Here is a 138,427-nt window from a genome sequence, read left to right as displayed (position 1 = left end):
GGCTTCGCTCATCCACCATCTTGGTGACTTCTTCAAAATATTTAATCAAATTTATAAGATATCACCTTTTTATGAAGCCATGTTGTGTGTCCCTAATATGTCCCTCTCTATCCATGCAATCATATGTTACATTCTTAGTTATGCCCTCATGCATCTTTCCTATTACTGATGTCAAACTAATGGGCCTGTCGGAATCAACGGATTCCTAACTAAATCACTGAGGTCGAGTCAGTTCAGTAAATCAACCGAATTTAATTAAACAAGTGAACAAAACAAAAACATGCAGGAGCAACAGCAAACAGGTCTATACAGCATCTTGTTCCACGAGGTCTGAACTCAGGACCTCCCACTCTCTGACGTCATGACGTCATCACGTTTCCCACCGTTCGGGGCATCACGTGACCAATGTGATGACGTCATCGCGTTGTTTCAGGGCTTTTACAGAAAGCCTGTTTACACTCAGCAAACGAACATAGATGCTGTAACATTGGTTTAAAGACAGTTATGCGTTTGTACAGGAGTTCATTGGTGGTTTTGCCACAGGCCTATACTTACCCGGTACTGTCTTTCACCCTTTTTAAAGATGGGAACTACATTAGACTCCTTCCAATCTATGAGAAACATCCCAGAGTGCGGTGAGCTATTAACAATCTGGGCTCGGGTCTGCACAGCACGTGTCCCATCTCCCTGACAGCCTGGCTGCTCTATCTATTTTCAGGTTCTTAATTCTATCTAAAACAATATGTTCATCTATGTTAATATTACTAGGTTTATTGTTAAAATCATTCCATTCTAATAGTCAAGCATCATCTTCCGTTTCCATGACTGATGCATTTAAATACTTATTTAATATCTCCGCCATACCCAGTGAGACCTTTGTAATCTGTCCCTGAACATCCTTCAATGGCCCAATACCGTCTTTGACAATTCTTTGACTCTTCCCATAACTGAAAAAGCTTTCCTCAATACTTCCACAATTGTCTATGATTCTCTTTTCCATTATCCTTCGAGCTGATCTAACAGCAACCTTTGTTTGTTTTAGCTGTTCCTTACACTCAACTCTGTTTAGTTCAGTATTAGATGCCTTCAATTTATAGAAACATTTTTGTTTACATCTTATTTGTCTTTGTAAATCTCCAGTCAGCCGCCATGGCTTTTTCTTGGGACAGTCCCTTCTTTGACTTTGGGTACATATTTCTCTTCCCCATTTTTTATCTTGTTCTTAAACATATTCCAGTTGAATTCTACATCGGTCTCATCACCACCCAGAATTGTCGGCCAATTTATCCGTTCCAAATCGTCTGCCATGTTAGTGAAGTCTGCTCTTCTGAAACCTGGTACTATTTGTAGATCCTCGGTACATTTAGTACAAACCGTATAACATTTCATTTGGTAGGAACAGTCGAGCAGTCTGCAAACCCGCATCACATCCGAGTTCGCTAAAATGCACCAGATTCTCACCGAGAAAGAGCAGCGGTTAATCCGAGATCCCAGGGGAGAAGAGCAGAGGATTGTGGAAACAATGGAGAAAAACCTTCGAGAAATTCAAGAGAATTTAAATTCTATTCAGGAGAAGCTTTCAAAGTTGCAGAAACAGATGGAGCAACAAGACGCGCTGACATTTCTGAAGGTGAGGATTATATTGCGGGTTAGTTGCAGAATAAGCGATGACAATGTTGAAATAAATGCAGCATTTGCTGAAAAATTCGAAACTGATTTAAACCGAGTGTTTTGTCTATTCCGGGGCGGATCTGCTGTTGTGACTGAACTAACCGGCTCCCACACTGTCTGCAGGATCCGGGATCGTGTTACCATGATCTTAATACTTAGGTTGTAATTATTTCTTTGTCCCCAAGAGGTGAATATTCTCCTGGAGCTCACATTACAATCCAGTTCGTTACATTGTGTGTGAGTGTGTGGGTGTGTCTGGTGCGGTGGGTGTGAGAGTCACTGTGTCTCTGAGTGAGACTGGTGTTCAGTTACAGTTACATTGTGTGAGTGTGTGGGTGTGTCTGGTGCGGTGGGTGTGAGAGTCACTGTGTCTCTGAGTGAGACTGGTGTTCAGTTCCAGTTACACTGTGTGAGTGTGTGGGTGTGTCTGGTGCGGTGGGTGTGAGAGTTACTGTGTCTCTGAGTGAGGCTGGTGTTCAGTTCCAGTTACATTGTGTGAGTGTGTCTGGTGCGGTGGGTGTGAGAGTCACTGTGTCTCTGAGTGAGACTGGTGTTCAGTTCCAGTTACACTGTGTGAGTGTGTGGGTGTGTCTGGTGCGGTGGGTGTGAGAGTCACTGTGTCTCTGAGTGAGACTGGTGTTCAGTTCCAGTTACATTGTGTGAGTGTGTGGGTGTGTCTGGTGCGGTGGGTGTGAGAGTCACTGTGTCTCTGAGTGAGACTGGTGTTCAGTTCCAGTTACATTGTGTGAGTGTGTGGGTGTGTCTGGTGCGGTGGGTGTGAGAGTCACTGTGTCTCTGAGTGAGACCGGTGTTCAGTTCCAGTTACACTGTGTGAGTGTGTGGGTGTGTCTGGTGCGGTGGGTGTGAGAGTCACTGTGTCTCTGAGTGAGACTGGTGTTCAGTTCCAGTTACAGTGTGTGGGTGTGTCGGGTGCGGTGGGTGTGAGAGTCACTGTGTCTCTGAGTGAGACTGGTGTTCAGTTCCAGTTACATTGTGTGGGTGTGTGGGTGTGTCTGGTGCGGTGGGTGTGAGAGTCACTGTGTCTCTGAGTGAGACTGGTGTTCAGTTCCAGTTACATTGTGTGAGTGTGTGGGTGTGTCTGGTGCGGTGGGTGTGAGAGTCACTGTGTCTCTGAGTGAGACTGGTGTTCAGTTCCAGTTACATTGTGTGAGTGTGTGGGTGTGTCTGGTGCGGTGGGTGTGAGAGTCACTGTCTCTGAGTGAGACTGGTGTTCAGTTCCAGTTACACTGTGTGAGTGTGTGGGTGTGTCTGGTGCGGTGGGTGTGAGAGTCACTGTGTCTCTGAGTGAGACTGGTGTTCAGTTCCAGTTACATTGTGTGAGTGTGTGGGTGTGTCTGGCGCGGTGGGTGTTAGAGTCACTGTGTCTCTGAGTGAGACCGGTGTTCAGTTCCAGTTACACTGTGTGAGTGTGTGGCTGTGTCGGGTGCGGTGGGTGTGAGAGTCACTGTGTCTCTGAGTGAGACTGGTGTCCAATTCCAGTTACATTGTGTGAGTGTGTGGGTGTGTCTGGTGCGGTGGGTGGGAGAGTCACTGTGTCTCTGAGTGAGACTGGTGTTCAGTTCCAGAACCTGACCACACAAATCAGATTTTTCAACTGCATCCTCTTTCTATCGGATGCTTTTAACAATTTTTGGTGAAATTTCTGCTGCCTGGTTTTCAAATATATCTATCCTCTTTCTATCTGTGCGGTCCCGGCAGTGAGAATTCGGAATTATCAGCATCTTGTCACAATGTGGGTGTAATTTCTGCTGTCCGGATATAGACGGTCAGTCTCCGTCAACTCAGATTTGTGTTTTATTGGTTTCAGGAGGAAACGTGTCAGGAGAGGAGGTAGGACACACTGTTTACTGAAACTCTGCACAATTTAGTAAAATAACTCAGCAAAGAGTTTATGGTCACTTTATAACATCAACTGTTTAATATTTACAGGACTGGTGAGGACTATTATAAACCATCATTAGCAGATGGCAAGCTGTCAATCGGAAAGTTCAACAGCCCTTTACAGTACACAGCGTGGAGAGAAATGATAGACGCCATTAACCCCGGTAAAACACTTATATTCCTTTTCCTGATTTATCAATCAAGATGAGAGGAGCCGAAACCAGCTCCCAGACCCCAGATTAAATGATCACTGATATCTGTGTCTAGTCTGCAGGTCAGGACCTTGGCCAATATTTTACAGTCAGCATTAAGGAGTGTGTCTGGTGACCATGTGGGGATAACCTTACTTTTCTTATGTATTGACATGATTGTGATGAATTTCAGAGTATCTGGTTCAGTGTCTCCAGTACAGGGTGTAGGAGGTTCAGTCAGAGGGGAGAAAGCTCTGGGATTGTGGCCTTGTGAAACTTGGTAGGGTGGGCGTCAGTTGGTGTGGTTTTGCCAGATTGGAGCTCAGTGTCTGAGATCAGGGCCCAGAGTGACCGTGTGCAATAGATCAGTCAAGCATCTTCCACCTTTTTAGGGTATATGTGAGATGAGCTTCGCCTAGAGGTAGGCAGGAACTCTGAGTCATGCAGGAGGGAAGGTGTGAGGCTCCGAGGACTGAGTGGAGTTTAATTGGTGCAAGTCCTGTTTCCCTCCTATCACAGCAGGTTAGACGGGATGCTTCAGGGAGGAGTAGCCGATCCTGGCATGTGTCTTGTGTCGGTTCAACTAGAAGGTGAATTCCTTCTCTTTGGGGTGTGGGCCCCCCATACATCCTGTGGGCCCAGGACACCACTTTGATCTCGGATTGCTCCAACTGCTTGTCCCCGTGTCCAGTGTCCGCTGGGAGCTTGTCCTGTTTGGAGTGAAGAGCACAGTCTGGGTCTCCGCTCCTGGTGCCTGTGCTGTCCATAGGTGGGGCGAGTGTGAGGAATGCTGATGCGGGGACTCCTCATTCGGGACACTGAACTGAAGCATCACTTTGGGTTGTCCTCTTAATCAAATTTCATTCGGGTGGAGCGGCCTCCTTCTCCAGGAATGTGTGTCTCCAGAGTAATGGGGAGGTTGCTGGTGATTAGTGTGATTGTCCTCTGCTCTTGACTGAGGAGAAGGCGGCCAGCATTTGTCCCACCCACTCACTCATAAACCTGGTGTGTTCTGAGGGCGATGAGGAGGGTCTCCTGTAGAAATGCCGCTTCTACCTGTCCTGTTATGTCAATCAGTTTAGTTTTGTCTGATTGTGTGTTGGAGTCTATTGAGATTTATGGATATCATGATGTCGGTTTTTTAAATAAAGTTAGTTTCCCTCCTCCTCTGGGTTCTCTCTTCTCCTCTGCAGCAGTTCCCAATATTTTGCTTCTTTTGCCCTTTTCCCTTCCCTTTCTTCTCTTTCCTTCCGGTGTCTGTACCTTTCCCCCTCTTCCGTTTGGAAGCCCCGCCGTAGCCTCTGGCGCCGATTCCTTGTGTGTTTCTGAAGGTCCCTGGGTCACTCTGCAGCCGCTGAGAACAGCAGGGGACCGGGGGGCTGCAGAGTTCCTGGTCAGATCGCAGTGGGCAGCAGTTGCAGAGCGACCCCAGGAGCGTAAACCCCTGGGTCAGAGCAGATTCCAATAACAGAACCTGGAGCCCTTTAAAACACCGCAGTTCCCGGGAATCCCCCGAAAGGCCACTTTAAAAAGGGAAAGTGTTTGAATAAATCACAGCAACAAACTAAACCGCTCACTGTGTTATTGTAACTTTCCCCCAGCTCCAGCCTCTCTGACTCTGGATCTGAACACAGCCCATCCCCGGCTCATCGTGTCTGAGGACCGGACCAGTGTGAGACTCGGAGACAAACAGCAGGAGCTCCCTGACACCCCGGAGCGGTTTGATTCCTATCATTGTGTCCTGGGATCAGAGGGATTCACATCAGGGAGACACTACTGGGAGGTGGAGGTGGGGAACAAGATACGGTGGGGTCTGGGAGTGGCCCAAGAGTCTGTCAACAGGAAAGGGGGATTCACACCGACACCTGAGATCGGATACTGGATTGTGGGGCTGCTGCCCGGAAGTGGCTATGTTGCCGGCACCTCCCCCTCTGATGCCCCCCTCACCCCGAGTGGGGATCCCCGGAAGATCGGGGTGTTCCTGGACTATGAGGGCGGACAGGTGTCATTTTACAATGCAGACAACATGTCCCATCTCCACACCTTCACCCTCACTTTCACTGAGAGACTCTTTCCCTTCTTCTGTCCGGGACTGAGTGACGGCGGGAAAAACTCCGTCCCGCTGACAATCTGCGGGGTGAAAGGTCACTAACAGCTCCATCCCATAATTTCACACCGCCTACCTGCCTCCTGCCAGCTGCAAACTGATGGGCGTCGGTCTCAGTCACAGGTGGTGCGGATGGTCCCAATGTCACCTGAGGTCAGGACGGCTACAACCGAGTGACAATGTCTTGTTGGTGATATTTGTTTGTTTAATCGGTGCCGTGGAACAAACTCGTGGCAACTGCTCCAGAGACTCCTGTAAAATTAAATTTAAAACCTCAAAAACATCGAGAATCATCGGGGCCCAGAGACAGAGAGAATTTAAACATGGGCAGAAATACACCAAGGGAACCACAGACTCAAGATGGGAAGAAAAGGTAAAGAGGGGCAGGAGAGAGGAACTAGGGTGAGATAGAACACCAGTGGGAAGTACATGACAAAGAGGACCATCCGAGACACGGCAAATTAAATAATATCCGAGGGAAGGAAAAAGTAAAAGGGAACCCTAGATAATTAGTAAAATCAAAAAGGGGCAATGGGTTTTAAAATCAGTTAAACTAAAGAAGGAAATTATTTGCATTTATATAGCGCCTTTCATGCCCTCAGGACGTCCCAAAGCACTTTACTGCCATTGAAGCCGTTCTGAAGTGTAGTCGCTGTTGTAATGTAGGAAAGGGGGCAATGGGAGAAATATAAGAAAGGGAAACTGCCGAGAGAAGGTTGATGAAGATACACACCATGAGATGTGTTTGTTGTGGGATGGTCACAAATGAGGGAGCCCAGATACAATAGAGGGAGGAAGAGATGTGAAAACTGTGTGTTAATCAGTAACCTTACAGTGAGACTTATGGCCTTAGAGAGCAAGGAACATGACCTTACAATGTAGAGTAATAAGGAGCTGAGAGCACAACAGAGTGAGCTGGTAATGGAGTGAGCTGGGGACAGAGTGAGGACTTGGACAATGGGAATTTGGTGGGAGTGGGAATTCGGTGTAGAGGGGGTTGGGTCTGTTAAGTACATTAACCAAGGGACAAAATGTTATTTTTTAACTCAATATTAAAACTTTGAAGTTGCACAGGAAAGGATTATTTTGTACATTGTGGAAATGTGAGATTTTGCCTCCCAGCCCCAGATTCAGAAGAGCTTAAACTGCGAGCTGCTCAATGCACTCAAGGTTGTAATCATCAGCCTTATTAAGCAACGAGCCATGCATGAAAATATTGGGGAGGGAGAAGCTTTGATAAATGAGGCACTAGAGGAGACCATACTGGGGGTCAGAGTAGTAGGGGAGACCCCAGTACCTAGAGGAGGAGGGGGGGGCCTCTGTTACAAAGGGGGCCAGAAATCATGGTCAGGTAGAAGAAAGTTAATGGAGGAATTTCAAGTGTGGTATTTCCTGAAATACTACCCGTGCCACGTGCTAGTGAGGAGACGGAGGGTAAGTAGGCAGACCAACCTGGGCTTTGGTGTAAGGAATCAGTGTTTCCGTTCCTCAAACAGTGGGACACACAGAATCATAGACAGAGGAGGTCAGTCGACCCATCGTGCCTGTGCCGGCTCTTTGGTAGATGTAAAGTCCGCGCCTCAATAATACACGGACTTCGGGAGAACAGTTTAACAGGTACTTTACTGAACAAGAGGCAGCTTGAAACTGAAACTACAGAAGCCTGCTAGGGCCTTTTATACAGGGGTGGTCACTGCCGGTACTGCAGTCTAAGACCAGTTATTCCCTTAAAGGTACATACACAACAATTCCTCCCCTTTTAGATAAACAGTACATAACATTCATTTAACAACTAAATAATAACTAATTACAATTACAATTTTCTCAGTAATATATACATCAACTGAAATAGTCATTTATAAGTTCAGTCTTTGAGGAGGCTTCCTGATCCGGACTGGATAGCGCCTTTCTCGAGTATCCTGTTCTGGCGGTGGAGTCAATTCTGGCTCATTGTCATTGGTTGGTTCGTCAGCTTCCAATACCCCTGCTTCTGAGGTAGACGCAATCTGTACTTCGGGCTCATTACCAGGTGCACATGCTTGTGGTACAGGTTTGGCTTGTTCCTGTGACTCTAGAATCTGGTCAGCATGGCGTCTCACGATGCTCTCTCCAACGTCCACTGTGTACATTAGTGGTCCCTGCTGTGTGCATATCGTGCCTGGCTGCCATTTTTCTGTTCGGTAGTCGCGGGCCAAGACTGGTTGCCCTATCTTGAAGCTCCTGGTTGGCTTCTCATTTATGTGCTGGAACTGCTTATCCTCAACATCTCGTCTTATGTTTGGTTTGAGCAAATCCAAGCGACATCTTAGTCTCTGGTCGAAAAACAGTACGGCTGGAGTTTGGTTGGTTACTGCATGTGTCGCATTCCGGTAAGCAAACAGGAAGTTATCCACCTTGTGTTGCAGTGGTATGTCGTCATTATACATTGCCTTTATGGCCTTTTTAAAGGTCTGAACAAACCTCTCAGCCAATCCATTTGTGGCTGGATGATATGGGGCAGATGTGTAATGTTTCACCCCATTATTCTTCAGGAACCTCCGGAAATCCTCAGACACAAACTGTGGGCCATTGTCGGAACAGATCTGTTCTGGCAACCCATTTCTGGCGAAGATGGTCCTTAGGACTGCAATAGTTTTCTCCGTGGTGGTGGAGGACATTTTAATGACCTCTGGCCATTTCGAATGGGCGTCCACAGCGATTAGAAACATTGAGTCCATAAATGGACCAGCGAAATCAATATGTACCCGTTGCCATGGAGATGAGGGCCACTCCCATGGATGTAGCGGGGCCTGTGGTGGAGCGTTTTGGACCTTCTGGCATCCTGTGCATCTCTTGGTCATATCCTCGATTTCTTTATCGATTCCCGGCCACCACACAAACGCCCTGGCTAGGCTCTTCATTTTTACCCCTCCCAGATGACCCTCGTGAAGCTCACTGAGTACTCTATCTCTCAACTTGGGTGGAATTACCACTCGGGATCCACACATCAAGGTTCCCCGGCACACTGACAGCTGTTCCCTCCTTGGCGAGAATGCTGTCAACAGTGAGTCGCCATATGCTGGCCATCCCTTCACCATCAAATAATAGACCCGAGAGAGTGTCGGGTCATTTCGGGTTTCCTTCTCAATACTTGCGTTTGTAACAGGCAAACATTCGACTATGGTCGCATGGAATATCTCCACAGGGTCCACTGCAGGTGCTTCTTCCACCATAGGCAACGGTAGGCGCGACAGCCCATCAGCGTTTCCATGTTGTTTCGTACCTTTGTACTCTATGTCATACTGATGTGTCCCTAGAAAAAGTGACCATCTTTGCAGCCGTTGCGCCGTCATCACCGGAACGCCCTTCTTTGGGTTAAAATTGAGACCAGGGGTTGATGATCAGTCAGTAGGGTGAATTTCTGCCCGTGCAGATAGTGATTGAACTTCTTCACCCCCCACACCAGGCTGAGGGCCTCCCTGTCAATCTGGGCGTAGTTACGCTTGGCTGAGGTTAGCAAGCGCGATGCAAAGGCTATTGGCCTCTCTGAACCGTCATGGAATTTGTGTGACAGCACCGCTCCAATGCCGTAAGGTGACGCATCACATGCCAACCGAATCGGTAGTGTTGGGTTGTAGTGGGCCAATATTTCTTTTGAAGTGATTTGGCATTTACATTCCTGAAAGGCACGCTTACACTCATCACTCCATTTCCATGTTACACCAGTTTGAAGGAGGGCGTTCAGTGGGTGCAGAATTGTAGATAAATTCGGCAAGAACTTATGGTAGTAGTTCACCAACCCGAGGACCGACCTCAGTTGCGACACATTTTCTGGTGCTGGAGCCTTGACTACAGCCTCAATCTTGTCCGGTGACTTATGCAACCCTTCCTCATCAATCATGTGGCCACAATACGAGATTTGTCTCTGAAGAACTCGCATTTGGGACGGTTGGCTCATAGCCCATATTCCTGCAATCTCGTGAGCACCTGTTCCAGGTTTGCAAGGTGTTCATTGTCATTTTCGCCCGTAACCAGGATGTCGTCCAAGTAACACTGGGTCCCCGGGATCCCTTGCAGGACTTGTTCCATTGCCCTCTGCCACATAGCCGGGGCCGATGCTACCCCAAATACCAGTCGATTGTACTGGTAAAGGCCTTTGTGAGTGTTTATCGTGAGGTATTTCCTAGATGCTTCTTCCACTTCCATTTGTAGATACGCTTGAGCCAGGTCAATCTTTGTAAAACGTTTCCCTCCAGATAGTGAGGTGAAAATATCTTCTATCCGCGGAAGCGGATACTGTACTGTGTGCAGGACTGGGTTCACAGTCACCTTGAAGTCCCCACAGATGTGAACCTTCCTTGGCTCCCCAGGCGTGCTGCTCAATGCTTTCTTCATTACAGGAACGATGGGTGTGGCCCACTCGCTCCAGTCCACCTTAGACAGCACCTCCGAACGCTCCAGACTCTCCAGTTCAGCTTCCACAGCTGGGTGTATCGCGTATGGCACCGGTCTGGCCTTAAAAAATTTTGGGGTTGCGTTATCCTCAATCTTTATGGTTGCCTTTACTACTTTTAGAGTCCCAAGTCCTTGTTGGAACACCTCTTCCGCGTCAGATAGAATTTGTGACAGATGTCCAGGTGCGACGTCATCATCTTTTTTGTCAGTCACAGTTAGTGCCAGAATGGAATGCCAATCCAATTGTAGTCTTCGGATCCATTCATGTCCCAATAATGGTGGTCCTCCATCTCGTAGTATATACATGTATAGTTTCTGTGTTTCCTTTCCGTTATATTCAACTGGCACCCTTATTTTTCCTCTGGGGTAGACCTTTTGCTCCGTGTATGTCTTCAATACAATGGACGTGTCCTTTAAGGGTATGTGTGAGAATAGCCGCTCATAGTCTCGTCGATTCATGACAGTTAGGGCTGATCCTGTGTCCAATTCCATCTTCACTGGGGACCCTGCTATCATGAGGGTGACCCAAATGGTTCGGTGATCTTCTTTTGCGATCACGTTGTGTAACTTTAAACAACTTAGTCGCCTGCTCCCGGAGACCTTATCACTCTCCTGATCTTCTGAACTACTATCTGTCAGTTTCTTTACTTTCCTGTACTGTTCCTTAGTAGTTCTTGTCGTGTTGGTCTTCTTTCCCGACCTGCAGACTCTTGCTATATGTCCCATTTTCCCGCATTGCCTGCATATTTTGTCTTTAAACCAGCAGTCCTTCTGCTCATGGGTTGTTCTGCCGCAGCGATAGCACTTTTCGGCTACATACGCCATTTTGTTAGCGCTGTATTCTTGTGGTTTCTGTTGTATTTCCGCAGCTCCCCGTGCTGCTGCTTCGTAGGATACTGCCACGCTGAAAGCCTGTCCTAGCGTCAGGTCCTTTTTTGAAAGTAGTCGTTTCTGGGTTCCTTCACTCTGGAGCCCGCAGACAAACTTATCCTGTAAGGTGTCTGCCAGTCCTGCTCCGAACTGGCAGTGCTTCGATAACTTGCGTAGTTCTGTAAGATAGTCAGCATTGCTCTCATCTTTGTGCTGGTTTCTTTTATGGAACTTGAATCTTTCTGCTATCAGCAGTGGTGTAGGGCTTAGATGTTCCTGTAAGATATGAACAATCTCCTCAAAACTTTTCTCCATTGGTTTAGCTGCGGTAATTAAATTCCGCAATAGGCCGTACGTACTCGCACCCATCAGATTTAATAATACCGATGCCCTCTTTCCATCAGCCACCTCATTTGCCTTGCAGTACACTTCAATTCTTTCCACATACGTGGTCCAGTCTTCTACCTCGTTGTTGAAAGCAGTGATACTGCCACTTTTCGGCATCTTGGGCGATTTTAAATGGCGCCTCCCGCGCTTTTGCTTCTTCCCCAATGGAATAAAATGGCGCCTCCCGCGCTTTTGCTTCTTCCCCAACGGGATAAAATGGCGCCTCCCGTGCTTTTGCTTCTTCCCCTTACTGCCACGCTGCTCCTAGCGTTCTACAGGTAAAGCCGGCGACCCGCAGCTTCGGCGCGTCTCGCTTTCCTTCCCCCCCGTGTAGTTTCTCTCCGCTGTCCTGTTCTCAAGCACCGACCGCGCCCTGTGCGCTCCACCCTCTCTCTCTTGTTTTCTTTTCCCGGCGATGCTGCGCGGCCCGATTTGTAGAGCCGCTCGATCGAGCTTGAGCCCGCCGCAGTCCGGAAGCGTCAGCGCGCTACCTGCTACCAGCACGATTCGCTGGAACCACAGTCTCTCCCACAATTCTCCAAACACCGATGGATTCTTCGGGCGGTTGCCCTCGGTCGACGCCCATTGCTCAGACTACGACCTTCCAGGACCTTCCTTTCAGGCGAGATCCCCGTGAGATGATGCCACACTGCAGGTGAGTTCGAACTTACTCGTCGCCACTGTAAAGTCCGCGCCTCAATAATACACGGACCTCGGGAGAACAGTTTAACAGGTACTTTACTGAACAAGAGGCAGCTTGAAACTGAAACTACAGAAGCCTGCTAGGGTCTTTTATACAGGGGTGGTCACTGCCAGTACTGCAGTCTAAGACCAGTTATTCCCTTAAAGGTACATACACAACAGTAGAGTTATCCAATTAGTCCCACTACCCTGCTCTTTCCCCATCGCCCTTTAATGTATTTCCATTAAAGTATTTATACAATTCCCTTTTAAAAGTTACTGTTGAATCTGATTCCACCACCCTTTCAGACAGTGCTTTCCAGAATACGATAACTCGATGCATAAATTTTTCCCCTCATGTCACCTCTGGTTCTTTAGCCAATCACCTTAAATCTGTGTCCTCTGGATACCGACCCTTCTAAACAGTTTCTCCTTATTTACTCTATGAAAACCGTTCATGATTTTAAACACCTCTGTCAAATCTCCTCTTAACCTTCTCTGCTCTAAGGAGAACAACAACAGCTTCTCCAGTCTCTCCACATAACTGAAGTCCTTCATCCCTGGAACCATTCTAGTAAATCTCTTCTGCAGCCTCTGTAAGGTCTTGACATCCTTCCTAAAGTGTGGTGCCCAGAATTGAACACAGTGCTCCAGCTGAGGCCTAACCAGTGTTTTGTAAAGGTTTAGTGCAACATCCTTGCTTCTGTACTCTATGCCTGAATTAATAAAACCAAGGATTCGTATGCTTTTACAACAGCCTTCGCAACTTGTCCTGCCACCTTCAAGGATTTATTTACACCCCCCCCAGGTCTTTGTGTTGCTGCAGCCCCTTTATAATTGTAGCATTTAGTTTGTATTGCCTCTCCTTATTCTTCCCACCAAAATCTATCACTTCACTCTTCTCTGAGTTAATCTTCATTTGTCCTTATACACCAGTCACTGAAAGCAAACAAGCAGGTGCAGCAAGCAGTTAGGATGGCAAATTGTATGTTGGCCTACATTGCAAGAGGTTTTGAGTATAGGAGCAAGGATGTCTTTCTTACTACAGTTATACAGGGCCTCGGTGAGGCCACACCTGGAGTATTGTGTGCAGTTTTGGTCTCCTTACATAAGAAAGGATAAACTTGCCATAGAGGCAGACACGGTGGCATAGTGGTTAGCACTGTTGCCTCACAGCACCAGGGACCCAGGTTCGAATCCGGCCTCGGGCGACTGTCTGTGTGGAGTTTGCACATTCTCCCCGTGTTTGCGTGGGTTTCCTCCGGGTGCTCCGGTTTCCTCCCACAGTCCAAAGATGTGCGGGTTAGGTTGATTGGCTACGATAAATTGACCCTTAGTGTTAGGGGGATTAAATATGTGGGGTTACGGGGATAGGGTGGGATATGTGTTGGTGTAGGGGTTACGGGGATCGGGTGGGATATGTGTCGGTGCAGGCTCGATGGGCCGAAATGGCCTCTATCTGCACTGTGGGGTTTCTGTGATTTCTGTGATCTGTGATTTCTGTGAGGGAGTGCAGCGAAGGTTCACCAGACTGATTCCTGGGATGGCAGGACTGTCGTATGAGGAGAGGTTTGGTCAACTAGGCCTGTATTCACTAGAGTTTAGAAGAATGAGAGAGGATCTCATTGAAACGAGTAAAGTTCTGACAGGGCTAGGCAGACTAGATGCAGGGAGGATGTTTGCCTTGGCTGGGGGGGTCTAGAACGAGGGGTCACAGGATACAGGGTAGGACATTTAGGACAGAGATGAGGAGAAATTTCTTCACTCAGAGGGTGGTGAACCTGTGGAATTCTCTACCACAGAAGGCTGTGGAGGCGAAGTCACTGAATATATTTAAGAAGGAGATGGATAGATTTCTAGACACAAAAGGCATTAAGGTGTATGGGGAGAGAGCGGGAATATAGTATTGGGATAGATGAACAGCAATGATCATATTGAATGGCGGAGCAGGCTCGAAGGGCCAAATGGCCTACTTCTGCTCCTATTTTTCTGTGTTTCTATGACATTTCACCTGTCTGTCTATGTATCCTGAAGTCTGATACTTTCCTTCTCATTGTTTTCCACATTTCCAAGTTTTGTGCCATCTGGAAACATTGAAATTATATCCTGTATACCCAGGTCTAGGTCATTAATATATAAGAACCTTATTACATTTATCATAAGCCTCATTTTTCTATTTCATTTTAATCTCTATATTAAGTCATCCAGGGAGCTCTAGCTTTGGATGCCCTTCCTTTCCCCCTTGTGGCAATGTGCCTACTCTGTACCTGAACCATCTCCTCTTTGAGGGTCTCCCATTGGTCAATTACTGTTTTGCCTACCAATGTTTGATTCCAATCCACCTGGGCCAGATCCCTTTTAAACTCACTAAAATTAGCCCTTCTACAGTTAAGTATTTTTAGGCTTAATTGTTTCTTGTTCTTTTCCATAACTATTCTAAACCTGTTCATATTATGATCAGTATTCCCCAAATACCGCCCCCACCCCACTGAAACATGCTTCACTTGCCCCACTTCATTCCCCAGAACTAGATCCAGCACTGCTTCCTTCCTCGTTCGGCCAGAAATACATTGATCTAGAAAGTTCTCTTGTACACATTTCAGCAAATCCTGCCCCTCTTTGCCTTTTACACTGTTACTATCCCAGTCTATATTAGGGAAATTGAATTCCCCCATTATCATTACTCTATATTTCTTGCATCCATCTGTAATTTGCCTGAAAATCTGCTCCTCTATCTCCTTTCCACTACTTTGTGGCCTATCATATACACCCAATAGCCAGTAATATTAAGTTCCCAATCCTCCCCTTCTTTCACCCAGGTCTCTGTTATTGCCACTATTTCATAGTCCCATGATAAAAATGATGAAAGGATGGGACAGGGTCGGTAGAAGCAGACTGTTTGCAGTGGTTGAGGGGTCAAGAACAAGGGGCGATAGATCAAAGATTAATGTAATAGATTTAGAAGAGGGAGCAGGAGAAACCTCTTTACACAGAGAGTCATGAGGCTGTGGAATTCACTGGCAGGGTTAGTGGCTGAGGCAGAAACTACGTCAACATTCAAGGTTCGACTGGAGAGAGAGAGAGGAAGAAAAAGGGGTTGAAGGGATATGGGAACAGGACGGTTAAATGTGAATAGAATTACTGGTTTTGGTGGAGGGTAAATGCTGATATGGACTGGTTCTGTCAACTGGTCTGCGTCCATGTTGTAACTTCTATGTTTTTCTCTGTATACTCACTCAGACTCTGTACACTTGGGATTATGTTGTGCTCAAGGTGTGAACCAATACAATAAAGAAGTGTGTGAGCTGGTGAGCAATGCTGTTATTTGTGGTAAATCTCTTGTTCTTCCTGCCTATAGGCAACTCCTTCCTGCTCGCAAAGTGCTGAGCTGCAAATATTGAAAGTGGAGAGAAAAAGGTTAACGGTTCACTAACAATCCAGCGCACTCACTGCTGGTTTACTTTGGACAGAATGATGCTGGGCTCACAACTCATCACTGTACGCAACACTTTTCATTTAACTGCACTTTCATTTACTGTCTCCCAATAATTGGACCATATTCTTGGGTGGGGAAATCTATGGAGTAAAACTGGTATTTGGAATCCACGGGTTAAGTATGGAAAATGCACGTTAGAGAGCTGAATAAATCAATCAGGGACCAGATATCTCCAGATATATTCAGGGAGGGGCGGGGAGCGGGTTCTGTCGGTGTCCAGGGAAGGGGGAGAGAGGTTGGAGTTTGGGATGGTGGAATCCTTGGTCAGACCACAGTACTGGCGGAGGTAGGCTGTGCCCTCCCTCCTCACCTGTCTGTCTCTTCACTGGTCCACTGTACTTTACCAGAAACTTATCTTTTAGTTTAATTCAAACTTTCTCTCCGGATGTTTTATGTTTCCCATCTCTGCCATTTTCTCCCCTTTGCGTTAGGGCTCTCACTGCTTCAGATTTCTAACATCCTTTGTTCATTTTATGGCCTGCAGTTACTGCTTGGTTGCGCTGGTCTTTGCGGCACAATTTGCCCGAATCGGCGTAACCCGCGCAAAAGATCACGGAATTTTAAGCGCAAATTACATTCAGCACAAATCAATCTTCCGCGATCCTTTGCGCTGGTTTAAAAAACATTGCGCTAGAAGCAGACCCCATCCACAAGACTGGCCAGGCCCCCAGGATGGATTTATCACCAGTGGGAGTTTCCACTCGTTTGCAGGAGGCTCCAAATATTAATCTGGTTATTTTGGGTGCAAGGACACCTATAGACACATCTGAAAAGATGTTCAACATATATTTGTTCTCAATTTACTAAAAAACTGAATACTGTACCTCAATATAAATCACAAATGTCTCTGCATATAAATCATTCAACTACCCCTCCCTTCCCCACCGTCAACATCTCCTCCCTCCCCACCTTCAACATCCCCTCCCCAACCTTCAACATCCCCTCTCCCACCTTCAACATCCCCTCCCCCACCATCAACACCACCTCCCTCCCCCACCTTCAACATCCCCTCCTTCCCCCACCTTCAATATCCCCACCCTCCCCCATCTTCAACATCCCCTCCCTCCCCCACCTTCAACATCCCCTCCCTCCCCCACCTTCAACCTCCCCTCCCTCCCCCACCTTCAACATCCCCTCCCTCCCCCACCTTCAACATCGCCTCCCTCCCCCACCTTCAACATCCCCTCCCTCCCCCACCTTCAACATCCCCTCCCTCCCCCACCTTCAACATCCCCTCCCTCCCCCACCTTCAACATCCCCTCCCTCCCCCACCTTCAACATCCCCTCCCTCCCCCACCTTCAACCTCCCCTCCCTCCCCCACCTTCAACATCCCCTCCCTCCCCCACCTTCAACATCTCCTCCCTCCCCCACCTTCAACATCCCCTCCCTCCCCCACCTTCAACATCCCCTCCCTCCCCCACCTTCCACATCCCCTCCCTCCCCCACCTTCCACATCCCCTCCCTCCCCCACCTTCCACATCCCCTCCCTCCCCCACCTTCAACATCCCCTCCCTCCCCCACCTTCCACATCCCCTCCCTCCCCCACCTTCAACATCCCCTCCCTCCCCACCTTCAACATCCCCTCCCTCCCCCACCTTCCACATCCCCTCCCTCCCCCACCTTCAACATCCCCTCCCTCCCCCACCTTCAACATCCCCTCCCTCCCCCACCTTCAACATCCCCTCCTTCCCCCACCTTCAATATCCCCACCCTCCCCCATCTTCAACATCCCCTCCCTCCCCCACCTTCAACATCCCCTCCCTCCCCCACCTTCAACATCCCCTCCCTCCCCCACCTTCAACATCCCCTCCCTCCCCCACCTTCAACATCCCCTCCCTCCCCCACCTTCAACATCCCCTCCCTCCCCCACCTTCAACATCCCCTCCCTCCCCCACCTTCAACATCCCCTCCCTCCCCCACCTTCAACATCCCCTCCCCCCCCACCTTCAACATCCCCTCCCCCACCTTCAACATCCCCTCCCTCCCCCACCTACAACATCACCTCCCTCCCCCACCTTCAACATTCCCTCCCTCTCCCACCTTCAACATCCCCTCCCTCCCCCACCTTCAACATCCCCTCCCTCCCCCACCTTCAACATCGCCTCCCTCCCCACCTCAACATCCCCTCCCTCCCCCACCTTCAACATCCCCCTCCCTCCCCCACCTTCAACATCCCCTCCCTCCCCCACCTTCAACATCCCCTCCCTCCCCCACCTTCAACATCCCCTCCCTCCCCCACCTTCAACATCCCCTCCCTCCCCCACCTTCAACATCCCCACCCTCCCCCACCTTCAACACCCCCTCCCTCCCCCACCTTCAACATCCCCTCCCTCCCCCACCTTCAACATCCCCTCCCTCCCCCACCTTCAACATCCCCTCCCTCCCCCACCTTCAACATCCCCTCCCTCTCCCACCTTCAACTTCCCCCCCTCCCCCACCTTCAACACCCCCTCCCTCCCCCACCTTCAACATCCCCTCCCTCCCCCACCTTCAACATCCCCTCCCTCCCCCACCTTCAACATCCCCCCCTCCCCCACCTACAACATCCCCTCCCTCCCCCACCTACAACATCCCCTCCCTCCCCCACCTTCAACATCCCCCTCCCTCCCCCACCTTCAACATCCCCTCCCTCCCCCACCTTCAACATCCCCTCCCTCCCCCACCTTCAACATCCCCTCCCTCCCCCACCTTCAACATCCCCTCCCCCGCCCACCTTCAACATCCCCTCCCTCCCCCACCTTCAACATCCCCTCCCTCCCCCACCTTCAACATCCCCTCCACCACCTTCAACATCCCCTCCCTCCCCCACCTTCAACATCCCCTCCCTCCCCCACCTTCAACATCCCCTCCCTCCCCCACCTTCAACATCCCCTCCCTCCCCCACCTTCAACATCCCCCTCCCTCTCCCACCTTCAACATCCCCTCCCTCCCCACCTTCAACATCCCCTCCCTCCCCCACCTTCAACATCCCCTCCCTCCCCCACCTTCAACATCCCCTCCCTCCCCCACCTTCAACATCCCCTCCCCCCCCACCTTCAACATCCCCTCCCTCCCCCACCTTCAACATCCCCTCCCTCCCCCACCTTCAACATCCCCTCCCTCCCCCACCTTCAACATCCCCTCCCTCCCCCACCTTCAACATCCCCTCCCCCCCCACCTTCAACATCCCCTCCCCCCCCCACCTTCAACATCCCCTCCCTCCCCCACCATCAACATCCGATCCCTCCCCCACCTTCAACATCCCCACCCTCCCCCACCTTCAACATCCCCTCCCTCCCCCACCTTCAACATCCCCTCCCCCCCACCTTCAACATCTCCTCCCTCCCCCACCTTCAACATCCCCTCCCTCCCCCACCTTCAACATCCCCTCCCTCCCCCACCTTCAACATCCCCTCCCTCTCCCACCTTCAACATCCCCTCCCTCCCCCACCTTCAACATCCCCTCCCTCCCCCACCTTCAACATCCCCTCCCTCCCCCACCTTCAACATCCCCTCCCTCTCCCACCTTCAACATCCCCTCCCTCCCCCGCCTTCAACATCCCCTCCCTCCCCCACCTTCAACATCCCCTCCCCCACCTTCAACATCCCCTCCCTCCCCCACCTTCAACATCCCCTCCCCCACCTTCAACATCTCCTCCCTCCCCCACCTTCAACATCCCCTCCCCCACCTTCAACATCCCCTCCCTCCCCCACCTTCAACATCCCCTCCCTCCCCCACCTTCAACATCCCCTCCCTCCCCCACCTTCAACATCCCCTCCCCCACCTTCAACATCCCCTCCCTCCCCCACCTTCAACATCCCCTCCCTCCCCCACCTTCAACATCCCCTCCCTCCCCCACCTTCAACATCCCCTCCCTCCCCCACCTTCAACATCCCCTCCCTCTCCCACCTTCAACATCCCCTCCCTCCCCACCTTCAACATCCCCTCCCTCCCCCACCTTCAACATCCCCTCCCTCCCCCACCTTCAACATCCCCTCCCTCCCCCACCTTCAACATCCCCTCCCTCCCCCACCTTCAACATCCCCTCCCTCCCCCGCCTTCAACATCCCCTCCCTCCCCCACCTTCAACATCCCCTCCCCCACCTTCAACATCCCCTCCCTCCCCCACCTTCAACATCCCCTCCCTCCCCCACCTTCAACATCCCCTCCCTCCCCCACCTTCAACATCCCCTCCCTCCCCCACCTTCAACATCCCCTCCCTCTCCCACCTTCAACATCCCCTCCCTCCCCCACCTTCAACATCCCCTCCCTCCCCCACCTTCAACATCCCCTCCCTCCCCCACCTTCAACATCCCCTCCCTCCCCCACCTTCAACATCCCCTCCCTCCCCCACCTTCAACATCACCTCCCTCCCCCACCTTCAACATCACCTCCCTCCCCCACCTTCAACATCCCCTCCCTCCCCCACCTTCAACATCCCCTCCCTCCCCCACCTTCAACATCCCCTCCCTCCCCCACCTTCAACATCCCCTCCCCCACCTTCAACATCCCCTCCCTCCCCCACCTTCAACATCCCCTCCCTCCCCCACCTTCAACATCCCCTCCCCCACCTTCAACATCCCCTCCCTCCCCCACCTTCAACATCCCCTCCCTCCCCCACCTTCAACATCCCCTCCCCCACCTTCAACATCACCTCCCTCCCCCACCTTCAACATCCCCTCCCTCCCCCACCTTCAACATCCCCTCCCTCCCCCACCTTCAACGTCCCCTCCCTCCCCCACCTTCAACGTCCCCTCCCTCCCCCACCTTCAACGTCCCCTCCCTCCCCCACCTTCAACATCCCCTCCCTCCCCCACCTTCAACATCCCCTCCCTCCCCCACCTTCAACATCCCCTCCCCCACCTTCAACATCCCCTCCCTCCCCCACCTTCAACATCCCCTCCCTCCCCCACCTTCAACATCCCCTCCCTCCCCCACCTTCAACATCCCCTCCCTCCCCCACCTTCAACATCCCCTCCCTCCCCCACCTTCAACATCCCCTCCCTCCCCCACCTTCAACATCCCCTCCCTCCCCCACCTTCAACATCCCCTCCCTCCCCCATCTTCAACATCCCCTCCCTCCCCCACCTTCAACATCCCCTCCCTCCCCCATCTTCAACATCCCCTCCCTCCCCCACCTTCAACATCCCCTCCCTCCCCCATCTTCAACATCCTCTCCCTCCCCCACCTTCAACATCCCCTCCCTCCCCCACCTTCAACATCCCCTCCCTCCCCCACCTTCAACATCCCCTCCCTCCCCCACCTCAACATCCCCTCCCTCCCCCACCTTCAACAGCCCCTCCCTCCCCCACCTTCAACATCCCCTCCTTCCCCCACCTTCAACATCCCCTCCCTCCCCCACCTTCAACATCCCCTCCCTCCCCCACCTTCAACATCCCCTCCCTCCCCCAACTTCAACATCCCCTCCCTCCCCCTCCGTCAACATCCCCTCCCTCCCCCACCTTCAACACCCCCTCCCTCCCCCACCTTCAAAACCCCCTCCCTCCCCCACCTTCAACATCCCCTCCCTCCCCCACCCCCACCTTCAACATCCCCTCCCTTCCCCACCTTCAACATCCCCTCCCCCCACCATCAACATCCCCCTCCCTCCTCCCCCACATATCAACATCCCCTCTCCCTCCCCCACCTTCAACATCCCCCTCCCTCCCCCACCGTCAACATCCCCTCCCTCCCCCACCGTCAACATCCCCTCCCTCCCCCCACCGTCAACATCCCCTCCCTCCCCCACCGTCAACATCCCCTCCCTCCCCCACCTTCAACATCCCCTCCCTCCCCCACCGTCAACATCCCCTCCCTCCCCCACCGTCAACATCCCCTCCCTCCCCCCACCTTCAACATCCCCTCCCTCCCCCACCTTCAACATCCCCTCCCTCCCCCACCGTCAACATCCCCTCCCTCCCCCACCGTCAACATTCCCCTCCCTCCCCCACCGTCAACATCCCCTCCCCTCCCCCACCGTCAACATCCCCCTCCCTCCCCACCTTCAACATCCCCTCCCTCCCCCACCGTCAACATCCCCCTCCCTCCCCCCACCGTCAACATCCCCTCCCTCCCCCACCTTCAACATCCCCTCCCTCCCCCACCTTCAACATCCCCTCCCTCCCGCACCTTTAATATCCCCTTCCCCCCCCCCCCACCTCATTAAAATTAAACTTTTGGAAAAATAATAAAAACATTATATTTGGCCCAAAATTTACATGAACTGATTTTAAATGTTCTTTTATGTTTTAATCATTTAAAAAAAATTTAATTTAACTTTTATTTTAACTCTTGTAAGCCCTATTCCTGCTTTTACCTGGCGTAAGGGTTTCGTTGTCATTTGCTGGGCAGTAGTTCGGCAAATATCAACATAAGAACATAAGAACATTAGGAGCAGGTGTCGGCCATTTGGCCCTTCGAGCCTGCTCCACCATTCAATCAGATCATGGCTGATCTTCTCCCTCAACTCCACCTTCCCGCATTAACCCCATATCCCTTAATTCCCAGAAATGTATCAAACTCTGTCTTGAATATACTCAATGACTGAGCATCCACCGCCCTCTGGGATAGAGAATTCCAAAAATTCACAACACTTTGAGTGAAGGAATTTCTCCTCATCTCAGTCCTAAATGGCCGACTCCTTATCCTGAGACTGTGACCCCGTGTTCTAGATTCCCCAGCGAGGGGAAACATCTTCTCAGCATTAACCCTGTCAAGCCCCTTAAGAATTGCATCTATGTTTCAATTAGATTACCTCTCCTAAACTCTAGGGATTATAGGCTTGGTGTACACAATCTCTTCTCACAGAGCAATCCCCTCATCCCAGGAACCAGTCTCGTGAACCTTCTAAGGCAAGTATGTCTTTCCTTAGGTAAGGAGACCAGAACTGTACACAGTACTCTAGGTGTGGCCTCACCAATGCCCTGTTAAATTGTAGTAAGACTTCTTTACTCTCATACTCTAATCCCTTTGTAACTAAAGCTAACATACCATTTGCTTTCCTAATTGTTCGCTGTACCTGCATGTTAACTTTCTGTGATTCATGTACAAGGACACCCAAGGTTCCTCTGAATGCAAACATTTCCCAGCCTGTCGCCATTCAAAAAATATTCTGATTTTTTATTTTTCCTACCAGAGTGGATAACTTCACATTTCCCCACATTGTATTCCATTCGCCATGTTTTTGCCCACTCAACCTGTCTATATCTCTCTGCAGCTTCTGTGTCCTCCTCACAACTTACTTTCCCACCTAACTTTGTATCATCAGCAAACTTGGATGCGTTACACTCAGTCCCTTCATCTAAGTCATTAATATAGATTGTAAATAGTCGAGGCCCAAGCACTGATCCTTGCGTTATCCCACTAGTTATAGCCTGCCAACTTGAAAATGACCCGTTTATTCCTACTCTCTGTTTTCTGTCCATTAACCAATCCTCTATCCATGCTAATATTTTACCCCCAATCCCGTGAGTCCTAATTTTGTGTAATAACATCTTGATTTTGTGTAATCGCCCAACTCTCCAACAGTGAAAGTGTTTTCTGGGCACATGTCAAGGAGAAACTTGACAAGTTGCAAGTTCCGGGTTTTCACGCATGCACAGCTCAGGCACAGAGCTTGCGGGGCCATTCTGAGAGCTTACGACGGTGTCCGCTCTCATCGGCCCCGCAAAATCTGGGCCGACGTTTCTTTCTCATTTCAATCAGAGAAAGAGGGAAACGAACATTCTCTTCTTGCACAATTAAAAAAGTAGGTTCCACAAATCGGGCAGAGTTTTTTTTAAATACTATTGTGAAGCCAACAAATGTTATTTTTTCTGGGGTGGGGAGGGGGGTGCTGGAATACTGGGAGGCTCCAGCAGGCACATTGCCAGATAGTTTCATAATTCTCAATAAATCAGAAAAGTAGCCGTCATTTTGCAGCCATTATACAGAACATATCAAAGAGTTAACTGAATCTCAAATCCCCTTTCTGCACTGATATCAGGACAAATATCCCCCTCCCAGCGGCTGTACTATCTCAGTGAACCTCTCTCAATATCAGCAAGTTTAAGACAAGCCACAGATTAATCCAAGGAATTCAGGGACATTTCCTCCTTCTCACTGGATGACTCAGTTGTGAAACCAGTGCTGGGCAAATGCCGATTATTTTGCTCGTGCCCCAGGCTGTTGAGTCCAGACAGGCCCAGGTGAAGGATTTAACCCTTTAGTTGCCTCAGTGCCACCCCGCAGGATTACTGTATTGGGAAATGTTCTGACGGCCGACTATTTTGCCGGTGGCCCAGGTTCTGAATCCAAACCCGCTCAAGTGAAAGATTGAACCTTTACTGTGGGCTCAGGGCCACCCCGCAAGGTGTGTCCGCCCACTGGGCCAAATTGTCCGCTTTGTTGTTTGCGCTGTTACTGAGATTTATCTAGTCAACGTGTGTATTGGTTTCTATTCTTGGAAATCACGAAAAAGCTCGGAATACAAGTTTCAGTTTCATTTTCCTGCGGTGGGGCTTTGCTCCGGGAACTAATTTGAACCGCCCCTTTGGTCCAGTCGGTGCTGTGAGTGCCTCCCTGCAGAAAGGGCGAAACTCCCAGCACATCGACAACACAAACCAAGAACGCTCCTTCAGCGTAGGACTGTGAGTGCTTTTATTTCAATGTGCAGAGACTTACACTGTGTGCCTTCAGTTTGATGAATCTCCAACATTACAGTTGCTTATATCTGGAGTTGATTATTTGGAGACTGCGCTGCCGGGCTCAAAGTGATCAACTGTAATGGTGAGGAAATCCTTGCTGTCTTTGCGCCCTATTTACCGCTTACAGCTCCACAAACTTTCACAAGAGCAAGTGCAAGAGCACTTGTTTTAAATCGCGGGCATAAATAAGTTATTAATGATGTTCACTCTTTTTAGCGCATTTTTAGCTGAAGCTCTGGGCTGTCTGAAAGGGCGGCGGAAACAGATTCAATAATAACTTTCAAAAGGGAATTGGATAAATATTTGTCGAGGAAACATTTGCAGGGCTATGGGGAAAGGGCATAGGAGTGGGATTAATTTGATAGCTCTTTCAAAGGGCCGGCACATGCATAATGGGCGGAATGGCCTCTTTCTGTGCTGTGTTAGTCTAGGAGTCTATGATTTATTTTTTATCTCTGCCTTCCTGTGCAGCACTGCAGTGTCAGAGTTCCAGCGCTAATTATGCCTCCCTATATTAATCTCTACTCGAGATTTTCATATTCAGTCTCTGACCAGTTCGATCGCATCTGCCCTTTCTATCTCTTTCAGTTGAAATTGCCTCAGACTGGATGGGGACTTTCAATAGCGACATGCTCCCGGATTGCATCGTGATAATCCGGCACTCACGATGACAGCATTAACTTAATTCAAGTGTAATCTTTGGTGAGGGACTATCGTGTCAATTCTGTCCTTGTGTACTCCTGCATTTACTAGTTTCAATTTAAAATGAATGGATGGAAATGTGTGGGCTGCGCGTGTGGTATTTCTCCCAGATGTGTGTTTGGCACTGGGTGCAGACAAGGAGAAAATGGCCCCAAAATCACCGTCACTGGTCAACGAACGGCGCCTGCCGTAAGTGAGACTTGCCCGTGCCCCGTCACTGTTGACGCTATTTTGCGCTTCAATTTGCTGGAAGTGCGAAATGGAAATGGCGCGGCGCCCTCTACAGGGCATGTGGGATCTGAGTGAACATGGCGCGGCGCCCTCTACAGGGTATCTGTGATCTGAGTAAACATGGCGCGGTGCCCTCTACAGGGCATGTGGGATCTGAGTAAACATGGCGCGGCGCCCTCTACAGGGCATGTGGGATCTGAGTGATCATGGCGTGGCGCCCTCTACAGGGTATCTGTGATCTGAGTAAACATGGCGCGGTGCCCTCTACAGGGCATGTGGGATCTGAGTAAACATGGCGCGGCGCCCTCTACAGGGCATGTGGGATCTGAGTAAACATGGCGCGGCGCCCTCTACAGGGCATGTGGGATCTGAGTAAACATGGCGTGGCGCCCTCTACAGGGTATCTGTGATCTGAGTAAACATGGCGCGGTGCCCTCTACAGGGCATGTGGGATCTGAGTAAACATGGCGCGGCGCCCTCTACAGGGCATGTGGGGTCTGAGTGAACATGGCGTGGTGCCCTCTACAGGGCATGCGGGATCTGAGTGAACATGGCGCGGCGCCCTCTACAGGGCATGTGGGATCTGAGTGAACATGGCGCGGCGCCCTCTACAGGGCATGTGGGATCTGAGCGAACGTGGCTCGGTGCCCTCTACAGGGCATGTGGGATCTGAGTGAACATGGCGCGGCGCCCTCTACAGGGCATGTGGGATCTGAGTGAACATGGCTCGGCGCCCTCTACAGGGCACGTGGGATCTGAGTGAACATGGCGCGGCGCCCTCTACAGGGCATGTGGGATCTGAGTGAACATGGCGCGGCGCCCTCTACAGGGCACGTGGGAACTGAGTGAACAGGACAAGGAACTGTGCATCTCCTCAACCAATCAGATTGCAGGATTGTGAAATTCACTGCGCAAGACCTGAACAAGGAAGTGTTAATTAGAGTGCGTGAAATAAAGAGAGGGCAAGAAAGGTTGGATTAAGAGAGAGAGAAAAATACAGCAAAATGTCAAAAGATCATTTTATGATTTCTTTTTAAATTCTCGAACAATTAAAATCTGAAGGAATGAGACTCCACACTTGTAATAGTTAATTTTCAGTGCTCGTGTTATTGACTGGCAGTAATTAACATTATGTCGTTAAAAGGGTACTTAGACTGAAATGACTTAACTTCCTGTGGCGAGTTTACTTCATATCTATAGTGCAAGTACAGGAACGTCACGCTGCTCAATGCATTTGAATGGGGAGCCAGACAGCAGATGCAACTTCTGAATTTCCGCATTTGGTCGCGCATCTGCCCTCGCCTGAAATAGCTGTGGCATTTGTACTTCATTAACGCCGACGCTATATGGCCTCGCTGTTGCTCTGACAGCAATTTTTGGGCCACTAATTTAGTCTTTAACTTAAGCGTTATGTCAAATGACTTTTAGTCCAGGACTGCCCCTTTAAACTCACAGCGAGAAACAGGCACTGCCTTCCCTTGGCTCCACCCCCTGTTAGTCACAGACACTGAAAGGCAGCTTGCAGCTTGTTACCCCTGGAGACAGCTGCTTAACTCTGCGTTTTGTAAAACAATACGGAATTTTAACTCATCTGCAGAGGTGATGTTTGGCTTATGAAAACCCTTGCTCCTTCACTCAAAACACTCCTTCTGAACTCTGACTTTCTTGGTGTAACAGCCAAACGCTATAATCCGCAACTGTGAATGACCTACTAGCCGCAGTATTTTGATATGGCTGATGGAGGCATACAATGTTTTGAGCACTTTTTCCAGCTCTCTTTTCACGGTGAGCTCGTTTTTTTTTCACCAGTCATCCTCGGTTCTGTCTCCAAGTCTTAATAGTAAATTACGACACCCGTAAATCACCGAAGGACTTTTCTCCTTTGACCAACCTGTGCATTAGTGGATGGTTTGTACAGATGCATCTCCATTCTCTCGTCCTTCATCCAGAGGCCAAGGGCATGGTGCAAGGAGTTGGTTGGTGAATATCAATATACAGTTCATTGCCACATTTCAATATTTCAAAGACCATTCAATATCTTGATGTGGCTTTAGCACCTTCGTATACTAACATCGCAATCACATTTCTCCGTTAAAATTGAGGACCAAAGAATGTGATGGGAAGGTGTAGCGCCTGTTTGGTGAACTTATTTCTCTGCTTTAACTATTTTCCCACTTTATTGATATTAGGGAGTACATAAAAGGCTGATTTGGAAAACTGATTCTTGTTAACAAGCATCTTACAACAAGTCAACTAAAATCATTACATTTTCGATTTTTTTTACGGTAGATACAGAAATACGGGTGAAGTAAAACCAACAATGAATAAGGACACTGAAGGGGAATCAGACACAAATGGGGCAATGAGAGAAATCGCCTGCACTGAAAATACAGAAATGGGTAAGAATAAAGTAACAGACCATGGAATTTCATAGAATCTACAGCACAGAAACAGCCCATTCCACCCAACTGGTCTGTGCCAATGTTTATACTCCACATAAACCTCCCCCCACCGTAATCCATCTCACCCTATCAGCATACCCTCGATTCCATTCTGTAGGGGGTGGGGTCAGCTTCACCTCTGACTTATGAGCAGTTCGAATCGCTCCCACTCCCTTGGTTCTAGACCTTGGACTTATTTGGGGGTTGTGATAAAAGTACAGCAGACAACTGGTTTTGGTGCAAGAACTTTGAATTTTATTGGAGAACAGAAAATACAACACAATAATAACACTCTAATAAAATGGGGAAACACTTCGACATACACGAGGGAAAATTACAGTAGACAAATGTCTCACCCCTCCCAATCCCAGTTAAGTTAGGCTCTAAAAGGACCAGGGATAATGCTCACCAAATGACTCCTTGACAGTTGAGCTGGTTCGCGATTTCAGGGTTCGCTAGATGTGTTGGTTGGGGCCTGCCGTACCCCGGACGTGGTAGAGGACTTCACCTGCGTATCTGGTCAGTCTTCGCAAGTCCGCAGATGCGGTAGGATGTGTATTGGATCTATCAGGTGAGTACCCAATTTTCTTTGGGTAGAAATAGGGCTTAGAGTCTTTTTGAATGAAATCTTACCCAGGGGTAAGTCAGAATAGTTTGAAGAGTGGAAAAAACTTGCGGATCTTCGGTTTCTTCCGAGTTGGTTTTCCGTTGGTCGCGGTGGCCCAATATTACCCGGTTGACTGAGGGTAATATTCAGTTGGTTGTTTCCTGGGGCCCTTGGTGCCGCGAGGTGTCCGATGGTGTGTTACTTCTTCGAGAGAGAGAGAGAGAGAGAGAGAGAGAACTGCTTCGAGATGCTTGCTCCTTGATCTTGATGTTACTCGATGATGGCTCTTCTTGAACTCCTTTCTTCAACTTGTACTTGGAACTGTTTTTCCTGTTTGAACTCCTTGAATTGTTTCACTTTTTGAACAGGCCTACAATTATACGAATCGAGGCCTGCTAATCAGCGCGCCAAATCAGTTTAGGTTTAAGAACATAAGAACATAAGAAATAGGAGCAGGAGTAGGCCAGTCGGCCCCTCGAGCCTGCTCCGCCATTCAATAAGATCATGGCTGATCTGATCCTAACCGCCAATCCACTATCACAGAACCATCTCCTGAATCTAACAGAATTAGACACACGAAATAGGAGCAGGAGTAGGCTACACGGCCCCTGGGCCCGCTCCGCTACCCACAGGGCCATGTCCGATCTGAACCTAGACTCATGTCCAAATTCCTGCCCGCTCCCCGTAACCCTTAATTCCCTTTACTTCTAGGAAACTGTCTATTTCTGTTTTAAATTTATGTAATGATGTAGCTTCTACAGTTTTTGGGGCAGCATATTCCATGGATCTACCACCCTCTGAGTGAAGTAGTTCCTCCTCATCTCAGTTTTGAAAGAGCAGCCCCTTATTCTAAGACTATGCCCCCTAGTTCAAGTTTCACCCATCATCGGGAACATCCTCCCCGCATCCACCCGATCCAACCCCTTCACAATCTTATATGTTTCAATAAGATCGCCTCTCATTCTTCTGAACTCCAATGAGTAGAGTCCCAATCTACTCAACCTCTCCTCATATGTCCATCCCCTCATCCCCGGGATTAACCGAGTGAACCTTCTTTGTACTGACTCGAGAGCAAGTATGTCCTTTCTTAAGTATGGACACCAAAACTGTATGCAGTATTCCAGGTGCGGTCTCACCAATACCTTGTACAACTGAAGCAATACCTCTCTATTTTTATATTCTATCCCCCTAGCAATGAAAGCCAACATTCCATTGGCCTTCTTAATCACTTGCTGCACCTGCATACTAACCTTTTGAGTTTCGTGCACCAGGACCCCCAGATCCCTTTGTACTTCAGTACTTTCCAGTTTCTTGCCATTAAGATAATAACTTGCTCTACGATTTTTCCTGCCAAAGTGCATAACCTCACACTTTCCAGTATTGTATTCCATCTGCCAAATCTCTGCCCACTTACTTAGCCTGCCTATGTCCCCTTGCAGGTTTCTTATGTCCTCCTCACTCACTACTTTCCCTCCCATCTTAGTATCATCTGCAAACTTTGATATGTTACACTCGGTCCCCTCCTCCAAATCGTTAATATAGATTGTAAAGAGTTGGGGACCCAGCACTGACCCCTGCGGAACACCACTAGTTACTGATTGCCAGTCTGAGAATGAACCATTTATCCCAACTCTCTGTCTTCTGTTAGATAGCCAATCCTCTATCCATGCCAGAATATTACCCCCAATCCCGTGATTTTTTGTCTTAAGCAATAATCTTTTGTGTGGCACCTTGTCAAATGCCTTTTGGAAGTCTAAATACACTACGTCCACTGGTTCCCCTTTATCCACCCTATATGTTACTTCCTCAAAAAACTCCAGCAAATTTGTCAAACATGACTTCCCCTTCATAAAACCATGCTGACTTTGTCCTATTAAATTATGATTATCCAAATGTCCTGTTACTGTCCCCTTAATAATGGACTCCAAAATTTTACCTACCACAGATGTTAGGCTAACCGGTCTATAGTTTCCAGCCTTCTGTCTACTGCCCTTTTTAAATAAGGGTGTTACATTAGCAGTTTTCCAGTCTGCCGGGACCTTTGCCGAGTCCAGGGAGTTTTGGAAAATTATTACCAATGCATCCACAATCCCTACCGCCACTTCCCTCAAGACCCTAGGATGTAACCCATCAGGTCCAGGTGATTTATCCGCCTTGAGTCCCATTATTTTACCGAGTACCACTTCCTTAGTGATTTTGATCGTGTTTAGCTCCTCCCCCCCTATAGCCCCCTGTTTGTCCAGTGTTGGGATATTCTTAGTGTCTTCTACTGTAAAGACTGATATAAAATATTCATTCAGTGTTTTTGCCATCTCCATATTTCCCACCATTAATTTCCCGGTCTCATCCTCTAAGGGACCAACATTTACTTTAGCCACCCTTTTTCTTTTTATATAACGATAAAAACTCTTACTATCTGTTTTTATATTTTTTGCTAATTTACTTTCAAAATCTATCTTCCCTTTCTTAATCAATCTTTTTGTTATTTTTTGCTGTCTTTTAAAGTTTTCCCAATCCTCTATCCTCCCACTAGATTTGGCTACCTTATATGCCCTTGTTTTCAGTCGAATACTATCCTTAATTTCTTTACTTAGCCACAGATGGCTGTCTTTTCTTTTACACCCTTTTCTTCTCAGTGGAATATATATTTTTTGGAAGTTGTAAAATAACTCCTTAAATGTACACCACTGATCATGTATCGTCTTACCCTTTAATCTATTTTCCCAATCCACTCTACTCAATTCCGCTCTCATACCTTCATAGTCTCCTTTATTCAAGCTTAGCACACTTGTTTGAAATCCAACCTTCTCACCCTCTAATTGAATATGGAATTCAACCATGTTATGGTCACTCATTCCAAGGGGATCCTTTACTAGGACATTTTTAATTAATCCTGTCTCGTTACACAGGACCAGATCTAAGGTTGCTTGCCCCCTGGTCGGTTCAGTTACATACTGCTCAAGAAACCCATCCATAATACACTCAATGAACTCATCTTCAAGGCAGCCCTGCCCAATTTGATTTGTCCAATTAATATGATAGTTAAAATCCCCATAATTATAGATGTTCCCTTATTACAAGCCTCAGCTATTTCCTGATTGATACTCCGTCCAACAGAGTTGCCACTGTTCAGAGGCCTATAGACTACACCCACTAGTGTTTTTTCCCCTTATTATTCCTTACCTCCACCCAAACTGTTTCATTACCCTGATCTTTTGACCCAATATCATTTCTCTGTATTACAGTGATTCCTTCCTTTATTAACATTGCCACCCCACCTCCCCTTCCTTCCTGCCTGTCCTTCCTGATCGTTAAATAACCTGGTATGTTTAATTCCCAGGCATTGTCACCCTGCAGCCATGTTTCTGTAATGGCCACAAGATCATACCCATATGTAGTTATTTGTGCCATTAACTCGTCTATTTTGTTACGAATGCTACGTGCATTCAGATAGAGAACTTTCAAAGATGTTTTGTGACACTTAGTTCCTGCTTTTGCCCTTTTTATTACTTTACCTTTTACTCCATACCTTCTGCCCCTTCCTGACACACTCTGGTTTTTAATTTCCCCACTGCTACCTAAGTCTATGACCTTCTCTGTTGTCATTTTTATTATTTGCTCTCTAGGAACCTCCCCCCCACTAGTTAGTTTAAAGCCCTCTCTACAGCCCTAGTTATATGATCCACCAGGACTCTAGTCCCAGCACTGGCCAAGTGAAGCCCATCCCAATGGAACAGCTCCCTCCTGCCCCAGTACTGGTGCCAGTTTATTGTTAGATTTTCGCGGGCTCGTTAACATTGAGTTGTGTAAATTGTTTAAGCGGTTTCGGGATGGCTTCCTGAGCTGTTGAAGTTGTTTAAAAATGTGAGAAGTGGCTTCGCGATGGTTTTCCTGAGCTGTTGAGCTCTTATTTAATTGTAGTGAATTGTCCTCAGGCTTTGAGTTTCCTGTGGGGCCTGAGATTCTTTGTAGGTTGGCGAAGTGATTTGTTTTATGCATGTTTTTGGATGGGTCCTGTGAGGCTGTTCTTCTGTGGGTCTATTGTTAGCATGTAAATTTCTTGATAGGGGCTGAGTGACGTTTATAGTTCCCCCAGACAGTTTGACTATCTCGAATACTCAAAATGTCTACTGCAGAGGTAGATCCCAAATTCTGTAATAGTCTTTTTCCAAACATGCCTGAACATGTCCAAAGTTATTTTTAAAATGCCAAGTCTGTTTCTGACCTTGAATCACCTTGTTAGGCCCAACATGCCCTTTTATCACTCCTGAAGTTTTTAGCAAGGGTCCAAAGTCATTTTTTAATAGGGTTTTCCTTCGTTTTGGGGGATCTGTTAATTTTGAGAATCTTACATTTCTCCCTCATGTCCTTATCTAGCTTCCCCTTAAATGCATCTGTGCTGTTCATCTCAACTACTCCTTATGGTAGCAAGTTCCACATTCTCACCACTCTCTGAATTCCTTATTGGATTTATTAGTGACTATCTTATATTCATGACCCCTAGTTTTGGACTCTCCCACAAGTGGAAACATCTTCTCTACGTCTACCCTATTGAACCCCTTCATAACGTTAAAGACCTTTATTAGGTCCCCCCTCAGCCTTCTCTTCTAGAGAAACGAGCCCTAACTTGCTCAATGTTTCTTGACAGTTCTGGTATCATCCTTGTAAATCTTTCTTGTACCTTCTCCAGAGCCTCTATGTCCTTTTTATAATATGGAGATGAGAACGGTTGTCTTTAAGCCGTGCAGCCGCCCAGTGTCTTGCAGCTCCCGAGCAGCCGGCTCACCGGCTTTTAAATAGAAAAACTCTGCATGCACGGTATTTGGAATGGGTCACCCAGCCCCTGAAAAGGTTCGCGCACCCAAAAAATTTTTAAAGGGAACATTGGTGCACAGTACACTTAAGTGTGGTCTAACCAGGCTTAACATCATCTCTCTGCTTTTCAATTCCATTACTCTATAAATGAATCCCAATACTTTGTTTGCAATTTTTATGGCTTTGTTAACCTGCATTGCTACTTCTGCACCTCCCCCCTTCCCACTGTCCAGGGCCCCAAACACCCCTTCCAGGTGAAACAGCGATTTACTTGTACTTCTCGCAATCTAGTATACTGTATTCGCTGCTCACGATGCGGTCTCCTCTACATTGGGGAGACCAAACGCAGATTGGGTGACCGCTTTGCGGAACACCTCCGTTCAGTCCGTAAGGGTGACCCCGAGCTTCCGGTCGCCTGTCATTTTAATTCACCGCTCCATTCCCACTCGGACCTCACTGTCCTTGGCCTCTTGTATTGTTCCACGGAAGCTCAACGTAAACTCGAGGAACAGCACCTCATCTTCCAATTAGGCAGTCTGCAGCCTTCCGGACTCAATATCGAGTTCAACAATTTCAGATCATAAGCTCGGCCCCCATTTCATTTTCTCTTGTAATTGTTCCACTCCTTTCCCCCCCCCCCCCCTTTCCTTTTGTTTCTCTCTCACACCTGGCAGCTATCTTTTGCCCTGCCAGTACACTTTACACCTAATCCCAGCCTATTGCCATCTCGTCTAGCTTCTAATCTCTTTTACTTCTTTTGTTTCTTTTATTCTTTTGTCCGATCGCAGCCCTGCCTCCGATCTAGTTTCTTTTCTTTCCAGTTTTGAAGAAGTTGTCCAACCCGAAACGTCAACTCAAATTTCTCTCCACGGATGTTGCCTGACCTGCTGAGTTTTTCCAGCATTTTCTGTTGTTATCTCTTGCTACTTCTAATGATTTGTGAATCTTTACACCTAGATCCGTTTGTGCCTCATAAGAACATAAGAATTAGGAGCAGAAGTCAGCCATATGGCCACTTGATCCTGCTCAACCATTCAATAAGATCATGGCTGAACATCTGCATCAACTCCACTTTCCCGCCCTATTCCCATATGCCTTGATTCCCTTAGTGTCCAAAAATCTATCAATCTCAGTCTTGAATATACTCATCGCATGAGCATCCACAGCCCTCTGAGGTAGAGAACTCCAAAGATCCACAACCCTCTGAGTGAAGACATTTCTGCTCATCTCAGTCCTAAATGGCCGACCCCTTATCCTGAGACTATGACCCCTAGTTCTAGACTCTCCAGTCAGGGGAAACAGCCTCTCAGCTTTTACCCTGTCAACCTGTCTAAGAATTTTATACCTTTCAATGAGATCACCTCTCATTCTTCTAAACTCTAGAGAATATAGGCCTAGTCTACTCACTCTCTCCTCATAGGATGGCCCTCTCATCCCAGGAATCAATCTAGTGGACCTTCGTTGCACTCCCTCTAAGGCAAGTATGTATTTCCTTAGGTAAGGAGACAAAAACTGGACACAGTTTGGTCTCACCAAACCCCTATATAATTGCAGCAAGACTTCCTTACTAATACACTCCAACCTCCTTGCAATAAAGGCCAACATATCATTTGCCTTCCTAATTGCCTGCTGTACCTGCATATTAACTTTCTGTGATTTGTGTACAATGCCTCTACCCCATATCAACTCTTATTTTCCAAGGAATAGGTGGCCTCCAGACAAAATGCACCACAATTATCCATATTGAAATTCATTTGCAGTGTACACCCCCATTCTGCAAGTTTGTTAACGTCTTATTCTATTTTGCCGCAATCTTCCTCAGTATTAACTATACCCCTCAGTTTGGTGTCATCTGCAAATTTTGAAATTGTACTTCTGTTTCCCGAGTCCAAATCGTTTCTGTAAATGATGAACAACAGAGGTCCTAGCGCCGATCCCTGTGGAACACCACGTCCCACCGTCCGCCAGTCTGATGCTTCATTTTAATCAAACAAATGCAAAAAATGTAAAGCTTATCCTCTTGTCAATCTATTTATGGTTCCAATTTATTTACATTACCAATGGAAAATCATCACTGATGCCAAAGATCTTGGAAGGTGTGATCTATAAATCCTTAATAATGTCCAAAACAACATAACACATAGAATTATAGAATCAAAGACATTTACAGTACAGAAGGAGGCCATTTGGCCCATCGTGTCTGTGCCGGCCAAAAATGAGCTATCCAACCTAATCCCACTTTCCAGCTCTTGGTCCGTAGCCATGCAGATTACAGCATGTCAGGTGCATATCCAAGTACCTTTTAAATGCAATGAGGGTTTCTGCCTCTACCACCATTTCAGGCAGTGTGTTTCAGACCCCCCATCACCCTCTGGGTGAAAAAAGTTCTCCTCAACTCCCCTCTAATCCTACCAATTATTTTAAATCTATGCCCCGGTTATTGACCTCACTGCTAAAGGGAAATCGGTCCTTCCTCTCCACTCTATCTCGGCCCCTCATAATTTTATATACCTCAATTAAATCTCCCCTCAGCCTCCTCTGTTCCAAAGAAAACAACCCCAGCCTATCTAATCTTTCCTCATAGCTAAAATTCTCCAGTCCTGGCAACATCCTCGTAAATCTCCTCTACCTACTCTAGTGCAATCACATCTTTACTGTAAAATGGTGACCAGAATTATAGGCAGTACTCTGGCTGTGGCCTAACTAGTGTTTTATACAGTTGAAGCATAACCCCCCTGCTCTTATATTCTATGCCTCGGCTAATAAAGGAAATGATCCCTTATGCCTTCTTAACCAACTTTTCTTCCTGTCCTGCTGCCTTCAGGGATCTGTGGACATGCACTCCAAGGTCCCTCTGTTCCGCTACACTTCTCAGTATCCTACCATTTAATGTGTATTCCCTTGCCTTGTTAGCCCTCCCCAAATGCATTACCTCACACTTCTCCGGATTGAATTCCATTTGCCACTTTTCTGCCCAGCTGACCAGTCCATCGATATCTTTCTGCAGTCTACAGCTTTCTTCCTCACTATCAACCACACGGCCAATTTTTGTATCATCTGTAAACTTCTTAATCGTGTCGCCTACATTGAATTCTAAATCATTGATATATACCACAAAAAGCAAGGGATGTATTACTAGTACAAATACACAAACCAATGTCCATTAATGACCTAGTTTCTAGACCTGGAATATTATGCCCCTCAGACACTATAGTTATTATTAATCAACAGTTTAACTGTCCTCTTTCTGATATATTTCAGCCAGAACCACATAAACGTATCCAATTTCCCAGCAACCAGTTCCAGAAGCTATTTTCTGAGTGACGCCTCTCTTAAATTAATCTATTTTTAAGCAATTTAAATAGTAAACAGCCTGGATTTATAAACTGTTTTTGTCCCAGTACTGCCCCCTGGCCTTCCTGGTGGTGCACTCATGCATGTCACTGACACATTGCTATTGAGGACCAAACATTGGCCACCAAAACATTGGTGTTCACATTCTGGGAGCTCCTTAGATAACTGTTAGATAATTGCAGTGCAGTGGTTGATGCAAAAGACACACATTGGTGTCAGGTATCATATTAAACCTAACTAATGTATCATGGTCTGAACGTGTGGTAAGCAGGGTCCTTGATTTTGTAGTGCTCCAATGATGCTTAGGCATTGTTTTTCAGTTGTTGAGTAAACTACTTTCTGTTGCTCCTGCAGATATTCACTTGCCTCAACAACAACTTGCATTTCTCATGGGTTGGGAGTAATGGATAGAGGATTGGTTAACGGACAGAAAATAGAGAGGAGGGATAAACGGGTCATTTTCAGGTTGGCAGGCTGTAACTAGTGGGGAGCCGCAAGGATCAGTGCTTGGGCCTCAGCTATTTACAATCTATATTAATGATGTAAATGAAGGGATCGAGTGTAATGTGTCCATGTTTCCTGATGATGCAAAGCTAGGTGGGACAGTAAGCTGTGCGGAGGACACAAAGAGCTTGCGATGGGATATAGCCAGGTTAAGTGAGTGGGCAATAAGGTGGGGGATGGGGTCTAATGTGGGGAAATGTGAGGTTATTCACTTTGGTAGGAAGAATAGAAAAACAGGATATTTTTTAAATGGTGATGAACTATCAAATGTTGGTGTTTAGAGAGATTTACGTGTCCTCCTACAGGAAACACAGATATTTAGTATGCAAGTACAGCAAACAATTAGGAAGACAAATGGCATGTTGCCATTTATTGCAAGGGGTTGAAGTACAAGAGTACGGGAATCTTGTCAATATTGTACAGGGCTTTGCTGAGACCACACCTGGAGTACTGTGCACAGATTTGGTCTCCTTACCTGAGGAAGGATATACTTGCCTTAGAGGCGGTGCAACAAAGGTCCACTAGACTGATCCCTGGGATGAGCGGGTTGTCCTATGATGAGAGATTGTGTAGATTGGGCCTATACTCTCCGGAGTTTAGAAGAATGAGAGGTGATGTCATTGAAACATATAAGATTCTGAGGGGGAGTAGCAGGGTAGATGCTGAGAGGTTGTTTCCCCTGGCTGGAGTGTCTGGAACTAGGGGGCACACTCAGGATAAGGGGGCGGCCATTTAAGGCTGAGATGAGGAGGAATTTCTTCACTCAGAGTTGTGAATTTTTGGAATTCTCTACCCCAAAGGTCTGTGGATGCTGAATCGTTGAGTATATTCAAGGCTGACATAAAGACATTTTTGGACTCTAGGGGAATCAAGGGATATGGGGATCGGGCAGGACAGTGGAGTTGTGGTCGAAGATCAGCCATGATCTTATTGAATGGAGGAGTAGGCTCGAGGGGCTGTATATCCTACTCCTGCTTCTAATTCTTATTGTTCTTATATAGCGCCTTTAATGTAGTAAAAGGTCCCAAGGCATTTCACAGGAGCTTAAACAGACACAAACTGAAACCAACCCAAAGAATGAGACATTAGGACAGGTGACCAAAACCTTACGTCAAAGAGGTAAGGTTTTAAGAAAGCTCTTAAAAGAGAGAGAGACATAGAGGTTTAAGCTGGGAATGCTAGAGTTTATGGCCTAGACAGCTCAAGGGTGGGTGGGGGGGCGGGGCAAAGGAAGGCGGGGTGCACAGGAGGCCAGAGTTGGAGGGACGCAGAGTTCTTGGAGGTTTGTAGGGTTGGAGGAGTTTACAGAGATAGGGAGGTATGAGGCAATAGTGGGATTTGAACACAAGGATGAGAATTTTAAATTTGAGGTATTGGTGGACCGGGAGCAAAGGTAGGCCAGCGAGCACAGGGGTGATGGCCGGAAGGGACGGTGTGAGTTAGGTTATGGGAAGCTGAGTTTTGGATGAGCTCAAGTCCATGGAGGGTGGAAGTTGGAAAGCAGGTTAGGAGAGAATTGGAATAGTCAAGTCTGGGATAATTTACCTCAGGAGAGTGTCGATATCCCTATTCTACACATCCATGTTGAGCATAAAATTTGGGAATAATCCAGACTAGCTCGGACAGATTGGGATCTTTCAGATGTGCAAAAACATTATCCACTGAACACAGTGGCCTAGAAATTGACTTGGGCGCAGGCAGCTCGCTCGTGCCCAAAAGTTAGCGCTGGGCGGGGAGGCATTAGCGCACGCCGTATATTCGTCTTCTGCGCCCCAATTCGGAAGCGGGCGCTATACCAGGGTGTGCCCACCTCCGTTTGGGGTGCTGCAACTGAATATCGGCGCGCTAGTTGCCGCAGCGCCACCCGATGCGGTGCGGCAGGCTGCGGTACTGCAGGCCTCCCCCTTCTCTTAAGGGGGAGGTGCCTGCAACGGCCGGAGCCCCGATCGCGAGTGCCGGCAAAAGAGCCCGGCACAACGGAGAAGTGCCGGGCTCCACGGAAACCAGCCGGCAATGCCGCGGGGGGGGGGGGGGGGTGGAGGAGGCCGGGGAAGGAGGTGCGGGCAGGCGGCCGCCGAAAAAGCGGCCGGCCGCACCTTCAGCTTTAAAGCGCCCCACTATGGCAGCAGGACGGTCCTGTTTTCTGTTCGCTGTTTGCGCCCGCTTCGGAGGAGGCGGGCGCAAATAAATATGGGGATCAGCGCGGTTTCGGGCGTTACGGGCCACCGCGCACACCAATGACGTCATCGGTCCCGGCGCAGCGCTAACGGCTACCGCCGCCAATACCGCTGCAGTCAATTTCAGCGCTACCACCCCGCCGGCGCAAAAGACCTCTTTAGGCGCTAAGTGGGCGCAAGGCCCACTGAATTTCTAGGCCAGTGATCTCACTTTTGTACACTAGGGTGTAACCCCGGCCCCTGTCAGAACAGAATCCATCAGCTACTGGAATGCTGCTGATTAACTTTTCATGCCAAAAGACACGATCATGAATCGATGCAGCCCCGACAGCGTAGCAAATGCAGAACACGTCTGGGTCCTGGCACTATGATGAACATTCTAATAGCTTTTTACCAGGTCTAGAGTTGTCAGATACTTGGCACCCTTTACTTCTTAAGCATCTTCTTAAGGTGATATAGGCTTTTTCTGTGAGTCATTGTGTAGTTTTTCATAGTTAACACAGAATTGGGTGGTCTTGCCTTTCCCAGGGATCAGTCCCATCAGTGAAGCCCATGGGGGTCTGGGATGGTTCCTTCACCCCATTTATAACAACTGCTGTACTTCCATAGAAATGTGTGAGGCATTGAGTAGGAGTGTTGGCACACTGCATTTGAAGTTCCTTTGTTTATCTCATGCATACTCTGCTTGATGTAGCCTACCTAGTCTGTGAACAGGGACTGAAACCCCAGCAACATCTTAGCAACTTGCTGTTTCTGTGCAAGAGATGTCTGAGCTGCTCGAGCAATGTAGTCCACTGAGGATCCTGTCTTATTTTCAGCCAAGAGGTCTATGATCTTGCCATATTCTGGGATAGACATGACACATTGGGCCCTCTTCTCAGGGGTAATGTAAGTCCATCTTCCATCCTGTACAGGGACAGGTAATTGCATCTGCAAGTTGTTGAATACCCCTGTGTGGAGACTATGAGCCCTGAAGGAAACTGTCATGAAACTATCCATACGCTCACAAACAGATGAAGAAAGCAATTCCACAATCTGCCTCTGTGCAGTGCTGTACGACTGCCTGCCAAATCTCCCAAATTGCATTACACAGTTGCATCATGTAGGCCATCGATCCCGTGTTTTCCCAGGCCACTCAATTCATGTATTTCCCTAAGGAAAGGTGCTGTAGTAGGAGCAAGCCATGCACTTCTACCGCCTGCCTGGATTCCCCAAAGGGTAGGGCATTATTGACGGTATACATGCAGCCATATGGGCCCTACTTACAAAGTTACCTCTTGTATGAACAGAAAGAGGGTCCACTCCATCATTGTGCATCTGCTGTGTGACCATAGGCACAGAATCACACATTCAAATGCCCAGTACATTGCCTACCTGGACATTCCTTGCCATTGCCTTAGTCTTCCATGAGGATTAACCAATGCAGCAGCTCTCCAGGGTGGTGTGAAACTTGTTCATGCAGGCTTGGATTTTGGGCACTTCCATAGACACCCCAACTGTGCAGATTATTTGGCAAACTCGCAAATGATTTCATGGAGTGCTGATGGTGAACTAACAAACTGTGATTGTGGGCAGGCCCTGTGTGATACAGATCTCTGGACTCAGCAACTGAAACATCCTTCATGCTGACTCTACAATCAGCAGGTCACTTCTCCAGCAATTCCACCTCCTTCTCATTTGTACTCTATTCTTCACCAAGTGCTACCTCCTGAACTCACTAATTGACCAGACCTTTACAGTAGATGTATCCATGTTGGTGTTTGCCAATGTAACAGTGGGTGACACAGGATACTGTGAGTTTCTTGCTTGGGACTGGTCAGAGGACAGTGACCCTGCCTCCTCATAGAACAGAAGAAGATATTTTACAAATGTTAAGACTAATACATCTCATGGAACAGACAGGTTGCAATGCTGTAATGTCTGCCGGTATATGAGGGTGTGAGTGCGTTAGTGAATAAGTTGTTTCCCACATTTAGTGAACACAGGATAAACACATTGATTAAGCAACATTACACAGTGGCTTACTACAACACATGCATTCATGTGCACTTTCAAAAGTGCATGAAAAGTTAGAGAAATGCAGTGCCTTGTCTCTCTAGGATAGTGTACCAAGTATAGAGTGAAGTGCGGACAAAATGGAACAAAAAACATTGGAAAAACAAACAACATGTTCTCTCCTTGGAAATCTTGCTTGACGCAACAAATTTCCTTCTCACTTGTTCCCAGGTTCAGGCCACAGGTGAGGCAACATTGACACTTTCTCCGCCTACATCCATGCTGCTCTAGCATCGTTCCTTATTGTAAAGTGACCCTCAGCTTCAAAAGAGACATGGTTCCCTGCAGAATGGGCAGCAAAATAGCAAAGACCTGTGGGGTGACATTTTCTGAGGTCCCATGCCACTGGCATAGACTCGTGTACAACAGACAAGTAATTGGGAAAACTGCAAGTGGAAAATTATGAGCAGTGCACCTGCAATTTCCTGATAAACTGCCCACTGCATCCAGGGACCGACTCATGCTGCAGACCTTTGGAAAATTCTGCCCTTCATTAATGGCATACCGATACAGAATAAATGTTTCTAGGACCATTTGGGGGACATTGGTGTTCGGTGGTAGTGCGAAACGGGTGATAATGAATTAACAGCCTGTATTACACCACATCTGATTTTCAGATGGAAAAGAACATCGGGCGGGTGTAAAACGGGCCGCTGATTCACCATCGCTTGTTTTGCGCTACCGTGAAAAGACAAATCTTTTTTGTTACTTTTAAGAAAGTTTCATTCAATATTTATCCTGTAAAGAAAGTGGATCACAGCCAATGAATTACTTTTGAGTCACTGTTGTAATGTAGTTCTGAATAAGGAATTTTCAGATGTTGTTGCTGAACCGCTCCCATATCTTAACTTGCTTCTTTTGCTGTTGATATTAGGATCAGAAGGTGCTGTTTCAGACCATGCGCTGTCCCTAAGTCCCTTGTATTAAAATTATGCTGGGGTGGGGGGTGGGGACTTAAACCAATCACTATCACTAGAGAAAAAGTACGAGGCAAACTAATGGCACTAAAGGAGCACAAGTCCCCTGGACCTGATGGCCTGCATCCTAGCATCTTAAAAGAGGTGGCTACAGAGATAGTGGAAGCATTGGTTGTAATCTACCAAAATTCCCTGGATTTTGGAGAGGTCCCAGCAAACCATAAATGTAACACCCCTATTTAAGAAAGGAGGGAGACAGAAATCATAATATAGTCAAGCAGAGTCAGCATGGTTTTATGAAAGGGAACTCATGTTTGACAAATTAGCTGGAGTTCTTTGAGGACGTACCGAGCAGGGTGGATAAAGGGGAACCAGTAGATGTCATGTATTTGGATTTCCAGAAGGCATTCGATAAGATGCCACATAAAAGGATACTGCAGAAGATAAGAGCTCACGGGGTTGGGGGTAATATATTAGCATGGATAGAGGATTGGCTAACTAACAAAAAACAGAGAGTCGGGGCAAATGGATCATTTTCAGGTTGGCAAACTGTAAATAGTGGGGTGCCGCAGGGATCAGTGCTGGGGCCTCAACTATTTCCAATCTATATTAATGACTTGGATGAAGGGACCGAGTGTAATGTAGCCAAATTTGCTGATGATACAAAGATAGGTGGGGAAGCAAATTGTGTGGAGGACGCAAAGAATCTCCAAAGGGATATAGACAGGCTAAGTGAGTGGGCAAAAATCTGGCAGATGGAGTTTAATGTGGGAAAATGCGAGGTTATCCACTTTGGGAGGAAAAATAAAAAAGCAAATTATTATTTAAATGGGGAGAGATTACAAAATGCTGAGGTACAGAGAGATCTGGGGGTCCTTGTACATGAATCACAAAAAGTTAGCATGTGGATACAGCAAGTAATTAGGAAGGAAAATAGAATGTTGGCCTTTATTGTAAAGGGAATGGAGTATAAAAGTAGGGAAGTCCTGTTACAACTGTACAGGGTGTTGGTGAGACCACACCTGGAGTACTGCGTACAGTTTTGTTCTCCTTATTTAAGGAAGGATATACTTGCATTGGAGGCAGTTCAGCGAAGGTTCACGAGGTTGATTCCTGAGATGAAGAGGTTGTCTTATGAAGAAATGTTGAGCAGGTTGGGCCTATGCTCATTGGAGTTTAGAAGAATGAGAGGGGATCTTATTGAAACATATAAGAGTCTGAAGGGGCTTGACAGGGTGGATGCAGAGAGGATGTGTCCCCTCGTGGGGGAATCTAGAACTAGGGGGCATAGTTTCAGAATAAGGGGGCACCCTTAAATCGGAAATGAGGAGGAATTTCTTCTCTCAGAGGGTCGTGAATCTTTGGAATTCTCTTCCCGAGAGAGCTGTGGAGGCTGGGTCATTGAATATACTTAAGGTGGAGATAGACCGATTTTTGAAAGGTAAGGAAGTCAAGGGTTATGGGGCGTGGGCAGGGAACTGAAGTTGAGGCCAAGATCAGATCAGCCATGATCTTATTGAATGGCGGAGCAGGCTCGAGGGACCAAATGACCTACTCCTGCTCCTATGTCTTACGTTCTTATGTTCTATGTTCTTATATTACTTTGAATTACCACAGATTTTCCTGCAGACAACACTTCTAGCAAAATCAGAGCCTCAGGGAACACTGACAATAAAGAAATGGAGGGGAGCAGAGAAAACATCGAGGGACAAAGAGATAATCAGCCGACAGATCAGCCAGAAACGGAAGGTAGGAATAAGAAATAACAACAGCAAATGCTGGAAATACTCAGCAGGTCAGGCAGCGAGAGAAATAGAGTTAAAGTTTCAGGTCGATGATCCTTCATCAGAATTGGAAAAAGTTTGAGATATAACAGGTTTTTTAGCTAGTGTGGGGGCAGGGAAAGGAAGGAGGGGAGGAAAGAACAAAGCGGAAGGTCTGTGATAGGATGGAAGGCAGGAGAGATTAAAAGACAAAAGGGCTGATGGTGTAAGGCAAAAGGAGATGGTAATAGGACAAGTTAAGAAACAAAAGATGATTCTAGATGAGGTGTAAATGGCAATGGCAGAATCATCAACAGCTGACATGTGAGAAAGAAAAAAAAGGAAAAGAAATAGGGGCCGAGGTTATAGTCTGAAATTGCTGAATTCGATGTTGAGTCCAAAAGGCTGTAAAGTGCCTAATCAAAAGATGAGGTGCTGTTCCTCGAGCTTACGTTGAGCATCGTTGCAACGAGGATGGAGAGATCAAAGTGGGAGTGGAGCGGAGAATTTAAGTGACAGGCGACCTGAAGCAGCTGCTGCTGAAGCTCCACACCTGGAACAGCTCAAATTCTTGTTCGATGGGGTATTGCTGTGGTCATGAAAATTGATTTCATGGCGTCCCATGCTGCTCATCAACAAGCTGGTGAGGAACTCCTGGCGAATGCTGGCTGCCGAGTGAGCCTGTAGTTGCCCCTTGTCTAATGGCCAACTGATGATTATCTTTCCTGAAAAGGTAAGCTGGATCTTTTGTGTTCAAAGTGGCCCCAAGGTGACACACTTGACGATAGAAGATTGGTGCCTAGTCAGCCCTGTGTGGCAGACTTGGTGATGCAATACCTGAGCCCATCAGGTCTTCAATTGTCAAGTCCCCTGCTGTAAAGTCACCAGCCAGACTGTGACCGAGAGATGTAGACCTTCCACTTGAGCATTCTTTGCATTCGGTTCCAGATAACACTGGAAGCCAGTGACCTAACAAATAGGGTGATTCTGGTTGGTCAGACGGGGACAGCTGAACAGTGTTCTATGCTAGTAAGCTGTATTGTTTCAGCTGGTTAAACTTCAGCAGTTCCATGACAACTTCGGTTGAAAATTTTGCAGTAAATATACGTGGTGCCTTTCTAAGTTTTGCCAGATGTCAATAAGTCCAGACGCGCATTTCCCCTAAAACTGCTGCGTTAATGATTGTTCCACCTTCCTCCAGTTGTAACTTTATGATTTCCTTTTAGACAAAGGTTATGACATTGCAGAACGAGCTGAGATCCTCGATAGCAGTGAAACTGAAAAGGAAGCTGAAGACAAGAAAGTACAATCGGAAAAGAAGAACAGTGATAACGGAAATGGGAGAAACAATGCCAAAGAGGGTAAGAACAAAAAGAATCCCAAGTTTAACTAATATAATCCACCATTATACTAAGTAATTGTTGTAAAACTTTAGCCAACTTTAGTCAGTGTAGTAATGTAGTTCTGAATAAGGAATTTGCAGATGTTGTTGCTGAACAATGGGTGGGAGGGTATGCTGTGAGGAGGATGTCGTGAAACTCCAGTACGATTTGGACAGGTTGGGTGATTGGGCAGAAACATGGCAAATGCACTATAATGTGGATAAATGTGAGTTTATCCACTTTGGTGGCAAAAACAGGAAGGCAGATTATTTTTGAATGGCAATAGATTGGGAGAAGGGGAAGTGCAAAGAGACCTGGGTGTCCTTGTGCACCAGTCGCTGAAGGTAAGCATGCAGGTGCAGCAGCCGGTTAAGAAGGCAAATGGTATGTTGGCCTTCGTAGCAAGAGGGTTCGAGTACAGGAGCAAGGATGTCTTGCTGCAGTTGTACAGGGCCTTGGTGATACCACACCTTGAGTATTGTGTGCAGTTTTGGTCGCCTTATCTGAGGAAGGACGTTCTTGCCATGGAAGGAGTGCAGCGAAGATTCACCAGGCTGATACCTGGGATGGCAGGAATGACGTATGGGGAGAGATTGTGTCGATTGGGCTTATACTCACTGGAGTTTAGAAGATTGAGAGGGGATCTCATCGAAACCTATAAAATTCTTTCAGGCCTGGACAGACTAGATGCAGGAAGGATGTTTCTGATGGCCGGGGAGTCCAGAACCAGGGGTCATAGTCTAAGGATAAGGGGTAAGCCATTTAGGACTGAAATGAGGAGGAATTTCTTCACCCAGAGAGTGGTGAACCTGTGGAATTCTCTGCCAGAGAGGGCGGTGGAGGCCAGTTCATTAAATATATTCAAGAAGGAGTTAGATATACTTCTTAAGGCTAAAGGGATCAAGGGATATGGGGAGAAGGCAGGGACAGGGTACTGAATTTGGATGATCAGCCATGATCTCATTGAATGGCGGAGCAGGCTCGAAGGGCCGAATGGCCTACTCCTGCTCCTATCTTCTATGTTTCTATGAACCGCTCCCATATCTTAACTTGTTTCTTCTGCTGTTGATATTAGGATCAGCAGGTGCTCTTTCAGACCGTGCACTGTCCCTAAGTCCCTTGTATTAAAATTATGCTAATTACTTTGAATTACCACAGATTTTCCTGCAAACAACACTTCTAGCAAAATCAGAGCCGCTTTGCTTTGGACATTCTGTACGGTAGCGCCAGTGTAATTTTGCTAAGTTTAAACTCCGCCCACCTCACAAAGTGTGGCTTCTCGCTAATTGTACAACTTTCATTCAGGTGGGATTTGTCATGACATCTTTAGTTACATCATCAGTGCCATCATATCGAAACATGTTCAGTGCAACAGTACCAGTAATCCAGATTCTCCTCTTCATGTGACTGAGGCAGCTGGATCTACTGGTTGCAGTAAAAACGTGGAAATCAGTCGGAGAGGAGTGCCCCCTTCTAATGCAGTCCGCCTGATTTTCCTGTATCCGCTGTGCCCAGGCAATCCAATCGGCCCAGGGGCTTATTTTAACTTGGGGTGATAGTGTAAAAAGGGCGATATCGATTTGGCCACCCATTATAAGCCCTGCCCGATTTTTCCTTCCAGTGAATGGAAATCCAGGTGTTGTGTCTACTGGATGGTAAATTCAGTATCGCCCACTTTACACCATTGCCCAAAGCTAAAATTTACTCAGTTGTGGCAACAAAAAAATCTGCCCCAAAGCATTCCTGCAACTTTATATCCTGGAAGGGAGAGGAAGAGGCAACAAAACAATCAGAATCAACACCTATCCACTGCACTGTTTTAATATTGTGACTGACAGTTCAGATGTTACTCTAATACATCTGTTTTAAAACTTTCTGTAGATTCGTTTTCGAATAAGGAGCCCGCCGTTCAGGAGCCCGATGTCACCAATGATAATGGGGAAGAAGATCTGTCTGAGTCCCCAAAACAAGACAAAGCAGAGCCTTTTCCCAGAGACTCAGAGCTCAGGGAAAGTTCAAGTAAGCCTGTGGAAGATAACGATCCCAAGCACGAATCCAGAGGTGAAAAATCAGCTGCGCAAGCGGAAGGTCCAGCCCAACCAGATATTTCACCTCCTGTAAGTAGCGTTTCTGCAGCAGATGCCGAAAGGTGCACTGAGCCGTTTTGTGTCCAAGACTTTCTAAGGGAGTTGGGGTTGAAAACATTAGACAGCGAGAAGCTGTCCCTGAGTGATGTGCTAGACATCAGTGTTGAGGCACTTCAAAATAAGCTGCCGGGTTCACCTCAGGATATTCCAGGGTATTTTCTCCGGAATTTAATGATGTTCAATTCAAAATCAAGAAACTTCAAATATACATTAACTCGGACAGAAGATCAATCAGAGGAACAAGAAACAGAAGACTTGGACTTTCATAGGCTGGTTGATCCACCTGATGATTCATACCATCCCTTGGATATCATCACGGCTATTTTCCTGCGTGCAGACCCATTCCTCCAGCAGGAGCTGATGCTGAAGATGTCCCTGTGCCAGTTCGCTTTGCCGCTATTGCTGCCTGATGGTAACAAGGGCTGCACCTTCCTACTGTGGGCCATGCGCTCCATTGTGAAGAGGTGGCGCCCGCTCTCACTCCGAGCAAGTGCGGGCTTCAAGGAAACAAACGTGGTGATTGAGCGCATGTCGACATTTTCCTTCATTCGACTCGGTTCCTGTTCCATCTCCAAATCTCAGATTCTAAATGAAGCCCTCAGCACCTCTCAGCAACACCACAACTTCTTTGTCCATTCCAATATGGAGTGTGGGAATTTACCTCGAAAGATTTCTGATGGCCTGGCCGAGTTGTGTTGGTACCTGCCCAGTGGGAGTGAGGACCTGGATCTCTTTCCGGAGCCAATGGCTGTATTAAACCTTCGAGGTGACGCTAGAGAGTTCCACAGACAGGTTCAATTTCTGGCAAAGGCTTCTTCGGCTCTTTTTGTTTTTGTCAATAACATGGACAGAGAGATCAGTGACAGCCTCAACTCCTTTGCCGAGTCCACAACAAATCTCTTCATAATTTTATCTGGTAGGGATGTGACTGATGAAACGAGTAGCCACGTGAAGACATTAATTTCCTCATCGGTTGTGAAGAGGAATCAAATTCTAACAATAGGTAGGAAGAACCATGCAGAGTTTGCACAGACGCTTCGGACCACATTGCAAGAAATAGCGGTACCCCGCAATCGGCAGGCTGAGGGACACCCAACCCCTGCATCCCAAACCACCGGAAAGAGACTGGAGGAAATGGCAGCAATCGCCAGGGAATTGGGGGTTGAAGTCGACGAGGATGATGAGCAAAGTTCACAAAGTCAAAGAAAATCAAAAGAAATCCTTCACTCCATTGGAACCGAAGGGATCGAGGGATTCAAAAAGATGAAGATGACGTTTCAAGGGGATACCTGGGAAAAACTTTCCAAACTCGAAAAGGAGAGCTGTCGTCTGAAGAAACGAGGGCAAATGTCTATAAACGAGTATCTTAACAAGCTGGGGGAGAACCAGAGTGATCTTCGCAACTTACAGCGTAAGAAAGGTGTATCGGATGTCATGAAAGCATTCATTACAGCCCTGACAGACAGAACCGAGGACCAGAGGAAACATTTCCTGCAGTGGATGAAATTCAGATTGGACTTCAGTTCAAGAGAAACACTCTCTGTTTTACGAGAAGAGTACAAAGCCCTATATGAGAAATCTCAGGACGAGTCCGCAGACCAGAGAGGAGCCGCAGCAATTTGGAAACAGCTGCAAGAACTGGATAGGCAAATAAGCGCCAGCTCCCTTGGATTAGAGCATTTCATGCGAGAAATCGGCCTGATCTACGAAATGTTGATAAACCAGAACAATCAGAAGGAGGAAGAAGAATGCATTGTGCAACAGTTACCCCGCACTGCTGCTGACCTGATGTTGGACGGGTTCCCGCTGGAGCTTATCGATGGAGATGTTTCCAACATACCTTTACGGTGGGTCACTGCTGTACTGAAGGAAGTTGAACACAAGGTTGGCAGGGAGACTCGTGTACTTGTGCTGACGGTGCTGGGTGTGCAGAGTACGGGAAAGTCCACGCTTCTGAACACCATGTTCGGTTTGCAGTTCGCTGTGAGCAGTGGCCGGTGTACCCGCGGGGCCTTCATGCAGCTCATTAAGATTACAGGAGAGCTGCAGACGGAGTTGGGCTGTGGGTACATCATGGTGATCGACACCGAGGGGCTGAAAGCACCGGAACTATCGAACATTGACGGCAGCTATGAGCATGACAACGAGCTCGCCACCCTGGTGATTGGGTTGAGTGATGTAACATTGGTAAATGTGGCCATGGAAAACTCCACGGAGATGAAGGACGTGCTACAGATAGCAGTGCATGCATTTATACGAATGAAAGAAGTGGGGAAAAAGCCGCTTTGTTACTTTGTCCACCAGAATGTGAGCGACGTGTCTGCACATGACCAGAATATGAGAGGTCGCAAACATCTGCTGGAACAGCTGGATATGATGACACGTGCAGCAGCTAAAATGGAAAAACAAGATCGGCGCTTCGCCAAGTTCTCTGATGTGTTGAACTACGATCCTAAGGAGAATAACTGGAACATCCCAGGCCTGTGGCACGGGAATCCACCCATGGCAGCAGTTAATACCGGCTACAGCCAGAAGGTGTTGGAGCTGAAAAAAATGCTCTTCAAATGTTTTACAAACCACCAAAATAAACGCAAATTTTCAACCATCTCTGAGTTTATCGAGTGGACTAAAGCTCTTTGGAAAGCGGTGAAATATGAAAACTTTATCTTCAGTTTCCGGAACAGTCTGGTAGCTGAAGCTTACAAAGAACTTTCTGTTAAGTACACCGACCTGGAATGGGAACTGCGGAAAGAGGCACATTCCTTCCTGGAAATGGCGGAGAACAGAATTTTTAATGCCAAAGATGATCCAGAAAGTGTAGCTCAAAGTCTGAAAAGAGACCGGGTTTTGTTCCTTGAAGAAAAGAAACAAAAAGCTCTCCAAGAACTGGAGGACTATTTTACCACTGGCAATAACGCGAACCTTGTTGAAAAATACAGGTCCGATTTTGTTTCCAGCATTGACTCTGTGATCATTGAACGTGCGAGGTATGTGGACCGCAAGAGTGACGAGGCAGTGCAGAGGTGGAGAGATATGCAGAAGCTGAATGATATTAAGGCCAGCTATCAGAGTCGGATTGAAGAACAGGTTAATGAACTTCTGCAAAAGTGCAGACAGGAGAAAAGGGGCATGGATGATGCTGACCTTCAGGCAGCGTTCGAGCATATGTGGGACACGACACTTTCAACATTAACACATGGACCACGTAAGACAATTAACATTGTAAGTGACATGGAAACCAGTCTGATACAGAACATGCCCGCGCACAGCCGCTTACTCAATGAGAAACTTGCTTTGAGAAATCTCCAAGTGGAACTGACAGTATTCCGAGTTACTAAAAATCACATTGACATGAACTCAGGTAATGGTAGGAAACAGACTTTCAGTTTTTCCAATAGGCTCCATTATTTCTTCCAACAAAACTCCAATGACCTGCAACGAGCACAACAGCGAGCGCAATGGTGGATGAATGAATGCAGAGAGTTTGTGGAACGGATTGCGCAGAGAAATCAGGACTACGATTCCACCTACTTCGCAGAACTTCTGAGAATAGTTGATGGGAAAATTCAAGAACACGAGGACAAGGGATTCGCTTTCAACAAGAATTTCAAAGCAGATTTCAGCCTCCACGTCTGCTACTTGGCCGCAGAGAGATTTCAGGAGGTGCAGCACAGGTTCTTTAAGAAAAACGATGCGCTCCAGCTGCTGCAACACGAGAAAGAAAATTACTATAAAAGCTTTAAGAATATCTACCAAGAAAAGGACCAAACCAAACAAAGAGCGGAGTTATTCTGTAAATCCTGTTTGGAACCAGCTTTGCTGAATGCAGTTAACAAGAAGCTGGGACCGGAGATTGTGGAGCACGTCAGGTACCAAGGCAAAGGCGGGAAATTCAAATTTCGAAAGAACTTTCAAGTGGCTCTTATGTTGCATTTGAAGGAAGAGGACAATTTTGATGAATATTACCGGTACATCCAACGGACGGTACCATTTGAGCAGGAGTGGCTGAGAAAGCAAGTCACACAGTGCTGTGCAGCCCCGAGAGGGGAACAGCCCCTCTTGTGCTCTCTTGCCCTGGACATTCTGAAAAGGTTTATCATTCTGGTCAAGGAAACTATCAACAGTGTAACTCCCCAGACTAACGAGGCTGCAGTTATTCGGGCGTTTAAAGAAAAACTTGGATCAGAGATTCAGATACCAAGAGTCCAGCTGGTGGCCGTTACTTTCGGATCTACAAATATTAACCTTGAGCAATTTACCCGAGAAATCGCCAGTTTAGTCTGCGAAGTAGAAGATAGCCTCGCGCAATGTATTAATGGTTGGGGAAGAGATATTGGCGCCAAGATCAAAACGCTGCCCATAGACCCGACCACTGAGCTGTATGCGATGTTATCTGGCTGTGGGGCATGCTGCCCCTTCTGCGGTGTTCTGTGTGACTGCACAAACGCCACACACTCACAGCACAGTGCTGAATATCACCGCCCCGAGGGCCTCGCCGGGTATCACCAGATCACGAGTAGGAAGCTAGTAACAGAGAATTGTACGACGCTAGTTGCGAGTGATGTCAAGTTCCAAAACAAAGACACGAATGGAGAATTCTGGCCCTACAAGAACTACAGAGACCTCGGCGAGCGGTACAGTTGCTGGAACATCACAGCCGATACTACCATCGAGACATCCGCCTTCTGGAAGTGGGTCTTTTACAAATACAATAAACAGTTCGCTCAGAAATACACCGTGAAACCGGCAAATCACATTCTTAGCTGGGATTTATCCTGGGATAAGATTAGAGAAGACATCGAAAACAAATACAACGTCAAGATCGATGAATTTTATTAGCTGGCTAGCTGCAGGTTAGTTTAAATGTATAACGGTGCCCTATATAGGGTAGAAATTTGTCTTGAGCTGTAACGCTAAACAGACGGTATCGCTTCGGCCGCCTGTTACACGCCTCACTTGTTATTCAATTCTATTGAAGTGAATGGAACTGAATATCGGGCGGGGAGTACACTGGGGAGCAGTCTTGATACCGCCCGATTTGTGCTACTGCCTAAGACAAATTTCTAACGTGAGGAATAGTTTTAGACATCACCAAATGTGATAATTGAACAGAGCAGAGCAAGACCATCTTGTCAAATTGGACACATAAATGTGTGTAAATAGAAAGGCTGCATCTATTTATCCGTTGAAATGTGGCAGTAGTGGGTTATTTTCAACTTTACAGTGCCACTGTATCCTGTGAATTTGAATGCACAATTAATCCATACTATCTACAACACCGAGAAACAATTATATACTTCTGAATCTGTGGTGCGGTTCCAAACTACATGTTGCCTTGAAATGAACGGGATTGGTGGAGGGAGGATAATTCAACTAGGGCAGGCAAATGTAATTCAGTTCCCATTTTAAATCATGCATTTGATCCTTATCTCTATATATCCTTCTTCTTAGGCAGTCCCTCGGAACCGAGGATGACTTGCTTCCACATTAAAAATGAGTTCTCAGGTGACTGATGCGTCCAATGCGGGACCTACAGTCTCTGTCACAGGTGGGGCAGACGGTGGTTGAAGGGGCGGGTGGATTGGGTGCTTGGGTTGACATGCGCTCCTTGCGCTGCTTGTGCTTGGCTTCTGCTTGCTCCCGGCAAAGAGACTCGAGGTGTTCGGCGCCTTCTCGGATGCTTCTTCTCCAATTTGTGTGGTCTTGGGCCAGGAATTCCCAGGTCTCAGTGGGGTTGTTGCACTTTTACTTAGATTTTATATCATTACTTGTAGTTAAATAGCATAAATGCCCAATTTGGGAAATAGAGAAGTTGAGTTGTTTGGGACATAGGGGTTGTTTGTAATACAGCAGTGGGGGCTGGGAGGATCAGGATTGAGGTACTGGCTTCTAATGGCAGGATGGCATCATTGCAGTGTGAGAAGTTTACTACGCCAGGGGCGTCACACTCATTTTCTATGGTGGGCCTGATCCAATAAACGAGCACATGGCGTGGGCCACATTCCACAAAAGTTATTAAAATAGAACTAGATGATGATGATAAACTATATTGGTGCTTACCTACATTTAGATTTTATTCACTGCTACTGCCGCTCTCGGCATATCTTAGCTTGAACCATTACATTGTTAGGGTAAGCTAAAAATGCAGAGAAACTGTTCAGCTGATTCTTAACATCATGACCCAGAAAACAGAAACCACAAAGTGTGCAGATAAGTGTAGCCATAGAGACAACCTCTCTGACCAGAGGATGTGGGTAACTTACACAGGACATGTGACAGGCAATAACTTCTGCAAATATAGGACAACAACTTGTCTGTGTTTTTTCTAAGTAATGCGCACGTGCAAACATTATTGCTGTTTTCGACGATAAAAGCAGCCGCTTCTTGCTGTAAAATCAGAAATTCTCTCGACCCTGGTGGAACAGAGATTTCTCCCACGCGTGCGAAATAAAGACTGTTTACACTCTTGCTCCTGACTTATGTCGAGTATTTTGAAATGCTCCATAACAACATCAACATCTGGAGCAAATGACTGGGCTGAGGCCTGTCTTGGATAAAAACATGAGGACCATTTGTCACTACAGAACGTTGTGTCCCAACCACTGTCCCTGGAAGCGAATTCCACAGCCTCACAGCTCTCTGTGGAAAGAAGGTTCCATTAATCACTGTTCTAAATCTCTTACATTTAATCTTGTATCTATGGCTCCTCCTCATGACATCGCAAACACTGGATACACCCTGCTTCTATCTACGCCATTCAATCTTTCATCATTTTAAACATTTCTATAATATCACCCTGGAATGTGTGTTGAACATGAGGAGGGTGAATCCGAACAGAAAGGGCACAAAGTCAGAGTGGGCCTGAGAACGAGCCACCTTCCATTCTGGTCAGGAATGCACCCATCTTGTTTGACTTCCTGTATTCCTAATCTGTATAATTTCCAACATTCCTGCTTTTAGTTCTGTTCTATCCAGAGTTAGAAAAAGGCTACATTGTGGAATTATATGTATGGGACGGAGAGTTGACCTCTTACTAACTTCAAAAACTAATGATCAATATTTCTGGATCCTAATGATATGATGTGACGCTATCATTAAATCAGTTAAGCGAGGTTACCATTTATAGTGAACTCATTCTGCACCAATGTGTCCACATATTTTGCTATTCGCAGATATTTAGTAGAATTAGTCCAACAGGAGATTACAAATGGTGTTGTAGATGTTCAGTGAACTGGAAGATAAGTTCATCCGTTCTGCGTGGACCAGGGCTCCGAAGATCCTTTGGATTTCTCCCGATCTCTCCCCGTAACATCCACGGAAACCCTCAGAGGAATGGAGTAAATGGCCGTTAACACCATTTCTTTTAGGTTTCAACAGATTTCCCACTGAAGTTCTGGCTGTGACATGGTAGCTGCATGGAATTTCAGGGCTCTGGTGTCTGAATTACATAAAGATAAAGGGGGTAGAAATTCATCTTGGGCGGTGGTGAACGAGCGGTATCGGATTGGCCATCCGTTACACGCAGCACCTGAGATTCAGTTCTATTGACTGCAGTGGAAGTGAATATCAGGCATGGCGTATAACGGGCCGCTGATCCCATTCCACCTCTTTTGTGTCATCGCCCGAGATGAATTTCTCGGCCAAGCGATACTCCGTGTGGCTTTATTCAGGAATATCTCACTGCAATAATTTGATAGCTTAATTTCTCAGCATCATATCTCAGCCAACGCTGCTGAACGGTGTTCAGATTTCATTTCACTTGATATAAAGTGTGTCTGCAGACAAATAAGTGACTGCCTTTGATCAGAGGGCTTAATTTGCAGCTGTACATCTTATCATTTATAAATACTTCATGTATTTGACCAGATGCCAGCAGTATACCAATAAAATAAATAATTGCACTCCATTCTATGTCTCCATTTTGTATAAAGTTAAATACTAGATTAGAATGTTCGATGGATTCCTGGAGAACACGGCGATCACTGTATACAGGAGGTGAGAGTAAATTATTCCGGATAACACCCAGTGGGGACCAATTTAACTTGAGCGGCAGTGCAAAATGCGCGGTATCACCTGTGCCGCCTGTTATACACCGCGCCCAATATTCAGGTTAATTGAAGACACATTTCTGCCCCACTCCTGTGATGTGTCTGAAAGGAATTTTTGCCAGACTTGGCTGCAGTTCTGTAATTTTTGTGTCGTTCAGAAGATGAGCGAAGAAACGATTGATGTATTGCTGACATTATCCGAGATGGGGACAGGCTCCTGCGGTCCTGGCGATCTGTTCTAGTCCTGGATGCCCAAACATAAACACAACCAAGACAGGCCATATAATGAGACAGTGACTGGATGATCCGCGCCTGACCGTTACAGTATAATCACCCCACATTAAAGGTGAGCATTGCAATGAACTGCTGACCTGAGAATAGTTCAAAGGGTGCAACTCTCATCGCATAATAATTGATAAAGTGTTTTGCATGTCTGACTGTACACAATGCGGTAAATAGCATCAAAATGCATTTTCCTGTAATTTACAATTTTGCCATCAACTGAGCCAAGCTGACACACTTGTCTTCATGAATCATGTCCCTGCACTGTACAACACTGTTAATAAATGACTCACCTCCCTACACCTTTCCCACCTTTAAAAGCTTCCTGAGAACCTACAGCATTAACTGTGCCTTGGCTCATTTACCCCAACTCTTCTCACCCACTCATCAATGTTTGCAAGACCATGAAACATTTTGTTACATCACTCCGCAAATACCTTGCCCTATTTCTACCTTTATATGAAAACCTTTGTGTGTGAGCCAAACTGTACATCTTTAAATTTTTGGTCACTTTTATGTCAACATTTAACACTGAAACTGCCTACGTAACCATTCAGAATGAAATCCTGTAAGTAAACCGTGGCCTGTAATGATGTGGAATGAACTGCCTGAAGGGCGGTCTAGACACAAAAGGCATCAAGAGGTATGGGGACAGAGCTTGAATATGGTATTGAGATAGAGGATCATATTGAGTGGTGGAGCAGGCTCGAAGGGCCGAATGGCCTACTCCTGCTCCTATTTCCCTATGTTTCTAAGCAGATTCAATAGTAACTTTCAAGAGGGAATTGGACAAATACTTGGAATGAAAAAAAATGAAAGCTATGAGGAGAGTGGGACTAATCGGATAGCTCTTTCAAAGAGCCGGCACAGGCACAATGGGCCACTAGAAACACCATAGGGGTTGTTGTATGTGCAGCTGTTGTTTCCCTGTTGTTATTTGAACATGTGAAGGGAGTGAGGATGAGAGGAGGAGCAGCGGCCGGTCCGAATGATCCCGATGAGAGTGATGTGAATGGAGTAGGACTGACAAGACAGAGTGAGAGGGAGTGCACTGCAGGATTTGGATGGATATAGATGTTTGCTAACCTTTCCTGACCTAGTCAGGTCATTGAACCTTTGTGGCTCTAAATCCAGGACCTCATGGTCACACTTCTGCTGCTCACTTCTTCTGCCAACTCCACCCAGGCCTGCTCCGTGATGTCAGCAACTTTCTTTTTACACCAGCGGGAATCAGCACCTCCCTCCTGGCCCTTCCAGCACGGAGCAAAACATCAAGGGCAACATCTGTGAAACAAGGGCAACCTTCCCTCTCTGTGGAGCAGTGGAGACACCAAACCCAGAAGCAAAATTCAAATGGTTCTTCATATCGCGATGTTGAGGGCCCGTTGCCCACGACATTGCCCCCACCACCTGTGCCCAACCCCCACCCTCCGTTCTCGGCTCTGGGTTAATATCCAGGCCATTATACCGCGGGCCTGTCTGCCCTCTCAGGTGTACTTAAAGGATCTCACGGCACTACTTTGAAGAAGAACAGGTGAGTTCACCCCGGTGTCCTGACTGCCGCGTTTCTGCAACAGTGACGACACTTCAGAATTACTTCATTGGCTGAAAAGCATTTGGACATCCTGAGGTCGTGAAAGGCGCTACAGAATTGACCGTCTCTTTCTTTCCTTCTTTCTCTCCATCATACCCAAGCCAAGATTTTGTGGGGAGGTGATTAGATATTTCTCAGCACATCATGGACAAGAGCAGGGCAGTCAAATTCATATTGGGCCTGGTCCAAAGTCGGACACTTGACACATGCAGCAAAAGTTATTAAAATAGAAATAGATGAAGATAAACTATATTTGTACTTGCTTACATTTCGATGTTAATTACTGCTACTGCTGCTCCCGATATTCGGCATCTCTTAGCTTGAACCATTGCATCAACATTTGGAGCAAATGACTGGGCTGAGGCCGGTCTTGGATAAAAACATGAGGACCATTTGTCTCTGCAGAACAATGTGTCCCAACCACTGACCCCGGAAGTGAAATCCACAGCCTCACATCTCTCTGTGGAACGAAGTTTCTAATAACCACTGTTCCAGAACTCGTACATTTAATCGTGTATCTATGGCTCCACATCTTGACCCCTCAAACACTGGGAAACACCCTGCTGCTAACTACCCAATCCCATCGTTCATCATGTTAAACATTTCTATCGCCTTGGAATATCTGGTGAACATGAGAAGGGTGAGTCCCAACAGAAAGTTCACAAAGTCAGAATGGGCCCGAGACTGAGCCACCTTCCATTCTGGTCAGGAATGCTCCTGTCTTGTTTGACTTCCTGTATTCCTAACCAGTTACACAGCCACAACTGGCTGTCTCGGTGATTGCTAGCGATAAACCCCAAGCACATAAACACTCTCTGCTGTACATAATGTAAGCCTTAACTCTGGGCCATCCAGAGGGGAGGAAAACTTCAAGAAGACGGGGAGAAAGGAGCCCTTCCTTCCCATGGCAATCTGTGAGCTTCGGGCTTTTTTCAAGGTTACTTTGTGGTTATATAATGGGTAGGGTAGAGATAGTGGTTAGGGTTAGAAACCAATATTGACAACGCCATTCTCATTAGACACATCCTTTCTCATTTCATGTTAGGTTTTACCTCACGTGCCACAAATCGCAATGGGATGGGAGGAGAGGGTTGTCCTGTGAGGAGAGATTGAGTAGATTGGGACTTATACCCTCTGGAGTTTAGAAGAATGAGAGGTGATCTAACTGAAACATCTAAGATTCTGAAGGGGATTGACAGGGTAGATGCTGAGAGGTTGTTTCCTTGGCTGGAGAGTCAAGAACTGGGCGGCATAGTCTCAGGATAAGGGGTCGACCATTTAGAACTGAAATGAGGAGGAATTTCTTCCCTCAGTGGGTTGTGAATCTTTGGAATTCTCTACCCCAGCGGGCGGTGGAGGCTCAGTCGTTGAGTGTATTCAAGGCTGAGAGCGATAGATTTTTGGACTCTGGGGGAATCAAGGGATGTGGGGATTGAACGGGAAAGTGGGGTTGAGGTGGAAGATCAGCCATGAACTTATTGAATGGCGGAGCAGGCTCGAGGGGCCGACTGGCCGAATCCTGCTCCTAATTCCTCTTTTCTTAAATCGGCCTCATGAATTGTTGGTTCAAGGAACCTTCTTCTGGCCCGAGCCCGGGTTCCTCACTGCTTCCACATTTCTCACAGGGAAACACATCGGGGCCTTTAGACTTTGGGACTGTGCTCCAAGAACAGACGGATCCCGGCGCTGCGCTGGTTCCGCCCAATCATTAGGCTGCCTGCAAACGGCTTGTGACAATAACCTGTCCCCGGGGGTCGCCACCTGCTCCCAGCCTCATATCTTCCCCCATTCCCCGCCTGTGGCCTTGACTGGAGCTGCTCCCCCCGCCGTGAACCCTCCCGTTCCCCGAGCCCCACCCCCGGGCCCACCTTGTGCCCCGGGCTCGCTGTGATGTGAAGGGGTTGTGGAGCCGCCGAGCGGAGCATCGCGGCGCCCCGCTGCACAGAGACTGAAGGCGGCTGGAGGACGGACTGGAGCCGAGCGGCAAAGCCCCGCCGCAAAAGGGGAGGCTGTGATTGGTCCGTCAGCGAGCGTCAGCGCGGGGGGGGGGCGGGGAGGCTGTGATTGGTCCGTCGGCGAGCGTCAGCGCGGGGGGGGCGGGGAGGCTGTGATTGGTCCGTCAGCGCGGGGGGACGGGGCGGGGAGGCTGTGATTGGTCCGTCAGCGAGCGCCAGCGCGGGGGGCGTGGTGCGCACGCAGCTCAGCAGCAGTGTTTTGCAAAGTGTGGCCCATTTTTCTCTCTCTTACTTTTTCCTTGTTAAGTTTTTAGAGACTTAATTAAATGCAATCTGTTTGTATTTTATTTGTTGCATCTAGAAATTGAAGCACCGTAGCACGAATTCAAAAACCCGCTTCACTAACAGAACACGAGAAATATGCATCTTCTGGGATAGAATTGTGCCCACCGAGGCACAACTTCATACCAGTGGAATTAATTTAGCTCTGATGCTTTTGTCTTGTTTCTCGTACAGACTGGATTAAAATCAGAATTTGTGTTTGATTTGTGGTAAATCTGTAACCGGGCTCCGTGACACATTTCAAAAGCAGATTCAGAGACTCCCCTGAGTTGAACAGACCCATCGCCCTGCGGCTCAGAACTAGGGAGAAAACCGCCCAAAACATTGGCTCACACTCGGTCCCGCTCGGTTGATGCAGAGTGGATTGTTCCGCGATGTTCTTGGCAGATAATTGTGGCGGATCCGGTTGTAAGGAGCACACACCAGGATCTGCACCATTGAAGAGAGGGGGATACAGTCATTCAGGGTTTAATGGGGGCAGTCGCCAACTGTAGGAAGCAAACACCAACATCTGCACGGATAACGGTGGCTGCTCTGATCAACATCTGCGCGGATAAAGAGAGGGGCTTTAAGGATTGGATAGTTGGAGGCCTGTACAAGCGCTCCTGTAGCGCGCCGTGCCCGGGCACCGCCAGCTGCAGTGAGAATTGAGCACAAGAATGTGTTTCCACAGTTAGGAGGCTGCCTTCTTCCCCACACCCGATGCGCCCTCCTCCCCGGGAATTCGGCGAGACTCCGCCCACCTCTCACTTTCAAATTGCCCGGGCCTGAAATATGACCAGAGGTGGCTCCAAATTCCAAATCCGGGCCAACATGTGGAGCAACATAACGGCACATCCCCTCCAAAACCTCATATTAAATAAATAAACTGTAATAAAAAGCATATCAATGTATGAAGGATGGCGCAATTAAATATTTTAACAATACCAGGATAATTATCACAGTCTCTGACATCTTCACATCATCTGCAAAACATTTGGGATCAGATCAATTATTTCTACACCTTTAGAACACCTATTCGACACCGATTGACGGGATAACAACAGAAAATGCTGGAAAAACTCAGCAGGTCAGGCAACATCCATGGAGAGAAATTTGAGTTGGCGTTTCGGGTCGAACCCTTCTTCAAAACTGGAAAGAAAAGAAAATAGATCGAAGGCAGGGCTGCAATCGGACAAAAGAATAACAGAAACAAAAGAAGTAAAAGAGACAATGAAAGGTATTAGAAGCTAGACGAGATGGTAATAGGCTGAGATTAGGTGTAAAGTGTACTGGCAGGGCAAGAGATAGCTGCCAGGTGTGAGAGAGAAACAAAAGGAAAGTGGGGGGGGAAAGGAGTATAAAAATTACAAGAAAAAATGAAATAGGGGCCGAGGTTATGATCTGAAATTGTTGAACTCGATATTGAGTCCGGAAGGCTGCAGAGTGCCTAATCGGAAGATGAGGTGCTGTTCCTCGAGTCTACGTTGAGCTTCCGTGGAACAATACAAGAGGCCAAGGATGGTGAGGTCCGAGTGGGAATGGAGCGGTGAATTAAAATGACAGGCGACCGGAAGCTCGGGGTCACCATTACGGACTGAACGGAGGTGTTCTGCAAAGCGGTCACCCAATCTGCGTTTGGTCTCCCCAATGTAGAGGAGACCGCATCGTGAGCAGCGAATACAGTATACTAGATTGCGAGAAGTACAAGTAAATCAGTGTTTCACCTGGAAGGGGTGTTTGGGGCCCTGGACAGTGGGGAGGGGGGAGGTATAGGGGCAGGTGTTACATCTCCTGCGCTTGCACGGGAAGGTGCCAGGCGAAGGGGAAGGGCTGTTTGGGGTGATAGAGGAGTGGACTAGGGTGTCTCGGAGGGAGCGGTCCCTGCAGAATGTTGAAAGGGGAGGGGTGGGGAAGATACGTTTGGTGGCGGGATCACTTTGGAGGTAGCGGAAATGCTGGAGGATGATCCATTGAATGTGGAGGCTGGTGGAGTGAAAGGTGAGGACAAGGGGAACCCTATCATGGTTCCGGGAGGGAGGGGCAGGGGTTAGGGCAGAAGTGCAGGAGATAGAACTGACACGGTCGAGGGCAGTGTCAACCACGGTAGAGGGGAATCCTCGGTTGCAGAAAAAGGAAGACATGTCTGAAGCACTGGTGTGGAAGGTGGCATCGTCGGAGCAGATATGGCGGAGACGGAGAAACTGGGAGAATGGAATAGAGTCCTTACAGGAAGCGGGGTGGGTGGAAGTGTAGTCCTATTGACGGGATCCGGCTGGAGTTTAAAGGAGGAATTTAATTCTCCGAGTATTGCAGTGAACTTGCTCGGGAAATCGCTGAGCCGAAGGTGTTCGGGAGCTCGGTAACATTGAAACTGAAAGCGGGTTGAATCAGGAAGTGCTGAGCGTGAACATGGCTTCCAGGCAGCTGCCCCAGAGTTGGACCGAGGAGGTAAATTGTCCCATTTGCCTTGAATTCTTCACCGATCCGGTTTCACTGGAGTGTGGGCACAACTTCTGCCGCTCCTGTATCACACGGTGTTGGGAAAAGGAGAGAAACTCCTGCCCGGAATGTAGAGAGGAATTTCCGGAAAGAAACCTCAGAACCAGTCGGGCCTTAGCCAGTCTGGCGGAGAAAGCTCGAAAATTAAACCTGGATCCGAAAGAGAAGGAAAATAAACTTCACTGTGAGGAACATCAGGAAGAACTGAAGCTGTTTTGTGAAACTGACAAGAAACTGATCTGTTACATTTGTATAGTTGCGCGGGAACACAAATCCCACAACTTCATGTCGATTAAAGAAGCTGTTGAAATCTACAAGGTAAAATGGAACATATTTTATCACCTGGTTATTTTATCACATTTCCACAGTCCAGATCTTTCATTCTGTGATTTTCTCTCCCAATCCCAGGATCAGCTGAAATCCTCTTTAGAATCTCTCACAGAGAACAAATCGACGGTTCTGGAAACGGAACTGAACCAGAAACGGCGGATTTCCGAAGTTAGGGTGAGGTCTCCCGGTGCTCGTTTTCTGGATTCTCGGTTAGTTTTGTTCCCTCTATCGCGGTACATGATTACTTTTCACCTTTCATTTGGTAGGGGCAGTCCAGCAGTCTGCAAACCCGCATCACATCCGAGTTTGCTGAAATGCACCAGATTCTCAGTGAGAAAGAGCAGCGGTTAATGGGAGATCTCAGGGGAGAAGAGCAGAGGATTGTGGAAACAATGGAGAAAAACCTTCGAGAAATTCAAGAGAATTTAAATTCTGTTCAGGAGAAGCTTTCAAAGTTGCAGAAACAGATGGAGCAACAAGACGCGCTGACATTTCTGACGGTGAGGATTATATTGCGGGTTAGTTGCAAAACTAGCGATGACAATGTTGAAATAAATGCAGCATTTGCTGACAAATTCAAAACTGATTTAAACCGAGTCTTTTGTCTATTCCGGGGCGGATCTGCTGTTGTGACTGAACTAACCGACTCCCACACTGTCTGCAGGATCCGCGATCGTGTTGCTGTGATCTTAATACTTAGGTTGTAATTATTTCTGTGTCCCCAAGAGGTTAATATTCTCCTGGAGCTCACATTACAATCCAGTTCCAGTTACATTGTGTGAGTGTGTGGGTGTGTCGGGTGCGGTGGGTGTGAGAGTCACTGCGTCTCTGAGTGAGACTGGTGTTCAGTTCCAGTTACATTGTGTGAGTGTGTGGGTGTGTCTGGTGCGGTGGGTGTGAGAGTCACTGTGTCTCTGAGTGAGACTGGTGTCCAGTTCCAGTTACATTGTGTGAGTGTATGGGTGTGTCTGGTGCGGTGGGTGTGAGAGTCACTGTGTCTCTGAGTGAGACTGGTGTTCAGTTCCAGTTACATTGTGTGAGTGTGTGGGTGTGTCTGGTGCGGTGGGTGTGAGAGTCACTGTGTCTCTGACTGAGACTGGTGTTCAGTTCCAGTTACACTGTGTGAGTGTGTGGGTGTGTCTGGTGCGGTGGGTGTGAGAGTCACTGTGTCTCTGAGTGAGACTGGTGTTCAGTTCCAGTTACATTGTGTGAGTGTGTGGGTGTGTCTGGTGCAGTGGGTGTGAGAGTCACTGTGTCTCTGACTGAGACTGGTGTTCAGTTCCAGTTACACTGTGTGAGTGTGTGGGTGTGTCTGGTGCGGTGGGTGTGAGAGTCACTGTGTCTCTGAGTGAGACTGGTGTTCAGTTCCAGTTACATTGTGTGAGTGTGTGGGTGTGTCTGGTGCAGTGGGTGTGAGAGTCACTGTGTCCCTGAGTGAGACTGGTGTCCAGTTCCAGTTACACTGTGTGAGTGTGTGGGTGTGTCTGGTGCGGTGGGTGTGAGAGTCACTGTGTCTCTGAGTGAGACTGGTGTTCAGTTCCAGTTACATTGTGTGGGTGTGTCTGGTGCGGTGGGTGTGAGAGTCACTGTGTCTCTGAGTGAGACTGGTGTTCAGTTCCAGTTACATTGTGTGAGTGTGTGGGTGTGTCGGGTGCGGTGGGTGTGAGAGTCACTGTGTCTCTGAGTGAGACTGCTGTTCAGTTCCAATTACATTGTGTGAGTGTGTGGGTATGTCTGGTGCGGTGGGTGTGAGAGTCACTGTGTCTCTGAGTGAGACTGCTGTTCAGTTCCAGTTACATTGTGTGAGTGTGTGGGTGCGTCTGGTGCGGTGGGTGTGAGAGTCACTGTGTCTCTGAGTGAGACTGGTGTTCAGTTCCAGAACCTGACCACACAAATCAGATTTTCCAACTGCATCCTCTTTCTATCAGACGCTTTTAATAATTTTTGTTGAAATTTCTGCTGCCTGGTTTTCAAATATATCCTCTTTCTATCTGTGCGGTCCCGGCAGTGAGAATTCGGAATTATCAGCATCTTGTCACAATGTGGGTGTAATTTCTGCTGTCCGGATATAGACGGTCAGTCTCCGTCAACTCAGATTTGTGTTTTATTGGTTTCAGGAGGAAACGTGTCAGGAGAGGAGGTAGGACACATTCTTTACTGATACTCTGCACAATTTAGTAAAATAACTCAGCAAAGAGTTTATGGTCAATTTATAACATCAACTGTTTAATAATTACAGGACTGGTGAGGACTATTGTAAACCATCATTAGCAGATGGCAAGCTGTCGATCGGAAAGTTCAACGGCCCTTTACAGTACACAGCGTGGAGAGAAATGATAGACGCCATTAACCCCGGTAAAACTCTTATATTCCTTTTCCTGATTTATCAATCCAGATGAGAGGAGCCTAAACCGGTTCCCAGACCCCAGATTAAATGGTCACTGATGTCCGTGTCCGGTCTGGAGGTCAGGACCTTGGCCAATATTTTAAAGTCAGCATTAAGGAGTGTGTCCAGTGTCCGCTGGGAGCTTGTCCTGTTTGGAGTGAAGAGCAGTCTGGGTCCCCACTCCTGGTTCCTGTGCTGTCCATAGGTGGGGCGAGTGTGAGGAATGCTGATGCGGGGACTCCTCATTCGGGACACTGAACTGAAGCATCACTTTGGATTGTCCTGTTGATCAAATTTCATTCGGATGGAGCGGCCTCCTTCTCCAGGAACGTGTGTCTCCAGAGCAATGGGGAGGTTGCTGGTGATTAGTGTGACTGTCCTCTGCTCTTGGCTGAGGAGAAGGCGGCCAGCATTTGTCCCACCCACTCACTCATAAACCTGGTGTGTCCTGAGGGCGATGAGGAGGGTCTCCTGTTGAAATGCTGCTTCCACCTGTCCTGCTATGTCGATCAGTTTAGTTTTGGCTGATTGTGTGTTGGAGCCTATTGAGATTTATGGATATCATGATGTCGGGTTTTTTATGAAGTTAGTTTCCCTCCTCCTCTGGGTTCTATCTTCCCCTCTGCAGCAGTTCCCATTCTTTTGCTTCTTTTGCCCTTTTCCCTTCCGGTGTCTGTACCTTTCCCCCTCTTCCGTTTGGAAGCCCCGCCGTAGCCTCTGGCGCCGATTCCTTGTGTGTTTCTGAAGGTCCCTGGGTCACTCTGCAGCCGCTGAGAACAGCAGGGGACCGGGGGGCCGCAGAGTTCCTGGTCGGATCGCAGTGGGCAGCAGAGGTCAGAGCGACCCCAGGAGCGTAAACCCCCGGGTCAGAGCAGATTCCAATAACAGAACCTGGAGCTCTTTAAAAACACCGCAGTTCCCGGGAATCCCCCGAATGGCCACTTTAAAAAGGGAAAGTGTTTGAATAAATCACAGCAACAAACTAAACCGCTTACTGTGTTATTGTAACTTTCCCCCAGCTCCAGCCTCTCTGACTCTGGATCTGAACACAGCGAATCCCTGGCTCATCGTGTCTGAGGACCGGACCAGTGTGAGACCCGGAGACAAACGGCAGGAGCTCCCTGACACCCCGGAGAGGTTTGATCCCTGTCTCTATGTCCTGGGATCGGAGGGATTCACATCAGGGAGACACTACTGGGAGGTGGAGGTGGGGAACAAGACATGGTGGGGTCTGGGAGTGGCCCGAGAGTTTGTCAACAGGAAACGTGGAATCACACTGACACCTGAGCTCGGATACTGGATTGTGCGGCTGCTGCCCGGAAGTGGCTATGTTGCCCGCACCACCCCCTCACGGACCCCCCTCACCCCGAGTGGAGATCCCCGGAAGATCGGGGTGTTCCTGGACTATGAGGGCGGACAGGTGTCATTTTACAATGCGGACAACATGTCCCATCTCCACACCTTCACCCACACTTTCACTGAGAGACTCTTTCCCTTCTTCTATCCGGGACTGAGTGAGGGCGGGAAAAACTCCGCCCCGCTGACAATCTGCGGGGTGAAAGGTCACGAACAGCTCCATCCCATAATTTCACACCGCCTACCTGCCTCCTGCCAGCTGCAAACTGATGGGTGTCGGTCTCAGTCACAGGTGGTGCGGATGGTCCCAATGTCACCCGAGGTCAGGGCGGCTACAACCGAGTGACAATGTCTTGTTGGTGATATTTGTTTGTTTAATCGGTGCAGTGGAACAAACTCGTGGCAACTGCTCCAGAGACGCCTGTAAAATTAAATTTTAAAACCTCAAAAACATCGAGAATCATCGGGGCCCAGAGACAGAGAGAATTTAAACATGGGCAGAAATACACCAAGGGAACCACAGACTCAAGATGGGAAGAAAAGGTAAAGAGGGGCAGGAGAGAGGAACTAGGGTGAGATAGAACACCAGTGGGAAGTACATGACAAAGAGGACCATCCGAGACACGGCAAATTAAATAATACCCGAGGGAAGGAAAAAGTAAAAGGGGACACGAGATAAGAAGTAAAATCAAAAAGGAACAAAGGGTTTTAAAATCAGTTAAACTAAATAAAAATAAAGACTTGCATTTATATAGCGCCTTTCACGACCTCAGGACGTCCCAAAGCGCTTTACAGCCATTGAAGTAGTTTTGAAGTGTAGTCGCTGTTGTAATGTAGGAATGTGGGCAATGGGAGAAATATAAGAAAGGGAAACTGCCGAGAGAAGGTTGATGAAGATGCACACCATGAGATGTGTTTGTTGTGGGATGGTCACAAATGAGGGAGCCCCAGATACAATAGAGGGAGGAAGAGATGTGAAAACAGTGTGTTAATCAGTAACCTTACAGTAAGACTTATGGCCTTAGAGAGCAAGGAACATGAACTTACAATGTAGAGTAATAAGGAGCTGAGAGCACAGCAGAGTGAGCTGGTAATGGAGTGAGCTGGGGACAGAGTGAGGACTTGGACAATGGGAATTTGGTGGGAGTGGGAATTCGGTGTAGAGGGGGTAGGATCTGCTATGTACATTATCCAAGGGACAAAACGTTATTTTTTAACTCAAGATTAAAACTCTGAAGTTGCACAGGAAAGGATTACTTTGTACATTGTGGAAATGTGAGATTTTGCCTCCAAGCCCCAGATTCGAGAGAGTTTAAACTGCGAGCTGCTCAATGCACTCAAGGTTGTAATCACCAGCCTTAATAAGCAACTAGCCATGCATGAAAATATTGGGGAGGGAGAAGCTCTGATAGATGAGGCATTAGAGAAGACCATACTGGGGGTCAGAGTAGTAGAGGAGACCCCAGTACCTAGAGGAGGAGCGGGGGCCTCTGTTACATAGGAGGGCCAGAAATCATGGTCGGGTAGAAGAAAGTTAATGGAGGAATTTCAAGTGTGGTATTTCCTGAAATACTACCCGTACCACGTGCTAGTGAGGAGACGGAGGGTAATTAGGCAGACCAACTTGGGCTTTGGTGTAAGGAATCAGTGTTTCCATTCCTCAAACAGTGGGACACACAGAATCATAGACAGAGGAGGTCAGTCGACCCATCGTGCCTGTGCCGGCTCTTTGGTAGAGTTATCCAATTAGTCCCACTGCCCCGCTCTTTCCCCATCGCCCCATAATGTATTTCCATTAAAGTATTTATACAATTCCCTTTTAAAAGTTACTGTTGAATCTGATTCCACCACCCTTTCAGACAGTGCTTTCCAGAATATGATAACTCGATGCATAATGCTTTTCCCCTCATGTCACCTCTGGTTCTTTAGCCAATCACCTTAAATCTGTGTCCTCTGGTTACCGACCCTTCTGCCACTGGAAACAGTTTCTCCTTATTTACTCTATGAAAACCGTTCATGATTTTGAACACCTCTATCAAATCTCCTCTTAACCTTCTCTGCTCCAAGGAGAACAACACCAGCTTCTCCAGTCTCTCCACATAACTGAAGTCCTTCATCCCTGGTACCATTCTAGTAAATCTCTTCTGCAGCCTCTGTAAGGTCTTGACATCCTTCCTAAAGTGTGGTGCCCAGAATTGAACACAGTGCTCCAGCTGAGGCCTAACCAGTGTTTTATAAAGGTTTAGCACAACTTCCTTGCTTCTGTACTCTATGCCTGTATTAATAAAACCAAGAATCCCGTATGCTTTTACAACAGCCTTCTCAACTTGTCCTGCCACCTTCAATGATTTATTTACACACACCCCCAGGTCATTGTGTTGCTGCAGCCCCTTTATAATTGTAGCATTTAGTTTGTATTGTCTCTCCTTATTCTTCCCACCAAAATCTATCATTTCGCTCTTCTCTGAGTTAATCTTCATCTGTCCTTGTTCACCAGCCTGTCTATGTCCTCCTGAAGTCTGTTTCTATCCTTCTCATTGCTTTCCACATTTCCAAGTTTTGTGCCATCTGGAAACATTGAAATTATACCCCGTATACCCAGGTCTAGGTCATTAATATATAAGAACCTTACATTTGTCAAAACCCTCCTTTTTCTGTTTCATTTTAATCTCTATATTAAGTCATCCAGGGACCGAAGGTATGGTTGCTAAATTTGTAGATGATACAAAGATAGGTAGGAAAGTAAATTGGGAAGAGGACATAAGGAGGCTACAAATGGATATAGATAGGGTAAGTGAGTGGGCAAAGATCTGGCAAATGGAGTATAATGTGGGAAAATGGGAAATTGTCCATTTTGGCAGGAAGAATAAAAAAGAAGCACATTATCTAAATGGTGAGAGATTGCAGAGCTCTGAGATGCAGAGGGATCTGGATGTCCTAGTGCATGAATCGCAAAATGTCAGTATGCAGGTACAGCAAGTAATTAGGAGAGCTAATAGAATGTTATCCTTTATTGTGAGGGGAATTGAATACAAAAGTAGGGAGGTTATGCACCAGTTACATTGGTGAGACCACAGCTGGAGTACTGTATACAGTAGTGGTCTCCTTATTTAAGGAAGGATGTAAATCCATTGGAAGCAGTTCAGAGAAGGTTTACTAGACTAATACCTGGAATGGGCGGGTTGTCTTATGAGGAAAGGTTGGACAGGCTAGGCTTGTATCCACTGGAGTTTAGAAGAATAAGAGGTGACTTGATTGAAACATATTAGATCCTGAGGGGTCTGGACAGGGTGGATGTGGAGAGGATGTTTCCGCTTGTGCGAGAATCTAGAACTAGGGGTCACTCTTTAAAAATAAGGGGTCACCCATTTAAAACAGAGATGAGGAGAATGTTTATCTCACAGAGGGTCGTGAGTCTTTGTAACTCTCTTCCTTTCAGAGGGCGGTGGAAGCAGAGTCTTTGAATATTTTTAAGGCAGAGGTAGATAGATTCTTGATAAGCAAGGGGGTGAAAGGTTATCGGGGGTAGGCGGGAATGTGGAGTAATCAGATCAGCCATGATCTTATTGAATGGCGGAATAGGCTCGAGGGGCCAAGTGGCCTACTCCTGCTCCTAATTCGTATGTTCGTATAAGCTCTAGCTTTAGAGGCCCTTCCTTTCCGCCTTGTGGGAATCTGTCTACTCTGTACCTGAACCACCTCCTCTTTGAAGGTCTCCGATTGGTCAGTTACTGTTTTGCCTACCAATGTTTGATTCCAATCCACCTGGGCCAGATCCCTTTTAAACTCACTAAAATTAGCCCTCCTCCAGTTAGGTATTTTTAGGCTTGATTGTTTGTTGTTCTTTTCCATAACTATTCTAAACCTGTTCATATTATGAACAATATTCCCCAAATGCCGCTCCCCCCCCCCACCGCACTGAAACATGCTTCACTTGTCCCACTTCATTCCCCAGAACTAGATCCAGCACTGCTACCTTCCTCATTGGGCTGGAAATACATTCATCTAGAAAGTTCTCTTGTACACGTTTCAGGAAATCCTCCCCCTCTTTGCCCTTTACACTGTTAATATCCCAATCTATATTAGGAAAATTGAATTCCCCTATTATCATTACTCTATATTTCTTGCATCCATCTGTAATTAGCCTGAAAATCTGCTCCTCTGTCTCCTTTCCACTACTTTGTGGCCTATCATATACACCCAATAGCCAGTAATATTAAGTTCCCAATCCTCCCCTTCTTTCACCCAGGTCTCTGTTATTGCCACTATTTCATAGTCCCATGATAGAAATGCTTAAAATGATGAAAGGATGGGACAGGGTAGGTAGAAGCAGACTGTTTGCAGTGGTTGAGGGGTCAAGAACAAGGGGCGATAGATCAAAGATTAATGTAATAGATTTAGAACAGGGAGCAGGAGAAACCTCTTTACACAGAGAGTCATGAGGCTGTGGAATTCACTTGCAGGGTTAGTGGCTGAGGCAGAAACTATGTCAACACTCAAGCTTAGACTGGAGAGAGAGAGGAAGAAAAAGGGGTTGAAGGGATATGGGAACAGGACGGTTAAATGTGAATAGAATTGCTGGTTTTGGCGGAGGGTAAATGCTGACATGGACTGATTTTGTCAACTGGTCTGAAAAGATGTTCACCGTATATTTTTCTCAAATTACTAATAAACTGACTACTGTACCCCAATATAAATCACATTTTTAACATTTATTTTCTGTAAATCAAAATCGGGTTATTCACAGTCATATCCCCTGTAACTGGAGCAAACAGCATTTCTGGTAACAACAATTCGTTCTCAAGTGCCTCAAAAGGTGCATTTCAAAAGTGGATTTATTTGAACAGGAATTTTAAATCTTGCACTCCTATCATAGAAACATAACATAGAAGATAGGAGCAGGAGTAGGCCATTCGGCCCTTCGAGCCTGCTCCGCCATTCAATGAGATCATGGCTGATCATCCAAATTCAGTACCCTGTCCCTGCCTTCTCCCCATATCCCTTGATCCCTTTAGCCTCAAGAAATATATCCAACTCTTTCTTGAGTATATTTAATGAACTGGCCTCCACCGCCCTCTGTGGCAGAGAATTCCACAGGTTCACCACTCTCTGGGTGAAGAAGTTCCTCCTCATTTCAGTCCTAAATGGCTTACCCCTTATCCTTAGACTATGACCCCTGGTTCTGGACTCCCCGGCCATCATAAACATCCTTCCTGCATCTAGTCTGTCCAGACCTGACAGAATTTTATAGGTTTCGATGAGATCCCCTCTCAATCTTCTAAACTCCAGTGAGTATAAGCCCAATCGACACAATCTCTCCTCATACGTCATTCCTGCCATCCCAGGTATCAGCCTGGTGAATCTTCGCTGCACTCCCTCCATGGCAAGAACGTCCTTCCTCAGGTAAGGTGACCAAAACTGCACACAATACTCAAGGTGCGGTCTCACCAAGGCCCTGTACAACTGTAGCAAGACATCCTTGTTCCTGTACTCGAACCCTCTTGCTACGAAAGCCAACATACCATTTGCCTTCTTAACCGCCTGCTGCACTTGCATGCTTACTGTTGTATCCATGTGTTAATGGAGACACGGAATGCAGGAGTTGGTTTAACAGGTGTTTACTGAACAAAGTCTGGAGGTGAACTGAAAGATACAAGTGCTATACAGGCTTATATACCCGAGTGGTCACTACTGGTATTACAGTACACAGGGGCTCTTAAAGGTACATACACTACAATTCCTCCCCTTTTAGATAATTAGTACATAACATTTTAAGTAATCATTAATTAACATGTTTACAAGAACAATAATCTACACATTTGCTGCAGTTAATCAATTATAAGTCAGTCTCTCTGGAGGCTTCCTGACTCGGTCCGGATAACGCCTCGGTGGTGTAGTAGTTTTCGGTGGTGTAGTAGGTTCTTTTGGCAAGGTCGATTCGGCTTGAATGCCAGTGTCGGGTTCATCTGGTTCCAGTATCACCGGATCGGAGGTAGATACTATGGGTCTCTCTGCTTCATCATTAGGCGTATAGAGTTGTGGTGTAGGTTGTCCCTTTTCGGATGACTCTATGATCTGGTCAGCATGGCGCCTTATTATGCTTTCTCCAATGTCCACGGTATACATCAGCGGTCCTAGTCGTGTGCAAATAGTTCCAGGCTGCCATTTCTCGGTACGGTAGTCCCGGGCCAAAACTTGTTGACCTATCTGGAAGGTTCTAGTTGGCCTTTCATTCATGCCTTGAAATTGCCAGTTCTCTACGTCCCTTCTGATGTTTGGCTTGATCAAATCCAGCCGGCATCTTAGTCTTCTATTGAAAAACATCATGGCGGGAGTTTGGTTTGTAACCACATGTGTTGCATTCCTGTACGCAAACAAGAAGTTATCTACCTTATGTTGTAGATTTATGTCTTCATTACCCATGGCCTTTATGGCCTTCTTGAAGGTCTGGACAAACCTTTCAGCTAATCCATTGGTGGCGGGATGGTATGGGGCGGACGTGTAGTGCTTAACCCCATTGTTTTTTAAGAACTTCCTGAATTCTTTGGATACAAATTGCGGTCCATTATCAGAACAGATCTGTTCAGGCAGCCCATTCCTGGCAAATATGGTCCTTAATACTGTGATGGTTTTTTCCGTGGTGGTGGAGGACATCTTTATTACCTCCGGCCACTTGGAGTGTGCATCAACCGCGATTAAGAACATTGAGTCTATAAATGGACCAGCAAAGTCGATATGTACCCTTTGCCATGGAGATGAGGCCACTCCCATGGATGTAGAGGGGCTTGTGGTGGGGCGTTTTGGACCTTCTGGCATCCTAGGCAGCTCTTGGTCATTTCTTCGATGTCTCCATCGATACCTGGCCACCACACAAAAGCTCTGGCTAGGTTCTTCATTTTCACGCCACCCAGATGCCCCTCGTGAAGCTCCTTTAGCACTTTATCCTGGAGTTTGGGTGGAATCACCACTCTGGATCCACACATCAAGGTTCCTCGGCACACTGACAGCTGTTCTCTTCTTTGCGAGAATGCTGGCAACAGTGGTTCGCCATGTGCTGGCCATCCCTTCACCGTTAAATCGTAGACTCGTGAGAGAGTCGGGTCATTTCTCATTTCCTTTTCAATGGTAGAATTTGTTACTGGTAGACATTCCACTATGGTTGAGTGGAACATCTCCACTGGGTCCACTGTAGGTGCCTCTTCTACCGTTGGCAACGGTAGGCGCGATAAACCGTCAGCATTCCCATGCTGTTTTGATCCTTTGTATTCTATGTCATATTGGCGTGCCCCTAGGAAAAGGGACCACCTCTGTAGCCTTTGCGCTGTCATAATGGGAACGCCTTTCTTAGGGTTGAATATGGAGACGAGGGGTTGATGGTCAGTCAACAAGGTAAATTTTTGTCCGTGTAGGTAATGGTTGAATTTCTTCACTCCCCACACCAGGCTGAGTGCTTCCCTGTCGATCTGGGCATAGTTACGCTCAGCTGAGTTCAATGAGCATGACGCAAAAGCTATCGGCCGCTCCGAGCCATCAGGGAATCTATGCGATAATACCGCTCCTACGCCGTAAGGGGATGAATTGCACGCCAGTCTGATTGGCAGTGATGGGTTGTAATGAGCCAACACTTCCTTGGACGTGATCAAGCCTTTACATTTATGGAAGGCACGTTTACAGTCTTCGCTCCATTTCCAAATTACTCCCGTTTGTAGCAGTGCGTTAAGAGGGTGCAGAACAGTTGACAAGTTCGGTAAAAATTTATGATAGTAATTTATCAATCCCAGGAACGACCTTAATTGTGAGACGTTTTCAGGTGCTGGGGTTTTTATGACCGCTTCAATTTTTTCAGGTGACTTATGCAACCCTTCTTCGTTAATTATATGGCCACAATATGATATTTGTTTCTGGAAAAATTCGCACTTGGGACGATTTGCTCGTAGGCCCCGTTCTCTCAGCCTAGTGAGCACCTGCTCCAAATTGGCAAGGAGCTCGTTGTCGTTTTCTCCTGTTACAAGGATGTCGTCTAGGTAGCATTGAGTCCCCGGAATCCCTTGCAGGACTTGCTCCATAGCTCTTTGCCAGATAGTTGGAGCTGATGCTACTCCGAAAACCAGTCGATTGTACTGGTACAGGCCTTTGTGTGTGTTTATCGTGAGATACTTTTTAGAGGCCTCCTCAACAACCATCTGTAGATATGCCTGTTTTGGTGAAACGTTTCCCTCCGGATAGTGAGGCGAAAATATCTTCTATCCTCGGAAGAGGATACTGTACCGTGTGAAGGACCGGGTTTACAGTCACCTTGAAGTCCCCACAGATGCGAATTTTTCTCTGTTCTTCAGATTTATCATTATTCAATGTTTTCTTCATGACCGGGATGATGGGGGTTGCCCACTCGCTCCAATCTACCTTGGATAACACGCCTGCCTTTTCCAAATTCTCCAGCTCTGCCTCGACTGCTGGACGAATTGCGTATGGCACCGGCCTTGCCTTAAAAAACTTGGGAATTGCCGCATCTTCTACTTTTATTGAGGCGGTGATGTCTTTCAAGGTTCCTAGTTCCTGTTGAAACACTTCTTTGGCGTTGGCCAAGATGTCTTTTAATCGTTCAGGTATGACGTCATCGTCATTTTTTATCTTACTGGTCACCGTTAGTGCCTGAATGGAGTGCCAGTCTAAACGTATCTTCCTGATCCATTCACGTCCCAACAGCGGTGGACCACCATCTTGCAGAACGTATAAATACAACTTCTGTATTTCCTTGCCGTTGTATACAACAAGCACCCTTATTTTCCCTCTGGGGTATACTTTCTGCCCCGTATATGTCTTCAAGATAATGGATGTGTCTTTCAAAGGTATATGCGGAAATAGCCGCTCGTAATCCCGTCGACTTATGACGGTCAGAGCTGATCCTGTATCTAGCTCCATTTTAACTGGGGACCCCGCCATCGTGAGGGTAACCCAAATGGTCTGGTAATCTTCTTTGGCAATTACATTATGTAATTTGAGACAGCTTAGTCTCTTGTTTCCGGAGTCGCTATCGCTCTTCTGGTCTTCGGAGCTACTGTCCGTCATCATTTGTACCTTTCTGTACTTTTCCTTATTGATTCTTTTTCTGTCAGTGAATTTTTTGTTTCCAGATCGGCATACACGTGCAATGTGTCCCATCTTTCTGCATTGCCTGCATGCTTTGTCCTTGAACCAGCAATCCCTCTGGTCATGGGTGGATCTGCCGCAGCGATAACATCTCTCGAAACCCCGTGTCATTTCATGGGTGCCGAAGTCCTGTGGCTTTTGCTGTATCTCTGCAGCTCCTCTTGCTGCTGCTTCGTATGATACAGCCACACTGAAAGCCTTGTCCAGTGTCAAATCTTTCTCAGAAAGTAGCCTTTTCTGTGTTCCTTCACTTAGGAGACCGCAGGCGAATTTGTCTCGTAGAGAATCTGCCAGTCCTGCCCCGAATTGGCAGTGCTTTGACAGCTTTCTTAATTCGGTGAGGTAATCAGCGTTACTTTCATTCTTGTGCTGATTCCTCCTGAAGAATTTGAATCGTTCCGCTATCAGCAGTGGTGTTGGGTTTAAGTGCTCCTGTAGGGTATCAACAATCTCCTTAAAATTCTTGTCCATCGGTTTGGCTGGAGTGATTAAGTTTCGTAACAGCCCGTATGTCCTTGCGCCCATCAGATTTAGAAGTACCGATGCCTTTTTATCATCCTCTACTTCATTCGCTGTGCAATATACCTCCACTCTTTCCACATATGTGGTCCAATCCTCTATATCACTATCGAAAGCAGTAATATTGCCAGTCTTAGGCATCCTGAAAATCAAAAATGGCGCCTTCCGCGCTTTCCTTTCTTCCCTGCCGAGAAAAAATGGCGCCTCCCGCGCTTTCCCGCCGCTGCCGCTGCTGACAACGCTGTTCTCCGCGGTTTTTATTCACACAGATATTTTTAATAGTTGGAGACTCGTTCCTGCCGGACTCTCTGGGACTTTTCCCTCCCTCTGCTTGGTCCGAACGCCGACCTGCTTTGCAGCGCCGGCCGTCTCCCGAGTGCTGCACCCTCCGTCTCTGTTTGCCTCCGCCTTCCGGCTCGCTGCTCGGCCCCGCTGCAGAGCCACCCGATCGAGCCCCAGCCCGCCGCCCAGGAAGGATTAGTGCAGTACCTGACACCAGCCCGGCTAGCTGGTGAAACCACAGTTTTTTTTCTTTTTTTTTTCTTCGACCTTCGTCTGAGGAATCGATCTCCTTGAGCTGCTGCCGAATTGCAGGTAAGTCCGTTTCCAATTCGTCGCCACTGTTGTATCCGTGTGTTAATGGAGACACGGAATGCAGGAGTTGGTTTAACAGGTGTTTACTGAACAAAGTCTGGAGGTAAACTAAAAGATACAAGACGCTATACAGGCTTATATACCCGAGTGGTCACCACCAGTATTACAGTACACAGGGGCTCTTAAAGGTACATACACTACACTTACCTTCAGCGGCTGGTGCACAATCACACCCAGGTCTCTTTGCACTTCCCCTTCTCCCAATCTATTGCCATTCAAATAATAATCTGCCTTCCTGTTTTTGCCACCAAAGTGGATAACCTCACATTTATCCACATTATAGTGCATTTGCCATGTTTCTGCCCAATCACCCAACCTGTCCAAATCATACTGGAGTTTCACAACATCCTCCTCACAGCTTACCCTCCCACCCAGCTTTGAGTCGTCTGCAAATTTGGAGATATTACATCCAATTCCCTCGTCCAGATCATTAATAAATATTGTGAATAGCTGGGGTCCTAGGACCGATCCTTGCGGTACCCCACTAGTCACTGCCTGCCACTCGGAAAATGACCCGTTTATTCCAACTCTTTGCTTTCTGTCCGCCAACCAGTTCTCTATCCAAGTCAATACCTTGCCCCCAATCCCATGTGCCTTAATTTTGCACGTTAATCTCTTATGTGGGACCTTATCGAAAGCCTTCTGAAAGTCCAAATACACCACATCCACTGGTTCTCCCTTATCTATTTTACCAGTTACATCCTCAAAAAATTCCAGTAGATTAGTCAAGCATGATTTACCTTTTGTAAATCCATGTTGAATTTGTCCGATCCTGTCGCTGCTTTCCAAGTGCTCTGCTATTACATCTGTTATAATAGACTCCAGCATTTTCCCCACTACCGATGTCAGGCTTACCAGTCTATAATTCCCCGCTTTTTCTCCACCACCTTTTTGAATAGTGTCACTGGAAAACAGTTAATGTGTTCTCCTTGTATGGATATAGGAAAAACATATTATGCATATATACATGGTAGAATTCACACAAATATATACAGCTTTCCAAACACGATCGAAGACAAAGCAGTCCGATTGATCAGCAGCCAATTCACCACATTCAACATCCACTCACTCCCCCACCTTCAACATCCCCTCCCTCCCCCACCTTCAACATCCCCTCCCCCCCCCACCTTCAACATCCCCTCCCCCACCTTCAACATCCCCTCCCTCCCCCACCTTCAACATCCCCTCCCTCCACCACCTTCAACATCCCCTCCCTCCCCCACCTTCAACATCCCCTTCCTCCCCCACCTTCAACATCCCCTCCCTCCCCCACCTTCAACATCCCCTCCCTCCCCCACCTTCAACATCCCCTCCCTCCCCCACCTTCAACATCCCCTCCCTCCCCCACCTTCAACATCCCCTCCCTCCCCCACCATCAACATCCCCTCCCTCCCCCACCTTCAACATCCACTCCCTCCCCCACCTTCAACATCCACTCCCTCCCCCACCTTCAACATCCCCTCCCCCACCTTCAACATCCCCACCCTCCCCCACCTTCAACATCCCCTCCCTCCCCCACCTTCAACATCCCCTCCCTCCCCCACCTTCAACATCCCCTCCCTCCCCCACCTTCAACATCCCCTCCCTCCTCCACCTTCAACATCCCCTCCCCCACCTTCAACATCCCCTCCCCCACCTTCAACATCCCCTCTCTCCCCCACCTTCAACATCCCCTCCCACACCTTCAACATCCCCTCCCTCCCCCGCCTTCAACATCCCCTCCCTCCCCCACCTTCAACATCCCGTCCCTCCCCCACAGTCAAAATCCCCTCCCTCCCCCACGTTCAACATCTCCTCCCTCCCCCACCTTCAACATCCCCTCCCTCCCCCACCTTCAACATCCCCTCCCTCCCCCACCTTCAACATCCCCTCCCTCCCCCACCTTCAACATCCCCTCCCTCCCCCACCTTCAACATCCCCTCCCCCACCTTCAAACTCCCCTCCCTCCCCCACCTTCAACATCCCCTCCCTACCCCACCTTCAACATCCCCTCCCTCCACCACCTTCAACATCCCCTCCCTCCCCCACCTTCAATATCCCCTCCCTCCCCCACCTTCAACATCCTCTCCCTCCCCCACCTTCAACATCCCCTCCCCCACCTTCAACATCCCCTCCCTCCCCCACCTTCAACATCCACTCCCTCCCCCACCTTCAACCTCCCCTCCCTCCCCCACCTTCAACATCCCCTCCCTCCCCCACCTTCAACATCCCCTCCCTCCCCCACCATCAACATCCCCTCCCTCCCCCACCTTCAACATCCACTCCCTCCCCCACCTTCAACATCCACTCCCTCCCCCACCTTCAACATCCCCTCCCCCACCTTCAACATCCCCACCCTCCCCCACCTTCAACATCCCCTCCCTCCCCCACCTTCAACATCCCCTCCCTCCCCCACCTTCAACATCCCCTCCCTCCCCCACCTTCAACATCCCCTCCCTCCTCCACCTTCAACATCCCCTCCCCCACCTTCAACATCCCCTCCCCCACCTTCAACATCCCCTCTCTCCCCCACCTTCAACATCCCCTCCCACACCTTCAACATCCCCTCCCTCCCCCGCCTTCAACATCCCCTCCCTCCCCCACCTTCAACATCCCGTCCCTCCCCCACAGTCAAAATCCCCTCCCTCCCCCACGTTCAACATCTCCTCCCTCCCCCACCTTCAACATCCCCTCCCTCCCCCACCTTCAACATCCCCTCCCTCCCCCACCTTCAACATCCCCTCCCTCCCCCACCTTCAACATCCCCTCCCTCCCCCACCTTCAACATCCCCTCCCCCACCTTCAAACTCCCCTCCCTCCCCCACCTTCAACATCCCCTCCCTACCCCACCTTCAACATCCCCTCCCTCCACCACCTTCAACATCCCCTCCCTCCCCCACCTTCAATATCCCCTCCCTCCCCCACCTTCAACATCCTCTCCCTCCCCCACCTTCAACATCCCCTCCCCCACCTTCAACATCCCCTCCCTCCCCCACCTTCAACATCCACTCCCTCCCCCACCTTCAACCTCCCCTCCCTCCCCCACCTTCAACATCCCCTCCCTCCCCCACCTTCAACATCCCCTCCCTCCCTCACCTTCAACATCCCCTCCCTCACCCACCTTCAACATCCCGTCCCTCCCCCACATTCAAAATTCCCTCCCCCGCCTTCAACATCCCCTCCCTCCCCCACCTTCAACATCCCCTCCCTCCCCCACCTTCAACATTCCCTCCCTCCCCCACTTTCAACATCCCCTCCCTCCCCCACCTTCAACATCCCCTCCCTCCCCCACCTTCAACACACCCTCTCCCTCCCCCACCTTCAACATCCCCTCCCTCCCCCACCTTCAACATCCCCTCCCTACCCCACCTTCAACATCCCCTCCCTCCCCCACCTTCAACATCCCCTCCTCCACCTTCAACCTCCCCTCCCTCCCCCACCTTCAACATCCTCTCCCTCCCCCAGCTTCAACATCCCCTCCCTCCCCCACCTTCAACCTCCCCTCCCTCCCCCACCTTCAACATCCCCTCCCTACCCCACCTTCAACATCCCCTCCCTCCCCCACCTTCAACATCCCCTCCCTCCCCCACCTTCAACATCCTCTCCCTCCCCCACCTTCAACATCCCCTCCCCCACCTTCAACATCCCCTCCCTCCCCCACCTTCAACATCCCCCGCTCCCCCACCTTCAACATCACCCCTCCCCCACCTTCAACATCCCCTCCCTCCCCCACCTTCAACATCCCCTCCCTCCCCCACCTTCAACATCCCCTCCCTCCCCCACCTTCAAAATCCCCTCCCTCCCCCACAATCAACATCCCCTCTGTGGTAAACCACTGTTATTGTTGTTCACCGTTGTTGTGGTTGTTGCACACTGTTGTATCTATGCATGCCTCAGCTGGCTCCGCCCCTGGCTCCACCCACATGCCCAGGTATAAAGGTGACTGCTCTGCAGCCCCCTGCCTTCTTGGAAACCAGTCAACCACGAGAGCCATGCTCTGTTCTTTGTTAATAAAAGCCTTTTAGTTACTCTCCTAACTCTCCGTCTTTTATGAGTAATTGATAGCGCATCACCCTCCCTCCCCCACCTTCAACATCCCATTCCCTCCCCCACCTTCAACATCCCCTCCCTCCCCCACAATCAACATCCCCTCCCTCCCCCACCTTCAACATCCCCTCCCTCCCCCACCTTCAACATCCCCTCCGTCCCTCACCTTCAACCTCCCCCAGCTTCAACATCCCCTCCCTCCCCCACCTTCAACATCCCCTCCCTCCTCCACCTTCAACATTCCCTCCCTCCCCCACCTTCAACATCCCCTCCCTCCCCCACCTTCAACATCCCCTCCCTCCCCTCCTTCAACCTCCCCCACCTTCAACATCCCCTCCTTCCCCTCCTTCAACCTCCCCTCCCTCCCCCACCTTCAACATCCCCTCCCTCCCCCACCTTCAACATTCCCTCCCTCCCCACCTTCAACATCCCCTCCCTCCCCCACCTTCAACATCCCCTCCCTCCCCCACCTTCAACATCCCCTCCCTCCCCCACCTTCAACATCCCATCCCTCCCCCACATTCAAAATCCCCTCCCCCACCTTCAACATCCCCTCCCTCCCCCACCTTCAACACTCCCTCCCTCCCCCACCTTCAACATCCCCTCCCTCCCCCACTGATGCGTCATCAATTACTCAAAAGACTGAGGTTAAGCGAGTAACAACCAGGCTTTTATTAACTAAAGAATGAAGGTCTTGTCTCGAGTGGTCGACCCGTCCAGAATACTAAGGGACTGGGAGGTAGTCACTTATATACCTGGAATAGTGGGAGGAGTCAGCCGAGGCATGTCCAGACCTGTACCTAGTGGAATACACATACACGTACAGGCAGGTATAACAGTGGTTTACCACATTCACCCCTTGTTTAAAAATGAGTCCGGCGGGGTGAAGTGTATTTAAAAGTTCGTGTATTGGAGTCTCTCCGGAGGTCTTGTCTGCCGCTGTGATCGACGTGGCGACGGCAGGGGTGGTGGAGCTTCCGGCGTCGCGTCCCGTGTAGGCTGGGGCCCTGGAGTGTAGTCCTCGTGGGTGACGGTCGAAGGCGAGCCGGCTGCTGGGGTTGGATATCGGGTCGTGGGAGGGGGTGGTAATGGGTAGTGGGTTACAGCGGTCCCCGAGGGTGCGAGGTCTCGTATGGAGACTGTGTCCTCCCGCCCTACAGCGGTCCCCGATGGTGCGAGGTCTCGTATGGAGACTGTGTCCTCCCGCCCGTCCGGGTACGCAATGTAAGTGTACTGGGGGTTGGCGTGGAGGAGGTCGACCCTCTCGACCAGGGGGTCCATTTTATTGGCCCTCACGTGTCTTCTCAGTAGTACCGGCCCTGGGGACGTCAGCCATGGCGGTAACGATGTCCCCGATGTGGACTTCCTTGGGAAGACAAACATTTTCTCGTGAGGGGTGGCATTGGTGGCAGTGCAGAGCAGTGAACGAATCGAGTGGAGCGCATCGGGGAGCACCTCCTGCCAGCGGGAGGTCGGAAGGCCCCTAGACTTTAAGGCTAGTAGGGCGGCCTTCCAAACTGTTGCATTCTCTCTTTCCACCTGTCCGTTCCCCCGGGGGTTGTAACTGGTGGTCCTGCTTGTGGCTATACCCCTAGCGAGCAGGTACTGGCGGAGTTCGTCGCTCATAAACGATGAGCCCCGGTCGCTATGGATATAGCTGGGGAAACCGAACAGGGTGAAGAGGCTGTTCAGAGATTTAATGACCGTGGCACTGGTCATGTCCGAGCAGGGGATAGCGAACGGGAAACGAGAGTATTCGTCAATGATGTTGAGGAAGTACACATTGCGGTCGGAGGATGGGAGAGGCCCTTTAAAATCGACGCTCAGGCGTTCGAAAGGGCGAGTGGCTTTTATCAGGTGGGCTCTGTCTGGTCTATAAAAGTGCGGTTTGCACTCAGCGCAGACTTGGCAGTTCTTGGTCATGGTCCTGACCTCCTCGATGGAGTAAGGCAGGTTGCGGGCCTTGATGAAGTGGAAGAACCTGGTGACCCCCGGGTGGCAGAGGTCATTGTGGAGGGCCCTCAGCCTATCGATCTGCGCGCTGGCGCAGGTGCCACGCGATAGGGCATCTGGGGGTTCATTGAGCTTCCCAGGCCGGTACAAGATCTTGTAGTTGTAGGTGGAAAGTTCGATTCTCCACCTCAAGATCTTGTCATTTTTGATTTTGCCCCTCTGCTTGTTGTTGAATATAAAAGCAACTGAACGCTGGTCAGTGAGCAGGGTAAATCGTTTTCCGGCCAGGTAGTGCCTCCAATGACGCACAGCCTCCACAATAGCCTGGGCCTCCTTCTCGACCGCGGAGTGTCTGGTCTCCGGGCCCTGGAGGGTTCGTGAGAAGAATGCCACAGGTCTCCCCGCCTGATTAAGGGTGGCGGCCAGGGCGAAGTCGGACGCATCGCTTTCCACCTGGAAGGGGATGGATTCGTCCACTGCATGCATGGTGGCTTTGGCAATGTCCTCCTTGATACGGTGGAAGGCCGAGCGGGCCTCTGCCATCAGGGGAAAAGAGGTGGATTTGATCAGCGGACGGGCTTTGTCTGCATAGTAGGGGACCCACTGAGCATAGTAGGAAAAAAACCCTAGGCACCTCTTCAGGGCTTTTAGGCAGTGGGGCAGTGGGAGTTCCATAAGGGGACGCATCCAGTCCGGGTCGGGACCGATGACCCCGTGTTCCACAACACAGCCAAGGATGGCGAGGTGGTCTGTGCGGAATATGCACTTCTCCTTGTTATATGTCAGGTTCAGGAGATGGGCGGTGTGGAGGAATTTCTCGAGGTTTGCGTCATGGTCCTGCAAGTCATGGCCGCAGATGGTCACATTGTCTAGGTAAGGGAAAGTGGCCTGCAGCGCGTTTTGATCGACCATCCGGTCCATCTCCCTTTGGAAGACGGAGGCCCCATTGGTAACGCCGAAGGGAACCCTAAGGAAGTGATAGAGGCGGCCGTTTGCCTCAAAAGCAGTATACTGGTGGTCTTCAGGGCGGATGGGGAGCTGGTGGTACGCTGATTTCAGGTCAATGGTCGAAAAGACGCGGTACTGCGCGATCTGGTTGACCATGTCAGCTATGCGGGGGAGTGGGTAGGCGTCCAGCAGGGTGTAGCGGTTTATTGTTTGGCTGTAGTCGATGACCAGGCGTTGTTTCTCGCCGGTCTTAACGACCACAACCTGGGCTCGCCAGGGGCTGGAGCTGCCTTCAATAATCCCCTCCTTCAGGAGCCGCTCCACTTCGGTTTTGATGAAAACCCTGTCCCCGGCACTGTATCGCCTGCTCTTTGTGGCGATGGGCTTACAGTCGAGGGTGAGGTTAGCAAACAGTGGGGGGGGTGGGACTCTGAGTGTGGAGAGGTTGCATCTGGTGTGCGGCGGGCAATTTGGAGGCTGCTGGCTGCGGACTGTGAGTGGGGGGAGGGGGCCACCGTACGCCATCGTAACGCTTTTGAGGTGGCACTGGAAATCCAACCCCAGTAGGACGGCAGCGCAGAGGTCGGGCAGGACCAGGAGTTTAAAATTATTGAACACAGTCCCGTCTACAACTAGTGTCACCACGCAGTAGCAGCCAATGTCCGCTGACTGGGACTCGGAGGCCATAGAAATCCGCTGGTGCGCAGGCAGGACTGGGAGAGAGCAACGCCGCACCGTGTCGGGGTGGATGAAGCTCTCTGTGCTCCCGGAGTCAAAAAGGCAGTTTATTGCATGGCCGTTTACCTTAACGTCCATTTTGGACCGAGCTAGTTGGTGCGGTCTCGTTTGGTCCAGCGTAACAGAGGCCAGCGTAGGGGTCGGTGTGTCGCTGCGGGTATCAGATGGGGGGGGGTTGGCGGTCTCCTGCGTCCCGGCTGGTGTCCAAGATGGCGGCGTCCATGATTCCCATGTGGCTGGAGTCGTCCAAGATGGCTGCTGCTGCGGTGGTTCGCACATGGCTGGGGAGGCCCAAGATGGCGGCCCGCACGGCTCACACGCGGCGCTGTTGGGGGCCCAAGATGGCGGCTCGCCCGGCCCACACGCGGCACTGCTGGCGTTCGGGGTGGCTTTGGCCTTGCAGACACTGGCGTAGTGTCCCTTTTTCCCGCAGCCCGAGCAGGTCGCATTCTTCGCCGGGCAGCGCGCTCTGGGGTGTTTGGCCTGGCCACAGAAGTAGCATTTCTGGCCTTGGGATACTGCTGTCTGGCTTTGGGACACTGCTGCGGTAGATGGGCCGTTGTTGGGCTGTGGCTGGAGTGGCACGGTGCTATGGGGCTGTCCTACCGTGTCCCAGGTTGTCGTTCCCCGCGGCGTCCACGGTGCAGAGGAGTAGGCATCCGTGCCCCGGTAGGCTGCGTCCAGCGTTAGTGCGATTTCAGAGGCTTTATCGAGGGTGAGGTCACTCTGCTCCAGCAGTCGCTGTCGGGTGTAGTTGGACCTGTGGCCCGCTACGAAGGCATCCCGGATCAGTTCCTCCGTGTACTTAGCGGGCGTTACTGCCTTACACCCATAGGCCCGGCCAAGCACGGACAGTGCTTGGAGGTATTCCTCAGTCGATTCCCCAGGTTGTTGCTTGCGACTCCCCAGAAGGTGCCTGGCGTATACTTCGTTCACAGGGCGCGTGTACTGGGTCTTGAGGAGCTGGAGGGCGGCTGTGTACGAGGTCGCGTCCCGGATGACTGAGTACACTCGGTGGTTCACCTTGGAGATCAGGACAGACAGTTTGTCCGCATCCGTTACGACCGCAGTGGAGGCAGTCAGGAATGTCTCGAAGCACGTGAGCCAGTGATCAAACTTGGTGGAAGCGTCCGCTTCCCGACTGTCCAGGTCCAGGCATGCTGGTGTGAGGATCTTCTCCATTATAAAAAATTTAGTTAATAAAATTGATGCGCCATCAATTACTCAAAAGACTGAGGTTAAGCGAGTAACAACCAGGCTTTTATTAACTAAAGAATGAAGGTCTTGTCTCGAGTGGTCGACCCGTCCAGAATACTAAGGGACTGGGAGGTAGTCACTTATATACCTGGAATAGTGGGAGGAGTCAGCCGAGGCATGCCCAGACCTGTACCTAGTGGAATACACATACACAGACAGAAAGGTATAACAGTGGTTTACCACACCCACCTTCAACAGCCCCTCCCTCCCCCACCTTCAACATCCCCTCCCTCCCCCACAACCAACATCCCCTCCCCCCCACCTTCAACATCCTCTCCCTCCCCCACCTTCAACATCCCCTCCCTCCCCCACCTTCAACATCCCCTCCCTCCCCCACCTTCAACATCCCCTCCCTCCCCCACCTTCAACATCCCCTCCCTCCCCCACCTTCAACATCCCCTCCCTCCCCCCACCTTCAACATTCCCTCCCTCCCCCACCTTCAACATCCCCTCCCTCCCCCACAATCAACATCCCCTCTGTGGTAAACCACTGTTATTGTTGTTCACCGTTGTTGTGGTTGTTGCACACAGTTGTGTCTATGCATGCCTCAGCTGGCTCCGCCCCTGGCTCCACCCACATGCCCAGGTATGAAGGTGACTGCTCTGCAGCCCCCTGCCTTCTTGGAAACCAGGCAACCACGAGAGGCATGCTCTGTTCTTTGTTAATAAAAGCCTTTTAGTTACTCTCCTAACTCTCCATCTTTTATGAGTAATTGATAGCGCATCACCCTCCCTCCCCCACCTTCAACATCCAATTCCCTCCCCCACCTTCAACATCCCCTCCCTCCCCCACCTTCAACATCCCCTCCCTCCCCCACAATCAACATCCCCTCCCTCTCCCACAATCAACATCCCCTCCCTACCCCACCTTCAACATCCCCTCCCTCCCCCACCTTCAGCATCCCCTCCCCCCCCACCTTCAACATCCCCTCCCTCCCCCTCCTTCAACCTCCCCCACCTTCAACATCCCCTCCCTCCCCCACCTTCAACATCCCCTCCCTCCCCCACCTTCAACCTCCCCTCCCTCCCCCACCTTCAACATCCCCTCCCTCCCCCACCTTCAACATCCCCTCCCCTCCCCCACCTTCAACATCCCCTCCCTCCCCCACCTTCAACCTCCCCTCCCTCCCCCACCTTCAACCTCCCCTCCCTCCCCACCTTCAACATCCCCTCCCTCCCCCACCTTCAACATTCCCTCCCTCCCCCACCTTCAACCTCCCCTCCCCTCCCCACCTTCAACTTCCCCTCCCTCCGCCACCTTCAACATCCCCTCCCTCCCCCACCTTCAACCTCCCCTCCCTCCCCCACCTTCAACATCCCCTCCCTCCCCTCCTTCAACCTCCCCCACCTTCAACATCCCCTCCCTCCCCCACCTTCAACATCCCCTCCCTCCCCCACCTTCAACCTCCCCTCCCTCCCTCACCTTCAACATCCCCTCCCTCCCCCACCTTCAACCTCCCCTCCCTCCCCCACCTTCAACATCCCCTCCCTCCCCCACCTTCAACCTCCCCTCCCTCCCCCACCTTCAACCTCCCCTCCCTCCCCCACCTTCAACATCCCCTCCCTCCCCCACCTTCAACATTCCCTCCCTCCCCCACCTTCAACATCCCCTCCCTCCCCCACCTTCAACCTCCCACCTCCCTCCCCCACCTTCAACTTCCCCTCCCTCCCCCACCTTCACCTCCCCTCCTCCCCACCTTCAACCTCCCCTCCCTCCCCCACCTTCAACATCCCCTCCCTCCCCCACCTTCAACCTCCCCTCCCCTCCCCCACCTTCAACATCCCATTCCCTCCCCCACTGGAAACAGTTTCTCCTTATTTACTCTATGAAAACCGTTCATGATTTTGAACACCTCGATCAAATCTCCTCTTAACCTTCTCTGCTCTAAGGAGAACAACACCAGCTTCTCCAGTCTCTCCACAAAACTGAAGTCCTTCATCCCTGGTACCATTCTAGTAAATCTCTTCTGCACCCTCTGTAAGGTCTTGACATCCTTCCTAATGTGTGGTGCCCAGAATTGAACACAGTGCTCCAGCTGAGGCCTAACCAGTGTTTTGTAAAGGTTTAGCACAACCTCCTTGCTTCTGTACTCTATGCCTGAATTAATAAAACCAAGGATCCGTATGCTTTTACAACAGCCTTCGCAACTTGTCCTGCCACCCTCAATGATTTATTTACACACACACCCAGGTCGTTGTGTTGCTGCAGCCCCTTTAAAATTGTAGCATTTAGTTTGCATTGCCTCTCCTTATTCTTCCCACCAAAATCTATCATTTCACTCTTCTCTGAGTTAATCTTCACCTGTCCTTGTTCACCAGTCTGTCTATGTCCTCCTGAAGTCTGTTTCTATCCTTTTGTTTTCCACATTTCCAAGTTTTGTGCCATCTGGAAACATTGAAATTATACCCCGTATACCCAGGTCTAGGTCATTAATATATAAGAACCTTACAATTGCCATAAGCCTTCTTTTTCTATTTCATTTTAAGCTCTAGCTTTGGATGCCCTTCTTTTCGTCCTTGTGGCAATGTGCCTACTCTGTACCTGAACCATCTCCTCTTTGAAGGCCTCCCATTGGTCAATTACTGTTTTGCCTACCAATGTTTGATTCCAATCCACCTGGGCCAGATCCCTTTTAAACTCACTAAATTTGGCCCTCCTCCAGTTAAGTATTTTTAGGCTTGATTGTTTCTTGTTCTTTTCCATAACTATTCTCAACTGGTTCATATTATGATCAATATTCCCCAAATGCCGCCCCCACCCACCACCCCCCCTCCCCACCCCACTGAAGCATGCTTCACTTGCCCCACTTCATTCCCCAGAACTAGATCCAGCACTGCTTCCTTCCTCGTTCGGCCAGAAATACATTGACCAAGAAAGTTCTCTTGTACACATTTCAGGAAATCCTCCCCCTCTTTGCCCTTTACACTGTTACTATCCCAGTCTATATTAGGGAAATTGAATTCCCCTATTATCATTACTCTATATTTCTTGCATCCATCTGTAATTTGCCTGAAAATCTGCTCCTCTATTTCCTTTCCACTACTTTGTGGCCTATCATATACACCCAATAGTCAGTAATATTAAGTTCCCACTCCTTCCCCTCTTTCACCCAGGTCTCTGTTATTGCCACTATTTCATAGTCCCAGGATAGAAATGCTTAAAATGATGAAAGGCTGGGACAATGTAGGTAGAAGCAGACTGTTTGCAGTGGTTGAGGGGTCAAGAACAAGGGGCGATAGATCAAAGATTAATGTAATAGATTTAGACCAGGGAGCAGGATAAACCTCTTTACACAGAGAGTCATGAGGCTGTGAAATTCACTTGCAGGGTTAGTGGCTGAGGCAGAAACTATGTCAACATTCAAGCTTAGACTGGAGAGAAGAAGAAAAAGGGGTTGAAGGGATATGGGAACAGGACGGTTAAATGTGAATAGAATTACTGGTTTTGGTGGAGGGTAAATGCTGATATGGACTGGTTCTGTCAACTGGTCTGTGTCCATGTTGTAACTTTTATGTTTTTCTCTGTATACTCACTCAGACTCTGTACACTTGGGATTATGTTGTACTTAAGGTGTGAACCAATGCAACTCATCACTGTACGCAACACTTTTCATTTAACTGCACTTCCATTTACTATCTCCCAATAATTTGTCCTTATTCTTGGGTGGGGAAATAAATGGAGCAAAACTGGTATTTGGCATCCACGGGTTAAGTATGTAAAATGCACGTTAGAGAGCTGAATAAATCAATCAGGGACCAGATATCTCCAGATATATTCAGGGAGGGACGGGGAGCGGGTTCTGTCGGTGTCCAGGGAAGGGGGAGACAGGTTGGGGTTTGGGTTGGGGGAATCCTTGGTTAGACCACAGTACTGGCGGAGGTAGGCTGTGCCCTCCCTCTTCACCTGTTCTGTCTCTTTACTGGTCCGCTGTACTTTACCAGAAACTTGTGTTTTAGTTCAATTCAAACTTTCTCTCCGGATGTTTTATGTTTCCCATCTCTGCCATTTTCTCCCTTTTGCCTTAGGGCTCTCGCTGCTTCAGATTTCCTATGACCTTTGTTCATTTTGTGGCCTGCAGTTACTCATTGGTTGCGCTGGTCTTTTCAGCACAATTCGTCCGAATCGGTGTAACCCGTGCAAAAGATCACGGAATTTTAAGCACAAATTACATTCAGCACAAATCAGTCTTCCACGATCTTTTGCACTGGTTTAAAAAACATTGCGCTAGAAGCAGGCCCCACCCACAAGAATGGCCAGGCCCCCAGGATGAATTAATCACCAGTGGGAGTTTCCACTAATTGTGCTCATTTGCAGGCCTTCGAGGAGGCTCCAAAAATTAATCTGCTTGTTTTGGGTGCAAGGACACCAATAGGCACATCTGAAAAAATGTCCACCGTATATTTTTTCTCAATTTATGAATAAACTGACTACTGTACCCCAATATAAATCACACATTAGCTGCATATTTTTAAAGTTATTTTCTGTAAATTAAAATCGGGTTATTCACAGTCATATCCCCTGTAACTGGAGCAAACAGCATTTCTGGTAACAACAATGCGTTCTCAAGTGCCTCAATGGGTGCATTTCAAAAGTGAATTTATTTGAACAGGAATTTTAAATCTTGCACTCCTATCACTGGAAAAGAGTTAATCTGGTCTCCTGTGGATATAGGAAAATTATATATTATATGCATATATACATGATAGCATTTACACAAATATAGATAGCTATCCGAACACCATAGGAGACAAAGCAGTCCGCTTGATCAGCAGCCAATTCCCCACGTTCAAAATCCCCTCCCTCCCCCACCTTCAAAATCCCTTCCCTCCCCCACCTTCAACATCCTCTCCCTCCCCCACCTTCAACATCCTCTCCCTCCCCCACCTTCAACATCCCCTCCCTCCCCCACCTTCAACATCCCCTCCCTCCTCCACCTTCAACATCCCCTCCCTCCCCAACCTTCAACATCCCCTCCCTCCCCCACCTTCAACATCCCCTCCCTGCCCCACCTTCAACATCCTCTCCCTCCCCCACCTTCAACATCCCCTCCCTCCCCCACCTTCAAATCCTCTCCCTCCCCAACCTTCAACATCCCCTCCCTCCCCCACCTTCAACATCCCCTCCCTCCCCCACCTTCAACATCCCCTCCCTCCCCCACCTTCAACATCCCCTCCCTCCCCCACCGTCAACATCCCTTCCCTCCCCCACCTTCAACATCCTCTCCCTCCCCCACCTTCAACATCCTCTCCCTCCCCCACCTTCAACATCCCCTCCCTCCCCCACCTTCAACATCCCCTCCCTCCCCCACCTTCAACATCCCCTCCCTCCCCCACCTTCAACACCCCCTCCCTCCCCCACCTTCAACATCCCCTCACTGCCCCACCTTCAACATCCTCTCCCTCCCCCACCTTCAACATCCCCTCCCTCCCCCACCTTCAAAATCCCCTCCCTCCCCAACCTTCAACATCCCCTCCCTCCCCCACCTTCAACATCCCCTCCCTCCCACACCGTCAACATCCCTTCCCTCCCCCACCTTCAACATCCCCTCCCTCCCCCACCATCAACATCCCCTCCCTCCCCACCTTCAACATCCCTTCCCTCCCCCACCTTCAACATCCCCTCCCTCCCCACCGTCAACATCCCCTCCCTCCCCCACCTTCAACATCCTCTCCCTCCCCCACCTTCAAAATCCCCTCCCTCCCCACCTTCAACATCCCCTCCCTCCCCCACCTTCAACATCCCCTCCCTCCCCCACCTTCAACATCCCCTCCCTCCCCCACCTTCAACATCCCCTCCCTCCCCCACCTTCAACATCCCCTCCCTCCCCCACCTTCAACATCCCCTCCCTCCCCCACCTTCAACATCCCCTTCCTCCCCCACCTTCAACATCCCCTCCCTCCCCCACCTTCAACATCCCCTCCCTCCCCCACCTTCAACATCCCCTCCCTCCCCCACCTTCAACATCCCCTCCCACCTCCACCTTAAATGTCCACTCGCTCCCCACAGGCCGGCCGCAGTAACTCTACAGAACCTCCCTGACCCCCAACCTCCACCACCTTGGTGGACAAGAGCAGCAGGTGCCTGCGAGCGCCACCACCTCCAAGTTCACTCCAACTCACGCACCATCCCGACTTGGACATATATCGATGTTCCTTCTAACGAAAGAAAACATAAAATTGTTTTCCAATAAAAATGGACACACATTGAGGACCAACGTGCAGACATAATCCTTTTGGATAACACCGAGTGGAAATCCGGTAAAATTGAGTTCGATTTCTACAGGCAGAGGAGGAGATAATGTCCATCAGAAAAAAACATTCACATTAATCGTACAGGGCAGGCACTGTCCTTTCCCCCTCTGGGACTGGGCGGTGCAGTGGGTCAGACACTGTCCTTTCCCCCTCTGGGACTGGGTGGTGCAGTGGGTCAGACACTGTCCTTTCCCCCTCTGGGACTGGGTGGTGCAGTGGGTCAGACACTGTCCTTTCCCCCTCTGGGACTGGGCGGTGCAGTGGGTCAGACACTGTCCTTTCCCCCTCTGGGACTGGGTGGTGCAGTGGGTCAGACACTGTCCTTTCCCCCTCTGGGACTGGGTGGTGCAGTGGGTCAGACACTGTCCTTTCCCCCTCTGGGACTGGGTGGTGCAGTGGGTCAGACACTGTCCTTTCCCCCTCTGGGACTGGGTGGTGCAGTGGGTCAGACACTGTCCTTTCCCCCTCTGGGACTGGGTGGTGCAGTGGGTCAGACTCTGTCCTTTCCCACTCTGGGACTGGGTGGTGCAGTGGGTCAGACACTGTCCTTTCCCCCTCTGGGACTGGGTGGTGCAGTGGGTCAGACACTGTCCTTTCCCCCTCTGGGACTGGGTGGTGCAGTGGGTCAGACTCTGTCCTTTCCCCCTCTGGGTCTGGGTGGTGCACTGGGTCAGACACTGTCCTTTCCCCCTCTGGGACTGGGTGGTGTCGTAGGTCAGTCCCTGTCCTTTCCCCCTCTGGGACTGGGCGGTGCAGTGGGTCAGACACTGTCCTTTCCCCCTCTGGGACTGGGTGGTGCAGTGGGTCAGACACTGTCCTTTCCCCCTCTGGGACTGGGTGGTGCAGTGGGTCAGACACTGTCCTTTCCCCCTCTGGGACTGGGTGGTGCAGTGGGTCAGACACTGTCCTTTCCCCCTCTGGGACTGGGTGGTGCAGTGGGTCAGACACTGTCCTTTCCCCCTCTGGGACTGGGTGGTTCAGTGGGTCAGACACTGTCCTTTCCCCCTCTGGGACTGGGTGGTGCAGTGGGTCAGACTCTGTCCTTTCCCCCTCTGGGACTGGGTGGTGCAGTGGGTCAGACAGTGTCCTTTCCCCCTCTGGGACTGGGTGGTGCAGTGGGTCAGACACTGTCCTTTCACCCTCTGGGACTGGGTAGTGCGGTGGGTCAGACACTGTCCTTTCCCCCTCTGGACCTGGATGGTGCAGTGGGTCAGACACTGTCCTTTCCCCCTCTGGGACTGGGTGGTACAATGGGTCAGACACTGCCCTTTCTCCCTCTGGGCCTGGGTGGTGCAGTGTGTCAGTTTCCCCCCTCACCGCCCTCTGCAACTCTCCCCTCACTGCGCTCTGCAATTCCCCTGTCACCGCCCTCTGCAGCCACCCCCACCGCCCTCTGCACATTCTCGATACAGAAATTTTCAAAGTGTTAACTGAATCTCAAATCCTATTTATGCACTGATATCAGGACAAATATCCCCCTCCCAGCGGCTGTACTATCTCAGTGAACCTCTCTCAATATCAGCGAGTTTAAGACAAGCCACAGATTAATCCAAGGAATTCAGGGACATTTCCTTCTTCTCGCTGGATGACTCAGTTGTGAAACGAGTACTGGGCACATGCCGATTATTTTGCTCGTGCCCCAGGCTGTTGAGTCCAGACACATCCAGCTGAAGGATTTAACCCTTTAGTTGCCTCAGTGCCACCCCGCAGGATTACTGTATTGGGAAATGTTCTGAAGGCCGACTATTTTGCCGGTGGCCCAGGTTCTGAATCCCAACCCGCCCAAGTGAAAGATTTAACCTTTACTGTGAGCTCAGGGCCACCCCGCAAGGTGCGTCCGCCCACTGGGACAAATGGTCCACTTTGTTTTTTGCGCTGTTACTGAGATTTATCTTGTCAACGTGTGTATCGGTTTCTATTCTTGGAATTCACGAATTAATTAGGAATACAAGTTTCAGTTTTATTTTCCTGCACCCGCTGCCCTTTGTAAGAATACACCATTCACGGTAAACTTGACTAAAGTGACCAAATTTAATGTACGACAGGTTTTGAGGGCCTGGCTTCACATTTGTAAAATAAATGATGTGCTTGCAAGCTGTTGTTTTTCTCCAAATGATAAGACTTGAAAATTCTGTGAGAACAAGGAGTCAACCCTCAGGTGTAAAAACAAGGATTTCTTCAGGCCTTGGTTCACCAAGTGTCAAAACAGATAGGAAAGTGAGAGAGAGACAACAAGGCTATTCACACAGTGAGGGACATGAATGCTGTGGGCCAGTTGCCAAATTTTGGGGTATAAAAGAGGCTGCAAATTGACCACTCGCTGCTGCAGTCGAGGGCAGCTTGGTCAGTTGCCAGTCAAATTCATCCGTCTGGTCACCGCCGAGTCGACCTCTCACTGGTGTTAGTACGTCTGTGATTGCTTATGATCACTTGAGCTTAAAGTAAATGGTTATATTCGTGTGTGCTTACTTGTAATAAGTCAATGACTTGAGTATGAGTTGTTTTACTGTATGATCCGTGCCTGCTTACTTGTAATAAGTAAATGATAGAGTACGGGTTGTCATGTAATATTTTGTGTGCTTTCTTGTAACCTCTTGTTGATTTTAAATAAAGAATAGTTGACCCTGAAACCTTTTTCTCGAGTTGTCTGTTCCTCAGGTCTGAACTCGAAAACTGGCAGATAGAAGTTCAAAACAACCTGAATGTCTTACACCTTGTCCTTCTAGGCGGTAGAGGGTTTGGCAGGTGCTGTCAAAGAAGCCTTGGTGAGTTGCTGCAGTGCATCTTGTAGATGGTACACACTGCAGCCACGGTGCGCCAGTGGTGGAGGGAGTGAATGGTTAAGGTGGTGGATGGAGTGCCAATCAAGCGGGCTGCTTTGTCCTGGATGGTGTTGCGTTCCTTGTGCCTTTTATGAGCTGCATCCATCCAGGCAAGTGGGGAGGATTCAGTCCAAGCCTGAATACTGAATGCTGCATGCGGGCATCGACTGCTTCATTATCTGAGGAGTTGCGAATGGTTCTGAACAAATTGAAATCATCAGTAAACATCCCCACTTCTGACCTTATGATGGGGTAAGGTCATTGAAGATGGTTGGGCCTAGGACACTGCCCTGAGGAACTACTACAGAGGTCCTGGGGCTGAGATAATTGGCAGCCAACAACCACGACCATCTTCCTTCCTGCTAGGTATGACTCCAACCAGTGAAGAGTTGTCCCCCGATTCCCATTGACCAATTTTACTAGGGCTCCTTGATGCAACACTCGGTCATATACTGCCTTGATGTCAAGGGTAGTTGCTCTCACCTCACCTCTGGAATTTCGCTCTTTTCTGCATGTTTGGACCAAGGCTGTAATGAGGTCTGGAGCTGAGTGGTCCTGCCAAAACCGAAACTGAGCACTGGCGAGCAGGTTATTCGTGAGTAAGTGTTGCTTAATAGCACTATTGACAACACCGTCCATCACTTTCCTGATGTTTGAGAGTATGCTGATGGGGCGGTAATTGGTCCGATTGGACATGCCTGGGCAGTTTTCCACTTTGTCAGGTAGATGCCCGTGTTGTAGCTGTACTGGAACAGGTTGGCCAAAGGCACGGTTAGTTTGGGAGCACAAGTCTTCAGCAATACAGTCAGGATGTTGTCAGGGCCTGTAGCCTTTACTGTATCGAGTGCGTTCAGCCATTTCTTGTTATCCTGTGGAGTGAATTGAATTGGCTAAAGACTGGCTTCTGTGATGGTGGGGACCTCAGGAGGAGGCCGAGATGGATCATCCACTCAACACTTCTGGCTGAAGATGGTTGTAAACACTTCAGCCTTGTCTTTAGCACTCACATGCTATGCTCCGCCATCATTGAGGATGGGGATGTTCACAAAGCCTCCTCTTCCCGTTAGTTGTTTAAATGTCCACCACGATTCATGACTGGATGTGGCAGGACTGCAGCTTTGCTCGAATCTGTTAGTTGTGGGATCGCTTCGCTCTGTCTACAGCATGCTGCTTCTGCTATTTAGCACGTATGTAGTCCTGTGTTGTACCTTCCCCAGGTTGGCACCTCATTGTTAGGTATGCCTGGTGCTGGTCCTGGCATGTCATCTACACTTCTCACTGAAGCAGGATTGGTCCCCTGGCTTGATGGTAATGGTAGAGCGAGGGATATGCCAGGCCATGAGGTTACAGATTGTGGTTGTATACAATTCTGCTGCTGGTGATGGCCCACAGCCCCTCATTGGATGCCCAGTTTTCAGCTGCTAGATCTGTTCCGAATCAATCCCATTTAGCACGGTGGTAGTGTCACATCACGATGGAGGGTGTCTTCAGTGTGTACTCAGGACTTTGCTTCCACAAGGACTGTGCGGTGGTCACTCCTACCACTGCTGTCATGGACAGATGCATCTGCGACAGGTAGATTGGCAAGGACGAGGTCAAGTAGGTTTTCCCTCATGTTAGTTCTCAGACCACCTGCCATAGGCCAGTCTGGCAGTTATGTCCTTCAGGACTCAGCCAGCTCAGTTAGTAGTGGTGCTACTGAGCCACTCTTGGTGATGAACATTGAAGTCCCCACCCGAGAGTACATTCTGTGCCCTTGATACCCTCAGTGCTTCTTTCAAGTGGTGTTCAACATGGAGGAGAACTGATTCATCAGCTGAGGGAGGGTGGTAATCAGCAGGAGGTTTTCTTGACCTGAAGCCATGAGACTTCGTGGGAACCGCAGTCAATGTTGAGGACTCCCAGGACCATTCCCTCCCGACTGTATACCACTGTGCCACCACCTCTGGTGGATCTGTCCTGCTGGTGGGACAGGATATACTCAGAAATGGTGATGGAGTAGTCTGGGGCATTGACTGAAAGGCAATGTTCCCTCTATTACTTTTTTGGTTGCTTGGCCCCTTTAATGGGCTGCGTGGCCCATTCAACTTTCCACGCATGTGCGGTTTTTCCCACAGTAAAGCTGGCAAGTGGCCTGCACGGGACCTCCAGATTAACGGGAACATTGCTGTAAGCTATGATTCTGTGAGTATGACTATGTCAGACTGTTGCTCGGTTAGTCTCGTCTACGGGACAGCTTCCCAGCTGTTAGAAAGGAGGACTTTGGGGGGAGGGGGGTGTCGACTGGGCCATTTCAGAGGGCAGTTAAGAATCAACCACATTGCTGTGGGTCTGGAGTCACATATAGGCCAGGCTGGGTAAGGACGGCAGATTTTCTTCCCTAAAGGACATTAGTGAATCAGATGGACATTTACATAGACACATCGAAAAAAATAGAACAATAAGAGCAGGAGTCGGCCATTTCGCCCTTCGAGGCTGCGCCGCCATTCAATATGATCATGGCTGATCCTCTATCTCAATACCATATTCCTGCTCTCTCCCCATACCCCTAGATGCCTTTTGTGTCTAGAAATCCATCTATCTCCTTCTTAAATATATTCAATGACTTGGCCTCCACAGCCTTCTCTGGTAGAGAATTCCACAGGTTCACCACCCTCTGAGTGAAGAAATTTCTCCTCATCTCAGTCTTAATGTCCTACCCCGTATCCTGAGACTGTGTCCCCTCGCTCTAGACCTCCCAACCAGGGGAAACATCCTCCCTACATCCAATCTGTCTAGCCCTGTCAAAATTTTATGTTTCATTGAGATCCCCTCTCATTCTTCTAAACTCTAGTGAATACAGGCCTAGTCGACCCAATCTCTCCTCCTAGGAAAATCCCCCATCCCAGGAATCGGTCTGGTAAACCTTCGCTGCACACCCTCAATGGCAAGTGTATCCTTTCTTAGGTAAGGAGACCAGAACTGCACACAGTACTCCAGGTGTGGTCTCACCAAGGCCTGGTACAACTGTAGTAAGACATCCTTGCTCCTGTACTCAAATCCTCTTGCAATGAAGGCCAACATACCATTTGCCTTCCTAACTGCTTGCTGCACCTGCATGTTTGCTTTCAGTGACTGGTGTACAAGGATACCCAGGTCCTTTGTAAATCAGCATTTCCCAATCTAGCACCATTTAAATAATACTCTACCTTTCTGTTTTTCCTACCGAACTGGATAACTTCACATTTATCCATGTTATACTGCATCTGCCATGTATTTGCCCACTCACTCAACTTGTCTAAATCGCCTTGAAGCCTCTTTGCATCCTCCTCACAACTCATAATCCCACGTAGTTTCGTGTCATCAGCAAACTTGGAAATATTACATTTTGTTCCCTCATCCAAATCATTTATAAAAATTGTGAATAGCTCGGGCCCAAGCACTGATCCCTGCGGTACCCCACTAGTCACCGCCTGCCACCCCGAAAAAGACCCATTTATTCCTACTCTCTGTTTCCTGTCTGTTAACCAATTTTCAATTCATGCCAATATATTACCATCAATCCCATGTGCTTTAATTTTGCACGCTAACCTCTTATGTGGGACTTTATCAAAGGCCTTCTGAAAATCCAAATACACCACATCCACTGGTTCTCCCTTATCTATTCTACCAGTTACACCCTCAATAAGCTCCAGTAGGTATGTCAAACACTATTTCCCTTTCATAAATCCATGTTGACTTTGTCTATTCCCGTTTAATATTTTCTAAGTGTCCTGTCATCACATCCTTTATAATAGACTCTAGCATTTTCCCTACTATTGATGTTAAGCTATCCGGTCTGTAGTTCCCTGTTTTCTCTCTCCCTCCTTTTTTAAATAGTGGGGTTACATTTGCCAATCTGCAGGAACTGTTCCATAATCTATAGAATTTTGGAAGGTGACAACCAATGCATCCACTATTTCCATGGCGACCTCTTTTAGTACTCTGGGATGTAGATCATCAGGCCCTGGGGATTTATCAGCTTTCAGTCCCATTAATTTCCCCAGCACTATTTTTTTCCTAATACTAATTTCCTTTAATCCCTCCTTCTCACTAAACCCTTGGACCCCTAGCATGTCTGGGAAGTTATTTGTGTCCTCTTCCTTGAAGACAGAACCAAAGTATTTGTTTAATTGCTCTGCCATTTCCTTGTTCCACATTATAAATTCTCCCGTTTCTAACATTATAAATTCTCCCATTTCTAACTGTTGTCTTCACTAATCTTTTTCTTTATACATACTTGTAGAAGCTTTTACAATCCGTCTTTTATGTTCCTTGCAAGTTTACTCTCATACTCTATTTTTCCCCCCTTAATCAATCTCTTGGTCCTTTTTAGCTGAACTCTAAACTGCTCCCAATCCTCAGGCACGCTACTTTTTCTGGTAACTTTATATGACTCCTCTTTGGATCTAAAATTATCCTTAATTTCTTTTGTTAGCCATGGTTGGGCCGCTTTTCCTTTTGTGTTTTTTGCGCCAGAAAGGAACGTATAACTCACAGAATCACAAAGTTACAGCACAGAAGGAAGCCATTTTGGTGCATCGTGTCCGCGCCGGCCAAATCCCACTTCCCAGCTCTTGGTCTGTAGCAATACAGATTAGAGCATCCCAAATGCACATCCAAGTACTTTTTAAATGTGGTTAGAGTTCCTGCCTCTACCAGCCTTACAGGCAGTGAGTTCCAGACCCCCACAACCCTCTGGGTGAAGAAATTTCCCCTCAAATCCCCTCTAAACCTTCCACCAATTACTTTAAACCTGTGTCCCATGGTTTTTGACCCCTCTGCTAAGGGAAGTAGGTGCTTATCTATGCCCCTCATAATTTTATACACCTCAATAAGGTCTCCCCTCAGCCTCCTCTGTTCCAAGGAAAACAGACCCAGCCTATCCAGTCTTTCCTCATGGCAAAAATTCTCTACTCCCAGCAGCATCCTTGTAAATCTCCTCTGTACCCTCTCTAGTGCAATCACATCTTTCCTGTAATGTGACCAGAACTGCACGCAGTACTCTAGCTGAGGCCTAACTAGTGTTTTATACATTTGAAGCATAACCTGCCCTGCTCTTGTATTCTATGCCATGGGTAATAAAGGCAAGTATTCCGTATGCCTTCTTAACCACCTTATCTACTTGGCCTGCTATCTTCAGGGATCTGTGGACATGCACTCCAAGTTCCCTTTGTTCCTCTACTCAGTGTCATATCATTTAATGTGTATTCCCTTTCCTTGTTAGCCCTTCCCAAATGCATTACCTCACACTTCTCCGGATTGAATTCCATTTGCCACTGTCCTGCCCACCTGACCAATTTATTGATATATTCCTACAGTCTACAGCTTCCTTCTTCAGTATCAACCACACAGCCGATTTTAGTATCATCTGCAAACTTCTTAATCATTCCCCCTATATTCAAGTCAAGATCATTGATATATACCACAAGAAGCAAGGGACCTAGTACTGAGCCCTGCAGACCCTCACTGGAAACAGCCTTCCAGTCACAAAAACACCCATCAACTGTTGCAATTCATGCATTCGTTCCTTAAATGTTAGCCATTGCCTATCCACCATCATGCCTTTTAATGAAGCTCCCCAATCTATCATAGCCAACTCACTCCTCATACCATCGTAGTTTCCTTTATTTAGATTTAGGACCCTAGTTTCGGATTGGACTTCTTCACTTTCCATTTTAATGAAGAATTCTATCATGTTATGGGACTCTTCCAACAATCCGATAGTTTCAAGGTCACCATTAGTGAATTTCAACTCCCCAGCTGCCGTGCTGGGATTTGCACTCATGTCTCTGGATCATAAGTTTAGGCCTCCGGATTACTCGCCCAGTAACATTACCACTGTGCCTTGAACCTTCGAACTCAAAGGCAAGTGTGCTCTCCATTGAGTCACGGCTGACACCTAGGTTATGTGAAATCTGCTTAAAAGAAGTGGTCAGTGACACTGAACCCAAGGAAACATCTGGCGGTGACACTGGGTAAGAATAGGATTTGGCTTGGTTGTGATGTTTCCTAGCAAAATAGATAAGCGAGAACCAGTGGATGTGGTGAATTTGGATTTTCAGAAGGCATTCGATAAGGTGCCACACAAGAGGTTATTAAATAAAATTAGGGCTCTTGGGATTGGAGGTAATACACTAGCATGGATTGAGGATTGGTTAACAGAAAGAAAAGTCAGTAGGAATAAACGGGTCATTTTCGGGTTGGCAGGCTGTAACTAGTGGGATACCACAGGGATCAGTGCTTGGGCCACAGCTATTCACAAATCTAGATCAATGATTTGAATGAGGGGACCAAATGTAATATATCTAAATTTGCTGATAATGCAAAGCTGGGTGGGAATGTAAGTTGTGAGGAGGATGCAGAGGCTCAAGGGGATATAGACAGGCTAAGTGAGTGAGTTAAGTAAAGGACATGGCAAATGGAATATAATGTGGAGAAATGTGAAGTTATCCACTTTGGTAGGTAAAATAAAAAAGCATTTTTTTTTTTAAATGGTGAGAGATTGTGAAATGTTGGTGTTCAGAGAGACCTGGGTGTCCTTGTACACGAATCACTGAAAGTTAACATGCAGGTACAGTAAGCAATTAGGAAAGCAAATGGAATGTTGGGCTTTATTACAAGAGGATTTGAGTATCAGAGTAAAGACGTCTTACTGCAATTATATAGGGCTCTGGTGAGACCACACCTGGGGTATTGTGTACAGTTTTGGTTTCCTTACCCAAGGAAGGATATACGTGACATAGAGGGAGGGCAACGAAAGTTCACCAGACCGATTCCTGGGATGGGGGGATTGTCCTATGAGGAGAGATTGAGTAGACTAGGCCTATATTCACCAGAGTTTAGAGGAATGAGAGGTGATCTCATTGAAACATACAAAATTCTTGACACGGTAGATGCAGGGAGGATGTTTCCCCTGGCTGGGGAGTCTAGAACCAGGGGTCACAAACTCAGAATAAGGGTTCGGGCATTTAGGACTGAGATGAGGAGAAATGTCTTCACTCAGAGGGTGGTGAAGTTTTGGAATTCTCTACCCCAGAGGGCTATGGATGCTCAGTCGTTGAGTATATTCAAGACAGAGATCGATAGATTCTTGGATATTGAGTGGATCAAGGGATATGGGAATAGTGCAGGAAAGTGGAGTTGAGATGGAAGATCAGCTATGGTCTTATTGGAGGGGCAGGCTCGAGGGGCTGAATGGCTTACTCCTGCTCCTATTTCTTATGCTCTGATGTTCCCCCTTCGCCTCAGATCCAATATTCCGGTGTGGCCCTGCCCCACCAATGGGACTTCACACACAACAGGTGGTCCAGTGGAACCTGTAGGGGGTTTCTCTTGCTCGTTCTGGTCTCCTACCAGGCTTCGTGCAATAATTACCCTTGAGTGGTTCGACCCACTCTTCCCTACGGTTCTAGACCTTGGACTTAGGTGCAGGGAACTGTAGTGCAGAGAAAAACTCAATAGACCAGGTTGAATAGCACGAAATGGATGCTTTTATTATTAAACAGTTTGCAGCATTATAAAATACATGTCATAAGCACAGATTAAAGTAACTACAAGCATGCACATATCTATAAACTTAACTCTATGGAAATGGGGAACACACGGCACATCGTAAAAGGGGAAACACATTACGATTACCCTTAACCCCCTCCCCTAGACCTAAACTAAGTTTCGACTTGAGGAACTCGGGATCATGCTCACCACTTTCAGATTCGCGAAAAGGGGGTTCACAGCCTTTTGGCACAGCTTTCCGTCGTCACGTGGATTTGGAAAACTTCTGGCGCAGTTTGTTTTTCTTACGTGATGAAGCAGCAGATACAGCCTTGATGAGCGCTCGTCATGGATGAATCCGTTAAACCTGTGTTACCTTTACTGAAAGGCTGCTGAAGAATTGGATGCACCTTGGAGACTCTGCTACCGATGTGATGTAGAAATGGATGCACATGGAAGGTCCGTTAACGAATGGGATGTTGAGGCATTGGAGTGCTAGGCCCGGAGTGTCCTTTTCTCCGGCCTGGATCGTCGTTTTTCCCGAGGGTGTCTTCTCCTTCGGCCTGGGTCGTCGATGATCTCCCGACAAAAGTACCCGGGCCACCCTCGTCGTCTTCCCGTCATGGCCGAGCTTTGTCTGGCCGAACACCGACCACGTTGCCTTAACCGAAGAGTTCGTCCCGAAGCGTTCTCAAAAGAAGAAACGTCCTGAATTGAATCGTAACTACTGAATCGTGTTCCCGAAGCGTGAAGCGTACCGATGGACTTTTCAAATCCCCAGTTATACCTTTTTGGGACAGTCTTATCTCCCGCCAAATAATAGTCCAGTCTTTGTAATATTTTTGGCGGGCAGAAATCTCTGCAGGGGCGCTTTGTCTTTGTAACGGGAGTCAGTGATAGCTTAACTGGCCTTCCTGGGCCAATGATGTCTTTTACTTTGTCACCGTAACTCGGTTCATATATTGATCGGTCTGGAGATTGCCCTTGATGGCTGTTAAACCCATTTACTGTACAAAGGAAAACCGTTTAAGTGTTCATTCAATTGTCCGCCCATTTCTTGATGGGCCTCATCCTGTTACCCAAAACTGTCCTGTACTTAGAATCTAATTAATATGTATGCTCAGTTCCATGAGTTTCGGTTTCCCGATACTGGCTTTCGCGGGCTTACTGTCCTCAATCCACAAGCCTGTCTGGCTTGCAGCAACAGAAATCAAATGGTCCCAGAAACTGATCACGAGGTCCGGCGGCCATTTTGTATGCCCTTTTATCAAAGGTTTTTCTGTACAAGCTTCTTTTGGTCAATAAAACTGTCTTATTAACCCTATTTTCTTGCATGATTAATTACTGAAAATTTCGAATCTTACAAACCTTACAGATGCATTGCTCACAATTTTCTTTTTTAAATGGATGAAAATTGGCAGGCAGTACACCTGCATCTAAAGCTTTCATTGCTGTGAAGCCCCGTCAGTGGCTCAGAGTCAAGGAAAATTCTCCCCATTATCTTCAAATTAAACGTTGATCTAAACTGTTTCTGCACTGATGTTAAACCAGCTCCCTCACTGTCACTCAGTAACCCCTCCCCCAGCCCTGTGTCACTGACTGTATCTGTACTGATGTTAATCCAGCTCCCTCACAGTCACTCAGTAACCCCTCCCCCAGCACCCTGTGTTACTGACTGTATCTGTACTGATGTTAATCCAGCTCCCTCACTGTCACTCAGTAACCCCTCCCCCAGCACCCTGTGTTACTGACTGTATCTGTACTGATGTTAATCCAGCTCCCTCACTGTCACTCAGCACCCTGTGTCACTGACTGTATCTGTACTGATGTTAATCCAGCTCCCTCACACTGTCACTCAGTAACTCCTCCCCCAGCCCAGTGTTACTGACTGTATCTGTACTGATGTTAATCCAGCTCCCTCACACTGTCACTCAGTAACCCCTCCCCCAGCACCCTGTGTCACTGACTGTATCTGTACTGATGTTAATCCAGCTCCCTCACTGTCACTCAGTAACCCCTCCCCCAGCACCCTGTGTCACTGACTGTATCTGTACTGATGTTAATCCAGCTCCCTCACTGTCACTCAGTAACCCCTCCCCCAGCCCTGTGTCACTGACTGTATCTGTACTGATGTTAATCCAGCTCCCTCACACTGTCACTCAGTAACTCCTCCCCCAGCCCAGTGTTACTGACTGTATCTGTACTGATGTTAATCCAGCTCCCTCACACTGTCACTCAGTAACCCCTCCCCCAGCACCCTGTGTCACTGACTCTATCTATACTGATGTTAATCCAGCTCCCTTACTGTCACTCAGTAACCCCTCCCCCAGCACCCTGTGTCACTGACTGTATCTGTACTGATGTAAATCCAGCTCCATCACACGATCGGGCTCAGTAACTCATCCCGGCTGCCTGGCCCAATAAGATCACAAGCATTTAAACAAAAAACAGCAATCGTTTTCCTCAGTAAACTCAAAGAGAGCAAAGGCTGATGATAAAGTCACTCACTCACACCCGGCCCTTCCCCTACCCGTGTCTGCAGAGCCCGGTAACCAGAGAGAGAGCAAAGGTTGGTGATAAAGTCACTCACTCATACCCGGCCCTTCCCCTACCCGTGTCTGCAGAGCCCGGTAACCAGAGAGAGAGCAAAGGTTGGTGATAAAGTCACTCACTCACACCCGGCCCTTCCCCTACCTGTGTCTGCAGAGCCCGGTAACCAGAGAGAGAGCAAAGGTTGATGATAAAGTCACTCACTCACACCCGGCCCTTCCCCTACCTGCGTCTGCAGAGCCCGGTAACCAGAGATGGCGAATGGCGAGCCTCTCACTGCAATGGCTAAGGTAAATAAAGCTTTATTGAAATCGAGCAATACATTCCCGGTAAGGTTTGGAATGGGTCTCCTCAATGCACTCCGGAATGAAGTGATACACAGCAGGGGTGACGCTGCTGTGGGAAGATGCACATGCATCGTTTTTATAAAGGTCCCCGGTCCCACAGTCCCGGCACCGCGCGGTCCGGACCAGCAGGAGGTTAGCACTCGTCCTCTTGGAGCAGGGCGAACTTGTTCTTGCTGAGGAAGGCTCCCTTGTGCCCTTTGCTCGCCAGCGCCGACTGCTCCTCTCTCGCATCCCCATCCCTGTCTTCCTCCTCCTCCTCCTCCTCTTCATCAGCGTCCTGGTCTTTCTCCTCGTCCTCCTGGTCGGAGCTGGAGATCTCGTCCTCGTCGTCGGAGCTCTGCTTGCTCTGCTGCCTGTGCGCCTCCTGAAGAGCCGCGATCTCCAGCGTCTCGACATGTTGCTGCCAGTCCGCTAAGGACAGAGAGAGAGAGAACTGAAGTTAATTCATCCTCTTCGCTTTCTCTCCCAACAACAATCATTTATCGTGAATTGTGCGCTCTCTCCTCTGGGAGGGTCACTGATCCTCCTGCCAGTGGCAACTGTTTCTCCCAACTACTCCATCAAAACCCTTTATAATTAGCAACTTAAAAAGGGGAATTGGATAAATACTTGAAAAGGAAAGGTTTTGCAGGACTGTGGCGAAAGACTGGGGAGTGGGGCTAATTGGATTGCTCTTTCAGAGACAGCACTGGCACGATGGGCTGAACACCCTCCTGTGCTGGAAGATACTACGACTGAGAAAAAGGCACAGCAGGTCCAATGGCCAACACTTGCATCTATATTTTAACCGCTCAAATCAGGTCCAACCACTGCAGAGCAGCTCATCAGCAAAGCAAGCCAAATGTTAAACAATGCAGCCAAAACGGTAAAGTGGTCAGAGGGTGAATCCTCGCACTGTGCAGTGCCCCGGTTACACCGCCTCTTGAGGACTGTGAAGTTCGCCGTTGGCCCCGAACAAAGCTGCCCGCAGAGTGAAATAAAGAGTAGATTGCCTTTCAAAAGCTAGGCTTTATTAACCTTAAAAAACCAGCAAGTACATGTTGAGCACCCAGTCTCAACCAAACTGTAGAAAACTGAATGTAAGATGGCCACCACAGGTCACATGGAATCAACTAACCAATAAGTTTACAGCATATATCTCAAGGCAGGAAAACAGGCAACCAATTACAATGCTTCTTATAAAACAAGAATAATCACCACATTCACCCCTCCTTTTAAAATATACTTCAACCTAGGTAGCCTTTACAGTTTACAATTAGTTATTTATGACTAGAGCAATACATGTATAATGCCTTCAACAATTTTAAAATTTCACCATTAATTTATTAATGATTTTAAAAGTCCATTTTTAATCGGTCAACCGGATATCTTGTTCGTGTCGACCTTCTTAGCTTTGATGGAGTTCCTTGCCCTCCCACACCAGGAGACACAGAAATATCTTCTGCAGGGAGGCTATCAATATCCCGATTATCAACGGTTTCCGGATTGGAAGTCCCATTAGAAGGTAGACTGGGAGGGTCATGAACATCCATCGGGGGCAGACTAAGAGAATTGTAAGTGTCTGCAATAGGATTGGAAATGTTCGTAGTATCTGTGACGACATCAACATTATCTGAATTATGGCTATTGTTAATGTCCTCAGGAGAAAGCTGGCCACCACAAGGAGCTAAGTCTTTAACTGAAACCGTACTTTCTTTCCCATCTTGGAATCGAATGTGAGCATATTGGGAATTTGCCTCCAATAGCTCCACCTCCTCCACTAAAGGATCATACTTTGACAGTCTAACATGGCGTCGGAGCAGCACAGGTCCCTGCGTAGTAAGCCATGAAGGTACCGAATATCCCATAGTGGATCTCCGTGGATAGTTGAAGAGCCTTTCATGGGGGGTCACATTAGTAGCCATTGAAAGCAATGATCTAATGGAATGCAGGGCATCAGGCAGTACCATTTCCCACTGTGTATTCTTAAGGTTCCGGGATGTCAAAGCCAACATAACTGCCTTCCAGATCACCCCATTGTATCGTTCGCTCTGTCCATTACCCTGGGGATTATACGGGGTAGTTCTGCGAGTAGAAATTCCCCGACTCTGGAGGTATTCCTTCAACTGGGAAGACATAAAAGAACTTCCCTGATCTGAATGGATATACGCAGGCATCCCAAAGATGACAAAAAGTTGAGTCAGACATTTAATAACTGTAGCAGCTGATATATCTGCACAAGGAAAAGCAAAAGGGAACCTTGAAAACTCATCCACAACAGTAAATATATATCGATTCTGAGTCGTTGAAGGAAGAGGCCCCTTAAAATCAACGCTCAGGCGTTCAAAAGGAGAAGTAGCCTTTATAAGATGAGCTCGTTGAGGCTTAAAGAAATTCGGTTTACACCGGGCGCAGACAGAGCATGACGAAGTCATCCGCTTGACATCTTCAACTGAAAAGGGCAAATTCTTACTGCGTACGAAGTGTATCATCCTCGTAACACCAGGATGGCACAAAGCATTATGAAGATTAATAAGCGTATCTCCGTGAATCACAGAACAATAAGCCCTCGACAGCGCATCAGCGGCAACATTATCCTTCCCCGGACAATAGACTATATCGAAATGGTAGCATGCCAACTCGATCCTCCACCTCATTATTGTATCATTCTTAATCTTTCCAAAATGTTTGACATCAAACATGAAGGACACAGATTTTTGGTCAGTTACTAACGTAAAATGTCGCCCAGATAAATAATGTCTCCATTTACGCAGTGCTTCTACTATTGCGTACGCCTCTTTCTCTATTGGTGAATGTCTCTGCTCACTATTGCTCAGAGTATGTGAGAAAAAGGCCACAGGTCTTCCATTTTGGTTCAGGGTAGCCCCAATTGCAAAATCGGAAGCGTCCGTCTCAATCACAAAGGGAACCTGCTCATCAATAGAATGCACAACTGCTCCAAGGATATCCTTTTTAAGATTATCAAAACACATCCTGGCCTCCCATGATAGAGGATATGTCATAACCCGAATAAGGGGCCGGATCTTCTGCGAGAAGTTTGCAATCCAATTAGAATAATAAGAAAACCGTCCAACAACTCGTTGCAAGGCCTTAGAATTAGTAGGGCAAGGTAACTCAATCAGTGGTCGCAGCCGTTCTGGATCTGGTTTAATCTGGTTTCCCGAGATAATATACCCCAGTAAATTTACCTCGGTGGTCGAAAAGATACACTTCTCTTTATTGAAAGTTAAGCCAACTTTTTCCGCAACTTGAAGGAATCTTTCTAGATTAAAATCGTGCTCCACCCTTGATTTGCCACACACCGTATTGTCATCTAAATATGAGAAGGTGTCAGAGAGAGAGTTATCACTTATAAAAGCATCCATTGCCCGTTGAAAACAGGCGACACCGTTAGTAACACCGAATGGTACTCGGCAAAACTGGTACAGCTTTCCGCCAGCTTCAAAGGCCGTATATGGTTTGTCCCTCTTAGCGATAGGAATCTGATGATAAGCACTCTTTAGATCAATAATGCTAAAAACCTTATATTGAGATACTTTATTGATAAGCTCATCAATCTTAGGCAGGGGGTACGCATCTAATAGAGTATACCTGTTAATAGTTTGAGAGTAGTCTATCACCATTCGCTTATGTCTCTCATTAGTGGTGACAACTACCTGTGTCCGCCAGGGTGAAAAACTAGGTTCAATGATTCCTTCCGATAAAAGACATTGAACTTCAGAATTAATAAATTCTTTATCCTGACTGCTATACCTTCTTGACTTGGTAGCAATTGGCTTACAGTCCGGCATCAAATTGGAAAAAAGTGATAATGGAGAAATGGATAAAGAAGTTAATCCACAAACAGACAAAGGTGGCTTAGTTCCTCCGAAAGAAAGACTGAGGGACTCATGTAATTGAAGCACATCATGACCAATCAAAATGTCCGCACAGAGATTAGGCAGAACGGATAGGCGTATATCAGTATACGTATTACCTAGGAGAATTAATTTCACAAGGCAACAACCAGCTACTTGTGAGGTGAGAGTCGTCTGAGCCATACACACCTGATAGGTAACAGGCGAAATTTTCAAACGCTTCTCCCTCACAAACTGAAGACTTATAAAGCTCTCAGTACTGCCCGTATCTATAAGGGCCTTCACTTCTAACCCATTAACTTGGGCCATAACTATAGCTTTGTTTAGGCCATGGGAAAAGGCGGCAGAAACTGATGCAATAAACGCCCTATCTAAAGGCTGAATAGTCGCAGAGGAGGCAACCGATTTGCAAACACATGTGCGTAATGACCTCCCTTGCCGCATTTACGACACACAGCCTCCCGGGCAGGGCACTTCAGATGGGGGTGCCGGGCGTTCCCGCAAAAATAACACTTCTGAATCCTAGAGGCAACAGCTGCCGAAGTAGAAACTGTTTCGGAATCTGGTAAACCACTCCTATTAAATCCACGTAGCTCCCTTTCATCCGGAACTGCCGAAACCACGGTCGCAGGCCGATCAAAAAGAGCATAAGAATCTGAACTTCTCTGAGCCAAATCCAATGTAGAGGCTTGCTCAAAAGCACTCTTAAGATCCACGGTCTTATTTTCTAATAACCGCTGATGAATTGATCTAGACAGTAATCCATTAATAAATGCATCCCGTACTGACTCTTCCTTATGTTCTTCTGCAGACACGGCCTTATAATTACAGTTAGCACCAAGGCGCCGGAGTGCTTGTAAATAAGCATCCAAGGATTCTCCTGCCTGCTGCCTACGGGCAGATAAAAGGTGACGTGCAAATACCTCATTTTTGGGTTTAACAAAAAAAAATTCCAACGTAGCAATAGCCAATTCATAAGTTTCACAGTCCAAAATATACTTATACACATCCGGAGCAATGTAGTTGATTAGTATATCCAACTTATTTAGAGATTGCTGATCCAACACACCCAAAAAGTTTTTAAATGTACGATACCAATGTTTCCATTGATCATCCACTCCTGCAGAATTAGGGTCAGCATTAAGTCATTCCGGTCAAAGATATCGTTCCATTATAGCAAAAGGTTAATAAATTGAAATAAAGAGTAGATTGCCTTTCAAAAGCTAGGCTTTATTAACCTTAAAAAACCAGCAAGTACATGTTGAGCACCCAGTCTCAACCAGACTGTAGAAAACTGAATTTAAGATGGCCACCACAGGTCACATGGAATCAACTAACCAATAAGTTTACAGCATATATCTCAAGGCAGGAAAACAGGCAACCAATTACAATGCTTCTTATAAAACAAGAATAATCACCACACAGAGATCTTGCGATCTGGGTGGTGAGAAGTTTGCCATTTTCTACCTGCCAGTGATTGCAGCGCTCTATAGTGAGGATTCATGTCCCAGGCTCAACTCTGGCTCGACTCCCCACAGCCGCTCCCACTGACACTTGGTGCACAAGTCGAGCGAGCCCTCACATAAGAAATAGGAGCAGGAGTAGGCCAATTGGCCCCTCGAGCCTGCTCCACCATTCAATAAGATCATGGCTGATCTGATCCTAACCGCCAATCCACTATCACAGAACCATCTCCTGAATCTAAACAGAATTAGACACAGAAATAGGAGCAGGATCAGGCTACACAGCCCCTGGGCCCGCTCCGCTACCCACAGGGCCATGACCGATCCGAACCTAGACTCATGTCCAAATTCCTGCCCGCTCCCCGTAACCCTTAATTCCCTTTACTTCTAGGAAACTGTCTATTTCTGTTTTAAATTTATGTAATGATGTAGCTTCTACAGCTTTTTGGGGCAGCATATTCCATGGACCTACCACCCTCTGAGTGAAGTAGTTCCTCCTCATCTCAGTTTTGAAAGAGCAGCCCCTTATTCTAAGACTATGCCCCGTAGTTCTAGTTTCACCCATCATTGGGAACATCTTCCCCACATCCACCCGATCCAACCCCTTCACAATCTTATATGTTTCAATAAGATCGCCTCTCATTCTTCTGAACTCCAATGAGTAGAGTCCCAATCTACTCAACCTCTCCTCATATGTCCATCCCCTCATCCCCGGGATTAACTGAGTGAACCTTCTTTGTACTGACTCGAGAGCAAGTATGTCCTTTCTTAAGTATGGACACCAAAACTGTACGCAGTATTCCAGGTGCGGTCTCACCAATACCTTGTACAACTGAAGCAATACCTCCCTATTTTTATATTCTATCCCCCTAGCAATGAAAGCCAACATTCCATTGGCCTTCTTAATCACTTGCTGCACCTGCATACTAACCTTTTGAGTTTCGTGCACCAGGACCCCCAGATCCCTTTGTACTTCAGTACTTTCCAGTTTCTTGCCATTAAGATAATAACTTGCTCTACGATTTTTCCTGCCAAAGTGCATAACCTCACACTTTCCAGTATTGTATTCCATCTGCCAAATCTCTGCCCACTTACTTAGCCTGTCTATGTCCCCTTGCAGGTTTCTTATGTCCTCCTCACTCACTACTTTCCCTCCCATCTTAGTATCATCTGCAAACTTTGATATGTTACACTCGGTCCCCTCCTCCAAATCGTTAATATAGATTGTAAAGAGTTGGGGACCCAGCACTGACCCCTGCGGAACACCACTAGGTACTGATTGCCAGTCTGAGAATGAACCATTTATCCCAACTCTCTGCCTTCTGTTAGATAGCCAATCCTCTATCCATGCCAGAATATTACCCCCAATCCCGTGATTTTTTATCTTAAGCAATAATCTTTTGTGTGGCACCTTGTCAAATGCCTTTTGGAAGTCTAAATACACTACGTCCACTGGTTCCCCTTTATCCACCCTATATGTTACTTCCTCAAAGAACTCCAGCAAATTTATCAAACATGACTTCCCCTTCATAAAACCATGCTGACTTTGTCCTATTAAATTATGATTATCCAAATGTCCTGTTACTGTCTCCTTAATAATGGACTCCAAAATTTTACCTACCACAGATGTTAGGCTAACCGGTCTATAGTTTCCAGCCTTCTGTCTACTGCCCTTTTTAAATCAGGGTGTTACAGTAGCAGTTTTCCAGTCTGCCGGGACCTTTGCCGAGTCCAGGGAGTTTTGGAAAATTATTACCAATGCATCCACAATCCCTACCGCCACTTCCCTCAAGACCCTAGGATGTAAGCCATCAGGTCCAGGTGATTTATCCACCTTGAGTCCCATTATTTTACCGAGTACCACTTCCTTAATGATTTTGATCGTGTTTAGCTCCTCCCCCCTATAGCCCCCTGTTTGTCCAGTGTTGGGATATTCTTAGTGTCCTCTACTGTAAAGACTGATACAAAATATTCATTCAGTGTTTTTGCCATCTCCATATTTCCCACCATTAATTTCCCAGTCTCATCCTCTAAGGGACCAACATTTACTTTAGCCACCCTTTTTCTTTTTATATAACTATAAAAACTCTTACTATCTGTTTTTATATTTTTTGCTAATTTACTTTCATAATCTATCTTCCCTTTCTTAATCTTTTTGCTATTTTTTTGCTGTCTTTTAAAGTTTTTCCAATCCTCTATCCTCCCACTAGATTTGGCTGCCTTATATGCCCTTGTTTTTAGTCGAATACTATCCTTAATTTCTTTACTTAGCCACGGATGGCTGTCTTTTCTTTTACACCCTTTTCTTCTCAGTGGAATATATATTTTTTGGAAGTTGTAAAATAACTCCTTAAATGTACACCACTGATCATGTATCGTCTTACCCTTTAATCTATTTTCCCAATCCACTCTACTCAATTCCGCTCTCATACCTTCATAGTCTCCTTTATTCAAGCTTAGCACACTTGTTTGAGATTCAACCTTCTCACCCTCTAATTGAATATGGAATTCAACCATGTTATGGTCACTCATTCCAAGGGGATACTTTACTAGGACATTTTTAATTAATCCTGTCTCATTACACAGGACCAGATCTAAGGTTGCTTGCCCCCTGGTCGGTTCAGTTACATACTGCTCAAGAAACCCATCCCTAATACACTCAATGAACTCATCCTCAAGGCAGCCCTGCCCAATTTGATTTGTCCAATTAATATGATAGTTAAAATCCCCCAGAATTATAGATGTTCCCTTATTACAAGCCTCAACTATTTCCTGATTGATACTCCGTCCAACAGAGTTGCCACTGTTCGGAGGCCTATAGACTACGCCCACTAGTGTTTTTTACCCCTTATTATTCCTTACCTCCACTCAAACTGTTTCATTATCCTGATCTTTTGACCCAATATCATTTCTCTGTATTACAGTGATTCCTTCCTTTATTAACATAGCCACCCCACCTCCCCTTCCTTCCTGATCGTTAACTAACCTGGTATGTTTAATTCCCAGGCATTGTCACCCTGCAGCCATGTTTCTGTAATGGCCACAAGATCATACCCATATGTAGTTATTTGTGCCATTAACTCGTCTATTTTGTTACGAATGCTACGTGCATTCAGATAGAGAACTTTCAAAGATGTTTTGTGACACTTAGTTCCTGCTTTTGCCCTTTTTATTACTTTATCTTTTACTCCATACCTTCTGCCCTTTCCTGACATGCTCTGGTTTTTAATGTCCCCACTGCTACCTAAGTCTATGACCTTCTCTGTTGTCATTTTTATTATTTGCTCTCTAGGAACCTCACCCCCACTAGTTAGTTTAAAGCCCTCTCTACAGCCCTAGTTATATGATCCGCCAGGACTCTAGTCCCAGCACTGGCCAAGTGAAGCCCGTCCCAACGGAACAGCTCCCTCCTGCCCCAGTACTGGTGCCAGTGTCCCAGGAAGCAAAACCCATTTCTCCCACACCAGTCTTTGAGCCACGCATTTAACTCTCTAATTTTATTTGTCCTAGCCAAATTCGCTCGTGGCTCAAGTAATAATCCAGAGATTATTACCCTTGTGGTTCTGCTTTTTAATTGGACCCCTAGCTGCTCAAACTCCCTCAGCAGAACCTCCTTCCTTGTCCTATCTATGTCGTTGGTACCAACATGGACCACGGCAACTGGATCCTCCCCCTCCCACTCCAAGTTTCTCTCCAGTCCAGAGGAGATGTCCTTAACTCTGGCACCGGGCAGGCAACACAGCCTTCGGGACTCTCGCTCTCGGCTGCAAAGAACTCTATCTATCCCCCTAACGATACTATCCCCTACCACTACACCATTTCTTTTAACTCCCCCCACTTGAATGGCCCCCCGCTCCACGGTGCTGTGGCCAGGTTGCTCATCCTCCCCGCAGTCCCTGTTCCCATCCTCACAGGGAGTAAGAGCCTCGAAACTGTTGGACAAGTGCAAGGGCTGCGGCTCCTCCAACACTACCTCCTGGATCCCTGTACCTGCCTCACTTCTAGTCACACCATCCTGACCCTGGCCACGGACTACATCTGAATTAATTAATCTAATTGGTGTGAATACCTCGTGATACACAGAGTCCAGGTAACTCTCCCCCTCCCTGATGTGTCTCAGTGTTTGAAGCTCGAACTCCAGCTCTTCAACACGGAGCCGGAGTTCCTCGAGCAGCCAACACTTACTGCAAATGTGATCACCGTGAGCATCAATGGTGTCCACCAGCTCCCACATATTGCAGCAGTAACACATCACCTGATCTCCCATTCTATGGAATTAATTAAATTTATTAATATTATTCTTAAATACCTTTTGCCCCAATTCTAGATGGTGAATATCATACCTTAGAAACTATAAACCAAAGAGATTTAAGCTTAAAAAGGGAGAAATACTTATCAACCAATCACTTACCCGCTTTCTGGTGACATCACACTTGGATTACTTTTTACCTCTCTCCTTCCCTCCGAGTTCCCAGACTGGAGACTGGTAAACCTTACCTGGTCTCTGGGACTTGTATAGCCCCACTGCTGCTGCTGAAACACCCGCCGACGCACTGAGACCTTACCTGGTCTCTGGGACTTGTATAGCCCCGCTGCTGCTGCTGAAACACCCGCCGACGCACTGAGACCTTACCTGGTCTCTGGGACTTGTATAGCCCCACTGCTGCTGCTGAAACACCCGCCGACGCACTGAGACCTTACCTGGTCTCTGGGACTTGTATAGCCCCGCTGCTGCTGCTGAAACACCCGCCGACGCACTGAGACCTTACCTGGTCTCTGGGACTTGTATAGCCCTGCTGCTGCCGCTGAAACACCCGCCGACGCACTGAGACCTTACCTGGTCTCTGGGACTTGTATAGCCCCACTGCTGCCGCTGAAACACCCGCCGACGCACTGAGACCTTACCTGGTCTCTGGGACTTGTATAGCCCCGCTGCTGCCGCTGAAACACCCGCCGACGCACTGAGACCTTACCTGGTCTCTGGGACTTGTATAGCCCGCTGCTGCCGCTGAAACACCCGCCGACGCACTGAGGCCTTACCTGGTCTCTGGGACTTGTATAGCCCCGCTGCTGCCGCTGAAACACTCGCCGACGCACTGAGGCCTTACCTGGTCTCTGGGACTTGTATAGCCCCGCTGCTGCCGCTGAAACACTCGCCGATGCACTGAGGCCTTACCTGGTCTCTGGGACTTGTATAGCCCCACTGCTGCTGCTGAAACACCCGCCGACGCACTGAGGCCTTACCTGGTCTCTGGGACTTGTATAGCCCCGCTGCTGCCGCTGAAACACCCGCCGACGCACTGAGGCCTTACCTGGTCTCTGGGACTTGTATAGCCCCACTCTGACACTCGAGTTTCCCGCCAATGCTCTGAGGCCTTACCTGGTCTCTGGGACTTGTATAGCCCCACTCTGACACTCGAGTTTCCTGCCAATGCTCTAAGGCCTTACCTGGTCTCTGGGACTTTTTTAGCCCCACTCTGACACTCGAGATTCCCGCCGACGCTGTGAGGCCTTACCTGGTCACGGTGTAGCCTGGGGGTCGCATGCAGAGACACAGGCGCCCGTCCACAGTCAGTCCAAGGATGCTGTTGGCCGCCCGGTACACCTGAGCCTCTTCTCCTCTTTCCCCCAACCCACAATCCCCCACTGCTAATCTTGTCATCCAGTTACCTTCGCAGATGTCTCAGACCGTGAACTTGGCCTCGGCCTGCTCCCTGGGCCTGTCCTCCTCCACGTTAGGGTGCTTGAGCTTCAGCAGCTTCTGCATGGGAATCCTCATGGCCAGGTAACGGACGGAGGTATAAGGCTCCTGGATCTGTGCTATGGGGTAAATCCCAGCCAGAATCTAGAGGGAGAGGGAGGCAAAACTGCAATCTTTAGAAACGAGCCAAGTGACTCAATGAGGTGGAGGGTGAATGGTCGGCCCATTCAGTGGTCAGCCGGGGCTCAGTGGGTAGCAATCTTGCCTCGGAGGCCAAAGGTCGTGGGTTCAAGTTCCACTCCAGAGACTTGAGCACAAAATCTAGGCTGACACTTCAATACAGTACTGAGGGAGAGCTGCACTGTCAGAGGTGCCGTCTTTTGGATGAGACGTTAAAATGAGGTCCCGTCTCCCACCTCAGGTGGATGTAAAAGATCCCATGGCACTATTTTGTAGAAGAGCAGGGGAGTTATCCCCGGTGTCCTGGCCAATGTTTATTCCTCAATCACATTACTAAAACAGATTATCTGGTCATTACCTCATTGCTGTTTGTGGGAGCTTGCTGTGTGTAAATTGGCTGCCGCGTTTCCTACATTACAACAGTGACTGCTCATCAAATGTACTTCATTGGCTGTGAAGCGCTTTGGGACACCTTGAGGTGTGAAAGGCGCTATAGAAATGCAAGTCTTTCTTCACTTTTACCCCAGTGGTTCAGTAAGTCAGTGCACAGCCTGAAGTGGTACACACACCACACACACCAAGATGATCCCAGCTTCAATCCTCAGAGTGTGCTGAGTTAGTTAACCTCAGGCAGAGTGCCGCTAGGGGAGCTACATTTAGCCTCAGTGCCCCGGGGTGGGAGACCAAAAGAACGAGCCCGGCTTGGCTGCTCCCGACCGCCATCTAGTGACCCCCATTGGAAAAACACACGCGTGTGGAGGTCAAGGGAGGACGGCAACGGGCTCAGCTGTGTTTCCCCAAACAGTGTTTATTCCTGAAACTACTTCCCAGAGTTTGTGTCCAAATCCCTCGGTGGCCTTGTCCCTCCCTCTCTCTAACCTCCTCCAGCCCTACAACCCTCCGAGATCTCTGCGCTCCTCCAATTCTGGCCTCTTGCGCATTCCCTACTCCCTTTGCCCCACCATTGGTGGCTTTGCTTTCAGCTCTGGAATTCCCTCCCTAAACCTCTCCCTCACTCTCTCCTCCTTTAAGACGCTCCTTTAAACATTCCTCTGTGACCAGTCACCTGTCCTAATGTCTCCTGATGTGACTCTGTGTCAGATTCTCTGATAGCTCTCCTAAGTTTGCTCTATGCGGGTTGTTGTTGCAGTGTTTTCACCTTCACAAAACACACAGCGCCATTAACTGACCTGTTGCTGACGGTCCACGAGTGACGGGAAGATCAGACCCGGGCAGTCGCAGAGCTGGACGGTGGGAGTCAGGAAGTAGGTCTGGAAGTACTTGGTGTGACCCGGGGTCCTGGACACACTCACCACCTTCTTCCCCACCAGGCCGTTGATGAGAGACGACTTGCCCACATTCGGGACCCCTGAGCGAGACAAGGAAAGAGACATTTTACCCCCTGACTTTGAGCCCTGTACAAATTCACCACACTTGGAAAGTCATTTGTTGTCAGCGAAGTGCTTGGGGACGACCAGCGGACGTGAAAGTAGCCAAGATCTTTCCTTCTTATGGGGCAGCTGGAACTCAAGGATTGAGAAAAAAAAACTGTTCTTCAAATTCCAGTTTGGGACATTTTCCACATCTTTGACTTCAGAAATGCTCGTGCATCCGCTCACTGAACTCCCACTGGCCTCTGGAAAACCTGAAGCGAGATTAGTGGGGTGGGGGAGAGGGGGAGGAGAGGGGAAAGAGAAAATGGAGGGTCAGGGGAAAGAGGGAGGGAAAGAGGGGGGGAAAGAAGGAGAGGGGAAGAGAGGAAAGAGGAAGAGAGGGGCAGAGAGGGAAGAGGAGGGGAGAGAAAAGAAGAGAGGAGAGAAAAGAGGGAGTGAGGAACGAGGAGGAGAGAGAGCAAAGAGGAGGAGAGAGGATGAAGACATGCCACAAAGCAGGAACAGTTTGACATTTTCCAGCTTTAGACAAGTTGAGCGATAGGGTTTCTGCAGTATTGCCATCTGGTGGTAGTCAAGTGTACTGCACGAATGGCCCTGTTTTCTTGGCAAGGAAAATGTGGGTCTTTAAAGGGAAGGGAGGAAGCTGCTCCTTTCCAGCGGTTACCACCCACTGCATCGACCATGTTAAAAGCCAAATGCGCGGGTTGTGCCAACTCACCCACACAACCCACGGTGAGGAGGCCATCCTTGTAAAGTTCATCCACCGGTGCGCACATTTCCATGGCAGAATCCGTCTGATGCTCCACCAGGACAGCATCATCTTCGTCATCCTCGTCGGTCAGGTCCTCGTGGTGAGTGTTTGCCGCGTCCCGCTCCATCTTCTCCTTCCAACTGGTCAAGTCCACTAGCAAGAGACAGAAAAGCAGTTACACGATTCGAGAAGAAAGGAATGGACGAGGGCTGGAATACAAAGGGTGGAAGTTCTGCTGCAGTGATAGAAAGTTCTGGTCAGACCCCACCTGGAGTAACTGCGTTCAGTTCTGGGCCCCGCGCCTCAGGAAGGATCAGTTCACATTGGAGGGGGGGCAACATAGAATGATACCGGGACTCAAAGGGTTAAATTAGGAGGACAGGTTGCTTAGACTAGGCTTGTATTCCCCTGAGTATAGAAGATTAAGGGGTGATCTAAGTGAGGTGTTTAAGATGATTAAAGGATTCGATAGTGTAGATAGAGAGAAACTATTTCCTCTGGTGGGAGATTCCAGACCAAGGGGGCAGAACCTTCAAATCAGAGCTCGGCCATTTAGGGATGATGTCAGGAAGCACTTCTTCACACAAAGGGCAGTGAAAATCTGGAACTCTCTCCCAAAAAGCTCGTGAGGCTGGGGGTCAATTGCAAATTTCTAACCTGAGATTGATAGATTTTTGTTCAGCAAGTTTATTAAGGGATACGAACCAAGGCGGGTAAATGGAGTTAAGATACAGATGAGCCATAATTTAACTGAATGGAGGAACAGGCTTGACCCGTTGAATGGCCCCCTCCTGTTCCTAAGTTCCTATCCTCTATTTTGATAGAGGTTTTGATAAATAGGGAGAAACTGTTTGCAGTGACAGGAGGGTCAGTAACCAGAGGACACAGTTTTAAAGTAATGGGCAAAAATCCAGAGGCGAGATGACGATAATTTTTTTTTCATACGTAGCGATTTGTTTCAATCTGGGATGCACTGCCTGAAAGGGTGGATGAGGCAGATTCAACTTTCAAAAGGGAATTGGATAAATCCTGAAAAGGAAAAAATTGCAGGGCTGTGGGGGAAAAGAGCAGCAGGGGTGTGGGACTAATTGGATAATTGTTTCAAAGAGCGGGCCCAGACACAATGGACCGAATGGCCTCCTCCTGTGCTCTGTGATTCTATGAGAAGAGCGAGGGTTTCTGCTGGTGGTGCTGATGTGGTGCCGGTTCCTGCCAGCAGGTGTCAGACGAGAGTCACACAGAGAACAGCTGAATCCGGGAGAGGCAAAACGCCGCAGCAGCAGCTGGGAAACGACCAGCAGATTTTTATGGAGCAACTCTCACGTTGGATTCGGGCTAAAGAGGGAGGGGGAGCCGGGAGCAGGAGTCGCAATGGACCGGGAGGGAGAAAGAAGAAGACGCGGTCAAAGACATAGACTTTAAACGATTTTTGAAGGGATTTAAAAAAAATCATTCTCAAGCTGTGCCGGAATTGGAAAGGCCTCATTACTGTTCTTCCCTCGTTGACCCGGCCACACAGAGGGAGCAAGTGGTTATGGAAGAGAGTTCCAAAGACCAGGGGCGTAGTGACTGCTTCAGATGGTTGAGTCACACAGACTAGACAACCCTAACTTCAAATCAAGCTTAGTACAGAGTTACCTAATCTCAGCCAGGACAGCACTCGGGACATCCAATTGATCTCTGCACTCCAAGTGACCTCCGCACTCCAAGAGAGTGGGGGGTGGGGGGGGGCGTGCCTGGAGAAAATCGGCTGGATTCCTGCCCTTGAACACAAAGCAGCAACAACATATTCACTATGCAGTGCAGGTGTTTGGATGTTGGGCAAGAACACCATCAAACTGGTCTGGCTAGTCCAAGACAAGGCAGCCCGTTTGATCGGCACCCCATCCATCACCTTAAACATTCACTCCCTCCACCACCGATGCACCGTGGCTGCAGTGTGTACCACCTACAAGATGCACTGCAGCAATTTGCCAAGGTTTCTTCGGCAGCACCTCCCAAACCCGCGACATCTACCACCTAGAAGGACAAGGGCAGCAGGCGCATGGGAACACCACCACCTCCAAGTTCCCCTCCAAGTCACACACCATCTTAATGTGGAAGTATATCAGCCGTTCCTTCATCGTCGCTGGGTCAAAATCCTGGAATTCACTCTCTAACAGCACTGTGGGAGTACCTTCACCACACGGACTGCAGCGGTTCAAGGAGACAGCTCACCCTCACCTTCTCAAGGGCAACTAGGGATGGGCTATAAATGCTGGCCTTGCCAGCGACACCCACATCCCGGGAATAAATAATAAAAAAAACATGCTCCCACTGTGGAGCAGCATTCTCCGAGTCTCGGCTCACAGTGTATTGGATAAGGTACGGGAGGGCGCCAGGCGCCTGTGCTCAGTACCCCAGCAAGGAGTCAGCGGCTTCAGCGTGATTTGAACTGCGGAGGTAGTGGGAAACAGACGGAGTTTATAAGATGACAGCACATCATGGTGTACAATTCTGGGCACCACACTTTAGAAAGGATGTCAAGGCCCTGGAGAGGATACAGAGGAGGCTTACCAGGATGATACCAGGGATGAGGGACTTCAGTTATGTGGAGAGACTGGAGAAGCTGGGATCGCTCTCCTTAGAGCAGAGATGGTTCTGGAGGCATTTGAAATTAAACGGGATTTTGATAGAACAAGTCGGGAGAAACTATTTCCTCCGGCAAGTGGGTCGGTAACTGGAGGTCACAGATTTAAAATAATTGGCAAAAGAACTAGCGGGGAAATGAGGAGACATTTCTTCACACAGAGGGTTGTTCAGGTCTGGATCGCACTACCTGAAAGTGTGGTGGAATCAGGTTCCACAGTGACTTTCAAAGGCAATTGGACATGTATCTGAAGAGGACTAATTTGCAGGGTTGTGGGGAAAAAGCTGTGTTGTGGGACTAAACTGGACAGCTCTTTCAAAGAGCCGGCACAGGCACGACGGGCTGAATGGCCTCCTGCTGTGCTGTAAGATTGGATGAGGATTATGAAATGACTTGTATCGGTCCAGAGTGTTCCCGTCCCTTGTGCCGGAGCTCGTTTCCTGGGCCTGCCCCGATTCCCAGCCTTACCTTTTCCTCGCCTGATGGTCTCGCAGGATTTCAGGAGTTGTTTGGGCCCCACGGCCATTGTCCTGATTCGCCTCCGTCACCTCCGCTTCTGAAACACTAAAAGCCCACAACAGGCAGGTGAAGGAAACGCACAGTCCCACCGGTCGAGCTGGAATAACTGAAGAGCCCCACCTTTACACCAGCTCAAGGTTTTTGAAGTTATTAAAACTGGATGTCAGTCACTGCGTCTGTCACGAAGGTGGGGTGGGGGGGAATTAACCCTCTCACTCAGACACGGCGCAGGCCCTCCCGCTACTTACCGGCGCTCGGCTCCGTCTCGCCCGGTTTCTCCCGCGGGTACGACATGAAGCAGAGCACGTGGAGCTGAGGGAAGTTCTGCTGGGAATAATGTTTCCAGGCCGCCACTAGGGAGGGCGGAGTGAGGTCGATCTTATTCAGCACCAGGATAATGCGCCTCTTCATCTCCCGCCTTACCTAGTCGGAAAGTGCCGGGGAAAAGTGAATCACCTGCGGAGAGAGGAAGGAACTGGCTCAAGAAAGAAATCAGTCAGTGTAGGTGTACCAGGTAGAACAGCCAGAGTAAGCTTTTAATATGTCTGTGTATTATAAAATATAATTGTGTGTATGTATATGTGTGTGTGTATATAGCTACATATACTCATCTATATATCTATATATATATATATACACACATACACATTAAAAACTGATTCTGCAGTAGCTGCAAAGTACAAGGTTGGGCCTGGAGTGTAGGAGACATTGCCTCATTGACCGTCCATGACAAGAGAGAAGAAAAATAGTAGGTACATAGCGAATCAGTCAAGAACACGGAAGGGAGGAAACAACAGCAACTTGCATTTATATAGCACCTTGAACATAGTAAAACATCCCAAGGCGTTTCACAGAAGTGTTATCAAACAGAATTTGACACCGAATCACAGCAGGAGACATTAGGACAGGTGACCAAAAGCTTTGTCAAAGAGGCAGGTTTTAAGGTGTGTCATAAAGGAGGATAGAGGTAGGGAGGCGGCGAGGTTTAGGGAGGGAATTTCAGAGCTTAGGGCCCAGGCAGCTGAAGGCACGGCCACCAATGGTGGGATGATGGAAATCGCGGATGCCTTAGAGGCCAGAATTGGAGGAGTGCAGTGATCCCGGAAGGCTGTAGGGCTGGAGGAGGTTACAGAGATGGGGAGGGGCGAGGCCATGGAGGGATTTGAACACAAGGATGAGAATTTTAAAATCGAGGCGTTGCCGGCCCAGGAGCTACTGTAGGTCAGCGAGCACAGGGGGTGATGGGTGAACGGGACTTGGTGCGAGTTAGAATACGGGGAGCAGAGTTTTGGAGGAGCTCAGGTTTACGGAGGGTGAAAGGTGAGAGGTCAGCCAGGAGAGCCTTGGAATAGTCGAGTCTCGAGGTAACAAAGGCCTGGAAAAGGGTGGCAGCAGCAGCTGAGCAGAGGCAGCGGCGGAGACGGGCGATGTCACTGAGGTGGAAGTAGGCAACTGTATGAATAAGAGCTAGTTATGGATGTACTAGGAAGAGATAAGAGAGGAAGGCCATAACTGAAAGGCACGATTTCTCATTAGTGAGTACAATGAACAAGAAGCAGATGTTATTGCGCAGTCTCGTTGAACATAAGAAATAGGAGCTGGAGTAAACCATGTGGCCCTTTGAGCCTGCTCCGCCATTCAACAGGATCACGGCTGATCTACTACCTCAACTCCACCTTCCCGCACTATCCCCATATCCCTTAGGTCCCAAACATTTATCAACCTCTGTCTTGAATATACTCAACGACTGAGCATCCACAGCTCTCTTGGGGAGAGAATTCCAAAGATTCACAACCCCTTGAGTGAAGAAATTTCTCCTCAACTCAGTCCTAAATGGCCGACCCCTTATTCTCAGACTGTGACCCCGTGTTCTAGATTCCCCAGCGAGGGGAAACATCTTCTCAGCATTAACCCTGTCAAGCCTCTTAAGAATTTTATGTTTCAATGAGATCACCTCTCATTCTTCTAAACTCTAGGGAATATAGGCCTAGTCTACTCAATCTCTCCTCATAGGGCAATCCCCCCATCCCGGGAACCAGTCTAGTGAACCTTCGTTGCACTCCCTCTAAGGCAGGTATGTCTTTCCTTAGGTAAGGAGACCCGAACTGTACACAGTACTCCAGGTGTGGCCTCACCAATGTCCTGTATAATTGTAGTAAGGCTTCTTTACTCTTATACTCTAATCCCTTTGTAACAAAAGCTAACATACTATTTGATTTCCTAATTGCTTGCTGTAACTGCATGTTAACTTTCTGTGATTCATGTACAAGGACACCCAAGGTCCATCTGAATGCAAACATTTCCCAGTCTCTCACCAGCCAAAAAATATTCTGCTTTTTTGTTTTACCTACCAAAGTGGATAACTTCACACTCCCCCACATTGTGTTCCATTGCCATGTTCTTGCCGCTTCAGTCAACCTCTCCCTATCTCTCTGCAGTCTCTTTGCGTGCTCCTTGCAGCTTACTTTCCCACCTAACATTGTACCATCAGCAAACTTGGATACGTTACTCTCAGTCCCTTTATCTAAGTAATTAAAATAGATTGTAAATAGCTGAGGCCCAAGCACTGATCCTTGCAGTAACCCACTAGTTACATCCTGCCAGCCTGAAAAAGTCCTGTTTTTCAGGTTGAAGGGAGATTAACCAGAGGCAAGGAGGACACGATGGCATAATGGCAATGAGGCCCATTGTGCTGAACAGGGCAGCAACATGCACACAATGGTGGTGTCAGGAATGAAGAGACAGACACTTCATGTGACAGTAACATCACCCAGGATACATCAGAGCATCTAATGCGATGTCACCAAGACCAGCAGCCATTCAGCAAACGGTGAGTTTACACATTGCAGTAGCAATTACCCCCATCCTTGGTGCAAAGATTCACACCACTTGTTCAGTCCGAACCTTCTTTCAGACTGAAGCCACTACCCCGAGGTCCGTTCGCAGTTCATACCGGGTGCCTGATGTCTGTGATCAGCAATACAATGTCGGACATCTCCAAGACTCTCCATAGTTGTCGCCAGGTCTACAGGACAGAGACAGGGGAAGAATGAATGTAAAAACTGCCATAATGATGCAAGGAATAGATGACTGTCAGGGACAGAGTGCACTTTCTGCATGGAGACATGTCGAAACATTTCAAGACATGTTCCAACTACAATGTTACACAGTGAAAAACAAACGCACGAGTACACAGCCACCACCCGACCCATTCCACCAGACAGCACTCGACCCATTCCACCAGGCAGCAGCCAACCAACCCTCCCACCAGATATTAGCTCTCCTGTGCATCATTTCCAGCTCAGCTTCGTCCTTCCTATAGCAAGAGTTCCAGAATTCCACAATGTACCCTAGGTATGGCAGGGTAACCTCTTTTGATCTACACTCTGATTCCTCCCAATCCCTCTCCTCGCTCTCTTTGTGACAATTTCAAATTATTGATCCCTCGTCACTGACTCCCTAACCAGAGGAAACAGTCTTTCTCTCTTCACTCGATCAAGACCCTGCATAATTTCATAAACCACCCCAAATCACCCCTGCTCCACTAGAAATAGCCCCAGTATCTTTTGTCTTGCAGTGAAGACGTTCAACCGAAGCCCCATCTGCCCTCTCAGGAGGACATAATCCCATAGCACGATTCCGAAGAAGAGCAGGGGAAGTTCTCCCCAGTGTCCTGACCCATGTTAATCCCTCAACCAACATCAATAAAATATAGATTATCTGGTCATTGTCCCAATGCTGTTTGTGGGAGCTTGCTGTGCGCAGATTGGCTGCCGTGTTTCCTACATTACAACAGTGACTATGCTTCAAAAAGTACTTCATTGGCTGTAAAGTGCTTTGTGATATCCTGAGCTCATGAAAGGTGCTGTATAAATGCAAATTCTTTCTTATCACAAGTGTTCCACCTATCTATAGCTTCCTACTCCTGGCATCATCTCGGTGACTGTTATCTGCGACGGCCGCTCTCCTCACCTCCAAGTTGTGCTCGAAGTAACTGAGTTTCACAGGATCAAATGTGCTGTAAATCTTATCCAGGTATGCGCGGAATGCCTTCTCCTCCTGCTCCAGAAGCTGCTCCTTCGTCATTGCGTAGTTCCAAGGAGAACGTTTTGGAAAATCCAACACTGGGCATGAGAGAGAGAAAAACAAACATCATCTAAAAGCACAACTTACAAAAAGCAAAATCTGTCTTACAGAAGCTGTACTTCGCCCGGTGGTGAAGGTCTAACACCCAGCACCACAGATAGGACACAGGTTTGGTTCCCCAGTGAGTTACATCCAGCAGGAATCTCCCTGCAAGGTAAACCAAGCACTGGGGTACATTTCTCGAGGGATAGAACTGAAAAGCCTCTTGTTAAACTTCTTGTTCTGCCCTCGCAACGCGTTCCTATGCAGAGCTAGACAGATAGCGAACAACTCGATATCTTCCAATAAATTCACAAGGCTTGACTTTTCTTGTAACGCTTTACTGAAAGATTCTTACTGTAAAACTGAAATACAACACAGAAATGGAAGGACACATTAGTATACAGACGCATAATTGATATGTATACACAAATTTAGGTACGCCTGGGCAACACGGTACATCTGGCAACGAATTACATTTAGCAAGCTGGAAGGCATTCTCTTTAAATTAGCCCTGTACATAGTGTATCAAATACGGCTGCTAGTTAACCAGCTAGACAGAGAAAGTTACAACTAAACATTTTCTACAACATGCAGTGTACGCTAATCGTCTATAGCATTCTAAGTACTCACAGACAAACAATTTCCAAGACTGAAGCATGGGGACAATACAACCGAGGAGCACCGTGGCGCAGGTCTTGTTCCGGCGGCAGCTCCACGAGGAATGAACTTGCAGTGCCGTGGGGAGCGTGGTGACCTCATCACGCTCGGGGTCGTGACGTCGTCGCGTTTGCCGGTAGTTGCGTCGCTGGCCGTTGGGGCCTAGGTCGGGAGCAGGAGCTGGAGGCCAGGCTGGGCCGGTGCTTGCCGCGGGAGCGGAAGATAGCGGCGCTCCCGGCGGCTGATCGATGCGGCCGAAGACGCTGGGCCGGGCTGTGCCGGCAGCCTTTCTGGAGAGCCGAGTCGGGCCGGCAGCCGCCTCACGCACGTCACGTCGTACGTGACGTGACGTCAGCACGCTAAGGCGCGTCTTAAAGGGGCAATGGCCCTAAACGGTGAGTTAAAGGGGCAACGGCCCTAACAGGTAAGTTATACATATATAAGTAGGTTATGTTAGAGGGAGAGACAGCACACTTCTATCGAACCTTGGTTAGATCACACTTGGAGTTCTGTGAACAGTTCTGGTCTCCATAATTATAAAAAGGATGTAGAGGCAGTGGAGAAGGTGCAAAAAAGATCCACAAGGATGATACCAGAACTGAGAGGATGTACATATCAGGAAAGCCTGAACAGGCTGGGCCTTTCCTAGAGACGGCTGAGGGGTGACCTGATAGAGGTCATGCAGATTATGAAAGGTTATGATAGAGTAGAAGACTAGAGGTCATAAATATTCAGATAATCACTAATAAATCCACTAGGTAATTCAGGAGCAACTTCTTTACCCAAAGAGTGGTAAGAATGTGGAACTCTCTACCACAAGGTGTAGTCGGGGCAAATACCACAGATACATTTAAGGGGAAGGTACGTATGCACATGAAGGAGAAACAAATATGTTGATAGGGTTCGATGAAGAGGGGTGGGAGGAGGCTCGTGTGGACTATAAACACAGCATAGACCAGTTGGGCCGAATGGCCTGTTTCTGTGCTGTACATTCTATGTAATTCTAAGTAAAGAAAGCACTTGCATTTTATATGGCACCTTTCATGACCTCAGGATGTCCCAAAGTGCTTCACAGACAATGCAGTACTTTTGAAGTGGTCGTCACTGTTCTAATGTAGGAGACGCAGCAGCCATTTGCACACAGCAAGCTCCCAATGTGATAATGACCAGATAATCTGCTTTTAGTGATGTTTGTCGAGGGATAAATAATGGCCAGGAGACCGGGGAGAACTCCCCTGCTCTACTTCGAAATAGTGTTGTGGGATCTTTTACGTCCACCAGCTATTGCAGATGGGGCCTCAGTTTAATGTCTCATCCGAGAGACGGCTCCGCCGACAGCGCAGCACTCCCTCAGTGCTGCCTTGAAGTGTCAGCTGAGACTATGTGCTCAAGTCTCTGGAGAGGAGCTTGAACACACAATCTTCTGACTCAGAGACAAGAGTGGTTCCCACTGAGCTACAGCTAACTCCTAGGTAGGGGGAAGGCCGAAGGACATCCTGACTGGTCGCGTCTAATAGTCAGCTAGTTGCCCAGTCAGTTCCAGTGATGTAAATGTAATTAATTTGGACTGGGACAAACACAGTGATAATTTATGTTGCAGGAAGGGTGAAAGAAGTACACTGTGTGCTGCTGTTATCCCTGGATTTAAATCCAGTCCAGAATGATAAGGGTGAAAGTCTCCAATGTCTTCTGAGTTCAAGGGAAATGACTCTTGGTTCCCTCAACCCACATCCTTTTGGGCAGGGCCCACAGCACACAGCTGGCTTTATTACTGCATTGTCACTCAGAGACTACAGGACGGCTTAATGTCAGACTGGTACAATAGGGGGCGCTCTTTTAAGGTTGTCAAGGCACATAGCTCGTGAAATGCAGAGGAAGCTTTACTCTGTCTCTAACCCGTACTGTACCTGCCCTGGGAGTGTTTGATGGGACAGTGTAGAGGGAGCTTTACTCTGTATCTAACCCATGCTGTACCTGCCCTGGGAGTCTTTGATGGGACAGTGTAGAGGGAGCTTTACTCTGTATCTACCCCGTTCTGTACCTGCCCTGGGAGTGTTTGATGGGACAGTGTAGAGGAAGCTTTACTCTGTATCTAACCCATGCTGTACCTGCCCTGGGAGTGTTTGATGGGACAGTGTAGAGGGAGCTTTACTCTGTATCCAACTAAGCTTTGGCAGTGCTTGATGCTGACGCTGGGTACCTGAAATAGGAAGTGCTCCAGATCTCTGTGCCAACGTCCTTCACAGTGTTGAGGGTAAAGTTAAACAATTTTGCTTGTTTAAATTATTAATCCATGTTACCAAAAACATCTGTGGTGACATTGTCCCTGCTGTGGGCGAGGGTTATGGGGTTCCTGCCGTAGCGGCTGCTGTTGGTGACAGGGCAGTTTTTACAGTGTGTGACGTCAGCAATGTCAGTCACAGAACCGCTGATCACTGCGGAATGTGAACAATCCAGGTTTTCTGTGAAGCGAGCTACAGCCCCAGGCCAGAGCTGGGGGGAACGGCCAGAAACCTGCTCTACCCAGCACGGGTCTGCTGACGCCCCTTTCAACTGGCCACTGCCCATTAACCCTGGGACGGCACCGTCCATTCTTGATGATTTTCCTCCACTCTTCTCCTGAAGGCACTGGGGTGCAGTTCCACGGTGGCCAGCTGCCACTCAGTACCTCACCCAATCTCAACGCGCGAGGCTAACCGGCGGGATGTTCGCCTGTGGAAGGCATCGCGGCCAACCCTGAACATGTCGTCACCCGATATCCGCACAGGCATTTTCCAGCGGAATAAGGAGCGGGAATCCCGGCTGAACTCCACCCGCCCCCCGCGCTCCACACCTCCTCCTCTAGCCCAGGGGTCACCAAGGCTAATTATAATGACCTTACCACCACTTCAGCAGAGATCAGCGAGCTCAGCACAGGCCGGAGCACGAACCTGGGGCCTTCCTGGTCTGTGTCACTCAGTTCCAGACCTTTGAGACATCAGGGGCGTTATTTTAAAAACCAAATAAGTGATATTATAGGCTACACATTTCTCTATCTCTAGAATTAGTTGTGACTGTTGTAGTTAACTTTGACAAACTGTCTGCTTTCCTCCCAGCCCAGTGTGTTGTCCAGGCTCAAAGGTCACCCAGACCTCCAATGACAGCAGCCAGGTGGAAAGGGACTGTACAGGGGAGATTTAATAAGTCCCACTCCAGAAACTTTAACACATAACCCAGGCTAACACTTCCAGTGCAGTACTGAGGGAGTGCTACACTGTCAAAGGTGCCATCTTATGGGACGTTAAACCAAGGCCCTGTCTGCCTTCTCAGGTGGGTATAAACGATCCCATGCCACTATTCAAAGAACAACAGGGGAGATTTCCCAGTGTCCTGTTCAACATTCCTCCCGAAACTGATACCAACAAAAACAGATTACCCAGTCATTTAACTATTTGCTGTTTGTGAGAGTTTGCTTTGTGCGACTTGACTGTCGTGTTTCCTACATTACAACAGTGACTACACTTTAAAATACTTCACTGGCTGCGATGCGATTTGGGAGGTCCTGAGGAGGTGGAAGAAGTTCTTTCTTTCATTAAGAGTTGACCAGTGTCGGTTCCCTCACCTGAAGAGCATGGAGCCAGGTTTACTGAAATCAATCGCACAACTTGCTGCGGTGGAATCTGAACCCTCAACAGCTGGGTTGTTGGCCCGATGCCATCACCGTTGTACTACCCTACCCTACTGCCTGTGGGGGAAGCTCATTCCCTCCCCCCTCTCTGCACAGCAGCAGGACCAAGATCAGTAACTCATCATAAAGGCTGACAAAACAACATCAACTTGCATTTATATAGCGCCTTTAACATAGTAAAAAGTCCCAAGGTGCTTCACAGGATCGTAATGAGACAAAAATTGACACCGAGCCAAAGGAGGAGATATTAAGACTGGTGATCAAACACTTGGTCAAAGAGTATAATAGCAAAATACTGCAGATGCTGGAAATCTGAAATAACAACAGAAAATGCTGGAAATACTCAGCAGGCCGGGCAGCATCCGTGGAGAGAGAAACAGAGTTAACGTTTCAGGTCTGGGACCCTTCATCAGAACTGGAAAAAGCTGGTGGAGATGTAACATATTAAGCAGGTGCAGAGACGGGGGAGGGGGGGTGGTTGTTAGGAGGGGAGGAAGGAATTGAAAGAAAATCCTGTACTTTTGTAAGAGGCAGGAAAGATAAAATGTTGCAAATGGGAATGGCAAAAATCATACTGCATGAAAAATGGGGGCAGGGATAATTATCTGAAATTGTTGAACTCAATGTTGAGTCCAGAAGACTGTAAAGTGCCCAATCGAAAGATGAGGTGCTGTTCCTCGAGCTTACGTTGAGCTTCATTGGAACAATGTAATAGGCCGAGGACAGAGAGATCAGAGTGGGAGTGAAGCGGTGAATTAAAGTGACAGGCGACCGGAAGCTCAGGGTCACCCTTACGGACTGAACGGAGGTGTTCCGCAAAGCGGTCGCCCAATCTGCATTTCGTCTCCCCAATGTAGAGGAGACCGCATCGTGAGCAGCGAATACAGTATACTAGATTGCAAGAAGTACAAGTAAATCGCTGTTTCACCTGGAAGGGGTGTTTGGGGCCCTGGACAGTGGGAATGGAGGAGGTAAAAGGGGCAGGTGTTTCATCTCCTGCGCTTGCACGGGAAGGTGCCAGGTGCAGGAGAAGGTCTGTTGGGGGTGACTGAGGAGTGGACCAGGGTGTCGCGGAGGGAGCGGTCCCTTCGGAATGCTGAAAAGGGAGGTGAGGGGAAGATGTGTTTGGTGGTGGGATCACATTGGAGGTGGCGGAAATGCCGGAGGATGATCCGTTGAATGTGGAGGCTGGTGGGGTGAAAGGTGAGGACAAGGGGAACCCTATCGTGATTCTTGGAGGGAGGGGAAGGGGTGAGAGCAGAAGTGCGGGAAATAGAACGGACACGATCAAGGGCAGTGTCAACCACAGTAGAGGGGAATCCTCGGTTGAGGAAAAAGGAAGGCATGTCGGAAGCACTGGTATGGAAGGTAGCATCGTCAGAACAGACGCGGCGGAGACAGAGAAATTGGGAGAATGGAATAGAGTCCTTACAGGAAGCGGGGTGGGAGGAAGTGTAGTCCAGGTAGCTGTGGGAGTCAGTGGGCTTGTAGTGGATGTTTGACAAAAGCCGATCACCAGAAATGTAGACGGAGAAGTCAAGGAAGGGAAGGGAAGAGTCGGAGATGGACCATGTGAAGGTGAGGGAAGAGTGGAAATTGGAAGTAAAGTGAATGAACTTATCTAGTTCAGGGCGAGAGCAGGAAACGGCACCAATACAGTCATTGATGTACCGGAAAAAGAGGTAAGGGAGGGGACCTGAGTAGGACTGGAACAAAGAATGTTCCACATATCCCATGAACAGGCAGGCATAGCTAGGGCCCATTCTTGGTCAAAGAGGTAGGTTTTAAGCAGTGTCTTAAAGGAGAGAGAGGGAAAGGCGGAGAGATTTCCAGAGCTTAGGGCCTAGATTTAGGTGTCAGCCATGACTCAGTGGGTAGCACTCTCACATTTGAGTCAGAAGGTTGTATGCTTGATTCCCACTCCAGGGACTTGATCTAGGCTGACACTCCAGTGGAGTACTGAGGGAGCGCTGCACTGTCGGAGGTGCCGTCTGTTGGATGAGACGTTAATCTGAGGCCCCGTCTCCTCTCTCAGGCGGAAGTAGAAGATCTCACGGCGCTATTTCAAAGAGCTGGGGAGTTCTCCCTCAACCAACATCGCTGATTGTCTGGTGATGATCACATTACCGTTTGTGGGAGCTTGCTGTGCGCAAAATTGGCTGCTGCATTTCTGACATTACAACAGTGACTACACTTCAAAAGTACTTCATTGGCTGTAAAGCACTTTGGAACGTTCTGGGCTGGCGAAAGGCGCTATATAAATACAAGTTCTTTCTTTTAGATGGCTGAAGGCAAGGCCACCAATGGTGGGGTGAAGGAAACAGAGGGAATGCTAAACTTCAAGCTAAAGCTGTTAAATGGAATCCAGCAACATCGACTTTGTTGGGAATGTTCTCAATTAAACTTAAAAAAACCTTAATCTTTTGAAACTATTTTGTTCATTCTCTGGACAGTAACTGTCGGCCTTTATACAAAATACACCGAGCACAGCCGTCACTCACCAGATCCGGGCTTGTAAATGTCAACGATGTCTGTTGTGTATGTACCTTTAAAGAGAATAACTGGTCTCAGGCTGCAGTACCGGCAGTGACCACCCCTGTATAAAAGGCGCTAGAGAGCCTCTGTTTGTTAGTTTCGCTATTGACTTCCACCAGTAAAGACTTGTTTGTTTTCACTCCTGCTGGTCCGTGTCTCAATCATTCACGGACTTAACACTGGCGACGAGTAAGAAACGAACTTACCTGCAACTCAGCAGCACCTCAGACGACGTTGTTGAAGGTCGGAGCCAGAAGAAAAAAAAAGAGTCCAAAGAAACTCGGGAAACGGGCATCGACCGTCAATCATCGGTTTGAAAACTTGCAGGAGAGACTGTCCAGAGCCAGGCTGGGTTCCTCGGTCTGTGGTTTCCCAGCTAATCGGGCTGGTGGCAGGTAGTGCTCTGATCCTTCCTGGGCTGCGGCGGGCTGAAGCTCGATCGGGTGGCTTTTCAATGGGGCCGGGCAGCGAGTCAGGAAGCAGAGAGAAAGAGAGAGAGAGAGAGAGAGAGAGGGTGGAGCTTCGAAGCTGGGCAGCGTTCGGACCTAAGAAGAGGAAGGGAAGTGTCCCAGAGGGTCCGCTCCACGACGGGAAAATAATAAAAGAAAAAGAATCAATATTTAACGTGCAAGAAACCGTGGAAAGCAGCGCTAACAACAGCGGGGAAGAAGGCAAAGCGCGGGAGGCGCCATTTTAGATTTGTAAGATGCCGAAGACTGGCTGTATCACTGCTTTTGATAATACATTAGAGGACTGGACCATGTATGTGGAAAGAGTCGAGGTATATTTCGAGGCAAACAAAATAGCGGAGGGGAAAAAGGCATCGATATTGCTAAACTTAATGGGTGCTAGAACATACGGCCTATTGCAGGACCTGATTACTCCAGCCAAACCAAAGGCGAAGAGTTTTAACGAAATTGTTGCTGTTCTACAGGAACACTTAAACCCTGCACCGCTGTTGATAGCAGAAAGATTTAAATTCCACAGGAGAACTCAGCACAAAGATGAAAGCAATGCTGAGTATCTTACGGAACTACGCAAGCTATCAAAGCACTGCCAGTTCGGAGCAGGACTGCCAGATACCCTACGGGACAAATTTGTCTGTGGACTCCTGAGTGAAGGAACACAGAAGAAGTTACTCTCAGAAAAAGAGCCAGCGCTAGATAAGGCTTTCAGCGTGGCAGTATCGTATGAAGCAGCAGCCAGGGGAGCTGCAGAAATTCAACAAAAACCACAGGAATACGGCACCCATGAAATGACACGGGGATTTGCAAAATGTTATCGCTGCGGCAGAACTAACCATGACCAGAAGGACTGCTGGTCCAAAGACAAAATATGCAGACAATGCGGGAAGATTGGACACATTGCACGAGTTTGCAGGTCTGAGAAGAAGACCAGCAACAACAAAAAGGCTACTAAGGAACCGTACAAGAAAGTACAAAAGATGACGGACAGTAGTTCCGAAGACCAGATGAGCGATAGTGAATCTGGAAACAGGAGACTAAGCTGTCTCAAACTTCACAATGTAATCGCAAAAGAGGATCACCAAACCATTTGGGTCACCCTCACGATAGCAGGGTCCCAAGTTAAAATGGAATTGGATACAGGATCAGCGCTAACCATCATGAATCGACGAGACTACAAGCGGCTATTTTCACACATACTCTTGAGAGACATCCAGCGTCTTGACGATGTATACGGGGCAAAAAGTATATCCCAGAGGAAAAATAAGGGTGCCTGTCGAATACAATGGCAAGAAAATTCGGAAATTGTATCTCTACATACTGCAAAATGGTGGACCACCGTTATTGGGATGGGAATGGATCAGGAAGATAAACTTAGATTGGCATTCCATTCATGCAATGACAGTGGATGGTAAAAAAGATGAAGACGTCACTCCTGGACGATTGTCAACAATCTTAGCTAACGCCAAAGAGGTATTTCAACAAGAACTGGGCACGCTTAAAGGCGTAACCGCCTCGATAAAAATAGAAGAGAATGCAGTTCCCAAGTTTTTCAAAGCAAGACCAGTACCATATGCAATTCGCCCAGCCGTCGAGGCAGAGCTGGAGAATCTGGAGAAGGCGGGCGTGTTGTCTAAGGTCGACTGGAGAGAGTGGGCGACACCCATCGTTCCTGTCATGAAGAAAACGTTAAGCAAAAAGTCCGGAGAGCCAAGGAAGATTCGCATCTGTGGGGATTTCAAGGTGACGGTGAACCCTGTCCTTCACACAGTACAATATCCTCTTCCAAGGATAGAAGACATCTTCGCCTCACTGTCTGGAGGGAAGCATTTTACAAAAATTGACCTAGCACAAGCATATTTGCAGATGGAGGTTGAAGAGTCCTCTAGGAAGTATCTCATGATAAACACTCACAAAGGTCTTTACCAGTATCATCGATTGGTATTCGGAGTAGCATCGGCTCCGGCGATATGGCAAAGAGCGATGGAACAAGTCCTGCAAGGGATTCCAGGGACTCAGTGTTACTTGGACGACATCCTTGTAACAGGTGAAGATGACAGTGAACACCTTAACAACCTAGAACAGGTGCTCACTAGACTACGGGAACATGGGCTGCGAGCCAACCGCCCCAAGTGCGAATTTTTTAAGAAACAGATATCGTATTGTGGCCACGTGATTGATGAAGAGGGGTTACATAAGTCCCCTGACAAAATTGAAGCAGTTATTAAGGCCCCAGCGCCTGAAAATGTGTCGCAACTGAGGTCATTCCTCGGATTGGTGAATTACTATCATAAGTTTTTGCCGAATTTGTCGACAATTCTGCACCCACTGAACGCCCTGCTACGAACGGGGGTAGCATGGAAATGGAACGATGATTGTAAGCGTGCTTTTCAGAAGAGTAAAGACTTAATCACTTCAAAGGAAGTATTGGCTCACTACAACCCAGCACTGCCAATCAGGCTGGCGTGTGATGCGTCTCCCTACGGCATTGGGGCGGTACTGTCACATAAATTCCTTGATGGTTTAGAGAGGCCGATAGCTTTTGCGTCACGCTCGTTAACTTCTGCCGAGCGTAACTACGCCCAGATTGACAGAGAGGCCCTCAGCCTAGTGTGGGGGGTGAAGAAGTTCAATCACTATCTGCACGGTCAAAAATTTACTCTACTAACCGATCATCAACCTCTTGTCTCCATTTTCAACCCTCAGAAGGGCGTACCGATAATGACGGCACAACGGCTGCAGAGATGGTCCCTTTTCCTAGGGGCACACCAATATGACATCGAGTACAAAGGAACCAAACAGCATGGAAATGCTGATGGATTGTCACGCCTACCATTGCCGACAGTGGAAGAAGAAGACCTTGCAGTGGATCCAATGGAGTTATTCCACTCGACCATAGTCGAATGTCTCCGTGATGAATGCAAACATAGAAAAGGAAACACGGAATGACCAGACACTATCACGGGTCTATGATTTAACGGTGAAGGGATGGCCAGCACATGGCGAACCACTGCTGCCAGCATTCTCGCCGAGAAGAGAACAGCTGTCAGTGTGCAGGGGAACCTTGATGTGTGGATCCAGAGTAGTAATTCCACCTAAGTTGACGGATAGAGTGCTCAATGAGCTTCATGAGGGTCATCTGGGTGGGGTAAAAATGAAGAACTTAGCCAGAGCATTTGTGTGGTGGCCGGGAATCGATAGAGAAATCGAAGAGATGACCAAGAGCTGTGCAGGATGCCAGAAGGTCCAAAACGCCCCACCACAAGCTCCTCTGCATCCATGGGAGTGGCCCTCATCTCCATGGCAAAGGGTGCACATTGATTTTGCTGGTCCCTTCATGGACTCGATGTTTTTAATTGCGGTGGATGCACATTCAAAGTGGCCAGAGGTAATAAAAATGTCCTCAACCACCACAGAAAAAACTATCACAGTTTTGCGAACCATATTCGCCAGGAATGGGCTGCCTGAACAGATTTGCTCTGACAATGGACCACAGTTTGTGTCTGAAGAGTTCCAGAGGTTCTTAAAGAACAATGGTGTTAAGCATTACACATCTGCCCCATATCATCCAGCCACTAATGGATTGGCCGAGAGGTTTGTCCAAACATTCAAGAAGGCTATCAAGGCAATGTGTAATGAAGATATACCCCTACAACACAAGGTGGACAACTTCTTGTTTGCCTACCAGAATGCGACACATGCGGTTACCAACAAAACCCCAGCCATGATGTTCTTCAATCGAAGACTACGATGCCGTTTGGATTTGGTTAAGCCAAACGTCCGAAGAGATGTGGAGAACAGGCAGTTTCAGAATATGAATGAAAGGCCGACCAGGAGTTTTAAGATAGGTCAACCAGTTTTGGCCCGGGACTACCGCACTGAGAAATGGCAGCCAGGAACGATTTGTACATGGCAAGGACCTCTCATGTATACCGTGGACGTTGGAGAGAGCATTGTAAGACACCATGCTGACCAGATTCTAGAGTCACTGGAAAACATCAACTCCACACCACGATCTGATACACCTGGCAATGAAATCGACGTACCAATTGCAGCTACCGCAGAATCGGTGATATTGGAAGATGAACGAAACAACGACATTGATCTCGACTCAACATTGCCAGAAGAACCTGATACCCCAAAGAGGCGTTATCCAGACAGAATCAGGAAGCCTCCTCAAAGACTGAACTTATAATTGCTTAAACTTAACCAATGTATCTAGCAACTGTAATTGTAATTAGTTATCATTTAGTTGTTAAATGAATGTTATGTACTGTTTATCTAAAAAGGGGAGGAATTGTTGTGTATGTACCTTTAAGAGAATAACTGGTCTCAGACTGCAGTACCGGCAGTGACCACCCCTGTATAAAAGGCGCTAGAGAGCCTCTGTTTGTTAGTTTCGCTATTGACTTCCACCAGTAAAGACTTGTTTGTTTTCACTCCTGCTGGTCCGTGTCTCAATCATTCACGGACTTAACAATGTCTACTTCCAGTTCGGCTTCTGGAATGGGCTCCACCATTTTCTCCTGCATGACCTTCTTCCTTCGCTCGATCTCCTCTCGGCTCTCTTTATCGAAATGCAGCCGGAACCTGAGCAACACAGTCAAGGGGTGGGGAGGGGGGGATGTACTGAGCTGAGAGAAGACTTTTTTTACACAACAATACTTTTAGACATACAGTAAGTGTGGCGGAGTTGATCGGTAAATGGGGGCCTTGTTTCTGATTTATAGTACAGTCCCGCTCTGAGGTGTCTGCTGGCTCCTGGACTCAACTAGTGAGGAGGACAATAAAAAAGAAACGCAACAGATTTTGAAGGAAGGAAGTGGATAGAAGTTCACATCTACAGCGACAGATTGGAGTTATACTGCACCCGATGTCAAGGTGATTTGAGACAAGCTCCTGCAAAGAGATAGTGGTGGGGAGGGGGAGATCTTGTGTCAGTTGGCTTTAGTGTATGCTGAAGTCAGATTGGGACCTGAAGGTTCACGATTACATCTTTAGCAATTTCAGAAAATGCGGTTACGAGAACGCACTGCTTCGCAGCCACGTAAGACTGTTTTTTACAATGAAGAATGTACCAGGACAGAGGCGGCAGTACGAGAGAAAGAAAAGGAAAAATATCACTGCGAGATGAACTGGCTGGTTGGTCCATCAACATGCCTGGGGACACACCTCAAGCGAGCTCCCAATCTCCCCAGGGGACAGGGTTGATGAAGAGAAAGGGGAATAGAAACTGCATGGAATAGGAGACATTCCCCCTCCCCAGCCAACTCTTGCCCCTCCTTGTGCCCAGGTCAGAACCGGACTAACACATTCAACCTGCCAACTCTCTGTCCGCAAAATGGTGGTCAGCGTGGAATCATACAGCACCGAGGGAGGCCATTTGACCCATCGTGCCTGTGCCAGCTCTATGATAGAGCTATCAATTAATCCCACCCCCACCCCTGCCCTTCCCCCCATAGCCCTGCAAATGTTTTATCC

General features: G+C 48.2%; 4 protein-coding genes across 4 annotated transcripts in view; 3 read left to right on the top strand and 1 right to left on the bottom strand.

The window, feature by feature from the left end:
- Positions 1 to 7,634, top strand: part of LOC147095875 (zinc-binding protein A33-like) — a 9,197-nt gene extending 1,563 nt beyond the window's left edge. The window contains exons 3-6 of the mRNA XM_085974898.1: positions 1,397 to 1,630; positions 3,500 to 3,522; positions 3,622 to 3,737; positions 5,366 to 7,634. Coding sequence (XP_085831024.1) covers positions 1,397 to 1,630; positions 3,500 to 3,522; positions 3,622 to 3,737; positions 5,366 to 5,916 — 924 coding nt within the window. The 3' untranslated portion in view covers positions 5,917 to 7,634. The remainder of the gene's footprint in view (positions 1 to 1,396; positions 1,631 to 3,499; positions 3,523 to 3,621; positions 3,738 to 5,365) is intronic.
- A 19,923-nt stretch (positions 7,635 to 27,557) lies between these two features.
- LOC147095874 (interferon-induced very large GTPase 1-like) lies at positions 27,558 to 55,400 on the top strand. The gene is made up of 4 exons (XM_085974879.1): positions 27,558 to 27,736; positions 43,825 to 43,956; positions 45,197 to 45,331; positions 47,234 to 55,400. Exons 1-4 carry the CDS (start codon positions 27,658 to 27,660, stop codon positions 52,336 to 52,338), a joined length of 5,451 nt encoding a protein of 1,816 aa, XP_085831005.1. The 5' UTR covers positions 27,558 to 27,657; the 3' UTR covers positions 52,339 to 55,400.
- Positions 55,401 to 62,073: 6,673 nt separating this feature from the next.
- Positions 62,074 to 70,970, top strand: LOC147095873 (zinc-binding protein A33-like). Its single transcript, XM_085974900.1, has 6 exons — positions 62,074 to 62,519; positions 62,610 to 62,705; positions 62,798 to 63,031; positions 64,649 to 64,671; positions 64,771 to 64,886; positions 65,937 to 70,970. Exons 1-6 carry the CDS (start codon positions 62,112 to 62,114, stop codon positions 66,617 to 66,619), a joined length of 1,560 nt encoding a protein of 519 aa, XP_085831026.1. The 5' UTR covers positions 62,074 to 62,111; the 3' UTR covers positions 66,620 to 70,970.
- A 45,034-nt stretch (positions 70,971 to 116,004) lies between these two features.
- On the bottom strand, positions 116,005 to 125,581 carry LOC147095872 (guanine nucleotide-binding protein-like 1). The gene is made up of 6 exons (XM_085973732.1): positions 125,468 to 125,581; positions 124,449 to 124,520; positions 121,744 to 121,918; positions 118,315 to 118,500; positions 117,393 to 117,571; positions 116,005 to 116,166 (listed from the first exon to the last, which is right to left on the bottom strand). Exons 1-6 carry the CDS (start codon positions 125,579 to 125,581, stop codon positions 116,005 to 116,007), a joined length of 888 nt encoding a protein of 295 aa, XP_085829858.1.
- Between the last annotated feature and the right edge of the window lie 12,846 nt (positions 125,582 to 138,427).

Source organism: Somniosus microcephalus, unplaced genomic scaffold, assembly GCF_052327205.1.
Source record: "Somniosus microcephalus isolate GS21.2 unplaced genomic scaffold, FLI_Smic_1.0 unresolved_chr1, whole genome shotgun sequence".
In the NCBI taxonomy this organism is placed as follows: domain Eukaryota; kingdom Metazoa; phylum Chordata; class Chondrichthyes; order Squaliformes; family Somniosidae; genus Somniosus; species Somniosus microcephalus.
The sequence above is the reverse complement of the archived record's forward strand: the minus strand, read 5'-3'. Positions and strand labels throughout refer to the sequence as shown.

Excerpts from the sequence above, each read along its gene's own strand:
- LOC147095874 (XM_085974879.1), top strand. The coding sequence starts at position 27,658 with ATGAATAAGGACACTGAAGGGGAATCAGACACAAATGGGGCAATGAGA. Across the intron at positions 27,737-43,824 it reads CACTGAAAATACAGAAATGG|ATTTTCCTGCAGACAACACT; the intron begins GTAAGAATAAAG and ends GAATTACCACAG. Across the intron at positions 43,957-45,196 it reads AGATCAGCCAGAAACGGAAG|ACAAAGGTTATGACATTGCA; the intron begins GTAGGAATAAGA and ends ATTTCCTTTTAG.
- LOC147095873 (XM_085974900.1), top strand. The coding sequence starts at position 62,112 with ATGGCTTCCAGGCAGCTGCCCCAGAGTTGGACCGAGGAGGTAAATTGT. Across the intron at positions 62,706-62,797 it reads GGCGGATTTCCGAAGTTAGG|GGGCAGTCCAGCAGTCTGCA; the intron begins GTGAGGTCTCCC and ends TTCATTTGGTAG. Across the intron at positions 64,887-65,936 it reads GATAGACGCCATTAACCCCG|CTCCAGCCTCTCTGACTCTG; the intron begins GTAAAACTCTTA and ends ACTTTCCCCCAG.
- LOC147095872 (XM_085973732.1), bottom strand. The coding sequence starts at position 125,581 with ATGACGAAGGAGCAGCTTCTGGAGCAGGAGGAGAAGGCATTCCGCGCA. Across the intron at positions 124,521-125,467 it reads ACTTCGAGCACAACTTGGAG|ACCTGGCGACAACTATGGAG; the intron begins GTGAGGAGAGCG and ends TCTGTCCTGTAG. Across the intron at positions 121,919-124,448 it reads TCACAGACATCAGGCACCCG|GTAAGGCGGGAGATGAAGAG; the intron begins GTATGAACTGCG and ends CTTTCCGACTAG.